The sequence below is a fragment of the Carcharodon carcharias genome, chromosome X (genome assembly GCF_017639515.1).
Source record: "Carcharodon carcharias isolate sCarCar2 chromosome X, sCarCar2.pri, whole genome shotgun sequence".
NCBI classification, from domain to species: Eukaryota; Metazoa; Chordata; class Chondrichthyes; order Lamniformes; family Lamnidae; genus Carcharodon; species Carcharodon carcharias.
Genome location: NC_054507.1, coordinates 20,288,079 through 20,420,614, shown reverse-complemented (window position 1 = coordinate 20,420,614; position 132,536 = coordinate 20,288,079). Strand labels below are relative to the sequence as shown.

General features: G+C 42.4%; 1 protein-coding gene across 1 annotated transcript; it reads right to left on the bottom strand.

The window, feature by feature from the left end:
- Positions 1-23,350: 23,350 nt before the first annotated feature.
- dhh (desert hedgehog signaling molecule) lies at positions 23,351-115,570 on the bottom strand. Its single transcript, XM_041180275.1, has 3 exons — positions 115,262-115,570; positions 50,844-51,105; positions 23,351-24,133 (listed from the first exon to the last, which is right to left on the bottom strand). Exons 1-3 carry the CDS (start codon positions 115,568-115,570, stop codon positions 23,463-23,465), a joined length of 1,242 nt encoding a protein of 413 aa, XP_041036209.1. The 3' UTR covers positions 23,351-23,462.
- Positions 115,571-132,536: the final 16,966 nt, after the last annotated feature.

The following is a 132,536-nucleotide window of genomic DNA, read 5'->3' as shown; positions in this document are numbered from 1 at the left end:
TCTGGTGCTACATTCCACAGCCTGTCAACCTTCAGTGTAAAATACTTCCCCTGCTCTTTGTCCTAAATCTCTTAGTTTTATTTTATATTTAATCTTATATCTATGTCTCCTCATTCTAGGCCTCTCAACCTCTGGAAACACACTCTTCCATCCAATCTGTCCCATCTCTTCCTAATTTTAAACATCTCTCTCAAGTCCCCCTTTGGGGCTGACCAACTTTTGGAAAGTATGGAAACAAGAACTGTCAATCTAAATCATGATGCTCATAAAGCTATCATTTGCTCACATCAGCAAATCCTTTGTTCGAATAAGCGTCAGCCCTGGCTCAGTTGGTAGCATTCTCATTTCTGAGTTCAAGTCCCACTTCAGAACTAGAGTGCACACGTTTATGCTGATGCTCTGGTGCATTACTGAAGGAGTGCTGCATTGTCAGAGGTGCTGACTCTCAAACGAGTCGTAAAACTGAGGCTCCATTTGTCAACTCTAGTCAATATAAAAGATCAATCGTACTAATTTGAAGAAGGGGGGAGGAGTTATCATTGGTATCATCACCAATATTTATCCCTCAATCTTTATCACACAGAAAAGAATAGATTATCTGATCATTATCACATTGCTGTTTGTGAGAGTTTGCTTTGCACAAATTGGCTGCCATGTTTCCTACATTACAGCAGTGACTACATTTCAGAAAGTACTTCATTGGCTGTGGAGAGTTTTGTGGTCGTGAAAGGTGCTATATAAATGCAAGTCTTTATAAATTGGGGTCAAATGTATGTTTATTCAGAATGAAAGCTTGGGAGCATCTGATCTGATCATCTTTAATGTGGAAAAGAGTAGCTTTGAATAACATTGAGAAGTATTAGTGACCAAACACAAGACCCAACAACTATAATCAGATCCAAGTCACTCACCATCCTGGCTTGGAAATATATTGCCATTCCTTCACTGTAGCTGGGTCAAAATCCTGGAACTCCCTCCCTAACAGCACTGTGGATGTACCTACACCACATGGATTGCAGTGGTTCAAGAAGGTGGCTCACCACCACCTTCTCAAGGGGCAATTAGGGATGGGCAGCAAATGCTGGCCTTACCAGTGACACCCACATCTCATGAGAGAATAAAAATGATAAAGTGACACGCAGAACTAAGGTATTTGGCCAGAACAGAAGGCACTAAATCTGATAGTGATACAAACTTTTTTTGTGCATTATAGAACTCGGATTGAGAGATGCTCTTTCTCTATTCTTCAACATTGGCCACGGACTGATTAAATCATTAAATCTAATCTCTGGTTCCATAGAAACTGGTTTTTCCCCAGTACAGGGTTGCTGGATAGTGATCAGGAACAGGAGGGCCATTTAATTTTCTCATGGTGCCCAGGCTAATTGTCGCACCTCTTTGTTATGCTGATAGATATCAGCTAATTTAGCGTAGACTGGAGATTGAACTCAAAACATTTCCAGTCTATGTGGCTCCACTACTCAATGAATAATTCATTGCCCCATTGGGAAACATTGTCTCACTCTTATGGTCACACTGTTAAAGTATGCTTTTATTCTCCTCTGTTGCTCTTCATACAGTTTTTTTTTCCTCCTCTGCTCCAGTGTGTGAGATGTAGGGAGGGTTGTTCCTATTGGGGGGTACTGTGGTCAGATCCTTCAGGCCCTGAGACCATTGTTGGTTCTTTGAGATTAGCAGGTGAAAATCCCAACATTGCTACACTGCAAGATCACAGTTGGATAGATGTCATTACCATGTCAAAAACAGAATTACCTGGAAAAACTCAGCAGGTCTGGCAGCATCGGCGGAGAAGAAAAGAGTTGATGTTTCGAGTCCTCATGACCCTTCAGCAGAACTGAGGAATCAAAACGTCAACTCTTTTCTTCTCTGCTGATGCTGCCAGACCTGCTGAGTTTTTCCAGGTAATTCTGTTTTTGTTTTGGATTTCCAGCATCCACAGTTTTTTGTTTTTATCTCTGTCATTACCATGTAACAGATTCTGGGGAGTGCTACTACCAATAAACCATGTGGCATCATGATGACAGCCCCTTACCCTTATGTTTTCTTTCCATCAACATCATGAAGAAAATGAAAGCATAACACAAAGTTTCATAACTTATCATTATAAGACACTCAAAATTGTTTTCACTGCATCCACTGCTTCCTCTTTTATAGTGGTAGGCAGGAAAGTGGAGTTAAGGCCACTCAGATCAGCCATGATCTTATTAAATGGCAGACCAGGCTCAATGGACCGAATGGCCTACTCCTGCTCCTATTTCTTATGATCTTATGATCTCCAGACTTGAACCTGCATTTCAGCAACACTTATTATAGCCTCTTCTAAACTCCAGTGGATACAAGCCTAGCCTGTCCAACCTTTCTTCATAAGACAACCCACCCATTCCTGGTATTAGTCTAGTCAACCTTCTCTGAACTGCTTCCAATGCATTTACATCCTTCCTTAAATAAGGGGACCAATACTGTACACAGTACTCCAAATGTGGTCTCACCGGTGCCCTGTACAACTGAAGCACAACCTCCCTACTTTTGTATTCAATTCCCCTCATAATAAATGATAACATTCTATTAGCTTTCCTAATTACTGGCTGTACTTACAAACGAACCTTCTGTGATTCATGCACTAGGACACCCAGATCCCTCCGCATTTCAGAGAACTAAAACCTCTCACCATTTCGATAATATGCTTCTTTTTTATTCTTCCTGCCAAAATGGCCAATTTCGCATTTTCCCACATTATATTCCATTTGCCAGATCTTTGCTGACTCACTTAACCTATCTATTTCCCTTTGTAGCCTCCTTATGTCCTAGCTATCTTTGTGTCATCAGCAAATTTAGCCACCATATCTTCGTTCCCTTCATCCAAGTAATTTATATAAATTGTAAATAGTTGAGACCCCCGCACTGATCCCTGTGATCTATAATGAAGATCAATGCAAAATACCTGTTCAATTTGTCTGCTATCTCCTTATTTTCCATTATTATTTACAACCTAAGAATGCCATTTCTGGTCTGTCTCATTCTTTCCAAACACAAGTTTCATTCCTAATATTTCTCTGTTTTGTTATCTTTTGTATCCAGTGACCTCTGCTGGAAAATGTACTTGTGTGGATATTAAATGGATCAGTTCTGACGCATCTCATTTCTCATTTAGGACATTGCTGCAGGAGTTCCTCGGGGCAACATCCTTAGGCCCAGCCATCTTCAGCTGCTTCATCAATGACCTTCCCTCCATCATAAGGTCAGTAGTGGGGTTGTTCGTTGGTGATTGCACAATGTTCAGCACCATTTGTAACTCCTTGGATAATGAAGCAGTCAATGCCAGAATGTGCAGCAAGACCAGGACGACATTCCCCACCATCAACATCCTGAGGGTCACCATTGACCAGAAATTGCGCTGAACCAGCTAGATAAATGTCAGTGCTACTAGAGCAGGTCAAAGGCTGGGTATTGTGCAGTTATTAAGTTATCTACTGACTCCCTAAAGCCTCTCCGCCACAAGGCACAAGTCAGGAGTGTGATGGAATACTCCATAAGACCATAAGACATAGGAGCAGGAATTAGGCCATTCGGCCCATCGAGTCTGCTCTGCCATTCAATCATGGCTGATAAGTTTCTCAACCCCATTCTCCCGCCTTCTCCCCGTAACCTTTGATCCCCTTACCAATCAAGAACCTATCTATCTCGGTCTTAAATACACTCAATGACCTGGCCTCCACAGCCTTCTGTGGCAATGAATTCCATAGATTCATCACTCTCTGGCTAAAGAAGTTTCTCCTCATCTCTGTTCTAAAAGGTCTTCCCTTTACTCTGAGGCTGTGCCCTCGGGTCCTAGTCTCTCCTACTAATGGAAACATCTTCCCCACAGATCCCCCCTCAACCTTCTAAACTCCATCAAGTATAGACCCAGAGTCCTCAAACATTCCTCATATGTTAAGCCTTTCATTCCTGGGATCATTCTCATAAACCTCCTCTGGACCCTCTCCAGGGCCAGCACATCCTTCCTGAGATATGAGGCCCAAAATTGCTCACAATATTCTAAATGTGGTCTGACCAGAGCCTTATAAAGCCTCAGCAGCACATCCCTGCTTTTATATTCTGGTCCTATCGAAATAAATGCCAACATTGCATTTGCCTTCCTAACTACCGACTCAACCTGCAAGTTAACCTTAGAATCCTGGACTAGGACTCCCAAGTCCCTTTGCACTCCAGACTTCTGAATTCTCTCCCCATTTCAAAAATAGTCTATGCCTCTATTCTTCCTACCAAAGTGCATGACCTCACACTTCCCCACATTGTATTCTATCTGCCACTTCTTTGCCCATTCTCCTAACCTGTCCAAATCCTTCTGCAGCCTCCCCGCCTCCTCAATACTACCTGTCCCTCCATCTATCTTTGTATCATCTGCAAACTTAGCCAGGATGCCCTCAGTTCCTTCAGCTAGATCATTAATGTATAAAGTGAAAAGTTGTGGTCCCAACACTGACTCCTGTGGAACTCCACTAGTCATTGGCCACCATCCTGATAAGGACCCCCTTATTCCCACTCTCTGCCTCCTGCCAGACAGCCAATCTTCTATCCATGCTAGTACCTTGCTTCTAACACCATGGGCTCTTATCTTACTGAGCAGCCTCCTGTGCGGCACCTTGTCAAAGGCCTTCTGGAAGTCCAAGAAGATAACATCCATTGGCTCTCCTTTGTCTAACATACCCGTTACCTCCTCAAAGAATTCTAACAGATTTGTCAGGCACGACCTCCCCTTGATGAAACCATGCTGACTTTGCCCTATTTTACCATGCACTTCCAAGTATTCTGAAATCCCATCCTTAATAATGGACTCTAAAATCTTACCAACGACCGAGGTCAGGCTAATCGGCCTGTAATTTCCTGTCTTTTGCCTCCCTCCCTTCTTAAACAGGGGGGTTACATTAGCGATTTTCCAGGCCTCTGGGATCCTCCCTGACTCCAGTGATTCCTGAAAGATCGCCACTAACACCTCCACTATCTCTTCACCTATCTCCTTCAGAACTCTGGGGTATAATCCATATGGTCCAGGTGATTTATCCACCTTCAGACCTTTCAGTTTTCCTCGCACCTTCTCCTTGGTAATAGCCACCATACTCACCTCTGCCTGCCGACTCTCTTGAACTTTGGGGATGTCAGTCGTGTCTTCCACTGTGAAGACTGATGCAAAGTACCTATTCAGTTTCTCCGCCATTTCTTTGTTTCCCACTACTACTTCTCCAGCGTCATTTTCCAGCAGCCCAATGTCCACTTTTGCCTCTCTCTTACCCTTTATATATCTAAAAAAACTCTTGCAATCTTCTTTTATATTACTGGCTAATTTACCCTCATATTTAATCTTCTCCCTCCTTTTTTCTTTTTTAGTTGTCCTCTGTTGGTCTTTGTAGGCTTCCCAATCTCCTGGTTTCCCACTGCTCTTCGCCGCATTGTATGCTTTCTCTTTAGCTTTTATGCTGTCCCTGACTTCCCTTGTCAGCCATGGTTGCCTCGTCCTCCCTTTAGTATGCTTCTTCTTCCTAGGGATGATTTTTTGCTGTGTCTCCCAAATTACTCCCAGAAACTCCTGCCATTGCTGTTCCACTGTCTTTCCTGCTAGGCTCATCTCCCAGTCAATTCTGGCCAGCTCCTCCCTCATGCCTCTGTAGTTGCCTTTATTCAACAGTAATACCGTTACATCTGATTCCAGCTTTTTCCTCTTAAATTGCAGGGTAAATTCTATCACATTATGGTCACTTCCCCCTAAGAGTTCCTTCACCTTAAGCTCCCTTATCAAATCTGCCTCATTACACATTACTAAATCTAGAATTGCCTGTTCCCTAGTGGGCTCCACCACAAGCTGCTCTAAAAAGCCATCTCGTAGACATTCCACAAATTCCTTTTCTTGGGATCCACTACCAACCTGATTTCCCCAGGCTGCCTGCATATTGAAATCCCCCATGATCACTGTAACATTGCCTTTCTTACACACCTTTTCTATCTCCTGGTGTATCTTGTGCCCACATCCTGACTACTGTTCGGAGGCCTGTACATAACTCCCATTATGGTTTTTTTTACCTTTGCGGTTCCTCAATTCTACCCACACAGATTCTACATCATCTGACCCTACGTCGTTTCTTGCTATCGATCGCCACTTGCCTGGATGAGTGCAGCTCCAACAATACTCAAGAAGCTCAACACTGTCCAGGGCAAAGCAGACCTCTTGATTGGCACCCTTCCACCACCAGCAGTGTGTACTATATACAAGAGGCACTACAGTATCTCGCCAAGGCTCCTCTGACAGCACCTTCCAAACCTGTGATCTCCACCACCTAGAAGAACAGTGGCAACAAATGCATGGGAACACCTTGGAGTTCTCCTCCAAACCACACACCATCCTGGCTAGAAAATATATTGCTGTTCCTTCACTGTCACTGTGCCAAAATCCTAGAACTCTCTTTCTAACAACACTGTGTATGTACCTACACCACGTGGACTGCAGCAGTTCAAGAAGGCAGCTCACCTCCACCTTCTCAAGGGCAATCAGGGATGGGCAATAAATGCTGGCCCAGCCAGTGACTCCAACATCCCATGAAAGAATTTTTTAAAACCTTCATAGCCGACAGGTCTAATGCTACTTATTGTATCGGCTCAAACGTGAATGATGGCCACTTAGTTCAAGCACTGAAGAGTTTATGGCACTATGAGATTGTACCCCAGTTAAGGAGTTATTACCTTCAGAAAGAACAATGTTAAGGGGAAAGTCATAAGGGTAGAAAGCGAAGATGAACTCAGGGGCTGTCAGTGGTTTTACTATTTCAACAATATCAGTGAATTGAGCTCCACACTTTCAGGAACATTAACTCCCCCAAACCGGTTCCTCCAATAATGGAATCAGCACAACAACCATAAAACAAGAATGTTTTCATATTAGCTGAAGAAGACAGAAAATATTTCATGGGAAATTAAATCAGAGAGGCAAGTTGCGATCATTTTCTGTGCTTATGGGAGAGGGGGACTCATTTCACAATGTCACTGAAAGTATCTGAAAATTCACTTTTACAATTTATAAATGGTGCATTATTTCTGTGAAATGTAACAGTTTTACCATGAAAATCATTCTCAAAACATGAAAGTAGCAACTTTAGTAATATCTCAATCAAAATGATTGGGTGAGGTTGAGGTCAGGACAAGGTCACTGTTCCTAATGCTGCTTTTATATTACTGTAATACACCCGGAGGGTCCCACTGCTGTGGAATCTGCCCTGTTTACATTACAGGGCAAATTCCAGAACAACAGGCAAACAATTGTTAGAGTCTCAACTTTATTTACTGCTCACCAGCCTTCCTTAGAAACTAAGGGAGATCTACACTAGTGAGAACCAATCCCCAGCCTATGAATGGCCAGGAAAAAAATGGCACTCTCTCTTTCCAGAGGCAGCATTTTTATCACCACCATATGTCTTCTGTTCTCATCTGACATCCAAAAGGATCACTGGAGAACGATCAGGTACAGGAACCTGAGCCCAGTGGTGCTGAAGCCAATTGTCACATTGCAAATTATCATCATAGCTTGTCGCGCCAAAACCACAGGCCCTGGAGAGGGCTCTTTATGCTGACATCTACATCTTCCCCATTGTCAGATTTGGTCACTCTCATAGCACTGAGCTCATGAGATAAATGCACTTCACTCAACCCTATACAGTGGGTGGAAGTTGCATATTAAAAGAAATAAAAACTTTAATTTACTTATCACCTTTCACAACCTCATGATATGCCAAGGTACTTTTTTGAAGTGTAGTCACTGTTGTAAAGCAGGAGATGCAGCAGCTAATTTGTACACAGCAAGCTCCCACAAACAGCACTGAGATAATGAATGGATAATCTGCTTCAATGATATTGGCTGAGGGATAAATATTAGCCAGGACATTGGGGAGAACTCCCCTCCCTGATCTTTTCAAAATATTCTCTAGGACTCTTTTACATATACTTGATGAGGCCCTCAGTTTAATATTTCAGTGTAGGACTCCACTGGAGGGCCAACCTAGTCTTTTGTGCTCAGGTCTCTATAATGGGCCTTGAACCCACAACCTTCTGACTCAAAGACAAGAGTGCTAACAATTAGACTACAGCTAACAACTGCCATTTGTATTGTGTAACCACGTGCTATTCAACTTTGTAAAGACCAGCATTCTGCATGGACCAACTCAGGCATGGCACTAGCATTATTCCCTGATGGTGGCAGCAAAATTACCTTGCAAGGTGGTGGTCTGTGTCTCTAAAAGCCACCTCATTGCTGTTACAGCACTGCACTGCATCCATAAGAGGGTCAGTGACCTACCTGTTGATGGAAGGTATCAGAGGTGAATCCAATTCCGTCTTCATGTGCTGTCCAGGAACATGCACTTTCTAGTAGTGTTAATAGATGCTGATTTTCCCCCTCACTACCCAAGGAGCACTGAGGCCATTCTGGACATTGTACTGCCAGCCTGGCTGAAATCCACTAAACTACATGACACAGTTAGAACCTTGGACTTACTAGTCTGTGAGGCACAATTCTGTACCACTGTGTGCTGCTGTCCACAAGGTCAGTTTAAAGCCGCTAAAATTACAATTTCAACTGCCAACACACCACTTCAAATGACCACAGCGCTCTGGGTTTCCAGTCTGTTTTGCTGGGTTACTCACCACTGTGGTTGAAATGTATAATAATTATATTATGTCAATGAAGAAAGATAGAGGAGAAGAAAGGATATAATAAAGAGCCCGAAGTGTAGAGAAGAAAATTAAACAATGGAAAATTAACAGGATAATTACAAAGCAAGAAATGAAAGCAAACGAAAGCTTTTGAAAAAGATTCCAAATTACATTGAAAAAAAAGTTCAGAAGAAACGTAGAAAAAATAAGTCTTTGAAAAGCATATATGATGTCTTGGTTGATAAGCACACTGGCTAGTCTGTACTGAACCACACAGACCAGGAAGGTCCCAGGTTCAATCGCCCGGCCTGCACTGAGTTATTTGATTTCAGCCAGAGTGGCCTTACTGCTCTTTGGTTAAATCCTTGATTCCTGATAAACTGGCACCAAAAATCAAATGGTCACCAATGTACATGGTAATTCAGATTCCAGCCAGCAGAGAGAAGCCTCTGCATTGATTCAAGATGTTACTGCTGCAATTGTGAGGTGGGAGCAGTTTAATCTAAGACCAGCAGAGAGAGACATTTACTACCATGTGGTAATGTAAATGCTTTACTCAAGGCAGTGCACCAAGCCACTGCAAATTTAGTTAACATCTGGATACAGTATTATTATAACATTTGGTAGAGAAAAGCAAATGAGTGTTATGTGGTTACAAAAGTAGAAACCATGATCTTTCTATTTACTTTTTGAAATGTTAAATTACTTCTCCATTTGCAAATAAGGGAATTGAGAACTATATTAAACCCTTCCCCTGTTGGAATATGACCACTTAACAAGAAACCCCTCCAGTGTGTTGAATATCCTGCATGGGTCAAAAGTTATCAATGGACCTGTTTTGGTAAAATAAAACACAAATATATTTAATAAAAACAGAAAATGCTGGAAAAACTCAGCAGGTCTAACAGCATCTGTAGAGAGAGAAACAGTTAACATTTCAAGTCAGCACGACTCTCCTTCAGAGCTAGAGAGAAGTAGAAATGAGATGAAATTTATACTGTTTAAGGTGGGAGAGTGGTGCTGGAGCAGTTGAAGCTGGATAGAAGGCCAGTGATAGGTGGGGACAAAGGAGAGATTGACAAAGATGTCATGAACAAAAAGACAAAGGGAGTGTAAATGGTAGTGGTAAGAGCCAAAAAGGTGCTGATAGTGGCATAAAGGTAAGAAAGCAGAATGTGATATTAGCAGAACAAGGGTAAGCATTCTGTGAAAGAACAACATGGAACAAGCAACAGATGGCTCTTGTGGGGGTGGGGTCAGGGGAGGGGGCGGTGGTTGAGGAAAAAGGATAGAAAAAGGGATAAAACAATGAATAAAAATAAAAAGATAAAAATGAACTTTGAAAAAAGGGATTAAAAAAGGGGTGAAGATAGAGGAGAGAGCTCATGGTCTGAAGTTGTTGAACTCAATGTTAAGTCCGGAAGGCTGTAAGGTGCCTAGTCGGAAGATGAGGTGCTGTTCCTCCAGTTTGCGTTGAGCTTCACTGGAACAATGCAGCAGGCCAAAGACGGACATGTGGGCATGAAAACAGGGTGGAGTGTTGAAATGGCAAGCGACAGGGAGATCTGGGTCATGCTTGCAGACAGACCGAAGGTGTTCTGCAAAGCGGTCACCCAGTCTGTGTTTGGTCTCTCCAATGTAGAGGAAAGCACATCGAGAGCAGCGAATGCAGTAAACTAAATTGAGGGAAGTGCAAGTGAAATGCTGCTTCACTTGAAAGGAGTGTTTGGGCCCTTGGACAGTGAGGAGAGAGGAAGTAAAGGAGCAGGTGTTGCACCTTCTGCGGTTGCATGGGAAGGTGCTGTGGGAGGAGGTTGAGGTGTCAGGGGTGATGGAAGAGAGGACCAGGCTGTCCCGGAGGGAACGATCCCTACGGAATGCTGACGGGGTGAGTGAGGGGAAGATGTGTTTGGTGGTGGCATCATGCTGGAGTTGGATTGGCGGAAATGGCGGAGGATGATCCTTTGAATGTGGAGGCTGGTGAAAAGTGAGGACAAGGGATACTTCAGCCTCCATTCTGGTGACTGGGGCACCCATCAGAAACATACAAATTGGGGGTCAAATGAGGCAGTTTGCACTCCTGTTCACCATCTATGGGCAGTACAAGTAAGGAGGTGGCCATTTCCAGCAATTGTTAAAGGGATCAGCAGGCCATTCATCATCTTAATCCCTCAATCCACCAGTGGTGCATCTAGGCAGCAGTGTGTACCATCTAGAAGATGCACTGCAGCAACTCACTAAGGCTCCTTCGACAGCACCTTCTAAACCCACAACATCTACCACCTAGAAGGACAAGTGTAACAGGAACACCACCACCTGCAAATTTCCCTTCAAGTTACCATCCTGACTTGAAAACATATAAGATCCTGAGGGGACTTGACAGGGTGGACGCTGATAGGATGTTTCCCCTTGTGGGAGAGACTAAAATTAGGGGACACAGTTTAAAAATAAGAGGTCTCCCATTTAAGACAGAGATGAGAAAAATGATTTTTCTCTCAGAGAGTCGTGAATCTTTGGAACTCTCTTCCCCAGAGAGCAGGGGAGGCAGGGTCTATGAATATTCTTAAGGCAGAGATAGATAGATTCTTGACTAACAAGGGAGTCAAAGGTTATCAGGGATAGGCGGAATGTGCTGTTGAGGCCACAGTTAGATCAGCCATGATCTTATTGAATGGCAGAGCAGGCTTGAGGGGCTGAATGGCCTGCTCCTGCTCCTAATTCGTATGTTCATATAAATTACCAGTTCCTTCCTTTTTGCTGAGGCATAATCTTGGACCTGCCTCCTAACAGCACTGTGGGTATAGCTACACCTGATGGACTGGAGTGGTTCAAGGCGGCAGCTCACCACCACCACCTCAAGGGCAATAAGGGATGGGCACCTCAATTCACTACATTACTTCTATGCTACTGTCCCTTGTAGACCAGGTCCTACATTGACTCCTCAGGGCAACCAGTACCTATAGTTTATTCAGCTAAATAACACTCAAAGCAAAAATTGGCCACCATACTTTGTAAATTGTGAAAGACCTCAAGAGTAGGGAAAAGATTGTGTATTTGACCACACACCTACTGCTAATGGTGATCTCAGATTCATATTAGCATGTTCTGCTTGCATCATTTGGTACTAATATGTAACTTCAGTTGCTGTCAACAAAAATTAGAGTGTGACCTCTTAAATAATGTAGTCTGACCCACATATTTGGATGTAATTCATGTTTTATTTAAATCTTTACTGGCATCTGATGTTTATGCAGGTTGATGGTGTGCAGCAAGGAAGGTTAGAATTCAAAAGTTCATGGCAAAGGTTTGGTACTAAAATATTGGAGGGAATTTTAACAGAGAACAGGCTTCATGGGGTGGTGAGTGCCACACTCGAGCCATATCATCAGCGCAAGGTCCAGTTGGTTTTAGCTACCATCAATTATAATATGATTGGTGGGTGTGGCTGAAAGCCATCTGGGTCAAACTGCCCTGGCAACAGCTGAGGAGCTAGAGCCTGCAGTCCGGACCTCATGGGCTCGAGCCCCCAGAAGTCATCAGCCACCAGCACCTCAAAAGTCCCAACATGATCCGCATCGGTCTGTCACCAGCCCTCCTGAAGCCACTAGGGTAGCATTTCATAGAAGTAGCAGAGTGAGCAAACCGTCTTTTAAAAAAAGAGCACTATGAGTTGACACTTGAGTGTTCAACGATTTGAAGCAAATGATTGTGTTTGGATGCACATTAAAACCTTGATCACTTGGCACTTTGGTCTGCACTGTGTTTGTAGAGCAGCTTGTTAGTTTGCCTTTTTCAGTAAGTCATTGATGTAAAATTTGCTTGAATGGTTTCAGTGTTATATCATGCACAATTACGCGAGTGGTGACTGAGGTTACCAGGACTGTTAATGCAGAGGAGCTTGGTTTCTGTTTTCAGAGGAGGGGACTGAGCAGGTTACCAGAAAGATTGAGCTATTAATTCATCCTTTGCATTCTGGCTGCAAGGCATTGTGGTGAGTCTCATTCCTCTGATTCTTTTCCCACCTAATCCTAATTAAATGATTTGTCTTCCTACAGATTTGTTTTCTGCAGCTGCAGTCACCTCTGTCTACCAATATTGCACAGGATGCAGGGGACTTTCTCTGGAGCATATTGAAGGGAACTACTAGATCTATTCAGGCACCCAAGCTGCAAATGCTGTAGAGTGATCCCAATGATGTTTCTTGTGATGTTGTTGCTTTGGTTATATCTGAGCTGCTCAGGTGTGGTGGAGTTGCAAAGGGGTGTTATCAGGCATGCTAGAAAGGATAGCACTTCTCCCCAAAGAGCCATCCTCCAGCATTCCTAAAAGGGCTGAAAAATTTGACAATTGCAGGTTGCCTGGGAATTGGGCACAGACTTACATGCTCCTTCTGTAGTGATCACACAATCTGAACACGAATGGAGTGAAACTCCTTGTGGTTTATAAAAGCCCCTGGTCTTGGATTGCCTAATGGCAATGTCAGTGCAACCAATAAGCGTGTTGCACCCGAGGGAAGCCAACCATTGCTGCAAACTCCATGGCTCTCTCATTTTGATTGCTTTGATCCATAGCAAAAGCGATATACTGATTCATCCTGGCAAACAGTGAAATGGTGACCTCCTTGATGCGCTAGTAGACTGCACACTACAAGAAATCCCAGATAATGGCCTTGAAGGATCCTGAGGCATCTGGTGAGGCACATAGCTCAAGTGAGAAGAAAGTGGAGTTGGAAGACTTTGGATAGAGGCCCAGACCCAGATCATCCCATTTGTCATTTAAACACTCCTGCCTTCTATCCTATCACAGACCTTCTCTTTTATTCTTTTCTCCCCTATTCACTTTCCCAGCCTCTTTATTTGCTTAAAGCCTATTACATCTCTAACCTCTTTCAGTTAGGATGAAAGGTCATTGACCTAAAATGTTAACTAGTTTCTCTCTCCAGATGCTGCCAGACCTGCTGAGTATTTCCAACGCTTTCTGTTTTTAGTTTCTGAATATTGTTGAAACTTAGGCCTCTAACTTATGGGAGGCTCTCACTTCTGGCTAGTGAGCCAGCTTGAAAGAAACTTGATAGTGGGTTCCATACTTCTATACTGGAGCAGATGTAAGGCCAATCATGTCCCAGCCCAAAGTGCTACATGAACACAGCTGTGTCAAAATGACCTTCCACTGAGGAGCAGCAAAGTACCACCACATTTTCTCCTGCTACTAAGGTAGCACTTAGAAGGAAACACAAGATTTGGTAGGAGACACCACACTCAGATCCTTGGAAAACACCCAGGAAGAAAATTCTGAGAACTGGATGTAGAAAATAAACTGGAGCTTCTTTGGAATGTAAGAGTAAATTCAGCAAAAGCATGCTCCCAGTGATTAAGCCACAGTCAAGAGAGTGGCATCAGAGAGTGGGCTATAATATTGTAACACCAATTTTGAGACTAACACACCTTGAAATAGGGCAGTAATTCAATTCAGACCAATCTAAAAGAAGAGAACAAGTCACTCTTCTTTGATGGTGACATTAAGAGCACACTCAAAGACAGTTGGGAAAACACTTGTCAAGCCATTTTATCAGGAATAACTTCCCATCATTTCAACATTAAAGGCCACATACATTATCCTAAAAAGCTAATTATTTCTTAAAAATCAGATTTCTTTTAATAAAATGAATTGCATACTCAGCAAGGTGAAGGATAGTAGTGCTGAGCAGTAGAACACTTTCTGTTCCCAGGTTAGATACAGCGTAGGTAAAATGCACAATAAACCTCCCTCTATTCGGCACCAATGTTGTGTCTCAGTCCCAGCCTCCGAAGAGCACTTCCTACAGCCTCAGTGTGACATTTTCATTTCTTACACCGGTGGTTTAATTTGGGACAATTCTGTGGATCTTTACTAATTAGGAGATTAAAGGTAAGTTTTCTGCTTCTGCACTCCTGATACATACTAAGAGTGCATAAAAATGAGCGCATCTAGATTGTATTCTTCCAATTCATTCATTTTAATAAGCCTATTAGACTATCAAAATTCATTTCATGTCAGATCTTACAGCCAGCAGACAGACAAGGCTTTCAACCCATCATTGTGGGCTGGATTCAAACCCAGGACCCAGAGATGGAAGGACAGTGCCTAATCCATTGCAACCCCCAGTCCCCTCAAAACAGATTGTTTGTAAAGGGGTTCCTGAGGAGCCTACTCTAGAGACCATTAGTTTCAGGAAACATATTCAAGATGTGGCAAACGGGTGCAGAGAGTTCAAAAAGAGCACTGGATTTTCAAAACAATCTAAACAGCCTGGAGTTGTCAGATTGGCTTGGGAAAGAAAGAAAACTTGATGCTCCTATCAATACTCTTGGAAACATGAAATAACATGCCCATAAATTGTGCCAGCGTGTACTTGAGATTAATTAAAGATTCTGCATACACATATCGAACATCAGCCAGAATATGTAGAGTGAAGATCATGCCAAATAATGTGTTTGGGATGTAATGATATTGTAGGCCATTAGTGCATTATAAAATGTCCATTTCTAGTTTCAGAGGAGCAACCTTAAAAGAGAGTGAAATTATCTTTAAAGGGGAAAACTAGCTGTTTTCCCCTTCCCACCCTAAGGGCACTGAAGCCAATTATAACATCCCTATTGTTCCATTGGCTGAGATCAGCTAGACGAGGGATTGAACCTAGCATTGTCTTAATCTGTATGCCTCAAAATTTTACTGGGAAGTATAGCTGGCCATAAGGCAGAACAACTAGTTGACTATTTATGTTCTGATAGGAATCTTGGAGAACATAGGAACATAAGAAATAGGAGCAGCCAATAGGATTATGGCTGATCTGACTGTGACCTTAACCTCACTTTCCTGCCTGTTCCCCATAACCTTTGACTCCCTTGTCAATCAAAAATCTGTCTAACTTAGCCTTGAACATATTGAATATATTCAATGACCCAGCCTCCACTGCTCACTGGGGGAGAGAATTCCAAACACAAAGGACCTTCTGAGAGAAGAAATTCCTCTTCTGAATGTGATTCAAAAAGGATAAGCACATGTCACAATGTTTTTCATAACCACTGGGAAAATAATTGGTTTTACAGGACTAGAAAGGGTATATTGCATATCCATCTATATTTTCAGCAATCCCTCGTGTCAAGATCATTCTTTCCTACAGATGGCTGGGTGGAAGTGAGATGTCAGTTGGCTGTGGGTTTGCAGATGGGCTCTGAGCTCTATCTTAGCCTTACAGACTGCCACAGTGAGGACATAAGTTGTCAGCCCATAGAGGTGGTGGATTGTTGGTTCGAGCAGCTGCCCTCTCTCTCCGTCTGTCTGACTGTTCTCTCTCAGTGACTGCCCTCGTTGATTGGAAGGTCTTGACACCATTTTTGGTGATGAACTGCCATTTTGGTTGTGACTGGGCATCTGCTTACCATGTGTTGATGTTAATAGAGCAGACCCACATGGAGGCCTTGAGATTGTAGCGTTCCCTTTGGCCCCTGTGTGAACGAGCTCCCTAACATAGCTCTTGAGTAGAGCATCTGTTTAGGCAGTCGAGTATTCTGACATCCATTTCAGCTTATGTGAGATTATCATGGCCTCTAAACTTGGCATACCTGTTTCTTAGAAGACATTCATGTTTGTTCTTTTGTCCTCCAACTTGATTTGCAAGATTCTTCTAAGACAGCATTGATGATGTTGTCCTAGGGCCTTGAAATGGTATTTAAGTTGTCCAAGTTTCAGCAGCATATAGAAGTGTGTGAAGAATCACTACCTGATAGACTTTTGGTTTTAGTGTCGGGTCTGACATCACGATTCTCAAAGACTTGAGTATGTAATTTACCATAGGCTGAGCTAGTACATTGGATTCGGTGGTGTACCTCTTCAGCAATGTCAACTTTTTGGGATATATAGCTTCCAAGATATGGGAAGTAAGGATCTTTTTCCAACACTTCACCATGAATCTCAATTGTAGGCATTGGATTTGTTACATCTGATGTGGGCTGGTACAGGACTTCGGTCTTCCTGTTGTTCAGGGTAAGTGCCATGTTCTCATAGGTTTGCTGAATATGTGAACTACCTGGTGTAGTTCTTCAGAGTGAGCATTAATTCGTGCATCATCAGCATATTATAGTTCAATTACAGAAGTGGTTGTTGCCTTGATTGTAGCCTTCAGTTGGTTGAGGTTGAAGGTTTACCATCAGTGCGATGTTATTAGCACATTTGGAGTATCAGTAGTAAACTGCAGCTTTGCTGCAAGAAATATTGACCATAGTGTTGGTGCAGTGACACACTCCTGTTTCATGCCTGTTTTGACAGAGAAGCCATTGGTGGAGCCATTGCATAGTACTATTATTTGCATGTTATCATGTATAAGAAGGATAATGTTTGTGAACTTAATTGGGCATCCATATCATGATAGCACTTTCCAGAGTGCAGTTCGATTCATTGAATTGAAGGCTTTTATGAGATCGAAAAAAAGGATGTCCTGTTCTCTGCACTTTACCTGAAGTTGGCGTGCTGTGAAGATCATGTCAGTTGTCCCTCTGGTGGGTCGGAAGCCACATTGAGGCTCTGGAAAGACCTCCCCTGCAATTGGCAAGAGGCAATTAAAAAGTAACCTAGCTTGGACTTTACCAACCGCTGAGAGCAATGCTGTGTCCCTGTAGTTGTTACAGTTCAACTTGTCTGCTTTCTTGAAGATTATGATCATCATGATGTCTCTCATTGGAATTTCTTCATTCTGATAGAGCTTCACAAATAGGGCATGTATCTGAGAGATCAGTATGTCTCCTCCATGTTTTAGTACTTCTGCAGGGATATTGTAAGGACCAGAAGCTTTGTTGTTTTTCATCTGGTTGATAGCAGTTATCAATTTGTCGAGCATTGGATCATTGTCTAGCTCACTGCTGATTGTATGTTGTGGGAGGTTCTCCAGCAGATGCATGTCCACTGTGGAGTTCTGATTGAGTAATTCTACAGAATGTTCTTTTCAGTGGATGTTGATACTGTCCGTGTCTTTGAGGAGAGTCTTGTCATCTTTGGATCTTACTGGTGTTGAGGATCTATAGATCTCTTTGGTTGCCTTGGAAAAAGCGTGTGTCATGCATGTCAGCAAGTAGTTGTATTTCCTCCGCCTTCTCTGTCCACCATTGTTCTTCAAATTGTGGGTTCTTCTTTGTGCTTCAGCTTTGGCTGTCTGGTGGATGAGCTATTTTTCTGTGGAGCTGGATCTGGTTGCCGGGTTTGGAATTCTGTCCAATTACAATGAGTTATTTCTCTATCATTTTCAAACCAGTTTGGTGTCTTTTAGTGATGTGTCTGAAGATTTCTTGGCATGTATAAGTGAGGATGAATTTCAATGAATACCAATCATTCTGGGTATTGCTTAATGGAGTGACCATCCATTCCTGTAGCTTCCAATTGATTTGCTCTGTTGACTTTTGATAATCACAGGGAAAACAATTGTTTTTACATGACCAGAAGGACTATATTCATACCAACTGATTAACCTACTACTTGATGTTTCAACATTCAAGTATAAAAATAAAGTAGACATATATGGTAGGATAATGATGATTTGTTTGAAGTCTGAAAGGAATGGCACTCTTATTAGTCATCAGTTGGACATCATGTTAGCACAATGGAAAGAATGGAGTTGATAATTTAACAGCGACTGAGATAAGGTTAGAGTGCCTGTGGCTGAGATACACACTGGAAGGCAACACTTACACTTAGGAAGTTGAGGAAAGTGGTTATAGATTATTTGACAGCACACTTTGATAGAATTAGATGTAAATATAGTCTTTCCAATGACTGGGCTGTTTTTTTGAACCTGTGAGATGCTATAATGTAAATCAACAAGATATTTTAACTTGTGCAAAAAGATTTGTGTTGTGCATATTTGGATTTGTACTTCAGGTATCACCTCCACTGGTTCCTGGAGAATTGATTGACAGATTTTGGAACAGAAAATTTGTGAAGATGCTGATAAAATAGATCATTGGGTTGTCTGAATCCAAATTTGTACCACTTACTAGCAAGAGATTAGAATCTGAACTCCATGCACTCAGCCCAAGTTACTGCATTGCCAAGGCTGGCAAATTGAAGAAATGTCTTTCACTGAGGTGTCTGCGAGTCACATCAGATTATTCCAGTTCAAAAGCACTTGTTGGGTGGAATCTTACTGCCTTTAAAGATTTTCTAAGGTCAGGACCAAAAGGGGGTCCCGAAGCCCTGGTTCTGCTTGGTTGTCTGCCTGTGTAATCCGACCAAGGCAGCCAATTAAGAGGCTGCCTCCAGGAACAGTGTCCAATTTAGGAGATGGGCAGGACATTCAGCCAGCTGGGTCAATGTAAGGGCCTGCAGAGTTCTGTTTTGGCAGTCCAACCAGGAAGAAATGGGTGCTGTTGCGGCAGGCAGGAGAACATGATGGAGGCACTCTCTAAAGGTGCAAGAAAATTTTCAAATTGTGTGGCCACACAGCTGCCAGGCCATCAATATTGAGAGGGATCCCCTCTATAGAATGGATGCAGTCACAGCTGTAGCCCTGTGGCAGAGTGGGTCTGGGGGAGGGGGTGGGGATACATAAAGGAAGCTTCACTGGCTCCCTGGCCTGCTGCTACGAGGCCACCTCTAGAGACAAGCTGGGCTTTGCTGCCATGAACCCCCTCCCTGCAAGATTGCCTGGAGACAGGAATGTGTCAGGTTGCTTACCTAATGTGCTATGTTCAAAAATATCGCCCTCTGCCTGGCTCCAAAGCCACCTCCACATGGATGGTAAGATTCCATCTTCAGTAACCCCAACCGAGCATGGTCTGATGCAGAGAAAAGGACCAGGTGTACAAAATCCTTGCTTAGCACAAAGTATCATTGCAATGTCATTGATGCCAGCACAAGGATGGGGAGGTAGTGATATAGTGGTATTGTCACTGGACTGCTATTCCAGAGACCCAGGGTAATGCTCTGGGGACCAGGTTTGAATTCCACCATGGCAGATGGTGAAATTTGAATTCAATAAAAATCTGGAATTAAGAATCTGATGATGACCATGAAACCATTACTGATTGTTGTAAAAACCTCATTAATTAGCATGAAACTACTGGATTGGCCTAAAAACCCATCTGGTTCACTAATGTCCTTTAGGGAAAGAAATCTGCTGTCCTTACTTGGTCTGGCCTACATGTGACTCCAGGCCCAAAGCAATGTGGTTCATTCTTAAATGCCCTGTGAACAAGGGCAATTTGGGATTGGCAATAAATGCTGGCCTAGCCAGTGATGCCCACACCCCATGAATGAATAAAAAAAAAAGTTTTCAAATGGGACTGTCCCTCAGCTTTTTGGTACGCTGGGAAGTGCAGCAAAAGAAGTTTACCACAATAGACCAAAATTAGACTCTCAAAATGTAAGTTTCTCTTCAAAGAAACAACCCTAGAAATATACTACAAGAAATGAAGATTCTGCACACAAAGTAGTCAGTTACAATGTTTATTCCACTCATGAAAGAGACGTATACAATTAGGGAGTGACATCTTGTCTCCTTTATTCTTGGACTAAACATCGTATTCCACAACTTGATATATAGTATCTCCTATATATGCTTTTTCAAACCAGAAGTAATGTTATCTTTCCCCAATGTTCTCTCCTCTTCTGAGGTAGGCTCCACAGGGGCCTTCTCACAGCTCACCCAAATGATTATTCATGTGTAAGCTCAGAAAGTTAGTGCTCACAGGCTATTCAACTACAAGTGTGATCCTGACATCCACATGCAGATTTTCCAACAGGATAAAGATCAGGAGGAGAATCCTGGTTGTTTTTTTTCCCTGCTTCCCTAAGCCTGAAGACATTGAGGTGAATCAGAGTAGGGAATGCTCTTCTGAAGTTAAGGCTAAGGCATATTGCGGGAGACAATTTTGCATTGCAGCTGGTGGTCCTACAACTATCCAGAAAGCACTTGGTCAATTGCCTAATTCCCCAGCAATGACCTTCCTTGCCTTAAAGCACAAGTAAAATCAACGGAAAAGTCAGGCAGAATGACCATTATATTTGCCACAGGAAATGAAGCAAATTAACATGATTTGCACAGCTCTGACAAAATGTGAAACTGTATGTGCTGTCCACATGAAAAGTGAACTGACTGTGAAACAAGAGGGAAGCTTAAGAATGCAACAGAAAGAGAAAAATTAAGTGATCTTAATTATAGGTCAGAATTATTTTTGATGCTAAATTATTATAAAGTAACTGCTTCCCTTGTCATGATCTGCAAATTGGCATTTTTGTTTTTGTGGTTTTTAGAGCATAAGAGAGTAGAATGGAGCTTTAGGGACCTGAAGGCCCAGCTTTGAATCCTAATCTTTGTATTGAGTTGACTGATCTGCACCAGGGTTCCATTAAAAGTGCTACAATTGATCTCAGGATCTTTACACTAGGAAGGGTGACAAACTAAGTTGGAACCAAGGCAGATTGAAGACACCACAGATCAGCCATGATCTAATTGAATGGCAAAACAGGTTCAAAGGACTGAATGGTCTGCTCCCATTCCTATATTCTAAGTCCGGGTTCCTCCCGGCACATTGATGGATGTTGGGCAAGGATAGAATTGGGTCTGGCAATGTTGTCCCTACGCTTGAATAGGCTGTCAACATTCACTGTCTCGGCTCACCATGACTAGTGGTCACCTGGACAAGCCATCCAAGGTTGGGAGGCATCCTTGGATTTTTTTTCCCCCCAACATGTACTTGTGGCTTCAGAAGGAGAGAGGAGAGGGGATGGAAAACACAATAAATCATGGAACAAGATCTGCACCTTTTATAGACCAGGTATAATCCATTAATCATCTACTTGACCCTCTACTAAATATATTTGATTATTGAATGAGAGTGTTTTGTAGGATTTCTTCCAAAATCCCTCAAAGGTAAGCAAACAAAATTCAACAATCTTTATTTCCACTATACAAACCTTCCCAGTTACTTTCTTCAGATAGTGCTACCATGGTCCCAGCTGTCCATTTGGTCTTGTTTTGGTCCATGAACAATGGCCATAGGGTTAAACTGAAGTAATGGTGAGGAATGGAATACAGAATGGGGTGCATCATCTAGGGTTTTAGCCTTGTAATAGGGGGCACAAAGGGCCTCGCTGGAGATGAAGCAGCCCTCGAGTACAGACAGCAGTGTGCAAACAAACCCATTGGAAAGATACAAGGAGTCCAACAAAAGGAAATCCGAGGTTGGGTTACTCATTAACTGGAGGGATTGCATTTTATTGATAAGTGGTAACTTTCCAGCTGGCAGCATTGGGAGTGGCTGGCTGCTCTGCACAGAAACAGTATGCTGTTTGCCAGCAGCAAGTAGTTAGTTAATATTTTGCAAGAAAATCAGTGCTCTATCTAAACAGCATAGTCAAGGTGCAGGTGTGCGCCAGGAGGTCAGTCTGATTTCACAGGTGTAAAAATGCAGTAAAGCACGTACAAGTTCAGTTAAAAGCATCAGCAAACAGCTATAAACCTTAGGAGAGAGAAAGAGGCACACAGTAAAAGAGGGGGCGGAGAAACAGGAAGAAACAGTGAGACAAAAAGAGACACACACAATATTGAAAGATTTCTGTAATTACAGCTATTTTAAATAAAAATGAAGCACATTTATTTCAGCACGAGTTCTTGTAAAAGCACCCAACTCCTCATGTTGATTTTTAACCATCTGCAATATAAATAGTTTCTGATCAGGTTGATATAAAGTCAAATTTCCTGCTCCATTCTTGCCTTGAGGTTTACAACACCACATGCATAAGATAATCTAAAGTATGTACTGTATGGACCAGTTCACAGCTAGGTTATAGTGCAATCTGCAGGTTAATTGAAGTTGATTCAGATTAAAACAATTGAACATTAATTAAACTCCCCACATGACAAGTGAGAGAGATTTAGGGAACAAAAACTCAAGACAAGTGAGATAGGGGAAAAGTGACTAAACAAGTGCAGAAAAAAATACAAATGTCATGGAGCTATAAACAGAGGAAATTATATAGAATATAAATAGAGGGACAAGTAATATATGGGTAAACAGATATAAAGAGAATGAAACATGGAAGTAAGAGCGAGTGAAAGAGGGAGAAGCAAAGGGGGAGAGCACAAGGTTAAATATATAGATAACCACACAGAAAAAGACATACAAAAGGAAAGAGGCAAAGATAACTGCAAGGAGACAGCAAGCGAGAGCAACACCATCTGACCCAACTCCTGTTAAAGTGGCTGCGGAGACAAAATTCAAGAGGGTCAGAGAGACTTTAGTTCCATAAAAACAAACAAAATTAAATTAACAAAACATTATAACATACTTTGATCATTACTATTAGAAATACTGCAACATAATTCTATTAATATTGACTTTATCCCAAAAAAATTATATTACAATTCAGAAGTATAAAAATAAACTTTATAATAATTCCCCAAACTGGTTTGTTTTTGACCAAGATTACATTAACCACGCAACATATTTAAAGTATACACATTCAGAGGGACAATTAAAAGTTATATATGTGACGTAGAAAAATATATTTTGGATGTATATTTACTGACACACAAAATAAATTCTATCCCTGGGGAGCAGAGTTCCCTTGTACAGAATTAGAAGTCCGCAATGCCACTTAAAGCTGAAGACCATGTAGGTACTTATGTAGATGGACCTGATGTATCACAGATACACCGAGGTTGGATCTCCATCCACAACCTCCCTCCGGCCATGCCGGCCTGCTCCTGCAACTCTTCATAAAGAGTGAAACTTTTCTCTGTCCAAAACTTTCTTGCCTAAGCTGTAGAGAAACCTGGAGTACCAATGGATGCCATTCTCCTGCGTGGCATTGCCATGCCTAGAGTGGAGGGCTGGTAACAATGAAGTCAATGAGTGAAAGAGTCTGAGAGGTGCAAAAGCCAGGTGTGCCCAGTGGTGCTTCTCTATCACAGCGTAACAAGATGCCAGTACATTATTCACCAACAGTGTGCCATGAGACGTCAGTGGCGCATAGGCACCAATGTCCTCCTCCACATAGATAGCTTTAATCCTAGATGAACGCAGCCGGCCTGAGCCAACCTCCCTTACAAGGATAAACTGACCTGTTCGCACTCTACTTGCAAACATTGGCCTAAAGTTCTCCATTCTGTCTGTGTTATTATCGGAAACAAAGATGAGGTGTGCTGCCGTGAGTTCCAGTCGCTGTTGGGGATCTTCAGTCTCCAGCACAGTAAAAGAGATCCTCAGCTCTTCTTCTTTGTCAAGGAAGAGCAGAACTTGACTGGGGACCACCTTGCCAGCTGCATCCACTGTTAGGACCCGGTCCCCAGGATTCAGCTCTGACACAGCCCGAGTTTGCCCATTTTCCAGTGTTACCATGGCTTTAGAGGGGAAACAGCCACCTGTTTTTGTGGCCAATGAATTATCTGTAAAATAAAAAGTATCAGGGATTAAACACGCAGTACTTATTCACTAAATTAAGTTCCTCAGCTCAGTGAAAATAAAAATTAAAACAATTAAAAAAGTTTAATTGAAACAGTAATACATAGCCTCAGCACTCTGGGCCTGTGGGGCAGGGAAAGTAATTAGCTAGGGTTCCCCATTCCGGATTGCTACTTAGTGATTTTTTTTTTGGAAAGAGCACAAGTGTGGGTATGATCAGGCTGTGCTGTCCATCACAGTCAAATAGCTGGAGAAATGCTCACTTGCCTGGACTTGTATGTCAAGACCACCTATTTAGGAGAGATTCTGAAGGGTAACCAGAATGAGTTTGTGCCTTCAGCAGGGAAAAGGGATAGGAAATGACAAATACATAAATAAATAAAAGAAAGAGTTACCTAACATCCCCACGTCATCAAAATTATTGAACTAAAAACATCATTTCTAGTTCAGCATAGTCGTAACTTTCTGCCAGCAGCCCAATACATGTTAAAACTGTGAATATCTTCATTACAACTGAAGGAGCCCATTAAATACTCTTGAGAGATGAAATCAATTTTGTGGGAAACAGGTTATTCGCTGAACAGGAACAGACTTTACTAGGTCACCATGAATTAGGTCATTAATGTCAAAATTAGACACAGGAGGGTCTTTTCCTGCTGTTTTGTCATTGATTTATTGAGGACTTAAAGGTGGCAATCAACCTTCTGCCGTTAAGACTGCAACGTACATTGAAAATACAGTTAAAATCCATCAACTGGAATGCGCTGGAGTGAAAAAATTCTTATTTATCCAATTATACCCATCTGAAGGACCATTTTCAGAGATTTTTGGTTTGTATGGCAGCAGCATGAAGGGTTATGCAAATATGATGTGAGAGAAAGCTTTTTCACACATCGAGTGGTTAGGGCCTGGAATGCACTGCCTGGAAATGTGGTGGAGGCAGGTTCAACAGAGGCATTCAAGAGGACATCAGATGATTATTTGAATAGAAACAATGTGCAGGGGTACAGGGAAAAGGCAGGGCAATGGCACTAGGTCATAATGCTCATTTGGAGAGCTGGTGCAGACATGATGGGCCGAATGGCCTCCTTCTGTGCCATTAAAATTCTATGATATTAGAATTAAAATACGATGTTTTGATATGAACTGCTTGAAAGGTGACATTTTGCCCTTAAAGAAAAACAATTGTTTCAAGATTGATAGCCTCTCATTTATTATTTTTTAAAGATCTAATGGTTTTCTCCACCTGTTTTTATGATGGAGCCGGCACAGACACAATGGGCCGAATAGTCTTCTGTGCAGTAATGGTTCGGTGAGATCAATGGCTAGACTGGAGGAAAGGCAGGCAGCATATTGGCATATTTCTGCTGGTATTGCTCTAGACTTGCTGTTTCAAAGCACTTTTTAAAATTTGTTTTATTGAAAGTACTCACTAATTTTCTCCTGCTCTCCTGAACTTGGCGACTAAAGGCTACACAATAGCTCATCCGAGGAGCCATTTTCCCTTCCCACAATGCAGAGGTGCAATGCTTCAACTACTGCTGTGATTAAAATTAGCTAAGAGCAGAGATGAGTCATTGACCTGGTCAGCACCAGATTTGGCAGTGGATTTACCTGTGGAACCATACAAAGAGGAAGTTGCTTTTACATTGGTATTACCCTGAGACTTTGAAAAAGAGTTGAATTTGTATATGTAGATTAAATGAGAAAACTGCAGGAACATCTGCAGGTTGCCAACTGTTGCTGGAATTTCAATCCTGTACCCTATGCCTAGTCAATCAGGGAACATTTTCCCCTGCTTACATCACTATTTATTCACTTCTTTGAAACTGGTAGGGCCCATACCTCCTCTAAAGCAGTTTCAGCAACAATCTCAGCACTACTTAAGAAAATAAAATGTTTTAAAATGAACACCACTGCACAGAAAGTAAAAAAAAAGTGATAAATGTATTGATTTCTTTTACAGCTGTTTTTTTTTAGAGTACCAGTGTGGCTGACATTAAGATTGCACAATTTAAACTAGTTAATGATAGTGGATTATGAATTTTTGAGGTCCTGGGCCAAATTTACTTGTAAGTCATTTTTGTTAATGCCTGGAAGCTAAAATGAATGTGAAAAAAATCCTCCTTTAATCAAATTAAGAAACACTGCAAAAACAGTCAAATTTACAAACTGCTCAGGCCACAAAAGTTGGTGTGTTGCACATGAGAAGGGTGGGGAACAGAAGTAGCTAGGTTCAATGTATGAATGGCATTGAGGTGTGTCTTGAAACTTGTGTTGAATACCTGTATTGAATACAGGCTTATTTTGATAATTGACCAGTGTGGATCCAATTTTTGTTTCGAGGGCACTGGGACTGGGACTCCAACAATCCAATGCTAATCTACCATTTCTGGTCAAAATTAAAATTATTAAAAGATCATAATTTCATTACCGTCCTCAATCATTCACCAGTGAGGCCAAACTGCTCCAGTAAAATTTCTGTTTATAAATTCAGTCCTTATTGCCCTTTCTGCTCTTCGCGACCAGGTGCATGACTTTCTGTCAGGCTTCTGACATTGTCACTGTATCCCTGGCTGGATAAAAGGTATGTAAGCAATACTTGATAACAGCTATTTTGATTTTGTCTCCTTCACTCTGCAAAAGCACATGCTTTTCACTTGGTGTCTCTCCATGATGGGTAGGCAAGATTGGAAACGCACATCATGTGGAGAGCTCCAGGGTGGAGCAAACCCATGTTATGTCACTTTGCAGTTCGATGTGTTAAAATTCCAGCATGTGAACTGCACCAGTACATTGACCCATTGTTTAAATTCAATGATCCTGATATTTACAGGGAGCTGGGTATGGGGCTGCTTAGTGGTAGGGAAACCCAGAAAAAATGTTTTCACTCAGGTCCTGCTGAATTTATTGGCAAGATACGATCACCATTTTTGGAATCCATTTCCCAGCCACTGTTTGGTGATCCTACTCCTCCTGGCCCACAAGCAATGCTGTAAAGGCAATTACCTATTCCATCCAGCAATCCTCACTTCCCTTTGACTGCTAGGTTTCTTAAGGCCCAGCCGACCAGCATTAAAGCAGGCAAGAGAGCTAAAATTGGAGGCACATAGACTCATTGATATATAAGTGAGGGATCCACCTCCTGAGAGCAAGTTGGTCACTCGCCCACACATGCACCCCAGCCTATCTCAGTTCAAACCAGAAGTGGATTTGTTGGGCTTGGATTTTTTTATATTTTACCTTCCTACCCTATGCAACTCCACACAAGTTTGGGGTTAAAAATGGTCCTAGTGACTAACTGACCCATGCAGACAGGAGCTCCCAGGCACGAATGTCAGTGTGTGCAGAGTTAGCCGATATCAGCCAAGGCAGCGGTAGGGTGATTCAATTAACCTCAGCTAGGGTTCCTGCTTCCAGTTGCAATCCAGTGGTGCTGTTTTAAATGTGTGTGTAAGAATAGCAGGTGAGGACAGGACTGGTTCAGTTTTGATGCCTTCCATAGTTGAATGAGATTCCACATGATTACTAGTGACTAAGTTGGGACGTTATAGGACTATACCCTACCAAAGCTCTAATCTAATGACTTTGGTCCTATAACATCCCATCTTACTCCCTAAAAAAGAGTTAATCCTTTTAGACAAGTTGTGGGGGTGGGGAGGAAAACTTTTTTTTAAAAAAGTACTTGCCATCATAATTAAGTTTAAAAAAATCAACTTATATTTGTAAATAGTGTGGTATGAGTGTGCATGTTTATTACAAATTCCCAAATGAAAACCACACCAGCCCAAGTCAGTAAAACACCAGTTACAGTGAACATATCAAAAGATAGCAAGAAGAAAAAGAAAATTCAGAAAATTAAATCCCTAGATTCTAGCTCCCTAGAAGAGAGCTTCAAATATTTGCCTTGAAACAATGATCAGAATCTTACCCAGTGATTTAAGGCACCAATAAAAATAACTATTGGTCATCCTGAAAAGGGGTCAACCATTTATGACAGTTTCTAAGACTAAAATGTATAAAAGGATTATTACTTAATGCACCAAGTTTTATGACTAGATAGTGATAGAGCTATTTAAAACATTCCAATGGTGTGTGAAGCAACCCATGGCTCAGTGGGTGGATGAACTCCCCGGTGTGGTACTGAGCCATACAGACCAAGTTCCCTCCAGCTTTGATGTATTGAACTTGTGGATATTAGGTAGGGCATCAGCCGGGGCACAACAATTGCCGCCAGCAACCTTGACTTACCAAGAAGGAGAAAAACAATAGAGTTCTCCAATCACTATCCAGTTACTCCTGCTGGAAGAATTTGATTTGGGCCTGTCTGCTCTGCTTGGTGTGGTTGAGTTGTTGGCCTAAACCAATTGATTGAACTTGCACTTGTGGGAAATAGTCACTTTTGGAAGGAACCAGAACTTACTATAGTTTCTCATTGTTTCCTCAGCAAAATTCACTGTTCCTCTAAGCATTCCTGCTCTTTATGACATATATGCCCTTAAACAACTCCACTTCCTACCAAATGAAGTACAATCACAAGTCAAAATTGGCTGGCCATAGTGTAGGTAACAAAACTAAAAGCTTCATGTGAAAAAAACCCAACAGAAATGTTCACCCTCTAGCCCCGAATATATTATTTATTATAAAATATAAACAATGCCTGGAAGCCTGTAATACAATCACGGGTTTTTGACAACTGTATGAACTGCTTGAAGTTCACTCTGGTGGTTCAGGATGTCAGCTTTGTAACCTTCTCAGCTGTTATTTATGTTCTATATAACATCTATCACCTTTCACAAATAAATAATACTGTTTAAGATCAGGCTGGTGTATTCTCAAAACGGATCCTTCACGCAAATCTGTCCTTATCTCCAATCTTTAAGTTGCCCAACCCAAGAGCATCGTAAGAACTTTGGTCTCTATATATTATCTTCAAAGCTGGCTTTTGGATTAGTGCCAGTTGACTGGATGACCCAGATGTTAGACTAAAATGCAAAACCTGGCAAGCACATGCCACAAAAGGTCTGATCAGCCTTCTGTAAAAAAACAATAAATCATCAGAACTAAGAGTGGTTCTTTTAAGATACTCAAAATAATACAATCTCTTCCAACCCTTTACATACATGCATGATCTACGAGGACATCCCACTTCAGGTCACTGATGCTGTAATGTCAAGTATTAATAGCAGGGTAGGATGTACTCAAGTCAACACCTACTGCGTTGAAAAAAAATGACATCGCCAATAATCAATTGAAGATTCTCGTTTGGAAAAAGTAGTGACGTCCTCATGTATTAACTACCAGTACAATTTGACATGACATTGCCAAAGACAAGGACACAAAGCAGAATATGCCCACCCCATGAACACATATGGAAGCAATTTTAACACTGTAATCTTATTTTAGTTTAACCCTCCAGGTTTGTGCCATTGTTTGGCCTTCACTGACATCATTGCCTTACAATCACTGCTGGGTATTGATTGCTGAATATAGAAATTTTCTGTAATCAACAAAAAGGCAAGAACTTGGTAAACCTGGACCAATGACACCACAAACCCTTTAATCTCTCCATGAACATCGCGCTCAGTTGCTCTCATTATTTTACCACAAGAACCTGCAGAGAACAAAAAAGTTTCTAATTGACACACACTGGGGGCTTACCACTACCAGAAAGCTCCACAGCTTCCGTTTTCAATAGTAGTGATTTGTCAATATTTTGCTGGTGGTAGTCAAGCCACTTGTTTTCCTTCCAATACCTTGCCTTTCTCTCCCTTTCTCTCCTGAAGACCCAAACCTTTACTGGTGAAGAACAATTCCAATACTGCCTGCATCCCTCCAGTACCTCATCCATGCCTTTCTTCACATGCAAGTCTAAAGTATCAGGTGGATGGTGCAACCAAGCTAATCCGTCCTTGCCTCGTAGCGTGCACACACTCTTGCCAGCTTGATGGTCCCTGGACACTACTCGGGTTTGACAACCCTGAGTAATCATTGCTCTCCTTAGGCTAAGGGCTCCAAGCCCAAAGGCCCCATCACCACTATAGCCAAGATCAGCTAACCAGGGATAAATCAGGAATTAAAAGTTAGGACCAGCTTGATTTGTACTACTCAGTATTAGTTGACTAGGTATACTTACCAACTGAGCCCTCAGGGTAATTGCAATATTCAGGCATTTTGATGGAGGGTCACCATCATCTTATGGCTGCTCCAAAAATGAACTATGGACCAGATATGTAAACCATTCAAGTGCTGCACAAACTTGTAGCTGGAGTCCTGTCAACTTCAGTCGTGCCTGCTCGATGGTGTAGTAATAGAGGGCACTTTTGTGACCTTTATGCATGCAGTTTTTAAAATGGAAATTGTATCACCATAATGTGGCTATAATAGTTATTAGAAACATGATTTTTAAAAAATTTTTATGGGATGTGAGTGTCACTAGCAAGGCCAGGATTGCCCATCCCTAATTGCCCCCGAGGCTGGGATGAGGCATCTCCTTGAATTGCTGTAGTCCTTCTGGTGCAGGTATATCCAGCTGTTAGGAAGAGTTCCAGAATTTTGATCCAGCAGCAGTGAAGGAACAGCAATATAGTTCCAAGTCAGGATGGTTTGTGGCTTGGAGGGAAACTTGCATGTGGTGTTCCTATGCGTCTGCTGTCCTTGTTATTCTAGATAGTAGAGGTCACGGGTTTGGAAGGTGCTTGATGAAGAGCCTTGGTGAGTTGCTACAGTGCATCTTGTAGATGGTACACACTGCTGCCACTGTGCATCGGTGGTGGAGGGAGTGAATGTTTGTGGATGTGGTGCCAATCAAGCAGGCTGCTTTGTCCTGGATGGTGTTGAGCTTCAAGGGCTGTTGCCTCATCCAGGCAAGTGGAAAATATTCCATCACACTCCTGATTTGTGCCTTGCAGATGGTGGACAGGCTTTGGGGAGTCAGGAGGTGAATTACTTGCCTCAGAATTCCTAGCCTCTGACCTGCTCTTGTAACCACATTATTTACATGGCTGGTCCAGTTCAGTTTCTGGTTATTGTTAACCTCAGGATGTTGATAGTGGGGGATTCAGTGATGGTAGTGCCATTGAATGTCAAGGGGAGATGGTTAGATTCTCTCTTGTCGGAGATGGTCATTGCCTGGCACTGTGTGGTGTGAATGTTACTTGCCACTTATCAGCCAAGCCTGAATGTTGTCCAGATCTTGTTGCATATGAACACAGACTGCTTCAGTATCTTGAGGGGTTGCAAATGGTACTGAACATTCTTTGTGCTAGGTACGACTCCAACCAGCAGAGAGTTTCCCCCCCAATTCCCTTGACTTCAATTTTACCAGGGCTCCTTGATATCAAGAGCAGTCACTCTCACCTCCCCTCGAGTTCAGCTCTTTTGTCCATGTTTGGACCAAGGCTGTAATGAGGTCAGGAGCCGAGTGGCCCTGATGGAATCTAAAATGAGCAGTGAGTAGGTTATTGCAGTACAAAGTGCCACTTGATGGCACTGTCGATGAGACCTTCCATCACTTTGCTGATGATCAAGAGGAGACTGACTGGACGGCAATTGACCAAATTGGATTTGTGCTTTTTGTGGACAGGACATACCTGGGCAATTTTCCACATTATTAGGTAGATGCCAGTTTTATAGCTGTGCTGGAACAGCTTGTCTAGGGTTGGAGTCATACCTAGCACCAAAGGAAGATGGTTGTGGCTGTTGGAGGTCAATCATCTCAGTTCCAGGACATCACTGCAGGAGACCCTTGGGGTAGTGCCCTCAGCCAAACCATCTTCAGCTGCTTCATCAATGACCTTCCTTTCATCATAAGGTCAGAAGTGGGGATGTTCGCCGATGATTGCACAATGTTCGACACCATTGGCAACTCCTCAGATATTGAAGCAGTCCATGTCCAAATGCAGCAAGACCTGGACAACATTCAGGCTTGGATTGATAAGTGGTAAGTAACATCCACTTGGCAATTCTGGCTGAAGCTGGTTGCAAATGCTTCAGCTTTGTCTTTTGCATTGATGTGCTGGGCTCCTCCATCATTCAGGATGGGAATATTTGTGGAGTCTCCTCCTTCTGTTAGTTGTTTAATTTTCCACCACCATTCACAATAGCACAACACTAACCTAGTTTGTATTAACACTACACTTTGGAAAACCAGAATGTAAAGAAATTCAGTTCCATTCATGGTGACTGTGTGAAAATTTCATACCTTGATCGTTTTATGTTTCAAGTAGGCATTCAGAAATACAATAATAGATTGTCATTCCAAATATGGGCTGTAAGTGGAGAGCTACGCTGACTTGTATAACATTAGGATTAGGTACTGGTGCGAACAAGGTTGCCACTGGTGACATTAGTATCAGGACCAATTTGAGGTGGTGAATCCAGTGAGATTGGGCTGAAGTATAACTTTTCTCAGAGCGCATCAATCTCAATAGACTAATAGGCCTAGTGGCAAGACTGCCAAGTCAAAGTTTTTTTTAAAAAGTTCACCAGCACAAAATCTGTAACACAATGACCGAGGATTTAATCTGATATCAAGGTTTAACTAACGTTGATGAACTACTTGTAGTTTGCTGACACGGTGGCACCATTTCTGGTAGCTCCTATATGCAACTGGTCAATGGGTTGAGACCTATGTTTGGCTATACTTGCATTGCAGATAACTAACACCGCCAGGAGTTGAGCAGCTTACACCGCTTGTTTCCTCAAAAGGAAGTCGGGGGTGGGGGCGCGGGGGGGGTGGGGTAGTGGCTTTGGAGGGGGTGGAGGGGGGAAGAGGCTGGGTGGGGAAGGGGCTGGTGGAAATGACAAGTTATCCTAAACTTAAACTATTTGCAGGGAAACATCAGGAAGACTTGGGAACAGGCTGCCTGATCATCCTTTCAGCTGGGGCATAGCTTTTGGCAGAGAGTCGGGAGTGGTTAAAAATAAGAGAGGGCAACAGCAGAGAGTACAACAAAAATATTTACTGAATAAATAAAAAATGCTCGAGATCCACTTTCATGGTTCATAACGTCATTTAAACTCTCCAATTAGATTACAGCCTTGTAATCGCTCCCTGTAGTCTGTTATTATATTACAGCACTTGTCTGAAAAGAAGATTAGTGTTCAGACAAAATGGAACCGGAACATCTGGCAAAGATTGAATATTAAACACACTTGTGCTTTTTGCAAAGAGCGATGTGGGCAAAACACAGGCATCAAGCAGGAGTTTAAAGAGAGGAGTTACAGTAGCCAATTAAAGATGTGGTCAAACAAGCAGGCTTTTGAAGGTGTGGAGAGTTTTAGCAAGGTGGAGGAGCTTAGGAAAAGAATGCCACAACTGTTCTAACTAACATCAGTGAGCTGAGCACAAATCAGGGTTGAGCCTACGGCCTTTCTGATTTGTACCACACTAGAGTGGTACACTTACCCACTGAACCATCAGGGAAACAGCAGATATATCAAAACTAGGTAGCACCTGAGACAAGCCATGACATGGTGAATGAAGTATGGGACGAGGCATGAGCCAGCAGACAGCAGGGGGGCCTTGTCTAATCAGACATGGATCAGCTACTTTTTTTTTTATATTCTCCCTCACTCTCTAGCCTATGTTTTGTTGCTTGATAATGCTCCTTTCATTTTTTGTCACTTCTGGTTATTTCATTTTTCAGATTTCATCCAGTTTTGGCAAGAGATCAAGCTGGTATACACCAGAGAGTGATGGTAGGTTCCTCCAATGCCTCAGTGTAAGCAGCGAGTGTGCCAAGGTTCTGATCTCCAGACTGTACTGATCTCCGCTTAAGGGGGTAGGGGGGGTGGAAAACAACCAACATTTCTGCTTCCAAACGCAATCCAGCTGAAAGCGAGGTGAAGAGGGGTTCGGCTGTGATGCTGCTGATGCTCAAATAGTTTGCCAACATTCACATGAATAATGACTGCTTAGGTTAGGCAGTGAAGGGTTTAATGTAAACATTTTCAGGAGGGAAAAAAAATTGGCAGAGAAAATAAAAAAGGCTGCATTGCACATTTGCAATCCTGAAGCTGAGAGGTGTAAAACCACTCAGTACTGTACAGGGCTTGTGCAATTTAGCATGTCTGAGTGAACCAGTCATGTCTCTACAATCTAAGCAGTTTAATAACCCCAGTGGACTCCAGCAGGAGGCTAATTAAACATTGACAGTATTTATCTGCTGACTGCTGGCCAAAGCCTCGGGAAGGTAATAAGATTCAAAGCACTGAAACCTTCAGCAACCTTTGCAATGAATCCTATTTTATTCCCATAGGATCTTGCACCTGTCCTAACAATCAATGTACTCTACAATAAAATATTCTCTAGGATACAGGGATGAATAAAATCCCCTCAAAGCAAACAGAGTGGAAATATACATGGGTACCTATTGATGACAGAAATATTTGTCAAGATCTTTGAAGCAAATTTCAGCCTTTGAGAAGCAACTGAATTTCAAATCTTAAAATGTTGAATCAGTTTCCAAATTATTTTGGGACTCATCAACATACTACAAAAAAAAATATCAGTATTGTCACAAAGATCCAGCTACACTGGCAGAAGGTACTGCTTGACATCTATTTTATATAGATAGATGTACACATTAAAACAAATCACCAAGTGCCCCACTGAACCAGACCTGGCACATTGCCTCCTGAGCCCCTCATTGTGACCCCTGCATCCTAACAGCCTCCTAACTGCAGTTCAATAATGGCCCTCCCACCAACACTGTTAATGTAGATTCAAATTTGCATACCACCTTTCACATTCTCAAGAGGTCCTAAAGTGCTTCACAACAAATGAACTATTTTTGAGCCTACAACATTCCAACTCCACTGAACTGAGCTGACACTTAATCCAGTACTATAGAAGATAGTGCAAGCCAAGAAAATCATGTACTTCCTGAGGCTAAACTAGGTGAAATTTTAGTACCTATGTGTAAGCTTAAACAGCAAGCTTTTGCAGACTATTTGACAATGGGGAACATCACAGCCAAGTAGGATCCTTTCCTCACCCAGTGTTCAAATTTGAGCTATCTGGTGCCTTCTGTTGGAAAGTGAATTAATTGTAGAAAAACTTATGCCAACCTCTATCCTGCCAAGGGAAACACAACAATTATAACACCCCACCATTGTTCCAGCTGAGATCAGGGGCTGGGCTGCCACATCAGGGGTCAGAAACAGGAGCCAGGACTCTGAGTCCTGAACCTGCCCCTGGGGGTGGGGGTGGGTTGTGGGTTGGGGGGGGTGGAGGGGGGCAGAGAAACAGTCACTCTTTGGGATTTTCATGGGGGTGTCCCTTTAATTGGCATGGAGACAGGTTTCCTGCCCAATTAAAAGTGGCAGGCAGGCTCTCAAAGCTGGAAGGCCTAAGGCCTCCTGAATGGAGGGGAGCAGCAGTCTGCAATGGATGGTAAGTAACAGGGGACACTTCAGAATGTCACCAACATTTTTTAAAGTTCAAATAAACAGATATAGCAGCCAGGCCACCACTGTGGGGGACGGTTTGGGAGCGAAATCCCTCTACAGGGTAACCTTTGGCTGCACCCACATCCAGGCAGGGTAGGGGAGGGGCCTTTCAGCCTGCCAGCGCTGACCCCCTGGCCTACCACTGAGTGCCCACCTCCAGGCAATTGAACTGCCTCCTCTGGTTCAGGAAACTGGAGGCCAACTGAAAATCCCAGTCAGCCTCCTTTAAGCATAATTAACAAGGCTCTTTAATGAGCCTAATTGGCTGCCTGCCATGTGGGGACAGGTAGCTCTGCCTGCCCTGAACCTGCCTTTGCCAAAAATATCTGGCACCGGGAAACTGGCACACCATCCAGCGCCGGTATTTCTGGGCCCTGTCCACCTCCATTCCCGCCCCTGGCAGAGCCTGAAAATTCAGACCCAGGAATAAAAATGAGAACTTTTAAAACTGTACAGCGCAGTGCCACAGCAAGCAGTGCACTTATCCATAAAGCAGCTGTTTTAACCTTTCAAAAAGTGTACAAAAAGAGCAAATTGAAAGGTACACATACAAACCCCAAAAAATCTGTCTTTAAAGCCTTAACATCTCACTGTCTCAGGAGAAAAATAATAATCATGAAAGTCCCCTTTCCAGGTGAAAAGGATTGTGGTTTTCTATTGAGTTTAAAGATAACTTAAAATTAGATTCAATGAGGCTCTAGGGGTAGAAATTCCTGTGTGCTTTGATTGATTAATAATGATTAAAAGTAGCACAGAAATTCAACTGAACAAGGAACCAGTTCGTTAAAAATAGCAGAGAGGAATTGCTACCTATGGACTTTCAAAAATGTGCTCTGGAACCTTTGAAGAGGCTGGAAACAGATATATTGTGCATTTTGGACTTGTACAATCTACCTTCAGGAACTGCAATTGTGGAAAATGTGACAATGGGGCTGCCTCTAACAAGTGTGGCAATGTAGGATTATCAGCATCAAAGCATCTGTTTTAGGCCATGCTATTACAAAAGCAAAAGACTGCAGATGCTGAAAATCTAAAATAAAAACAGAAAAGGCTGGAAATACTCAGCAGGTCTGGCAGCATCTGAAGAGAGAGAAGCAGAGTTAATGGACTGGAATTTTCCATTTGGCATGTGGGCCCCCTGCTGAGGCTCAAACATAGCCAAGGGTTGGAGGCAGCCTCCCAGCAGCAGACCGGCTTCCAGCACTCCATGCAGCTGCGAAACCACACCCCCACCAACCTCCCAATACCCACCATATTCATAGGGTCACTGGCCATCCAGTGGAGGGGTTACCCCTTCACAATGATAGCCTGGCAGCCGTGGTCTCCGATTTTAAAAAAAAGCTTGTAAAAGTTCTTCAGAGGGCACCTCCATTAATTAAGGTGCCCTGTCTTTCTCCTACCTACATCAGCAACTCCTACCTCTTGATGGTGAGCTTGTTAATCACTCAGTGCAGGAGGGCCTCCTATTGGCCCACCAACCTTGGGAGGCCACCCTCCTTCCTTAATTGGAAGAGGTTCCTGCAGGCGGCCAGTTCCTCGAAAATCACCCTGTGGGTTCCAGTGCTGCCATGCGTGGGCTCCCCAGTTGCATTTCCACTTGACAGTGGGATGCAGACCCACAAACAAAAATCCAGCCCAACATTTCAGGTCATTGACCTTTCATCTGCTCTGATAAACGGTCATCACTCTGAGATGTGGCTGGGATTTTACCAGCCTTCTGGAGACGGGCTAGGCAGCAGAAGGCTGTGTCTTTCCTCGACCACGGGATACTTTGAAAGGCAGGAACAGCAGCTGCTTGGCCACCCGTTGGCGTGTAGCCAATTAATCAGCCTTTTTTGAATTCTTTCATGGGATGTGAGCAGTGTTGACAAGGCCAACATTTGTTGCCCATCCCTAATTGTCCTTGAACCGAGCATCTCACTCGGCCATTTCAGAGGGCAATTAAGAGTCAACCACATTACTGTGGATCTGGAGTCAAAATAGGCCAGATTGGGTAAGGATGGCAAATTTCCTTCCCTAAAGGATATTAGAAAACCAGATGGGTTTTTACAACATTTGATGATACTTTCATGGTCATCATTACCGAAACTAGCTTTCAATTCCAGATTTTATTAATTGAATTGAAATTTCCCCAGCTGTCATGGCAGGATTTGAACCCATGTCCCCAGAGCATTAGCCCGAGCCTCTGGATTACTAGTCCACTGACATTACCACTATGCCACTATCTCCCAATTAACAGTCATTTTACACCCCTGCTGGTATTTTATCGGTGGCAGAACGCCCCCTCCCCCAGCCACATGGGAAGACCACCAAGTATGTCACACCAGCTTCTCAGCAATTTCCAGGATGGAGGTTAGGGGAAAAAGAGAGGCAGACCTTCCTTTCCAGATGCTCCATGTCCAACGGAGGGGCCTCCGGCTGCAATGACAGTCCCCAGCAGCATTGTCGGAGCTGCGGAGAGTTCACCCCTCTGATCACCAAGACCTGCCTGCCTGGGCCTAGCAAATTAGAAAGAACTTCACAATGGCCCTCCTTCTCCCTGCAGCCTCAGTCATGGTCACCTCTATTAGTGATGCTGCCGAGGGTCCTCTGCCGGTCCTCTGATTGGGCTGGCAGCTTGGAGAGACAGGCTGCAGTCTTTAATTGGATGGCAGTCCCAGAGGTAGCCTCTTATTTGGCTGCCACCAGCAACACCCACTTTGTGGTCCTGCTGTTCACCTATACATACTCAGGACCCACATTTGGTCCCAGCAGCGAGACCCATGCATGTTGGTAAAATTCTGGCCATTAACTGTTTGCTTTCCACAGATGCTGCCATACTTGCTGAGTATTTCCAGCATTTTCAGTTTTTTTTTAAATTTTAGGCTATGTTGAGATCTACACTTTCCAGCAAAAACCCTTGACCCAAAAATGACCTGCTTCGAAGAACTGAGAGAGTGACTTCTCCTAGGCCTGTTTCCACATTGACAGAAATAGGGAAAGCAAACGACAACCTTTCAGTTTTAATCTTGATGTAGATTTATTTGATGTAGATTTATTGTTATTGCAATGTTTTGGTTGTAATCTCCTAGGTTGCCACTGCTTCTGAAATTAGAAAGGGGAGAGGGATGGAATTGGAATTGGCAACCTATACCTTCCCTTGCTTGCTTTTCCCCTCTGTGAGGTGAGTGAATGAAATGTCAATTTTCCCCTTAGGAAGGACACTTCACTAAAATATCCTCTTGGAGACAGGATGTGGTTGTGATGAGTCTCACAGTGACCGGGCTACGAACTGACAATCACCGCATTATGACGAGCGGATTGGGTATCTGCCAGAGCCGGAGTTTGAACAGAGGTATACAGGTATGTTGAGTAAGTAACTGGTTACAGCATTACAATTAGGTCACAAACTATAGGATCTATTATCAGCATCTTTCCCTCCTGCAATGCCTCCAACCCTAATTGTTAGATTGGACGATAAGCTAATTGTAGACTCAGGACTTCTTCCCTGTGGGTAAGAAACAACACCGTGTTGGTGTCCAAAAGATCCCATTAAAACTTCATAGGTACATGCATTTGCAATTTATAATGTACAGTTTTGATCTTACTAAAATGACTCTCTGTAGCAGGATGAAATATAGGAAAAAGAAAATTTGCACATTTTCATTTATGAATGCAAACCACACGACCCACCTTCCGAAATAGAATCTCCAACTCCTTGGGATGGATTTTCAAGTTGCCACCTGTGCATGAAACGGATATTATGGATCAGCCAGTGATTATAGAAAGTGTCTAATTTGGTTTAAATGGAAATTAAAAATCAGGCAGTTTCTATAATGGGTGGCTGATCCACAATGTGTGACAGGTTCAAAATCCATCCCCTTATAAATTTCAAATCCCTTGCCCCATTATACTTTTCAAAGGATAACAAGTGCTTTATTCAGATGCATGGGAGAGGATGATCTTTGTGATCTTATTAGCTCCTACTGCACTTAAAAATGATTAAAGGGCATCAATTGCTGCATTCACTGTCAATGTACCACGTGCCAGGAGATATTCAGGAGCAGCCAAGGTGACCTTCCCTCTGATTTTCCCTCCCTGCAGTGAGACATACACAGCCTCCATTTGTTGCCTTATCCCAATTTCAAAGCAAAGGTCAGGGACTCAACATGTGGGGAATTGCATGTTTGAACCAATACATGCTACTGTGCCATATCATGCACCTGTATCCTTTTTAAAAGAGATCAAACTTTGAGAATTGTAATAAACTTTAACAACATTTTGGTCTTCCCCAAGTGTACTGCTTTTCAAGGAAAAAATCATAACACACAATTAATGCTGATAACACCAGAGAAATTGTCTGAAATGACTGAGTCAAGCAGCATAAGAGAGATGAATGAACACTCATTACTGAGCTGCTTAGATAAGGACTTTTATATATTCATGTTAATTCAAAACCCTAATAGTGGTGTGCTCAGTAAGTCCTCCAAGCCAATTTGTAATATTATACTAGTGCACAATATAGAAAAAGAACATACTCCAAAAATAGAATTCTCTGTAAACGTTTCCTTTTTAAAAAGGGTTATGTGGATGACAAAATTTCCATTTTACAGTACTGTGAGAAGTGTTCATTGCCATAACCTAGTTAGCATTTTCAGCTTCATTAGAACTATTATATCTTACAGCTAGAAAAACGACATAATGACTCGTGCTTGAAGTCAGTTAATATTGACAGACCCCCTAGGGACCATCAGATTCAAATAGGGACACACACATCAGTCAGGGATTTAAAATGTGACACCTTCACCCAGAAGGCAATATGGAGTATATTAATTATGCTAATAGGATAACATTAAGCAATTATGTTAATTAGATACATCTTGAATCTGTAAATTAGGTCAATTTGAGAGGAGACACTCTACAAGTGAAAAAGATCAACTTTATCAAACTTGAAGGGTAATGTGAGTAAGTTAATAGTTCATGTTAACTTAAATTCTGTATATAGATTGAGCTGATTCCAAGCATCAAAAGTGCCCATCGCATAGTAGTGTTGTGTTGAGGGTTTTTTCTGGAATAAATATAAAAACAGCACAGTGGACATTTCATTAAAGATGATATAGAGTAGAACTACCTGATACCTCAGTGAATAAATGCACCATGTGACTAGGAACTCTCACCCACCACTAACCCCCCTCCCCTACGACTACATTTGAACAACCAGAGCCTCATCGACCAAGATCACATCTGATAAAAGGTCACACAGGTAAGGTACCACAGGACCACTAACATCTTTGGCATTCTACCTCAAGATGATTCACCATCTTTGGAATAGAAAAATCAGCAGAAGATGGAGAAAACTCAATGGAATGGGATGTATGTATAAATGGAAAACATGCCAGGACTGAGTGATTTAAGATAAATCACTTACATCGCAGCTGATATGTGGTGTTGGGAGCCAGTGCCCCCATTGGTCTATTTTCTGTACCAGTCTGCATGCATCTTCTATTGTAACTTAGCACAATGGTAAAATTTCTCACTCCATTTAGAAAAAAATGGCAGTAGGCAGGCAATGAGAATGGACTGTCCACTTCAATTTCATCCGCATCCTGCTGATTTTAAAAATGTGTTTATACAAGTACCAATGAAGCGAGAAAGCGAAATTTATGAATTTGATCTACCAGTAGGGGTAGATTTTCCCCTTCTGTGGTATGGCAGCAGACTTTTAGCAAGGACCCATGAAATGCATTCTCAGTTGATTTTCCTCCCTCACCTGCAGTAATTGGCTTTGGATGATTTCAAAAGTCTAGCTATATTAATAACCAATGTTGATTTCAAAAAGTTAGGCTGATAGCTTTGAGAGTTGAGTAGAGCTCAGGAAAATTTATATTTTCAAAAAGCTGGGCAAGGCATCAGATACCAAAAGGTTAAAACAAGCAGGAGAAAAGGCAAGTTAAATCAGGAATTAGTGATTTGATGATGCCAAATCTTGGTTTTAAAACTGCATAGATTTTGGGGGTGTGGAGAAGACAGCACACTGAGGAGCTCCACTGGAAAAGGAGAGTAGGGGATGGTTTGATGCGTCTTGATTTCAACACAATAAGAGGTTACAGGAAGGAAGGATAACATACAAACACAAGGACTAGTTGGGCCTCAGGAGAAACAGGAGGGGAAAATTGACTATAAATCAATGAGAGCGCAGTAGGAGAGGTAGAAGGAGAAATTGGATACAAGGAGGGGGAAAGCAGCATGTAGGATGAGGTATTTGAGACCCAGGAGGATGATCAACCATATCAGTAAAACAGAGACAATTGAGAGGGATACTAAATGGTGAACAAAAATTACTCAAATGGGTTTAATGTCTCAAATTTAATAGCCTGATTATTTTGTCCACATGAAGCTACTGCGAGTTTTGAACCCTGAATTTTATAAAATGTATCCACAGTAAATGCAGCATTTTTACCATTTTAGTTTTGTGGCTTGACGGAAAGTCAAGTTTATTTACCAGAGCAATTTCCAGTTGGTGAGGGGGTGGGTGGAGCAGTTGACACCAACTGGAAATTGCTGTGGTAAATAAACTTGGTGTCACTGGACAGTGATCTGAACAACTAGCTCTGGTCAATTTTCCCCTCCCTAATCCAAGCTTTACAAACTATTTTGCATCACCCCCAAGGTTAGGTAACTCAACCAAAACTATCAGCAGGAATTTCTCTCCAGGGATGGGAAAGAGAGGTTGGGACCGTTCAATTAAAGGGCAGTGGGTGGGCTCTCAAAGCTGGAGGTCAATAAGAGGCATTCCAGTTTGAAAGGAGCAGCAGGCTGGAATGGAGGGCAAGTAAGGGAGACAGGGTGCTTCAAAATGGAGGCACCCTCTGTCCAACTTTAAATCTTAAATTAAAAAAGTGGATTTTGAAGCCAGACCAGTAGTGGGGAAAACCCTTTTACAGGGTGCCCTGCAGCGACTGCTGCACCAAGGCAGGCAGGGAAGCCTATAGGCCTGCTTGGAGCACTAGCCCCTGGTCTGCTGCCAGGAAGCGCCTAACCTGGCCCCCACTGCCTGCATGGGCCTGGAGGCTGCCTGGAAAATCCCAGTTGGCTTCAATAGGCACTTAACAAGCCCTGTTAGCAACTTGCTGTGTGCAGACAGGTAACCCTGGAACCCTCCACCTACCCCCCATCCCACCTCTGCAAAATGTCTACTTTTAGCTCCCACTGCCTCAGTTCCCACCCAGAACAAAACAAAAACAGTAACAACTGGGAAATTAAGAGTACTGGTCTGAACTGTTATTTTCCTTCTGGGCAGTAGAAGCCCAAAATCCTGCTCAGAAAACAAACCTGGAATTTCTGACCTGTGTAGCTCAGCTTCACACTGACTTTACCAACTGAGCTATTAGAAGTTAATATTTTATGCAATGAAATCTCTCATTTACATGCAGTTGTGGCAGACATAGTTAAATAGGTCAAGATAGAAATATTACAAATGGCTCTTTATAAGCACTGCATTAAAAGGCTGCCCCAAAAATAACATTCCTGGCAAATTAGTTACCCATTTATCAAGATCTAAGTGTATCAGATATGCAAGCAGATTGCAATGTTAACCACCGACCATTCCTGCTTACTGAATCTGTACAGAAACACCTGGCTTGTTTTGAAAGCAGCATTCCACCTTAATCACATTCTAGATCACTAACAATTTAACAGTGAATTATCAGTAAAATTCAGGAGTGACAGTCTTATTGTGGTATCTGCTTTTCCTTTTAAAGGTGCTTCAGCAAATATTTAGCTTCACCTCCTCCCTCAAAAGGGTCAGTGACCCTAACAGATCCAAAGGTTTCCAGTTATGATCCCAGTTATGTGCCTAGATACCTGATCTCAACTGGGATTTGGACACATATCCAACACAAATGTACACACATATACTGGAAGTCACTGCCCATGAGGGTGGCGGAAGCAGAGAAGATCAATGATTTCAATGGAAATTGGATGGGCACTTGAAGGAAATAAACTTTCAGGGCTAAGGGATGGAGTGGGAGAATGGGATTGTGGATTGCTCCAGAGACCTGGCAATAGACTTGATGGGCCACATGGCCTCCTTCTGTGCTGTAAATGGCTCGGTGACAATTGGTATCTGTGCCTCTGGATTGCATATGACAACAACTGAGGGAGGTTAGAAACAACCAAGGCTTGTACTCCTTATTTCTATCCAACAACCTTGCTGGAAAATGAGTGAGTGTAGATAGAGTGAAGACATGATTGACTTGGCTGTAAAGGCACCAACAATTGAATAGCCTTCCCACTTGGACACACTGGCTCCAAATTTTTAGAAAACTGATGACAAATAAGCCTGCTATATAATTGCTAGAACATCAAGGTGGCTGGCATAAAGCAAGCTGCCTAAGTAGTCCTTCTATAATACTGTTGTAAATTTGAGCAGACAGTTACTAGAAAATACTACCTGGGAGGTCAAGTAGGAAACCACATGCTCAAACATCTAGGGCTTGGTGCTTACCGTAATTTGGTTGCAGAGTCTCCACAGGCGGATTATGTAACTATGCTGTGGTCAGGAGAGGATGGTAGCAATGTATTCCCACAATTTATGGTTAACTGTGCTGCTCACTATGCCAGCTCACTATGTCAGTCTTGGGGATATTGCTGGTATCTGTGGTCCATGCTTTTCAGTTGTCTAACAAGTAACTACTGACTATCCTCCTTTGGGAGGCAAGGAAGTAGGTGATGAGGGAGAGGTTAGGTGGCTTCAAGACAAAAAAAAAAATAGCAATGGAAGTTCAGAATCAAGTTGGTGATCTGACAATTGAACCAGACAGGTCCAGGGCACTGCTGGTGATTGGCCAGCTAACCAGGCTCACTAGTGGAACCTGGAGAGCGCAAGACCTGATAATGGAGGCTGTCTTCCCATTTGATCTTAGATAATCTTGCAAGTGAATGCCATGGTTGGTATAGTGGTCCTACCTGGACAAGCAGCAGGAAGCTGCTAGTACTTTTGTACTGGTGAGTTGCAGAGTTTTAGCTGTTCAGCTCTAGCAGTTGCTCAGTGTTCTCTCTCCCAAGCCTCAACTTTGCCAACCAGTATCTAGGCTGTGGAGTTCTATAAGTGGACTGTGTTTTCATGGGGAGGAAATATGCACTCTATATTGTGAAAACAAACAGGTACAAATTTTTCAGTAGTATACTTTGGAGGCTCAAACTTGAAAATGGGCTGCTGCATACGACAGACACCTAGTTGATCCAAAAACCCAATAATGGTTTAATGGATAAGGTATCACTCATTGGAGAACCAGGTCACACAAACAGAAGGTTACAGGTTTGAGTCACAATCTGTGTTAAATTAGCTGGGACCTTATATTTGGGCTACACTCACTGAATAACCTGCAAATACTTGCTTTCCCCAGTCTGCATGAAGAAATGGCCACTTGGGTATGATACCAGAGAACTGCTGGCTCCCTTGTAGCCATAGCCCATCATGAGTCTCAACCCTCAATAGAGATGGAGAGAAAGTGTCCCTGAAAAAAAAGTCTCACTGTGGTGTCCCATGTATTATGCTGCAGAGTGGTAGCATGAAAGCTAATGCCTGTCAAAAAGCACTTTGCCTTATTTAACGGAGGCAGAGAACAGAGTTAAGGTGGTTCCCAAAAAGAGGAGGGAGGGTCAACAGAATTCTCATGCACTTCCTAGAGGCCAGGAAGTGCTAGGAGTATTAGCATATGGATGGAAAAAAAGGTTGTCCACTCCCCTCTCAGTCACAATACTTCCTATTCCTCATAACGTCATTAGGGATACACAATAGTTCCAACCTGCCCTGGTTCTCAGTCCTGGGTGGGCCGTATGCAGTCTCCAACAGCAGCTGCCTTATCAGCTGGATTCAAACCAACACATTATTTAAATGCTTTTTAAAATCTCTGATCATTTGCAATCTGTCCAGATGCAACTCCACTGATTTTTGAAATACCTTGTACTTGCCTAAAAAGGTTAAGTTAGTTGCTTAACTGGGTTGAACACCAGAATTGACTGCTTTTAATGCTTGCATATGTCTAATGAAAACAGCAACAGATCTGCCAAAGAAAGCATCCAGGAATTGTCTTGCTATACAGAAGGGAAAGTTACAAATGTTCCTCCTTGTACATTTTCCTGAATTGGTGTGTAAATCCTCTCCTTCTCCCACCAAATATCTGGGAGGTTCTTATTTCAGTAAGGGAAGCATTAGCTGTGGGAACAAGAGGGCCATCTTAAACTTCCCACACCATTGCACAAACTGCTAAGTTAAGAATGTGGGCGTTTTGAGTACAGAGTACCTTGTTGAGGACTTCCATCATGCCCAATCTACAAAAATTACTTTGTAGATTATTACTTTTCCCTTAATGCTATTTTTAATTAAGGTATTTGGTTTTTAATTTTCTCTCTTTTTCTCTGTCCCCAGCCCCCTCCCAGTTACATACAATTCTTTGGCAGAATGGCAACCTGGTCCAAACTCTCTAACTTTCTGTCAGCAATGTACACAAGTGCAGCACGAGTCACATCCTCCCTTTGACTATTCCTTGCCTCTGCAGGAAGTGTCTCATTCTGCTTTGTCTAGTCTATCAAATCAATAGAATAACAGTGCGATGAAGATTTGAATTTTCATTCAAAAGGAGCTGTTGAGTAAAATGCAGTCATCTCACTCAGTTTAGGATAGGGGCATGAGGGAAAAGAGAGAAAAGAAAAATAAACAAGCCAGAATTCTTACCTGTCTGCTCTTTCTCCTCTGCAAGCAGCATTGTCAGTGGTTTGGCAGCAAACATTCTAATCTGCCACCTCGGCCAAAGACAGAATTCAGTCGGGGTGTTGAATGGGAGAAAATAGCTTTGAAAATTGCTGTGACAGATACAGATAAAGACTACCCTCCTAAGAACCATTTTGTTCATGAATAAGGCTGAGCTGGTATCATTTTCCCCTGCTCAAGTTTGTCTGTGCCAATGAGACAAGTGGCTGATCAATCAGGCGTTGACATAACTATTCTGATGTCTGTTGGGAGGGTGGTGGACTTCAGTGGACCAAAGGAAGTGCTCAACTTTAGGAACTGAGTAGGTAGGAAATCATGGCCAAGCTCCTGGCTTCTACTCTTCCAGGCTGCTGTGCTTTAACTTACTTCACTTTGAAGTTAACAGAAGTAAAAAGAGATACCAGGACAGATTGGAACAGTCTTCACAGTACAACAGTGGAGATACTTCAGTACTGAGGAAAGATTGGAGAAGTTGGGACTGTTTTCCTTGGAGAAGAGAAGCCTAAGAGGGGACTTGATAAAAGTTTTCAAAATCATGAGGGGTCTGGACAGAGTAGACAGAGAGAAACTGTTCCTGCTTGTAAACGGATCGAGAACTAGAGGGCACGGTTTTAAAGCGTTTTGCAAAAGAAGCAAATGCGAGGTGAGAAAAAACTTTTTCACACAGTGAGTAGTTAGGGTTTGGAATATACTGCCTGGAAGTGTGGTGGAAGCAGGTTCGATTGAGGCATTCAAGAGGGCTTTGGATGATTATTGAATAGAAACAACGTGCAGGGTTACGGGGAAAAGACAGGAGATTGGCACTAAGTTAAAATGCTCAGAGAGCCGGTGCAGACACGATGGGCTGAATGGCCTCCTTCTACACTGTAACAATTCTGTGATTCTGACTTGGGGACTAGTATTAGAATTAAGCACTCAGGTCAGGTAGAGATTAGGAGATTTTCCCAATCCCCCACTGTACCGTCAGTGGAAGATTGGCGGAAATCCTGGAAAGATGTTAAAAATGACCATTTACAAAATTTCTCCTGGGTTTCTGCTGCAGTTAAGTGGAAGCTTGGGAGAATCTTACCCTCTTGTTAGTAAAGACCAATAATGCGCTGTAGTCTCAACCTCCTAGGGCATCAGGGTCATTTTTTTTTGACCTATATATCTGGATAGTGTAATTCAATGCCAATCAGTGTTGAATTGTGGACAGTTATGTACTTACCCAATGCACACTTGGGGCTGGCTAAAGAATGCCCAAACCCCTACAGCTAACACAGAGGAGGCTTTCATTTGATTGTGCTTCATGTTCAGCTGGTTCTTCCCCCCCACCTCCATCCTCCTGAAGGTGATGGCACAAATTGAGGTAATGGTTTAATGTATCCTGGCTGCCATCCAGCACCTCGTCCGTGTGACCATTCTTAATGTGTGCCCTTAACCTAAGAAACGTCAGCTGGATATTTGAAGTGGAATCTTTTCTGGCCACCCCTTCCATGTCCAAGGACATGTGTTTTTTCAGCAGAAGGTACAAGACAGTGATTAAGAATGAAAACCCTCGTTCCTATTGTTTTTTTCTTCCCCCAACCCACCCGTCCCACCTTCTCTAATCCAGATGCTGAGATCAATTGTAGTGCTCTGCCACTGTTCCAGATGACTTTTAAAGGAAACTGAACTGAGACACTTCTGGGCTGAATGGCTCAGCTACTCACTGGATAAACTCACTGACCCAGTGGCCAAAGGCTCTGCAGAGGTTTTTATTTGGAAGGGGAAATGCCAGTGGCATCTTCAAAGGGTTAAAAACAAGTGTAATTTCCATGTCAGGGCAAACTTTACATCAAGGATAGATCTCTATCACCTTCTCATATACCTCAGATGCCAGTCAGCTTAACTTGCCAGCATCACATACCATTTACAAACAGGATATCAAGATTCTCAGAGCAAACATGCCTCATAAAACTGCATTTGTAAGCACGGTAAAGTTAATCTCTAAATATCTTAACATTGTGGTTGTACCTTGCTGCAGCCAGACTAAATTCAAACAAAATACTCTGGGAGAATATGCTTTGAATCACTGCTTTGTAAAATATACAGAATGCTCGTCAATGTAAAAGAAAAGGTTATCAGGCAAAGAAAAAAATTGAAAGCAAAAATAAAAGCAAAAAACTGCGGATGCTGGAAATCCAAAACAAAAACAAAAGTACCTGGAAAAACTCAGCAGGTCTGGCAGCATCTGCAGAGAGGAACACAGTTAATGTTTTGATTCCAAATGACCCTTCAACAGAACTAAGTAAAAATAGAAGAGAGGTGAAATATAAAATATATATATTTCACTTCTCTATTTTTAATTAGTTCTGTTGAAGGGTCATTCGGACTCGAAACATTAACTGTTCTCCTCTCTGCAGATGCTGCCAGACCTGCTGAGTTTTTCCAGGTATTTTTGTTTTTGTAAAGAAAAAAATTGGTCTGCAAGCAGGCTGATTTTAGTTTGTCACAAAGATATTATTGACAAAAATAAATAAATCAGATGTCAGCCACCAGGGGACTTGCAGCTGCTGGTGGTGGTGGGGGTTCTGAAAATTTTGTCGACATAAAAAAAGTTAAACAAAGCTCAGCTGCCAATTATACTACATACTAGGGATAAGAGCAGCTAAATTGATCATTCCCCCATTAAGTAATGGTCTCAGGTTAAGTAATGATTTCCTCAACAACGTTCCTGAACCTCAGAAGAGCACCTTACTGCACCAGTGTGAATTTTTCCCATTCCAGCCATCTTGAACAAGGCTGCCCATTTGAAAAAGAAACATATGTTTATGTAGCACCTTTCATGACCTTAGAACATCCCAAAATACTTTACAGAAAATGTAGTAGCTTTAAAGTGTCATACCTGTTGTAATGTAAGAGATGCAGCAGCCAATTTGTGTACAGTAAGATCACACAAACAGCAATGACCAGAGAATCTGTTTTACTGATGTTGGTTTAGGGACAAACATTGACACTGGGGAGAACTCACCTGCTCTTCTTCAAAATCATGCTATGGAATCTTTTACATCTAACTGATGACAGACAGTGCCTCAGCTTAACAACTCATCTGAAAGGTGGCACCCCAGACAGTGCAACTCTCCCTCAGTACTGAAGTATCAGCCTAGATCATATGCTCAAGACCCTGGAGTGGAACTTGAAGCCACAACCACACCTCCCGAGGCCAGAGTGTTACCGACCGAGCCATAGCTAAAGTTTATCACAAACCAACTGACTTTAAAAGAGGCCACCCTGCAGCGATATAACACTGCAGGCAGCCTTAAGCCGAGGATGGGACTTTCGCCCCTCAGTAGAAGGAATTCCCGCCCTCAAGAGCTACTGGCCAATCAGATTGGCCGGCAGCTCTTGCAGTCCCAGAACTCACCAAACCCATGAAGACGACAGCATGGAGTGAGGAGCAAGGCAAGTCTGGGCTTTTTAACCAAGAAGGGACCGGGCATCCTAGGAAGGGGTGGGAGGGGTATCAGTCAGGTTTTGGAGGCTGGGGAGGGGGGGGAAAAGGGAGGTGCTCTGATGCACACATGACACCCCCTGAAGGAGGTACTCCCTCCTTCCTGCTTTTTCACCTCAGATGGTGAAAAAGCAGGCTTCCCACTCTCAGCCACCATCCACCACCCACTATATTATGGCAGTACAGGCAGAATGAGGCCTTAATCGCCTCTTAATTGGGCAGTTAAGGGCCTCAATAGAGTTAAAGATAATGACCTATGGGTGCCTTACCCACCCACTGTAATATGGGGAACGGGTCAGGAATGGGTGGGAAGGCAGTGGACTTGCCACCTGTCATTTTAAGTGCCACCCGACCCCTGCTGAAAACACAGTGGGTGGCCATAAAATTCACCCCCAGCTATCATACCTAAAGTAAAAAGAGGACATCTGTTTTCCTTAACCCCTCGTTTCATTTCTTTTTCTGGTTTGTATGACACACAATTCCTCCAATTGATTGGGGTAAAGGTAGTTTGTGCCCATGATCTTTCCAAAGTATTTCAGTGTGACTCATTCACCATTCTTGCTTCCCTCACTATGGAGGATATGCCCCTGCACTGCACCACATCCCACCTCCCCTCCACCCATCTGTTCAGATTGGGAGATCACAATGTGGGGAATCTCAGGATAAAATCCACGTTACATCACTAGAGAGATCTGACACTTGGGTGCAGCAATATACTGTAGCCAGAGGTCTATAGAGCAGGCTTGAGTTTGCCAACTTTCTCCTCCCAAGATATACCAACAGCCTCTGGTGCCTTACCCAAGTGTCAATTCTCCCAAGTTCAAACATAACATCTGGGCAGGCTATGTGACTGTGTAGGTAACCACTAAGGAGAGGGGTGCCCAATGGCTTAATTATTCTTCGACAAAATCTTGGCTATTGATGTGGATTTAACTCCATAAACTTGTATAAAAAGCACTTTGAAGTATTCCACATCTTATACCTTTCAAAGCCCAGATGAAGCTCTGACTCTTACCTGATTTCACTGAACAGTGAATGTGAGCTTTTGACTCATAATAAACCCAGTCAAATCCAGCCTCCACTGCCAAGCGGGCCAGCATGCCATATTTTGTGCGATCCCGGTCAGATGTGGTGATGTCTACTGCTCGACCCTCATAATGTAAGGATTCCTTTGAATGATGTCCATCTTCATCCCAGCCCTCTGTTACTCGGAGTTTCACCCCTGGCCACTGGTTCATCACAGAGATTGCAAGTGAATTCACTTTATCTTTGCAGCGCTGAAATTCAACAGAAATAAGTATACTTGTTATTAGCTGCATGGATTGCAAAACAAAGCGGTAGAATCTCGGGCTAGTCTAGCTCAGACAGATGAGTTACTTCCAAAGTTTCAGTACCCAAACACAAAAAAAGCAATTGACCTTTAACGGAGATGCCACTTTGCAATACATGGTCTCCAGTTGTTTTCCTAGTTTGAAAAGTACATATCCACACCGTCACTCCACCCCTACCTCATCTCTTTAGCTGTTGAATCTTTGATCCGTGCCTTTGTTACCTCTAGGCTTGACTATTCCAATACACTCCTGGATGGCCTCCCATCTTTCACCCTCCTTAAACTCGAGGCGATTCAAAACTCTGTAGCCTGTGTCCTATCTCACACCAAGTCCTGTTCATCCATCAGCCACATACCTGCTGATCTACATTTCCTCCCAGTTAAGCAAGACCTCAATTTTAAAATTCTCACCCTGGTTTTCAAATCCTGCCCCCTCCCAATCTCTGTAATCACAAGTCGCACAGCCTCTGAGATCTCTGTACTCCTCTATTTCTGGCCTCTTGAGAATCTCCAATTTGAATCGCTCCATCATTGGTGGCTGTGCCTTCAGGTACCTAGGCCCTAAGCTCTGGAATTCCCTCTCTTCAGCTCTCCACCTTTGTACCTTGCTTTCCCGTTTTAAGACACTCCCTAAAACCTACCTCTTTGACCAAACATTTGGTCATCTGACTAATATCTCCTTATATGGCTTGGTGTCATACTTTATCTTGGAATGCCACTGTGAAGTGGTTTGAGGCGTTTTATTCCATTAAAAGGCGCTATAAAAGTTATTGCTGTAAATTCACATTCAATCCTTGGTCTGTACACAGTTAGCTAATCTCAGTCAGGGCAACAGCAGAGGCACTGTAATTGATCTCCCTTGTAACGCCAGCTTTGGGGGGGGGGGGGAGGGGACATTGGGTGAAGGCAGATTTGGGCAGCTGTGGTGCCCTAGACTGAAACACCCTATAACACTCACCGTCTCAGTTCAAATATGGCCTGTTGCCACTTGGATGGGTTTAATCAGCAACTGTGGAAACATACCCCGAATGAATATTTGCCTTTGAAGAAAGGAGTGGTAAAGGAAGAAAGATGTAAAAATATCTAAAGAAAAAAAAAGACGCCACATGGAAGATAACATTGTATTTGTCTAATTTGCCTGTAATTGGCCTAATTAATGCTTTGTACACTCTGCCTCAGGCAATGGCCTGAAAGCAGCCGTTACCACACATAATATGGCAATAGCCAGATTGTCAAAGGTCCATTCTAAAATACACAATTAGCTTGAATCATTCAGATTTGAATGTCCTCAAAATTACTTATTTTACTTCTGGTCATATGATAAACCATCCGCCAGTCACTGACAGGTGGTACTGTCATTAAACCTCAGACAGGTAACAGAGAAGTATTTTACCATCAGGTGGGCCGAGTTAGAATGATGATTCTTAGTAAAGGATTCAAACTATCCCACTCTCTCTCTCTCTGAAAAAGGCCATTGAAACAGTTAACATCATCACAAATGTCAGTCAAAAAAAATGAGATGGAGGGGAATGGGAAGAAATACAATTGCTCAATGTAATTATATTTTGGTGGCAAATCAGGATTTTGACTTCAATTTGCAATCTGTACTAGGGATATTCCAATATTTTGAATATGTACAGACATGATCACAGAAGCCCACCTTCCAACACTGACTTGCATCAGGATGCCCTTAAATGTTTACACAAATTATCAAAAACTAGGGTTATGTTTTTCCTTTAAGAATATTGCAACTGAAAACGGCATGTAAGCACCTTGTAGTACCACAGCACATTGGTGATTCAACACAACAAACCATGACTGCAGTTCTAATTCCCTTGAATCTCCTATCCTCATCAATTGGAGTTTGTCATGTGAGGAAGAATGCACTAAGTGCCTACCCACATTAGGTAAGTTGGAGAGCGAGATACCATTTCACATCCCCCACAGTAAAGAAAATGACCAACTAGATTTTACTTGAACACTATTGCTTCCCTCAACATGGTTTAATTTTATTCCTCTCCCAGTTTTCTCCCTTAAAGATGCCAACTCACATCAGGTTGTGAATTCACAAGCATGGGTGACCACATCACCTTACCCATGTAAGAGCCTAAATAGAGAGTCTTGGAAGACTATTCACCCAACAAGGTAGAGGTTGGGGTGCGTGGAGGTGGGGAGGGGGGGTTAATCAAAGCCAAACCCCGTTCTCTATCTGCCCAATATTCACTTATGCACACCTTCCAGCAAGAGCCACAGGAACAGAATTTTCTCCTGACCTTCTCAACCAGGAGGCACAGAAGTCAAGTTTTGCACATTAGCTAACTTCTGCAGGGGCAGCGGTTAATGTAGTATGGGATAGACATTGAAGCTGTAATCTTCCCATCTGTATAACTCAGTATCTCACCAGGCTAACTGAATCGCAGAGGGAGGTAGGACACTGCACCCATAGAAATCCAACAAGCTTCTCATTACAACATTACACCACATTTAGAATGGTCGTTTGGTAGCACAGTTTGGCAATACATGCAGAATCAAATTTCAGGACAGAATAAAGTCCATCTTGCCTGCCTGTATCAGTACTAGCACCCCCCACCCCCCCAAGAGAAACCACCTAATTCCATTTCCCTCCGCTCATTAATATTTGTCAAGTGAAAAGAAATGATAGAAAGTTTAATACATAAGGAAGTTAGAGCTTGCATTTATAGAGCACCTTATCACATTTCAAACTGCCACACCACTTCAAAGGTGCCATTGCAATAGCAAATACAGCAGCCAGCCAATTTGCGCACAGCAAGACCTCACAAATAGTAATAAAATAAATGACCGGTTAGTCTGCTTTTGATTGAGGAAGGATATCAGGAGAATTACTTGTTTTTCGGTTTTTCACATTCAAGTGAACAGGTAGGCAAAGTCTTCCTTTTAATATTTCATCCAAAGGATGGTTCTTCAGACAATACAGCACCCACTCAGTGTTGTCCCAGAATTAGATTAAATGCTTAAATTCTAGTGTGGCCTGAAAACACAATCCTCTGATTTAAGGCAGGAGTGCTGCCAATTAAACCATTCTGGAAAAAGGCAACTGCCCAATGTCAAATCCAGGCCCGAACTGGCAGGTGAAAATTCTACAACTCCAATGCACACATAGCAGTCTAGAAAAAGCCTGCCAAATATGAAATATTAGGAACTGCTTCTTGTGTTGTATTTTATTTCAAAGCCAAGTTTCATGAAGAGATATTCCTCTCTTAATAAGGATTGTAGTCTACCAGATCTCAAGGTCTGTTGGATAATACACCTGGTGCATTACTATATTGTAATCACAATGTATCATCAGATTCCAGTACACCAATCGCGTCTCTAGTGACCATGTTTTGTTAGTCTGGTTATATTTTATAATGAGACCCACCCAATGTCATAATTCCTCAGCTGGAAGTTAGGCACGATGAAACTGAACTTAATATGCAAACTAGTCTCCCTCGCAGCCAGGTGTACAAGTTTCAAAAGGTACAACTGAAGACTGCAAATTGATGGGATTAAAATGGCAGAATGCCAAGTATGCCTGACATTGCCAGTTTTTTTTAAAATCTGAATTTTAAAAAAATCCTAGGAGGAAGCCTCAAGGGCCATGCGTACTCAGACTTCGAGACTGAAGAAAGTGAAGCCCCTTGTTTTTTATCCTGTAAATATGCAGTACAGAGTGAAATAAAAACAGGAGAGATGTGAAGCTGATCTGCCATAAAGATTACAGTTACTCATTATATTTCATTACAAGTTCACAATCCAGTTTCTTCACTCTCTCAGCATCTCCTTTCCTGTCCTAACAGAAGCATGATTTCTGTTGGGGCATGGAGGCCCAGACCTCAGCCAAGTGGCCATTCTTTATCCACTATTCTAGACAGAGAAGGAGTGTCATCAGGTCATTTGACTTGGCATTAGTGCATAATACCCACTCACATACATGTCCCCGCAGGAGTCAGCAGATAGTGATGAGGAGCAGAAACCAGGATTGAGTTCCTGCCCCACAACCTACTGCCTAGCTCAGGGATGCCAAAATCAATTTTAGTAGCCCTGAAAGTGGTTCAAATGACTCAACAGTCCAGGTGTGAAGCATGGGACTTTCCTGGTCTGCATGATTCAGTACCACAATGAGTAGTGCATTTTAAAGGGAAACATTTTAAAGTTAATTTTCTCTCCATAGTTCCACAGGCACCGCCCAGTTCCTCCGGCTCAGGTGGATGTTCTTCATATGAGCTTGGACAGGGAGTGTCAGCAGGCTTTGACCTTAGGGGACAGAGCAGCACCTGATTCTATCACTCAGGGGAAACATTTCTGTGCTTGCTAATTTTAGCAATGGAGTGGATTTTTTTTTTTGATTGTGTATTACTAAGAGGAATTAACTGTGTGTTCCGCCCTGCTCAAAAAAAAACGTTTTAAAAGATTATTGAAAAGGAGGATATAAGTCTCATTATTTGATTGGCAAAGCCTCGTTAAAGATTTATAATGAATGTGTGCACCAATCTGCAGTTGCAGAGTGAAATTGGAAAGCAATATTTTACTTCACATTAGACGTGGCTTCAGAAAACTTAATAAAGGGCAACAGTTGGAAATTTCAACACAGCAGTGGCAGAATTGAACAATGCAGTTTTCTGCCCAAGACCATAGGTGTGCCAGCCCTATCACAATAGGGGAGGAAAGGGTAGGTCAAGAGTGCAGAGGAGGTGCACAACTCAAAAGTGACCCTTGGTCATCAAGTGTAGCACACAACAATTGTCTACCCAGTCCTGACCAGTTCATTGATCAAAGGGGCTGTAACAGCATGTACCATCTAACCCACAAAGACCTGAAGGACAGATAACTATCTACAATGCATCACCACCAGCCACCTCATGAGATACCTCTAATGTCACAAGCCCCATCAGCTACTTAGGCTGTAGCTTTCAGGTTATTTTATGCATAATAAAATAATGAGACTGCAACACACTGAAAGTGAAGGAATTTTATTCAAGTTGTGCAGTAGCGGTGTATTTGCCATTTGTGTGTCATGAACTTCTCCCTGCAAGTTGTCAATGCACTTTACTGCCAAAAACTCCCATAGTTGAGGAAATAGTATTGGTGAATGGCTGTGTAGCCAACTAGTGAGCTGAAGAGGATACAGAAAACTCACAAACTGTATCTGTGACTAACCCTCTGCATCTGTGCCAAGGGTCTCGCCATAGTCACTGTCAGCTAATTTCTGTCAGAGGTAGCGCCCACACAAGAGCACACAACTGCCACCAACATGAGTTCCAGCCAGTTGTTCCTGTGCTACTCCACAAATAATCACTGGTGGAGTGCATTTTCTCATGATGCCCACTGATCTCTGTGAGTATAGAACACTGAGCATCTATGAAAGTCTTAGAATCCTTCATTACGGTCACTTCGACCTGTTCGCTTCAGAACTGGAAGCCAGCTATGACTGCATCTTGGAGTTTGGGCCCCAAAGCCTCCATAGCAGGAGTGGGAGAATTCATGATTTGAAGTCGATCCTGCAGACACCATTGGTATTTCCATTACCCAATGTCAGATTGCAGTCTATCCAACATGTGCTTACATGGAACATGGCAGTATCTGTCTGGGTGTTAGATGTTCCACACAACCCAAGCCACCTTCCAATGTAGCGGGAAAGGAAGCAAGTAGGTCCACAATGCAGTGCTGTGCTGTTTGAAGTCAGGCCCACTAATGGTCTGTATCCCATGCAGCTCCATAGGGGCACAAAGCATGGTAGCCCTGCATCTTGTACCAGCTGGCTCCCCAACCACTGCTATCCATCCTTCACCAGTGCTTTTTGCTTGCTGACCAGGATCACTGTCTACCCCTCCGTAGTCAGTATATTTGTGCTGATATTCGTTTCAACTGGAGGGTGATAGTGCTTATGCTTGTAATGCTCTTCTGGTGCAGTTGGTTATCCATGTGCTCTGTGGACAGAGCTGTTTGCACATCAGGAGTACTTCAGCATACATCCAGTTGCGTACTATTTTGCCATTGCATGCACTATTATGCGCTTGTGCAGAATTAGTGCTTATGGACACGTTGATGTAACACATCGTGCAATCACAGAATATATGAGTAATACAGTACATACCAGCAGTCCTGCGCTCCCCTCCAATCTCCACAGTCCCAACTCTCCCTCCCGAATAAATCAACCATAGCTTCCTCATATGGAGTGAGTTCCTGAATGTCTGGGGTCCATCACTTGTTCGATTTCAGGCCCTTCGAGTAAATGCCAGTTTTGCCTTTAAAAACAAAAGAGCAATGGGGATTGAGTCAGGATAATTTGGCCCATGGAAGTTCCTTTCTGCAGTACATTCTCTCTCCACCCCACCCCCGACATGGCATGTTTAATGCAATTTGCATAACACTACAATTTCTGGTTCTAAAAAGCGTTATTGCTGCATCCTTGCTAACATTTCTCTGAGCCTGTACAGTTTATACTTCTATCTTTAACTACTCTCCTTCAGTTCCATATATGTTCTGCGCTGTTATTTTACAGTAATATTGATGCCTTACCTTTGTACTTTTCTTTTAAACCAGGCAGCTTCTTCCAGACCTTCAGCTAGGTCCTCAGTTGTTGAGAGAATGTTCACTTTGGCAGTGATAATATTGCGACACTTGGCGCCTTCTTTGCATGTTTAGGAGCTGGTCTCTCCCATCAGTAACGTGCTTGCATCTTTCCATGAATGAGCTTACCAGCGCTTGTAGAGCCTCGTCGTTAAATTGATTTTATCATCCCTGTTGGCGTTCAGACATTTCATCAAAAATTGCGCACTGCAAAGCTATTCATTGCCGCTAATGGAAATGCACTCTCAGAAACTGCATGTGAAAGCTGAGCATTGCCACAATTCTTTGAGCAGCTCAGTAACTTGAATAAAAGGAGAAATATCAGGCCTGGTGTCTACACATGTACTTTCCAGTGGAACTAGAGCAATGAGAAACAGAAACCTCTGCTGATGACCATCTTGAGCCAGAGGCACTGTAATCAGTTGAAGATTCTCTACTGCTTCAGCTAACTCAAAACCAGAAGCTTTCCTTGTCTATATAACTCAGTTGGGCACACTGAAATGGGCCACCTGTGTGGTATTTTTAAGATTATTTCCTCCCGTTTCTCAGGTGTTTCCACACCTCATATCAACTTTCCAATCAACAGGATAGACAAAACGCTTCCGTCTTACTCCAGTGTTGCTCTACTCCTGAATCAGTCCTTAATCCTGAAAATACAGGAGTGCAGTCCCCCATGGTTCCACCCTCTGATTTTTGCTCGATCCTTTCACAGGGACATCTGACCATGGTTTGAGGGATTATGGGCACATTCATATATTCTACCCTACCAAACTGTTTTAGAGTATTTCCATTGTGTTACTACATTGCCTGAACTCTGCCTCTTGTCCCCTATTACTGCACACATGGATTTAAGATTAAAACTTCACTCTATATAGCCTCAAGCTTTGCAATTAATTAGCCTCAATTATCTGTCCAGTGTGCTCAATTATCTCAACTAGTTACACTCGAGGTGTTAATTGCTAATATTTTTAAACATAAAGTTGTTTAACCCATTCCTTCCAATTTCAACAATAAAAATTGCTTTTCTTTTATGATGAGAGATACTGATGAACCCCTTCATTCATACAGACGATGACTAAATAAAATGCATCCTTGTTTGGGGTTAATTAAAATATCAGTATTTTCCAAATCAAAATTGTTTTAAATTGTTACTTCTTTTAAATTACAATATGGCTGTGTCGAAAACATTTGGATGAATTTCCAAGATTCATTACATTGTTGGTAAAATGTTTGGCCCTGAGTCAATGATGAATTGGCATTAATTTAAAATCATTATTCAGACAGTGAGGATGACAGAATCACAGACTCACAGAATTGTTACAGTGCAGAAACAGGTCATTCAGCCCATCGTGTCTGCACTGGCTCTCCAAATGAGCAATTCGCCTAGTGCCATTCTCTTGCTTTCTCCCCATAACCCTGCAGATTGTCTCTTCTCAAATAATCATCTAATTCCCTTTTGAAAGCCTTGTTTGAACCTGCAAGCACCATACTCCCAGACAGTGCATTCCAGACCCTAACCACTCGCTGTGTGGAAAAGTTTTTTTCCTCATATTGCTCTTGCTTCTTTTGCCAATTATTTTAAATCTGTGCCGTCTTGTTCTCGATCCTTTCATGAGTGGGAACAGTTTCTCCCTATCTACTCTGTCCAGACCTCTCATGATTTTGAATACCTCTATCAAATCTCCTCTCAGCCTTCTCTTCTCCAAGGAAAACAGTCCTAACTTCTCTAATCTATCTTCATAACTGAAGTTCCTCATTCCTGGAACCATTCTTGTGAATCTTTTCTGCATTTTCTCCAATGCCTTCACATCCTTCCTAAAATGCTATGCCCAGAACTGGATGCAATACCCAGCTGAGGCTGAACTAGTATCTTATACAAGTTTAACATAACCCCCTTTCTCTTGTACTCTATGCCCCTATTAATAAAGCCTAGAATACTGTCTGCTTTATTAACTGCTCTCTCAACCTGTCCTGCCTCCTTCAATGACCTACACACATATACACCCAGGTCTCTCTGCTCCTGCACCCACTTTAGAATTGTGCCCTTTATTTTATATTGTCTCTCCATGTTGTTCCTACCAAAATGTATCACTTCACATTGCTCTGCATTGAACTTCATCTGCCACCAATCCACCCATTCCACCAACTTGTCTATGTCCTTTTGAAGTTCTAGACATTCCTCCTTACAATTTACAATCCTTTCCAGTTTTGTACAGTTAAAACGACAGTCGACAGAGCTATGGGGAGACAGTGGGGCAGTGAAGTTAGTTTTAAATTATCTAAGAGCTGGCACAGACATGATGGGTTGAATGGCCTGCTTCTGTACCTCCATGGTTTGACATGTTGCATCATTTCTTGTCATGATTTTCACCCCTTCAATTTCACTCCTTAGAGGAATTACCCATGCTAGGGTATAGCTCCATTGTACCTGGCCACCTTCCAGTGTCTTCCCCAAGTGCCCATTCTTTATGTTTGACCCTATGTAATAAGCTCTGGTAGGATATTCTACCATGGTTGACATCGCAGATGAGTATAATCATGTCCTTACAGCCAGGCATTTTGGAGTACTGGTCACTGCACAGTGATCAGGAGCAGGAATGTTGGCTGACTTCCTGCTCCTATGCTCTTGAGTCCAGGGACTGTTCCCTGAACTATTTTTTCCTCAATCCTCCTGAAGGCACTGACTCACATTGGAATACTGTTCCATGGGCACTGGCCACTCTCAGTACCTTATCCCAAGTGGCCATTCAGTCAGAGCAGGAGTTATCTGCCTTCCAGGGACAGAGGTCAACTGTAATGCCACCACCTCTGTCATAGTTAAGATCAGTTAAGTTTGCACGAATGATGGATGGAACCTGTGAACCTTTTTGATCTGAATGAGTCAGCAACGAACCACATGATGCATTAACCCACTGAGTCAACTGAAGTAAAAACAGAAAATGCTGGAAATGCAGAGCAGGTCTGTCATCATCTAAGAAAAAAGAAAAAAAACTTGCATTTATAAAATGCTTCATCATATCTGTATGAAATGTCTCAAAGTGTCTCATACACAATGAACTACTTTGAAGCATAGTGGTTGATATTATGCAAAGCTATTTTGCGCACAGGAAGATTCCAAGAGTAGCAACAAGATAAAAAAAAGTTTTGTGTTGTTGATTCAAGGAGAAATGGATAGCCAGGGTAAACCCCCTCTTCTTTTCCAAATAGTGCCATGGCATCTTTTACATCTAGTCCAGTCAGCAGATAAGGAGCTTGGTTTAACATCTCATCTAAAAGATGGCACCTTCAACAATGCAGCACTCCCTCACTACTGAACTGAAGATTCAGACTAGATTATCTGTTCAAATACTGGAGTGGGGAATTAAACTCACAACCTTCTGATTCAGAGGCAAGTGCTAACAAAGGGCCAAGCATCACAGTAAGCATCTGAAAGAGAATGAGAGGTTGATGTTTCAGGTAGAACCTGGCAATTGCCTTTTCCTTGAAGTGGAAGCGTTACGGGGGACTAAACTGCTTATAATACTGTTCCGGATCAGTCTGCAAACAGACTTACAATATCCTATCAATGCTGGTAATGTTCTACAGAAATTCTTTTGAATGTCACTAGAACATCTAAATAGATGAACTTGGGAGTCAGTGAAGCAGCACTTCAAATGCAGAATTTTTAGGCCACCAAGATGATAATTAAAAAGCCCGCCAAGATGATAATTTTGTGCTAATCGTGCACCTCTGGAATAGTTCTAAATAATTGCATCTTTCACTTACACCTAGAAATCACTGCAAGAGGCCAATAGCCATTCAACCATTTTGTTTTTAGACTGAACAGTTTTAATTGTCGCTTTTGGAGTTTTTTAATACACATAAAGCTGTCTCCAAAATCTTGATTTAGAAAAAAATGTATCTACTTAAACTTTTGTGGCTTCTTTTAGCTACTAAAAAGTATAGGAAGAATATATAATGATTACAATGTTAATTATTCCTTGTTAACCTCTGCAAATCAATGAGGACATTAAATCAGGGGCCCAGACAGGGTCAAGACACTCTGTGTGATCAGCTTTGTTAGCAGAAACTAATGTCACTGCTTCCTGACACCATAAGCAGTCTGTGGTTACTCAACCTGACCAGAAAACTGAGAGGCCGTTGCCTCTAGGTATCCTTAACAGCCCACGGTCAGTGAACCTTACTGTCTACCTTAGACTTTCGATCCACTGGGATTACAAGGCTTGCACCAAGCCTTTTCTGTTCCATCTCATCCACATTGCCTCAAGGAACTGGAATAAGCCCATATGATGCATTTTGTCAGTGAGTGTCTGGGGCATACACACCCTCTAAACAAAAAACTTTGATTTCCGACTGTATTTAATGCATTTTGAAATAAATATTTCCTGAGATTTGAAGTGAAATACTAAATGGAATGGAAATGTTAGTGGAATAAAAAAGGTTAACCTGTTTAAAGTTAAATCATGACTGCAGGGTGTGGGGAGTTAGGTACCGACTGATAAAAGACAAGTTCAGGAAGGAAATCAGGAAGCGCTTCACAAACGTGAATGAGAAGTACCTGGAATGGTTTCTGAGTAGTTTAGTGGAGGCAACAACTCAAGTCATTCAAGTTAGACACTGTGATAGGAGGTTTGTAAGCTTAAGTGAAAGCAATGGCAGAATTATTATGGTGCAGAAGGAGGTCACTTGGCCCATCATGCCTGCACAGGCTCATGAATGAGCATTATGATTAGTGCCATTCTCCTGCCTTCTCCCTGCAGTCCTGCATGTTGTTTCTATTTAAATAATCATCCAATACCCTCTTGAATGTCTCAATTGAACCTGCCTCCACCACAGTTCCAGGCAGTGCATTCCAAACCCTAACTACTCGCTGTGAGAAAAAGTTTTTCTCACCTCGCATTTGCTTCTTTTGCAAATCACTTTAAACCTGTCCCCTTTTGTTCTTGATCCTTTTATGAGTGGGAACAGCTTCTCCCTATCTACTCTGTCCAGCCCCCTCATGATTTGAACACCTCTATCAAATCTCATCTTAGCCTTCTTTTCTCCAAGGAGAACAGTCCCAACTTCTCCAATCTATCTTCATAACTGAAGTGTCTCATCCCTGGAACCATTCTCGTAAACCTCTTCTGCACTCTCTCCAATGCATTCACATCCTTCCCAAAGTGTGTCGCCCAGAACAATATTCCAGCTGAGGTCTAACTAGTGCCTTATACAAGTTCAGCATAACCTTCTTGCTCTTGTACTCTATGCCACTATTAATAAAGCCGAGGATACTGTAAGCTTTATTAAATGGTCCCTCCACCTGTCCTGCCACCTTTAATGACTTATGCATATAAACACTCAGGTCCCTCTACTCCTGCACACCCATTAGAGTTGTACCCCTTATTTTATATTGTCTGGCCATGTTCTTCCTACCAAAATGGATCACCTCACACTTCACTGCATTGAACTTCACCTGCCACCTATCTGCCCACTCTACCAACTTGTCCAGGACGAGCTAGATGGGTTGATTGGCCCCATATATTTCTTAACAGGAGTCTTAAATAATCTTTAATAAAATTAAATTATCAGTACTTTGCATCCAGACCAGATGTGATTGCAGCATTCAGTAAACCAAAATAATTTAATACCCTGAAAGAATGAATTTTAAAAGATAGGATCAGACATTTTGAATGATTTAGTGTTTCAGGGAAGAGATAAAAAAGTCTCATCCTTGCAGAACTTTTGGCTTTTTACATATCAACCTCCTTTGAATTATTCATTTTTTGAAGCAAGATTAGATTTCTCTCTCAATCTGAACAAAATTCCTGCTTACTTACGATAAAATTCACACTGCAAACCTTTTCAAAATATTTATTCAGCAAACTGGAAGCTAAGCAGCGTTATGTATTGGGAAGCATGGCTGCTCCACTCTCACACATGATTTTGCCATGACCTTGGAAAGCGCTGATGATGGACGAGTCTGGACAATCACAGGGTGGGCTTTGGTTACAAGGTGGCCTGTGAAAGGCATCAATATTGGCAGGCTTGCGTAGTGGTAGGAGGCATTGGTTGTGGAGGGGGAGGAAGCGGAAGCAGCCACTGAACAATATTATACCAGACCAGGCCGGGTCAGTTGTGAAAATATGAAATTCTGGATCTGGCCAATGAAAGAAAACTTATAGTTAGCTTACCATGCCCTGGAAGTTGGAGACAGGAGAGGAGGAAATGGGGAGGCAAATTAAGAATCAGAAGTCAAGGCACGTTGTGGCAGACAGGAAACAAATAGAAGAATAAAACACAGAATGCATGCTGCAGAAACTGGCATACCCAAAAAGTGCCTGGCTTAAACTCCAAAATCTCACAAGACTTTCAAGTTTCCTAACATGGCGAGATTTGAGTTTCATGTCCTGGGGAACCCTAGACGTGGGCTGGATTGCTTGAAGACTGTGATTTCATTCAGCCCCCAACTAGAAAAGACCCCACTGATAGCATTCTGGATTAATTTTCAGTGAAAGCATGAAGGAACCTATTCCTTCCCTTCTTCGCCCTCACATGAATGTTTAATGAAGTGTTACTGGAGGCAGGGTGACTGCCAGACATTGTGGGCAGTGTCAAATGCCACTGCAGTTTAAGGATTAAAAGAAACACCAAATTCCCATTTTATTCATGCGATGTAGGCTTTCCAGGTCACCTGCTGACCATGTCTTTAGTGCTTGCCAGTTGAGTTCCAGTTGACTTTGCGCTTAATGACCTGGGAATTAGGTAGTCTTGTTTTATGTCCAAAAAGCAACATTCTTGGTACAAAGCAAGATTTGGCACTCGATGGGCTAAGCTTTCTTCACTATACCTCTGTATTTGATGTTTACATTAGTTAACTAAAATCAACTTCTTTCTCAAATCTTTTTTCCTCCTCCTTTCATTTTTATGACCTTTTTCTCTCCTCCCCTTCCCTTTTTGGCATTGCCCAATTCTGTGGGTGCCAGTTGTCTTTTAGTATCTTTCCCAAGAATAGAAAGATTTGTATTTATATAAAGCCTTAGCTTAGCATATCTCTCAGAAGCACACAGCATTCGTTTTGCATGCAGCAAGAATACAGAAACAGCAAATGAGATGAATGACCAGCTAATCTGTTTTTGTTGGTGTTGGTTGAAAAAGGAATGTTGGCTGGGACATCAAGAGAACTCCCGACTTAAGCTTAAAAAGTGCCACAAGATCTCTAACTTTCACCTGAGCTGCTGGAGTAGATAAATAGGGCGAGCCCTTGATTAGGGCTTGAATCCACAACTTTCTACCAACTGAGTCAATTCAAATATTTGCCATTCATCACGTGTCAAACTGGACTGTGCATGTTAGTAGCCTATTTAGCTACAAGGGTGTGGTGAGGATACAACATGCAGGAGAGTGTTGGCCTCTTGCACTGGAGTTCCAAAGAGGGTATGGGAAAGATGGAGAACAGAACAACATCAATGTAAGAGAGTGCATGAAAGCTAAATTTGTGTATACCTGTATTTGTGCTTAAACTGGGGAACATTCCTAAAGTTGAGATTTTACAAACAAAACACGCTATTTATTGTGAAGTAAAATACTGAGACACAGGCCTCTACACTTCTTCCAATGCAGCTGCCAGGGTCTGTGACAATTTTCCTTATTATGCATGACATGCATTGACATTTTCTAACATCCTACGCAAGTGTGATAATTATATTACCGATTATTATTCTAACAGCACATTTTTTGTGTGTTTTTGTGAGAAGTTCTGGATTCCTGTCTGGGTGTATTTAACCCACTGCTATTCCATTGACTTCTAGAATTAATAATGGAACCTACTGTACCAGCAAATTGCAGACAGGCAAGATGATCAGAAGAATGAGGCTGCATCTCAATTAGGCTGCTGTCCTCAATTCCCCAGTAAAGTTCATGATTATTCATTCAAAATATCAGCTTCTGTTTGAGCAACTGCTTTGTCTGCAGCTTTTTAAAATGGTTGCCCATGTTGTAACACTAGTAGGACTTCACATTGCTGTGTGCTGGGTGATTGATTGCTACCTGTAAAATATTAAAGTATCTTGTAACAATATCCTCATTTCTGTTCAAATGTCCTGAATTAAGTGTTAATGTATGGACATTAGCTCAATCAGAATGTTGTATTTTCAGGTCCTATAATAGGATAGAATTAAGATGATAGACAAATAGGAGTGCATCATAAACCAGTAACAACATCATGAGATACGAAGGTGTCACAACATGCAAGAGAAAAGTATGACAAGTTAAAGAACATTATCTTAACCTGAAGATGTGTTACAGCCTCAAGAAATATATCCATGTATAATTTCCTCTTCCTGATACTTTTCCTCCCAAGAATTCTGATACTATAATAAAAAATGGCAGGATGAAAGAAAATGGACTGAGGTTAACAGAAGACGTAACAGGGGTTGGCATTGAAAGATGGGACATGCTGATGGAAGGGGAAGAGTTGAAGGTAAATGGGGTAGGGGAGATAGGACTGAGTTACAGAAGGTAGGGCAGAGGTGAAAATAAAATCAGTCAGGATTGTTGCCCCTAATCATTGTTCAGTATATTGATGTGTGCACATATGTGGATGTCAGGTGAAGACATAATCAGATGTTATCACCTCAGGTAAATAGTCCGCCAGTACTCACTTTCCAGTTTCACACATGACAAATAGTTATGTGGACAACGTGTGGCAGGACAGCTAGCTCCTGTGGGAAGTCAGGAATGGACCTGCCTTCAGAAGAGAGATTACTGTAAGGGGGAAAAAAAATTGTATTGAATTATTGGGGGAGCTTTGGTTGTGGTGAAACTCTTTAAATTATTCTTGCCAGATGTTGATATTCTGTGCTAAAAGTACTTTTGAAAGTTGATCCGATACAGATAAAACAAATCAGGTATATGCTGCTTGATTGAAATTTTGACTATGTGGCAACTGAAAAAGGGGAAGTACTAAATGACCCAAAGTTAACAAGTTACCAGGCCCAGATGGGATGTATCCCATAGGTTGCTAAGAGAAGGTAGGGTGGGGATAGGAAAAGCTCTGATCACAATCTTTCAATCCTCCGTGGATTTGGGAGTCATGCCAAAGGACTGGAGAGTTGCAAATGCTACACCCTGTTCTAAAAATAGGGTGAGGGATAACTTAGTAACTACAAGCCAATCAGCTGAATATCAGTGTTGGGAAAACAACTAGGGACCATTGTTGTGACAAAATTAATTCTCACTTGGAAAAGCATGAGTTAGTAAGAGACAGACAGCACAAAGTTTATCAAGGCAAATCGTGTCATGTGTACAGAGGTTTACCAGGATGAAACCAGGTAAGGGGGTTCAGTTACACGAAGAAATTAGAGAAGCTGGGATTGTTCTCCTTAGAGTAGAGAAGGTTAAGGGGAGATTTTAAAGACATATTCAAAATAATGAAGAGTCTTCTTGAGATCATAGATTTAAAATAATTGACAAAAGGAGAGGGGAAATGAGGACAATTGTTTTCAGACAGTAGATTGTTAAAATCCAGAACACATTACCTGAAAGTGTGGTGAAGTCAAATTCCAGAGTAATTTTCAAAAGACAATTGGACATATACTTGAGGATGGGTTATTTGCAGGGTTATTAGGAAATAGCTGAGGTGTGGGACTAAATTGGGCAGCTCTTTCAAAGAGAAAACACAGGCACGACAGGCCAGATGGTCTCCTTCTCTGCTGCAACATTTCATACTTTATTATTTTGTCATAAGCAATATTGAAAGAATTGCTGCAGATGATAAAACGGTGTGTATTTTAATAGTTCCGAAGGTCACGCAGTACTCAGAAGGTTAATACAACTGTAGTAGATCATTTCATGTGATACAAATCAGACATTGTTCTTTGATGTGAAAAACAATCCCAGTCATAGTATTTCACACTTTGTTTTATGTTTGGCATTTTTTTCTCACTTTGATGTTCAAAGGTAGTTCTGCTGGTAATTTTCACTGGCAGTGACTGTTACCTGGCCCTGGAGGTAGGAAACTCCAGGTTCTGCTGGTAATTTCCACTGGCAGTGGGACTTTTGCTGAGCCGCAAGCCAGACAGAGGCAGGAAAAATGAATGTGATCACTGTGAATCTATTGGCTATTTTATCCATCATGCACTATTGAATCACAGTCAAACCAGAAGCCGATTATAACTGACAGGTAGGGTTTTTGTTTTGGTTTCCGTCAGTCAACTATAAAAATGTATGAAATATTATGATATGCCAGAGGTGGAGTGTCACATACTGACTGGTAGTAGTTAATACATTATACAGTACAGCTTCTACAACCGTTTAGTGCTGGACTGACAGATCTCCATTCTGAGGAAAGGTTAATGCCTGAATTGTCACTTGGCCTCACGTTTTCTCAATGGTGGTTGAGTATCTCCAGTGCTATCCGCTTTTATTTGCCGTCAAAACAGAACTCCCCCCACCCCGCAACATTTCACTTATGTGTCAGCCATGGCTCAGTTGGTGGCACTCTTGCTTCTGTGCCAAAAGGTTTCGGGTTCAAGTCCTACCCCAGGACTTGAGCACAAAAATCAAGACTGACATTCCAATGCAGGACTGAGGGAGTGCCGCACTGTTGAAGGTGCTGCCTTTTGGATGAGAAGTTAAACCAACTCGCTGTTTATTCTCTCATGTGGACCATGACACCAAAAGTTTATATGCCACTATTTCGAAGAAGAGCAGGGGAGTTCTCTCCAGTGTCTTGGCCAATATTTATCCCTCAATCAACATCACGAAAATAGATATCTAGTCATTATCACACTGCTGTTTGTGGGAGCTTTCTGTGTGCAAACCAACTGCTGTGTTTCCTACATGGGGAGGTGGTGCCATAGTGGTATTGTCACTGGGCTGGTATTCCAGACACCAGGATAATATTCTGGGGACCCAAGTTTGAATCCCACCACGGCAGATGGTGAAACTTAAATTTAATAAAAGTCTGGGATTAAAAGTCTGATGATGACCACAAAAGCATTGCTGATTGTCGTAAAAACCCATCTGGTTCACTAATGCCCTTTAGGGAAGGACATCTGCCATCCTTACCTGATCCAAACCCACAGCATTATGGTTGACTCTTAAATGCTCTCTTAATAAGGGCAATTAGGGATGGGCAATAAATGCTGGCCTAGCCAGCGGCACCCACATCCCAGGAATGAATAAAAAAAGCAACAGTGACTACACTTCAAAAAGTATTTCATTGGCTATAAAGCACTTCGAGACGTCTGGTGGTCGTGAAAGGTTCTACATAAATGCAAATCTCTTTTTTCCATAGCTTGTTATTTCTCAATTATATCTCAATTCATATTTCTCTTCCAGACTTTCAAAGCCCAAATCAAGTGCATTTTAGGTCCAAACAGGGGAAAGGAGGGAGTAGGTCACAGTCACCTGTAACAATTCATATTTTTAAAGGTGCTGTCTGTGGCACACATTGCTTTGCATGTGAAGGAATAAGGGACAACAACCTGCATCTATATGGTGCCTTTAATGTTCCAAGGTGATTCACAGGAGTGTTATCAGACAAAAAGTTTGATTTGGGTACAATTAACTCTCTCCTTTTTTTAAATGGATCAGCTATTTTTTGTGCCTACTGATGAGAGACAAACCCTCAAGCCTGGCCAGTTTTGCAGCTTTTTTAAAGAGTACAAGGCAGATTTGTTTGAAGCGTCGGAGGGAGCAAGCGGGATGTGGGGTTTGAGTGTCGAGCAGCTGCTGAGGAGAGGCTGCATCCCCACGTGATCTTCAGCACATCACGCACAGTCTCTCCTCGACTGTCACTTGTTCCAAATCGCAGCAAGCATGACAGCACCAACATTACTGGGACAAAGTGTTGATTGACAGCACACCCAAGAATCAGGGCAAAGCATGGGGTAAAGTGGGGGTGGGTGGCTGAGCGGCAGTAAACCAGACAACAACACACTGACACTGGATTTTTGCTTCCTGGTTTTACTCCTGTCACTGTTTAAAAATAAGGGGTCGCCCATTTATGACAGAGATTAGGGGAAATTTTCTCTCTCAGAGGGTAGTGGGTGTTTGGAACATCCTCAAAAAGTGGTGGAAGCAGAGTCTTGAAATATTTTTAAGGCAGAGCTAAATAGATCCTTGATTAACAAGGGGGTGAAAGGTTATCAGGGATAGGCAGGAGGTTACAATCAGAGCAGCCATTATCTTATTGAATAGTGGAGCAGGCTCAAGGGGCCAAGTGGCCAACTCCTGCTCCTAATTCATATGTTCGTATGTCCTCCTCCTGCTTTTAGCTACTCCTACCAGGAGATCTGCTGTCATGGTATATGTCACACTCATCCTCATCTGTCTTGTGCAATCCTCACACATCCATTGTAGCTTGTCTGCGACCACTCCATGATGTCTGTCCTCCAACTACACCTAGGTCAACCTTCTTTCTGCTGCCATCCACTTTGCCCTCAAGAAGAGACCTCTGTAGCTTTTCAGCTCTGATCAAATGGCCGAAATACAGACATTTTCTTTTCTCAATGTCGCTTGAGAAGGGGTGAACTCACTCCCCTCGATTCAACCTCCTTGGTTGGTCACAACAAAGGTTTAAGTTTCTTTTTCACAAGGATATGCCTTTTGCAAATCAGAATGTATTTAACTACTTAGCTGTGAACAAAGAGCCAACCAAACAAGATTTGCTTGAGTCAAAGAAAGAGCAAATTTATGAATCACTAAACCAGAGAAAAATAATGAAACATGACATCAAGCATTCATCCCTCATGCAGTCATTAGGCACACATACACAAAGGTATCAGAATTAAGGGGAGTTAAGAGTTCAATAAAAAGGTAAAAATATATGGTTAAGTGTCCTTTGATTGTCCTTGAGGCATAGTGGGTGGGAAAAAGGACGTTTTACCCACTGGCTGCAGTGGCTGCAATGTCAGGTTTTCGCACCATGTTGTCCCATTCCTGCCTCATTAATTATGCATTCCGGGAAACATGCCGGGTCGCTGGCGGGCACCCTTTGATTCACCTGCCCCACTGTCACCTCAGGCCTTCCGTAAACCAGGCGCTATATTTAAAGGCCGCCCTTGCAAAGAGCACGCACTCTTCAAGGGATAGGAAGCTGCTGGGAACTGATGGCTGCCAAAGGGAGGAATCATGCTGCCCCCACATTTAGCGACGCCTCCCTGAAGTGCCTACTGGACACAGTGGAGGCCCACCACCATGTCTTCTACTCCTGCTCTGCTTCTACCTCCCCATCACCTACCAGCCAGAACCCTTTTCTTTCCAGGATGTCCAGGTGAATGTACACGTTCCCTACCTTCCTGAGAATCCCACCCCCATCCACATTGACCTCCCCGACCTCCTCCTTCCCACCCCAAGGGTCCATGTCTGCCTCCAAGTCCCCACCATCCACCCTTGCCGTCGCTTCCACCACTACCATTGCACCCTCACCCGCCCAACTCTCTTGCTCCTCTCACACTCACCATTCCCTCCTACCACGCCCATCCTCCTTTCGCTCCCCAGGAGGCAGTCATCGACTCCACAGACCCCTCCCTTGCACGTTCACCTGGACATCCCCTCCCCTTACCTCTTCCTCCACCCTTACTCTTTCCTCCCACTTAACTCCCCCCTCTCCCCACTGACTCCTTCTCCCCTCCTCCCCCGAAGTCCTTCCTCCTCCAAACTGCTTCCCCCCCTCGGAACTCCTTCCCTTACACCTTCCTCCCACCTTGCACCGACCTCCTCAGTTGCCGCATTCTCCCCCGTTACACCCTCCTCCCCCCGTACTCCCTCTACCCCCAAAGTCAACCCCCTCCCCCGACACCATCGTTCCCCCACTCCCAACCTCATCCCACCCCAGTACACCTTCCTCTCCCAGTCAAACCTAGACCTTTCTTTCCAACCCCTTGACAATCATCTGTAGCAGACCATGGCCAAGACACTGATGTTCCGAAACAGACCCCAGACATCAATGTTGACCTTCCACCTTCCGTGAGCTGCTTCCCAATGGAGCCATGTCCGTGAGAATCCACTCAGCATGTAATGCACATATTCCTTCAGGGTCCAGTAACTGTTGGGCTCCCGCATCTTCTGCTTCTTGGATGTCTGTGATGTGAGCAAGACCCTAGTGGTAAGTCCCGACTTCTGGACGTCACACTTCTCAAGACATTTTCTGGGCCGGGTGTGTTTTCCCACTGATGTGGGTGGTAAATTTGATGTGGGGGGATGATTCCAGCGAGCAGAGCTTATAATTAGATGCAGTTGTATTAAAATGATGTTCCCGATGTGCGGCGGTGGGAAAGGCAGCCCACCATTGACGGGCAGAGCGGACAATCGCAAACCGGTTTCACAATGGCACAAAACCGATTTTTGACCTTCCCACCATACTGTCCGCTCACGCCTGCCGTGACGCCCAACACCAATGGGGACGGAAAATTCCGGCCTATAGAATTTGCATAGAGGAGGAAGATTAAAGGTACATTGATACCACAACTGGAGTATTGGGATGATGCAGTTTGGCTTCAGACTGATATTGAATTAATTGTGTAAATTCAGCCTGAATCCAGCTTTAGGGGCCAACCTGACACCAGAGTGAAATAGGTTAAAAATCCCCAGATGAAGGTGTCTCCCTCTGCTTCATTTCAAAGTCAGTTTGGCCTTTACACTACACAAACTTAGAATTGATACAAAGCCTAAATCACTTTGCAACAGTGCTGAACTTGCAACGTAAATGCAGTACAAGAGAGTTAAATGTCCCTTAGCGAATTCACAACTTTGTCTCAAGCTAAAGCAAAGACACCTGTAACAGGCAGAGCCATCACAGGTGCTCTACTCTCACCCAGTCATATTAATAAAAAAGAAGCTGAATCAGAAAATCCTAATGAGGCCCAAAGGCTCAAACTGGTACTTAACAGGTAAAGTTCTGCAAAATGCACAAGTTCATTCTTAGCTCCTGTTACATATAAATGTATTTTTTGCTTGAAAGCTGTTATTTGTTCCAATATTCTTTAGTTCCCAGAAGGAAGTAAAACATTATAGCTTGCAATGTCAAATTTAAACTGCCGTTAAAAAATTTTTTTAAAAGGTTATTGTGACAGCTGAAGCCAACTATGGATATGGTGGCAAAATGTGTTGAATATTGTTATTATAAGGTCCTGGTCTATTGAAATCAATACTGGTAAAGAACAAAACTCCACACACCAGCCTTTGAACGTCCATTGAATTTTAATGTGAGCAAATAGTGGACTATCCCATTAGCCTTCCACTAACAATAAAAAGATTTAAAACAAGGTCTTAAAAACTCCAGTAGACACCTGGTAATCTCTTAAACTTTGCTTTGTGCCGATTTCAGTTCAAGTCAACTTAAAATCTGAATTATACAGCACGGTTTCCATCAAGAAGCTGAAGCCTCTCCATATTAACCCAAACTGTATAGTATGACTGGCCTGTAAAGTACAATTTAGCTACATTGCAAACAGTTTAAAATCCAAAACATTTACAGGGAACTTGGAACAGAGTTTAGAGATATCATGCTGGACGTCTCTAAAATGGTTCTTCAGGATGCTTCAGCTCCTTTCACAGATGAACATAATTACCTGTACACAGAGGATTAGATCAATCAAGAGCAGCTTTTATCATAGAGCAAATCGTAACTGATGAGGAGCTGCATCTAATTATTTGTGTTTTCACAAGGTAAAACAGGAAAGCATTGTATGGGAATCAGAGCAGTCTCCATGTATATATTTGATATAAATGATCACTTTTCATTTCTTTAGCATGGTGATGGTATGCAGCAAAAAATGTGATCTTTCTACTATTGAATAGCTCCAGGAGAGCTTTAACATCCACTTGACAAGGCAAGCTGAACTTTGGTTAAAGGTCTCATCTGTAAGATGGCACCTCCAACAGTGTTCCACTGAAATGTCTGCCAAAGTTATGTGCTTCTGATTCAAAAGCATGAGTGCCAACAACTGAGCCAAGCTGTAAATTGAACCCAGGTCCTTTGAGCTGAGTCTATATGGCTTGGTGCTATACACAGGCAGTGCCTAAATTTACCCAATGGGTCATTCTTGGTGCTTTAGAAATGATTTCCAAAATATTATATTCATTGGAATACATTCATTTTGAAATGCACCATTGATTTCAAGTCATAGGAAAGTAAATGTAGCATGCTTCCTCATTGTCTCAACCAGCTTAACCAGTGATCAGTTAAGACATACAGACCAGAAAGTCCATCTTCAATTCCTGACCCATACTGAATGAACTGATCTTAGCCAGGACTGCAGTAGGGGCACAATTGACCTTGGTTCCTAAGATTAGGAAGAGAAAGCTAGGGAATCCAATCTTGATCACTGTCAACTGCAAAGGTGAGGACAGGATCAGGCATGATATGCACCTATATATTATTAAAAAAAACTTACATCTGCACTCCATAATACAATTATACTCTATCCCCTAATTCAGCTTCAACTGAAGATTGTATTTGGTTTTAACCTGTATGCAATACCAAGTGAGGACAACTTGTTATTAATATTAAAAGTACCACCTAAAAATATTAATTAGTTTTGTCTGAAGCTCACTGGATTTTTAACCCAAGGAACGTTAAAAGTCTAGCCCTGCAGAAATACAAGTACAATAATAAATCTATTTATACTTTACACAAGTTTTATCCAACAGCAAAAAACTCAATGATCACAAACCACCCGGATGGCTAAAGTCTGAGCTATACAGACCAGGTTCAATCTATGATAAAAGCAAAAAAACTGCGGATGCTGGAAATCCAAAACAAAAACAAAATTAAAATACATGAAAAAACTCAGCAGGTCTGGCAGCATCTGCGGAGAGGAACACAGTTAACGTTTCGAGTCCGTATGACTCTTCATCAGAACTAAGTAAAAATAGAAAAGAGGTGAAATATAAGCTGGTATAAGTGGGGATGGGACAGGTAGAGCTGGATAGAGGGCCAGTGATAGGTGGAGATTGCCAAAAGATGTCATAGACAAAAGGACAAAGAGGTGTTGACGGTGGTGATATTAGCTAAGAAATGTGCTAATAGGTGACATTAAGGTTAGAAAGCAGGACGAGATCTTGCTCGTCCTGCTTTCTAACCTTAATGTCACCTATTAGCACATTTCTTAGCTAATATCACCACCGTCAACACCTCTTTGTCCTTTTGTCTATGACATCTTTTGGCAATCTCCACCTATCACTGGCCCTCTATCCAGCTCTACCTGTCCCATCCCCACTTATACCAGCTTATATTTCACCTCTTTTCTATTTTTACTTAGTTCTGATGAAGAGTCATACAGACTCGAAACATTAACTGTGCTCCTCTCCGCAGATGCTGTCAGGCCTGCTGAGTTTTTCCAGGTATTTTTATTTTTGTTTTTGTTCAGGTTCAATCTATGTTACATTAACTGATCTCAGCCCAGACCGAGCTGTGACAATTGCCTACTGCACCTAGGTCAAGGTAAGGAAAAATTAATTCGTGCCTGATCCCAATTGTTACACAGTCACCCTACCGGCAGTGCATACAGACATATGAATGTCAGGTGATAATGAGATATTTCCCAGATATGATTGTGTCAAAAACAGTAATTTCTGCCTCAAGTTTTATATAGTTTAAAGTAGCTAGGGTTTCAAATGGAGCCTGTTTCTTTAACTATATGCAAAATGGTGAACCAGAGACAATCTATCTTTATGAACCTTGTAGCTGATAAAGAATTACCTTTGATGGCTGAGGCCAGAATGTTTATAATGTTAATGAGAACAGTATTTTGTCAAACGACAATGTAATTGATCATTATTGTCAGGCTTTGACACAAGCAACTTATAATGATGAAGACCATTAAAACCATTATCGCATTGACCATTAACTATTAACATTATGTTTGCTTAGTTATTTCAAAAGAAATTGCTTCACATCAAAAGGTTCTCAGGGATAAATATCCAGTTCTTGGCTGCTAGTCTTGTGTTCTGCTGAAGATGTTCCAGACTTCATAGATTATGTCAGCTTTCAGCATCAATGTATAACAGCTCAACCTGAAAAATATATTTCAAGATTCTGGATCCTATGCCAAGGAACCAAACAGTTCCATTCCATTCCAAGAGCTATAGAAAGGTAGCTTTCTAAAAAGAGTGTTAACCCATCATAGACTGATTTCAGTTCTCTTTCAGTGTTGTGTTGGTTAGTATTTTACTTATGATTTTGCTTCCCTGTAATTTTGTATTTGCAAGTAAATATAAGTGAGTAGTTTAGCCTGTCTAAAGTAGTTGTAATGGTATGATATTTTCCATCATTAGGAATGTTATGAGACATAGCGAGCATCCTACGTCTTGTCTAATAAGCAATTGTGTGTTAATTGTTAGATCTGGGCTACACTAATCCAAATATGACAGAGTATAACTATCTAGCTTCAATTTATAGAAGACCTCCATCTGTTCACAGAAACTGCTGTCAGGCTATTTACATGAGCAAAGGTGTTAGGAAAAAGCCTGAACTGAAACAGTGATGTCTTTCACAGTCAGATAGCCTGCTACCACTCACTGTCAAAAGTCACACATGAATAATGGTAGCAGAAGGTGCCTGCTGCTGTCTGCGGAACTATGCCACAGTGAGAGAGTTGTTTTCAGGAGTGATGGGGAGAGAATTGAAGAGGAAAAAAAGAGAACTTACTGACTATCAGTGATATATAGTTTTAGTTAAAGACTAAAAGGCTGGGTTAGTGGCTGGGGAATACATTGCCTGTCCACCCTTTTGGCCAAAGTCCGTACATACCCCAAGAAAGCTGGGATCAGTGCGGAAAAGAAGGAAAGAAAAAAAGATCTGCATATCCATAGCGCCTTTCATGACCCAGAATGTTCCAAAACCCTTTACAACCAAAATATTTTTGAAATGTGGGGCAGAATGGTCTCAAATTTGCACAAAGTGTGGTAGTGGGCGGGGAAAAAGTTGTTTTACCTGCCGACAGCAATGGTGGGTTTTCGTGCCGTTTTGTCCTATTTCTGCCTCATTAATTAGGCAGCAACAGGGAACACGCCATCTCGCTGGCGGGCAGCCTCCGATTTGCCTGCCACTCCATTACCTCAACGCTTCCTCATGCAAGACGTCGTATTTAACCTGCAGCTGCACGCACACTTCTCAATGTTTGCAGCTCAGGAGACGTGGCCCCAAAAGCCAAGAACAGTAAAGTCCCTGAATCAGTCACGCATCCCTGGGATACCTTCTGGACACCATGGAGGCCACCATGATGTCCTCTATCCCTGCTTTGGCCGCAGGAGGCTCATTAGTCTCAGCACTCTGGTTTGGGAGGCGGTGGCAGAGGTGGTCAGTGACAATGCTGCACACAAGAGGTGGGCCATTTAGTGCAGAAAACAGATAAATAATCTCATCCGTGCCACCAGAGTAAGGCAGCCATCTTATCACTCTAAACTCACACACTCACAAGCCCATCACACATTCACAGGCATCTCACTCACTGCCAGCTCAAGGGACATCACCACCCACTCTCTCTCACACACACCCTCACATCTCCACCTGGCCTCATCTCCTCTGAAGACTGCCTCCTCAGCCCTCACCCTCTTGAGGCCATTTGTACAGATCAACATGTGCCCCCCCCCACACACCCTGGGATACCTCCCTTCCCCAGTACAGCCCTCGCCCTGCAGCCTCTTCCCTTGCCTGAGGCCACTTCTCCCCCTTCCCCAAGCAAGCCCCAGCCCTGCAGCCGTTGAAAAGCCACCTCCACCTTACAGTTGGTCTGGTGGGTAGAGACCTGCCTGTGAGCCCCCTAAAAGTGATGTGGTGCTGCCTGTGAAGCGCTGATGACAGCGAGTGCTGCCCGAAGCAAGGTAGGCAAACAGACCTCGAAGTCCCGAGTGAAGTGCAGCTCGCCAGATGCACGTCGCTTATGTACAGTTGTGTAACACATTGGCTGCCTGGATGATCCGGCGTGAGGGGATGATTCCGATGAACAGGGCTTATAATGAGATGCTAAAGTATTGAAACTAGGTTCCCGATGTGTGGCAGTGGGAAACACAGCCCCCCATTGACGGGTGGAGTGGATGATCGCAAACGGATGATCACCTTCTCACCATACTGTTCCTGCCTGCCCGCCATGATGCCCGACGACAACAGGGCTGGAAAATTCTGGCAGTAGTCACTGTTGTAATGTACAAAACATAGCAGCCAATTTGCGCACAGCAAGATCCCAAAAAGTCAATCAAATAAATAACTAGATAGTCCGTTTATGGGTGTAGGTCGCAGGACCATGGTGAAAACTCCTCTACACTTGTTCGAATGATTAAGTGAGATCTGTAAAGTTCACCTAGTAGGAGAGACATTGCTTCAGTAAGATGGCACCTCCAACAGTGCAGCACCCTTTCAGTACTCTATGAAGTGTTAGTCTAAATTATGTGCTCAAGACCCTTGAACCCACAACCCTCTGACTCAGAGGCGAGAATGCTACCACTTAACCGACATAGAACATAATGTATAGTCTATATTAGGACATCAGATATCATATCTAAATGCTTTATTTATGCAAGTAACCTTCAGATTCAGCATTTTGCATCAGGCCCATGGTCAGCAGACAGGCTAGTTAATCACGCAGACTCTTTCAAACCAATTTCAAAAACTCTCCACTTTGTTCACAATGCTTGAACTATAAAAGTGGACAATCAACCTTAAACAACATCTCTTGAATATGAAATCAGTCTCGATTATTGCGGATTTAGTGACAGTCCCAAAGCAGTGTTCTGATCTCCACAAGATTTATGTTATCTACTGGGGCTTGAAGCCATAAGTGGATATGGCAGAATTCATCTAAGTAGCTGATTCCACAGTCCCTCCATCCACTCCTGACAATTTTTCAAAATGGCCATCATGATATTTGGAGACCCCCTTAAAAAATACACAACTCTTACACATTTTCATAATGTATAGTGCATACTCAAAATGTATTCTCTTATATTCATATAGTGCTTCATTATGTTGAAACATGTTGACACACTTCAAACAATGAATTACCAACAGAGAGAAAGCAAAGAATCACAGAAACACCAGAGGGAAAAAAAATCAAAGGAACTGTAGGGAGAAAGAAACAACCATAGATGTGGAGAAAAATCATGAGAGAATCAGAGGAAAAACATGAAAGAAACCACAGGGAAAAAAATGTAGAAAAAATAAGCATATAAAAATATATCACAGAAAGAGCAGAGTGATAGAATCATAGGAAGAACAATGACATAAAAAGTAAAGGCAGAAGGATTCACAGATATAGAGAGAATAGCAGAAAAAAAACAAAGAAACACAGACACAGCAAAGAGAAAGAACCACAGAGCGAACAGGGAGAAAAATATCACATGCAGCGCAAAGGAAAACACAAACAGCAGAGAAAAAAAATCAGAGAAACAACAGAGAGAAATTCAGAAAAAAACGAAGAAGCAGAGAAACAATAACCAATAATAGAGAAAGTGGCAGAAACAACAGAAGAAAAAAATATCACAGAGACACTAGGGAGAATCACAGAGAGGAGAAAATAATGGGGACAATCAGAAACAGCAGAGCAAGAGAATGATAGAAACAGACAGACAGAGAGAATGACAGGGCAAAAAAAATACAGAAACATCAGAGAAAGCACTGTAATGGACACAGAAGCTGCAGTAAAGCAAAGTGGCGTAGAAACAAAGAGCAAGGGAAGACAACCAGTACAGAGAGAACCAAAGAGATGGAGTGACAGCAAACAGCATCATACACATTTTATATTACTACTTTGAATTAAAACCTTCCTTGTTTTCACAAGTGATGATTGTAAAAATAAGGAAACTTTAATTGTTTGCAGATTTTCTTCAGGAGAGGAATTCCTTCCTGTGCTATTTTCGATAAACTAGCTAAGGTGTTTGGGTGAAATTCCTGTGTTTGCTGTTTTAAGAAAATCATTAACCTGTTTAAAATAACTGGAATGATTACTTCATTAAAATAGTTAACTCAGATATTTAATCCTTGCCGTCTTCACACTTGTGTACACAGAGCAAGATGGAGGAAAAGCTGATGAGAAACATATGGGAGAAAAACTGTGTGGAGCCATGGAAATGCCTCATCAAAATGTCACAGCACTGCATGACAAGTTGGTAGATGCAGTGCTTTGGTGTGTTGCTGATCTAGAGAAGGTTCAATTCCTTGTCTGCACCGATCTCAGCTAGAGTAGCACTCGGGCAATACAATTGGGTAAAAGTACCTCGTGTTGTGTTATTGAGCCGTATAGAACAGGGAGCTTCCAAGTTCAGTTCTTGGGCTGTGATGAGTTAGCTGACCTAAGCTGGACAGTAGTTGCACACTTCCGATCCACTGTCCAGTGACTCCTGCTGGAACATACAGATCTATGTACATTGGATGAGAGCAGAATTGAGTTTGTCTGTGATGCACACTTCAGTTGAATAGTCTGTTGGCACTCACTCTACAAGCTCATATACAAAGGATGGCCATTTGGTTGAAGTACAATTGGGTAATTTTGTGCCTTTGAAACAGTATGCTATCATAAATCTCAAGGAAGGAAAAGTTTTGAAAATAAATAATCCAATCCAAATTTGCTAGCACCTTCTTGACATAAACAGAATACCATACATCTGTCTGTGAGATATATGTGCTACATATCCCACTCATTAATAACAAAGCCTGACCTTAAACAGAATGGTTTTGTATCTCATGGACAAACAGGTGGCATTCTCTTTAGTCCAGTGGCTGCAAAGCACTGACCCTTTGCTTTTCTGAGAACATTGTGTGCGTGTATCTCTATAGGAATGCTGCTTCATACTGGTGTAAAATTCACAGTGTGTGAAATAACACTTAATGGTTGGCTTGCAATGCCTAGTGTGGTTCTATTACGAGTGTCAGGATGTACTTAGGGCTCTGTATGGAGCCGGGAATCCACACAACACCGAGCACGGCCCAGAATTTCAGGCACTCATTTCACTAATACAAAGCACAAAAAAACAATGCAGCTCAATTTCCTTCTTTCATAAGTTCCGACTTTTTCATATTTGTTAAAGAATTTCTCTACTCATTGACAGTCGTAATCCAAGGATCGATTATTTTAAAAAGGTTCCAATTTTCGAATCTGAAGTGTCATCAGGCTGTGCGAGTATGGAAGGCACCAGCCAAGCCCAGCCTTATTGGTCTGTCGGACTGTTCAGCACACAATGCAGCATATATACCCACCCATTGGAGGAGCATGCACAAGTGGGGTGGGGGGGAGGGAGAATGGGAGGGATTTGGACAAGGCAATAAAATGAAGAGCAATTGTTCTTGATGATGCCATAAACTGTAGAGTTGCTGTCAGTCCCAAACACCGTGGGAAAGCTCTACCACCAAAATTACTTTTTTAAAAATAAAAACAGTGGTTGGCAGAATCATTGGACATTGTTTTATTGCCATTGCTTGCTGCTAAGTGGCATTTGCGTCGCAATTTGTGACTTTAACACCACCAATGTTAATCTCTATTTGTGTACTATGACAGAGTTCAATTTGGAGAAAGATGAAGTCATCCTGTTTGGATTTGAGATAGACAAATCAGAATATTTTCCTAATGGTGAAAAACTAGGAGCTGTGGAGGACGGTGTACAGTTTTGGATACTCAACCTTAGATAAGATATATTAGCCTTGGAGGAGGTACATTGCAGATTCACAGAATGATACCTGGACTTACAGGATTAAGTTGAGTACAATTTGCTATAAACGTGGCTTGTGTTTCGCTAAATATGTGACCTAATCAAGGTGTTTAAAACGATAAAAAGATTCGGAGAAATTTAGTCTGGTGAGGGAATTCAGAATAAGGGGCCACAATCTTAAAGTTTGAGCTAGGCCATTTAGGGGTGAAATCAGGAAGCACTTTTTCACAAAATTCTCACCCCCAAAAGGTTGTGGATACTGGGACAATTGAACTTTTCAGGACTGAGATCAATACAATTTTTTTAGGTAAGGGATATGGAGAAAAGGTGGGGAAATGGATTTGAGATAATTAACCATGATCTAATTGAATAACAGAACAGGTTCAAGGGGCTGAATGGCATATTCCTGTTCCTAGTGATGCTACAAGATTTCCACGTATGCCACCATAGTAGCTAAACCCCTTCAATATGTGGCAGCAGCCACCATCAATTATAGTTTTTATTCTAGCTGGTGCTGCAGCTTCACACTGGCATTCCACTATCGTTCCTTAGAGTTGGCATCGTGGTGTTTTCAAGTTCAGAAATCAACAGGTTGTTCAGCACCAACTAGGGTAGGGATCTTGAACACAATTGTGCTGTTTCCAATTCCAATCAGATACCATCTTGAGGAATCAGTACAATAACAGGTGACAGACTTCTTTTCAATCACTTCACTTCAACTGAAGTGATATTTGTAACATGTGATTTGAACTGTAATGGTTCAAGTAATGAAGGGAGCACTACAAAATAGGGAAGTAATGAAGCCTACAAATACAGAGGACTTGTGGTGCAGTGGGTAATGTCCCTACCGCTGATCTAGAAGCTCCAGGTTCAAGTCCCACCCCAGGACTTGATGGCCAAGGAAAGTGCATCATAATGCAGCCAAACAGGTCAATTATCACAATCCAACACATGCCAATGGCAGGTGATAAGGTGGGAGAAATTCCTGGTCAGCCATGTGATGGAAAAAAAGTAGGAACCTCTACCATCACTATCCATAGCTCCAGGTTATAACATGCATGTGTTCCCACAGCAACTTGGGCTCCCTGAGTGATCTGTGATGCACCATACCCTACAAATATTATATGATGCACCATACCCTACAAATATTATAATAATAATAAAGTTGTCCAGCAACTTCAACTGAGAGACTACATTTTTGTAACCTCACCTCTCCAGAAGGTTTTGTGCTTACATTGGGGTATATTTCCACAGGCACCGTTAGCCTTCCTGTATCTTACTGTGTAGCTATTCTTAATGTGTGAAATAAGGGTACACCTCAGAAAGATTAAGGAATGAACAGTTTAAACTCATAATATATCTAACATTCTATTTGTGCAGTCTAAAAAATTCAAGGCATATTATTTGCACTCATGCCCAACTGCACCAAGTATATATCCTTGAAAGCACAATGACATGGGGAAAGACAACTGATAGCTTGTGACATGGATAAAAACCTGCCATTGATTGTTATCTGCTGTGATTATGAGGTTTTACCTGAATCACTCTGTATTAAATACAGGATAAATAGAGAGCCAGGAGCGAGTGGATTACAAGGTTGTAATCTAATTGAAGGGGTTCAGATAGCATCAAAAATCATGGGAATAAAACTTGAGTGGTTTATGAACACCAGCTGACCCCTTTCAAGATTAGATTAAAGCCTTCTAATCAGTCCTGTCCATTGCTTGTTATTGATAATACGTGCGGTGTTTGCTATATTATGTCATTAAGTTTTTATTACTCTGACCGTATTAGCCATGGTCTTGAACCCGACAGCTGTGCGGGGTGAGACTTGGCAACTGTTTCTTTTTCCATTTCTATGTTCTTGGGTTTAAAAAAACTTTAGACTTGTGACGGTGTTGAAGGGAGTACTGATTGCATTGTGGTAACTTTTATTTGATCACTTAAGTTTTAGCTACTTTTTTCTTTCAGATTCCTATGGTATATGACAGCTGAGAATAATGAAGTTTTATGTCAATTGCAGTGAGCACCCTCAATGGCTCAGTTTGTAAATGCACCACTGCATGTAGAACTGCTCCATACAGAAGAGGGAGGTTCCACGTTCAACCCCTGACCTGTGCTGTCTTAGCCTATTTCATGGTGTTAGGGGACACCATAGTTGGTTTTAATGTTCCGAGATAGGGAGGGAGGAAAGAAAGCAAGAGTCTCGCCTGTGAATCACTATCCAGTGAAGCCTCATGAAAAGTGGGCATTAGGTGGAATTTTGGGCGTGATGCCTGGATATTGTCAAACATCCCTCTGCACTAGCTGTCAAGGGCCACACCTGCAGAACGGGCAAGGTACTGGAGGGCAAGTCAATGTCTTCAGGAGAGGAGGGAGAAAATTTGGAAAGTATGGAAGTGAAATTAAAATTGCAGATGCAATAAATGCTGCTAGCATCTTAATTTATTCCTTTCCCTTCTACGATCATGCTTTTACATGTGGATCAGTGGAGGAGACGGTTGGACCTCTACTTCTCTCCATGACCATTACAGAAAACAATGGGAAATACAAATATTATCAATGCGTTATGGACCATCAGTTGTTTTGGAGAAACATGAAGATCAGCAACACCAGCCCTGGCTCATTGTTCAAATGCAGCCCAGAATGGTCGATTTAAGTGCTTCAAGTTTTTCACGAGTCTGAGTCCATGGCACAAAACTGCTAATAATTAGCAATTATACTGCACAACGTTGCCAGTGCTCACTCGTCTTCATACTAGCCAATTGCGTGTGAGTAATATCAAATAATTCCTCTTCATTTGCACCACCTAGATTAGGCTCACCACAGAGAGCAGTTGTTCTAGTTTCCTCCAAAATTCAAGCAGCCACTGCGCACACGCAAACATGTATGTATTGAGTCACATGTTTTTTGCAGATGCAGCAATCATCTGAGCTTTTGAAGAAATTAGAGCATCTAAGATGTGGATGTAACCTACCCGCACATGTTAAATCTGTCGACCACACAATGGATTCTGGGGTGCAGATTGAAACTGCACAATGGCAATCTGTTGCTGGGCAACCCTCATTGAGTGGGTCTTAGAGTTAAATTGGAGTGAGGTTTGGCTGCCATGATGGTTATGAAGAACAACATTCTTGAATTTATATAACACCTTGTCATATAAAAATACCTCAAAGTGTTTCATATACAATGAATTGCTTTGAAATGCAATGACTCCTCTGATGTTAGTGTCCACAACAGCCATAATTCATATAGCAAGGTTCCACAAACAACAGTGAAATCAATGAACAATCAATTTGTTTTAAGTGGTGCTAGGGTGGCCAGAATACCTGGAGAGCTCCCTACTCCTCTTTAAATATATCATGGAATCTTTAGCATGCACTGAACCAGCAAATGGGGATCTTGTTTAACATTTTGCCCAAAGGGTAGTGGCTGCAGTAGTGTACTATGAAATGCAGTCTATGTTATATGCTCAAGTGGGACATGACCCCACAACCTTTGGACTCAGGCAAGGGTTCTGCCAACTGAACCAAACTACCTGTACCAAATTAATTCAATTATAGGCAAAAGTTGTGGCATAATAAAGTCCATAAGAACGACAATGTAGGAAACTAAAATACTGGCCGTACATTGATAACCATTACTCTTCTGCTTTTCATAAAGGTTTTACAAGTAAGATAGTAAGCAGTAATGAAAGGTAAATCCAGAACTTCAGATTAAACCATGGCAGTAGGACAAACCAGTAAAAGACAAATTTGATATAATGCCTTTAACATAGAAAAACATTCCAAAGTGCTTCACAGAGACATAAGGAAAAACATAAGGCCCTTCTTCAAGTCTATCTGCACAAAAGAAGTGATCATGAGTCAGAATTTGGGTTTTTTTTAAAAAAGTGATCTAATGGCCTGCTTCTTACAATCGCGTGACAACGCAGTCCTGTTAAAAGACTGACCATCTTCTAAGGTGCATGACCTAACATTCAGCACTCCAATTGACTGATGTAAAAACAGAAAATGCTGGAAAAAAACTCAGCAGGTCTGGCAGCATCTGTGGAGGGAGAAACAGAGTTAATGTTTCGAGCCCATTTGATGCTTCTTCAGAGCTTATCAGCCAAGCTGATAGTTGTGATGGCTCATAATAACCAACAAGTCACTGTTGCTCTCAACCAGTCAGAATGAGCTTATTTGTATAAGACAACATGATCAAACATAATGTCATTGCTAATAGCCAAATAGTTTTTAAAAAGCACATTATCCACTCTACTAAAAACTCTAGTCAGCTGGTTAAGGCCATACTGACCAAGAAGGTCCCAAGTTCAATCCCCCAGTCTGTGCTTGAGATAGCCCACACGTGCACTTCCAGCAGGAAAGCTGACTGCCACAAACTATGTTCTCTCGCTACTGACTCCATCCCTCTCCCTGGCAACTGTCTGAGGCCGAACCAGACTGTTCAGAACCTCGGTGTAATACTTGGCCCCGAGATGAGCTTTCAACCACACATCCGCACCATCACTCAGGCCATATATTTCCCATCGTGCCTGTGCTGGCTCTTTGCTAGGACAATCCAAAACTAATCCCACTGCTCCACTCTTTCCCCACAGTCCTGTATCTTTCTGTTTCAAGTATTTATCAATTTTCCCTTAAAAGACACAAAAGATCTCTGCCTCAACCATTCCCTGTGGTGAAGTATTCCATGCTCCAACAACCTTATGCGCATATAAATTTTTCCTAACTTCTTTCCTCAGTTACTATTTTAAAATGATAATCCTTTTTACTTTTCAAAATCCGTGAAAAATATTTTGTCACAGTTATTCAGAACAAACCTGAATTTTGCTTTGGAAACAAGAGTCTTGTATTGCATGAATCAATTTTCCTCATTCCTTCACTCTTAATCGCTCTCAAATTATTTTATATATTTTCTGCTCCTCCTTTCCGCTCTCACAGTTCCTTTCTTCTTTTTTTTCCCTCTCACAGACATTCTTTCTCACTCTTATTTCTGCTCCTTCCCCCTTTCTCATTCTGTCTGCCTCTCAGTAATCCTCTCAGTTTCTACCCCTTCACTGTGTCTAATTCCCTCCTCGTGTGCCGGGGTTGTTGGTTTTTGTGTTTAAGTCAATGATTAACTCTGAATCTGGCAGATCATGTTGCTCATTAGCTGCCTCCTTTCACACTAATTTAATGCTTATTAAACCCAGGCCACCAGCACAGAGAAGCATTCCAACAAGAACAGTATCCCACTTCCCTGCCTCTGTGTTATTCAGCCTCACAGCTGTTTATACATTTTCTACAGATTATTGTGTTCGGTTTTATACCTTTGTCATAAAAGCTGAACTTTGGTAATAAAGAAACACAATGAGACTTTCCCAAAAGCACCAGCAAATGACTTGGCTCGCAACAGAGACGAGAATGCTGAATTTCTGAATCTTTTCCCAATATGTACAAAAACAGCACCAGTCATCATTTCCCACAAAGACCCTTTTCAAACTTTTACAAAAGCAAACTTGTATGAATCAGAAGTGCAGTAACGCCAGGGACGTGAGCGGAGTTTGATAGGGGTGATTTTTAACCAGCCCTGGCTGATTTTACAGGGAGCTAACGTTAGGCGATAATTGCTGATGTGATATCTTTACTTTCCATAATAAAATGAAGCCACCCTCCCTTGAAACAAAAGGATAATATATTATCAAAAACCAACTAAACTGTACAGCTAATTGATGCTCAGATCATGCGTCAGCAATCTGTGTTACAAATGTTTGATTTATAGTGGTGGCATGAATCGGTTATTAACCTTAGATCTCTTGAATAGCATGAGATTCCTAACTCTTACAAAGTCTCGTTCACCCATCACCCCTATGCCCGCTGACCTACATTGGCTCCCAGTCTGGGAATGCCTAGATTTTAAAGTCATCATCCTGGTTTTCAAATCCCTCCATGATTTCACCCCTATCTCCATAACCTTCTCCAGCTCTACAGCCCTCCGAGATGTCAAACTCTGGACTATTGCACATCCCCAGTTTTAATCATTCTACTACTGACAGCCATGCCTTCATCCGCCTAGGCCCAAAGTTCTGGAATTCCTTCCATAAACCTTTTCATCTCAATACCTCTCTCGCCTCCTTCAAGTCACTCGTTACAACCTCTTCGACCAAGTTTTTGGTCATCTGTCCTCATACCTCATGTGATTCTGGGTCAAATTTTGTCGGATTATGCCCCTGTGAAGCACTTTGGGACATCTTACCATGTTAAAGGTGCTATATAAAAGGAAATTATTGGTGGCCATTTTGGAATCAGTTTGGCTGTCCTTTCATGCATGTGGTACCACAGGATATTTGTATGTAATTTTTAAAAATCGCAATTGTTCTCTTAGTACTTTACATTGTAATACACTGCAATGTTATATATATATTTGAAAAAATCTGCATAAAACTTTTGAGAGAAAGATATATCCTGCTGCTGCAAAATATTATGGCTTGTCATTCCAATAATGCCTTTAGTGCAGCCAAGTGTATGCCAGAGCAAATTTACTGAAGCATCCAGCCTCTTTGAAAACATAATATTTTAATCAATAGTTTTCACTTGGTATGTTGCTCTGCAGTTCAAGTGTGTGCACTTGAGTTTTGCAATATCCCAGATTGAAATTAGAAACTCACCTCGTGGGAAGTCCAGGAGGTAATCCATGACACTGAGTCACTCCCCCTGAAGGAGGATGGGAGAATCGGAAGATTTAGTCAGTGGGATTGGATTGAGTGGAGGTGAAGCACATCTTTCAGAGGGAAGATGATAGCTGCACCAACTTGCTTTAGCTGGAAGTGATACTGGCAGAGGCTCAGGAACAAGTCACATGGTCACCCTCTCAACTAAAAAATGGTAAGAGGGAACAGGTGCAAATCTCTTACAAAATGGGGGTGGGGGTGGATAGGGAAATGAATAAAAATGAAAACTTTTGGCCATGGACCCTATCATGTGCCTGCTAGTTTTCTGCACTGTTAATCTAATAATACGCCTTTGTGAAGACTGCAGCAAATGCTTGTTAATGCCCAGTGTTTTTTGTCTCAGTATCTGAAACAGGAAGCCTTTAGAAAACTGCTGGATTACAACAGATTCCTTCAAAGTTACATTTGGAATGATTTCAAAGTACTTGAAGGAGAAGTTAAACTGGGGGTTTTAAAGTGGTTTATGTGGGATTTGAATCAACTGATTAGATAAGTCTTGGTTAGTTGACACTCTGAAGCTCCACTTAAACTTCTCTTTGAGAGATGCTGAAATTGGGTTTCCCATAAATTCTGGGCCATTTTTATGGACCAATATCCAAATGAAACTTGTGATCCCACCTGAACTTCAGTCAGTAATTCACCATTTTTGCTTGTTTGACTTTTTTAACCCCTTTAAAACTTTGTATTTACAACTGTTGCAAGACACACATGAACACAAACTCAAGATAAGTGTATAACAAGAAATACACATATCGTTAAACTCAGCAATGTCTCTACTTGTGACAGAAACTCAGGGAATTAAATACACCTCAGAATTGGCTTGCCCATATATTTCTACAGACCTCTGAAACTCCTGCTCTTGGTCACTGATGCCTCCTGATAATCAGGGTCTATTATAAACTATAATGTGCAATCATTTTCCTTTTTAAAAACAATCTAACTTTTGTTGCAGTAATCAGACTATAACGATGGTAGTTTGTGAAGTTACTCAATTCTCAGGTTGAATAAGTTTTGCTACATTGCGAATGATTATTAGGAAAGAGGCACTGAAGCTTAAAGGCCACATGACATGGTTTTCTTACTTGCATGCCGAAAAACAAAGTTTTTGCGTAGAATTACAGCACAACAGGCTATTCGCCCCAAATGATCTATATCGGTGATTTTGCTCCTCACAAGCCACCATCCACCTCACTTTATCATCAACCCTTTGGCATATTCTCCCTCATGAACTTATCTAACTTCCCCTAAGTGGCATCTTTACCTATTTAAAAAAATGGTACTTTATGTTCAAAATGTGGGTGTGGTTAAAATGGGCAATTTTTTTTTGCCTGTGCTGCTCATGTCAGGTTGTGTCGAACAAAATCTTTAAAGGCACCCGACAGAAAACAGCCAAACTGGATGGACTGGTCATCATGTTGCTTTGCTTTGACCTGCTTAACTGGGTGCAGCATTGAGAAGAAGTATAATTCTAGCAGCACAGTCAGAAAAATATAAGGAAAAAATAAATTAGTAGTTAAGAATTTTTGTACATTTTGATTGACTGTCTTGGGACATATATATTCTTTTTCACGTGTTGTGTTGCACTCTGCATCCTTGTCCTATTCTAGTTCTCTGATCTCACTTCTGCTACATAGCAAAGAACCGCGGATGCTGGAAGTCCAAATCACTTCTGCTACAGTCCATTAGGTCAACTCTGCTACCACCTTTGAGCTCAAGCCCCATAATAGTTCTCAAGAGAACTCCTACCGAAAGCAATCAGCTGAACTGCCCAATGAAAACCCACACACTGGAGTGAAGGAAATTATAGTCGACTCATCAACTATATTATTTATGTGTGCAAGTCAGTGATTGCATTCATATGTTTCTGAAACTAACACAGAAATTAAATTATTGAAGGATGACTAACTTACCAATGAACCTATAGCTGAGAAGTCACCAATTCTTAAATAGGGAGGAAAATTATAAATTTAGGGGGAGAGGAATTTCAAAAACACATGAATAAAAAGAATCAATGAATGAGTCACATGCAGAAATGAAGCAGCCAATGAGTCAATAGTAACTTCATTCATTTAAACTTGTGGGGTGACAGAGGGTGTTTCTGTTGAAGGCTGTAATAGAGTTTGAGTACATGGGGTTGAATTCAGAGCCAGTGGCATGGTTGAGGTCAGAGCTGTTTATGAGTTCAAAACTGGTAGCGGAGTTGAGATCATGGATGGTACTGCAGCTATTGTTGGGAGGGGAGGGGAGGGGAGCGGGGTGCGGATTGGAATGGCAGCTGTCACTTCCCACAGTAACGTCTTGTCTCACCTGATATTCTGAAAGAAAAGCCTGTTAATATTGCAGCTTGAGGAAATCAGTGCAACTTGCATCGAATTTCCTTTCAACAAGGTCATTAGAGATATTAATGAGCCATTAACAGGATTAACTATTTTTGCTATGTTGCTTTTCAACCCTGAAGGCTAACGGTGAATTCTTCAATGAGTTATTTTCCTCAGTTGTTAAAGCATATTGTTGTTGGCCTTAATGTTGTGAGGAAAATATGGGCCTGTGTAATCACAGAGTACTGATGTTGTCCTTTATCTCACAATAAAACTGGCTAGCATTGGCTCGTGATGTCATCGGAGAAATGCGATTGGCTGCTGTCTTGCAGTCATCATAAAAAAAGGAATTGCTATGGAAACAGCCAAGGCTGTTCCAGATGGTCCACATATTGCTAGAATACCCCAAAGAGGCAGTGAGATATCATATGCCTTTAAGATTTATCCCTAAACTTCTTCCTAGATCTAAAACTAGGTTGTGCTTTCCAAAATTACAACAAATCCCATTTAAATGTGTTTGTTTTCAACTCACTGGGATCATGTATAGAATATTCAAGGAGACAGGGTGGTTAATAATTTAAGATTTTTATATATACTTTTACAACCCACATTTTGCATCATCACCCTAGGTGAATCTCTACTGGTGTTTTAAAATATATTATTAAACATTTTTGTTATATTCATTAATAGTTTTAAGATCAAATTTATTTTGTCCAAAATGTTTGAATGTTTGCATTTCCTATTTTTCTGCATTGTTGTTCCATTCCTCAGTGTAAATCATTTTCTATGAATATACTTTAGAATAGCGAGTATCACATGGTGGAAGATGAACAGTTGTTGTCCCAAAGGGCTCACTGTATCCCTGATCTTTTTCCTTTGGAATCTGTCCCATCTAATTCCTGGAGATTGAAAATCTCTCTTTTCAACCAGCAAATTGTTTTCACGTTTCACCAATACAAAGTTGAATATGTTTCTTCAAACACATAACCTTTTTTTATATATTAATTTGCTGCAACTTGTTTGATTGCAAAATAACGAATGTTGATCATTTATATGGTTGACAAATCAAAGATCAGAGAGGGGGTAACGACAAAATAATTACCTTTCAGGTCTGCCTAGCTTAGCTCTTCACTGCCATAACCAGCTGAGTCATTAAAAAGTACCTTTATTTTCTTGTAAAAGAAATAACAATTGTAGTTCATCCTTTACAGGCAAGACATCTTCTAAGCCTTATAAAAGTCAATTTTGAATTGTGCTTCAGCAAATTCCAGGACAATCTTTTTGTGCATTTCTTTAACATTTCAATTGTGGAGTCAGTCTGCATCTTTAGCAGAATGCATTACCAAGGAAAACCTGTGAAAGTTCAGTTAGATGGGGTAATAAATAAATATTCATTTTAGTATATTTAAAGTTTCTTTAAACAGCAGCTTTTACAAACTGCTGCTAAGAAACAGATGTTTTGAAGAATTAACTTTCCCCAATGTAGAATTGGATCACTGCAGAATTCGAAAAACCAAACTAATCAGTCATATTGCACCATAATAATTACTATATTTCTCACCTATTCTTTTCTCCTCCTCTCTGATTACTCTGGGCTTACTTTTATGGGTTACCATTATATCATTATCTTACAATGAACTGTGGCCTAATTGAGGAGTCATGTTTTTTATATACCCTCAGCCCCAGATGAGGGCAGTTTACATATTGCGGTAGGTTTAGGAAGGAATGATGAAATAATCTTACCATTAATTCTTAGCAGTTGTAAAAACACATGGAATACATTTTTTTCAAGACGTAAGCCATTACAAAAAAAGTAAAGTGCATAAACTAATGAGGAATGTTGGTATTCCCACATTATGTTGTTTGCTACATTACAACAGTGACTACACTGCAAAAGTACTTCATTGGCTGTAAAGTGCTTTGAGACGTCCAGTGGTCTTGAAAAGCACCATTTAATGCAAGTATTTCTATTTTCTTTTATTATTTGAAAATGTTCTTCTACTTACTTCTATCAGTTATTTCTTTCTGTGCATATAATGATGAGATGTAAATGACCAAAATAGAGAGAAACATAATTGCTTGCTGTTGTCTAGATTGAAAAGATTGGTGCTGATGTTCTCATCTAATCATATCTGCCCAGCCTAAGTGGAACAGACTATCGGGAGGTTAACTGGTGTCAGCAGGATGTAGCTAAAAATGCCACTGTCACTTTCAACCGGGGTCCCACTCTCAAACACGGCCCTTTGATGTCAGTTACGGCCCACACTATCAAGTCTAACCTACACTAACAAATGCCACCACTGCTTCTAATGTCAAACAACTAAACTGCAGATAAATATGTAGTATAGGAGATAGCATGCAGTGTTTTCTTCATAGGCTAGATCTACACTCTCAACATAAACTTCTGGGGAGAACATAAATCACTGTTGGACAAATAAATTGCCATTACCCACTTACATGACAAATTGTACAAAACCTTTGAGTCTTTAATAAGTTAATTCATATAATATAACTGTGCCCTTGGCATTCATTCTTTTCAGGCAAGGCTTTACCTTTGGTACAAGAAGAGCACAAAAAACTGGGTTGTGTGCCGAATATGGCTTTGCTGCCAATTGGAGAGGTTGCCTTGAATTTGTAAGGACCAATTCTGCAAATAAAAATCAAGTGTGAGAAAACTAGATTCATACAGTCAACCCTCAAAGGTTCAAAACACCTTCTTTTCCTTTGGACATAATTCGCACATTACACAGTTTGGTGCAGTTTTTCTGATGGTAAGGAAGCATGTTTACCAGTATAAGCATTTTCAGGCCTACTTGGTTTCCTATGCTAAGTGGATGGTTGCATAATAGGTGGGCATTGTGGATGATGAAAAAGTTTCAGAAAGAGAATGTCGAGGTATCGGAGACTCAGCACCTACTAACTACCTCAGGATAAGATACAACTGCGCAAGACACAACTACACTGACATCTCTGGCACAGGGTTGTTCCTGTGCCTCTGTATGCATACTGAAGCAGAACATGCCTTGTGGAGCGCAACAACCAGACAGACCAGTCAGCATTATTCCATGCAGTTATCTTGAGCAAGATACTGACAACAGTTCTTGTTGGTCCCACATAGGGGACACCAACATGTAACAATTGCCTGGTTGGGAGGAGTATAGTTACACCATGGACACAGACTCCATCTAGCATTGTTATAAAATATGCCTATTATAGTGTAAGTTTACTGATCCTACATTCATAGTGAGGAGTTGTGCTCAAAGAGAGCATCAATGCTAGTGTTGTTTTCCTGACTTATCTTTCCATATGAAATTATGGGTAGGCTAATTTACTGGGATCTTTAAATTACTGTTGTTTGTGATAGGATTTCCTTTGTCCTTGTACTTAACACTATGAAGTAATTGCTACAGCCTTTAAAAGGTGAGGGAAAATTCCGAAAAGCTTTGTTTTAAGTTTGAACTGGTAAATATCTATTTGTGAATACTTTACACTTCTTATCCATCTGGGTAGTAGAAATAATTTTAATATTGATTACTGGGCTGTTGAAAATGGAAAATGGACTTAGGGTTTCCTCAAAGACAGATTCCTACTTTGAAAGGTCTAAATTGATCTAAAACTTAGGAAGCTGGCTGGAACAGGCATATTTCGTGCATCCTTTTGCTATATCTTAAATTCACTTAACCAGACTGGAGTCAAGTCATACCGATACAGCAGAACACAAAAGAAGTTGAAACATCTATGTTATGTTAATCCATGATCTAGCTAAAGGGCATTGAAAAAAGACTCCAATAAATTTATCCTTCAGTTTTTTGGTTTCATATCAGTGAAAGTTAAGTACGATATCTATGTAATACTATATTTTTTAGTTCCTCTGCTTATTTATTTTGCTTCTGCATGGATTTATGGCTTGTAATAAACCTGATTTTTTTTTAAATTTAGGCATGAATTTATGGTTTATAATAAACCTGATTTCTTTTTTTAGCCATCAATATATGGTCCATCAGCATGCCTTTTTTCTGGCTCTTGTAGCTGTTGGGTAGCACATCTCTCCAGATTGCAGATGATCGGAATTGTTGTGCAGAATTCATCAAAGTAGGAGAACTCTTGTTGTTGTGAACATGAATAAGGATTCTAAGAGAAGCCCCAAACTGTAACAATCAGTGACAAAAGCGAGGTATGTATTACCTGCAGACTAAACAAGGTGTTCAAAGGTGAAAATGAAAGTTAATTACCCAGAGCACATTTATTATTAGAGCTCAGAAAAATGTGAACTTAGGGTTAGAATTGGCTCCTCGTCTGACAGCAGAGGATAAAGAATAAGAACCATGTGTACTAATTAAAAGCGCTTTAATTGGAGGCTGCAAAAGAACAGCATAAGCACAAGGAGACTGAGCATCAACAAGGGAAGAAAAGAAACATCAATGCCAACACAAGGAGGCTTTGTGCAAGCATGAGGCAGAGGAAAAGTAGAAGCAGCACTGACATTAAACTAGCAGAGAAAGGCTTATCGACTTTTAAGAGTCCAGTTGATCCAGCATAATTGTGTGGAGAAAAATTTTACTAAATCTAATCTTACTTTAGATTGTCCATTGTTGAATAAGCCTCTGTTGGAATGCAGGAACACTAAGCTTGCTCGCCTGAGGACCTCAAGCAGGAACAGCTACCATGATGAGCCTTCGCCCTGTACTTGCTGGCCTCTCATCAGTCTGCACCTCTTCTGCCCTTTCGCACACTCTTCTATACCAGTTCTTCATCATGCCCCTCACTCACTCACTGTAAATCCCAAAATGTTGGATTGTGGGCTGACAATATGTGTAATTGTGAGTTGTGACAATGCATGCTATGATGTACATTGCTGCTCTCATTTCCAGTAAAGACCACTGGCTCCTGCACCATCGTCTGTGAAGAGAGCAGAAAGTACATTTTTGATTACACAAGTACATTTCTCCAAAGTCACTATAACCCTTGAATGTAATAAGCTGCGATACCCAATTTGAAAGGATAAACATTCCAGTGTTATCTGTTCTGCAATTCAAAAGAAGGTATTTAATTTTGTTACCAGTTGATCTGCGCCCCCCCTACACCTCCTTAACCATGACACCAAGTTGAAAAGGACAGTAAGTAATGCAGTAAGTTGCAATAGGACATAGACTAAGTGAGTGAACAAACCTACAGCAAACTGATCCCAATGTGGGCAAGTGTGAGGTAATATACTTTGACCCAAAAAAGATGAATTGGAATAAGTTGTAAATGATAAGAAACTAGGGACTGGAGATGGACAAATCCACTCAAGGGACCATCTACACCATTCATTTGAAACTAGCAGGCAGGTACAAAAAAAAATCAAAAAGGCATATCTCAATGGGGCAGGAATACAAACAGGAGGAAGTTCTGCATCACCTTGCTAGAGTCTTAATCAAACCCCATTTGGAGTTCTGCCTTCAGTCCTGGACACAGCCCCACAGGAAGCATGCATTGGCCTTGGAGCAGGTGAAGTGCACATTCACTGAAATGATGCCAGGGCTTTATGGATTAAATTAGAAGGACAGGTTGCATAAACTTTGCTTGTATTCACTTTAATAGAGAAGATTAAGAAGTGATCTAGATGGGGTGTTTAAAATGTTAAAATATTATTTCATTGGGTACATATAAAGAAACTATTTCCTGTGGTGGAGCAAATTGAGCTAGGCCGCTCAGGAGTGAAATCAGGAAGCATTGCTTCACACAAAGGGTAGTTGAAATCTAAAACTCTCTCCCCAAAAGGTTGTGCATGCTGGAACAATTAGAGCTCTCAAAACTAAGATAGATTTTTTTTGTTAGATAAGTGCATTGAGGGATATGGAGAATGAGCCGAGATGCAGATCAGCTATGATCTATTTGAATGCAGGCTCGAGGAGCTGAATGAGCTACTCCTGCTCCTAAGAAGAAGGGTGCCTTTTTTATAAAAAGTAGCATCAGTAAGCATGATGATTAGTTCAGCTAGAGGACATAACATTGCATTTAGTTTTGTGTGCTGTCATGGCTTGCACAGAGCAAATTTAATGAGATCCCTTCTCTAAAACCTCCAACTTCAATAGAACATCTTTGCTCCATTTTATCTGTGCCAGAACAGGACTATACTAATTGATACATCAGTTTGGAATGCCTTCAGTCAGGCTTGTCCAATTCACAGCTGCGGGCCGGGTTGTGGCCCCGAGGCCTCTGAATTCGGCCCACCAAACTTGTTGGACATTCAACTGACTTACATTTGGAAAGTGCTGTAAGTGCGGAGAGAAACCAGCCTGTGATCGGAAGAGCAGCAAAGAATGGGAAGGTAAGTTCCAAGGTCCAGAGCATGAGGCAGCTGGAGCAAGGCCTGAGGCAGCCAGAGCAGGGCGCGAGGCAGCCAGAGCAGGGCGCGAGGCAGCCAGAGCAGGGCGCGAGGCAGCCAAAGCAGTGCTCAAGCGAGCCTGAGCAGGACCCAGCCAAGCCTGAGAAGAGTGCAAGGCAACCAGAGAAGGGCCCACTGGCGTCTGAGTAAGTGAGTGACTGGAGACTGTGTGTGAGAGGGAGGGGAGAGAGAGTGTGAGACAGAGGGGAAAGAGAGAGTGTGAGGGGGGAGAGAGAGTGTAAGAGGGAGGGGAAAGAGAGAGTGCAAGACGAAGGGGGAAAGAGTGTGAGAGGGAGGGGGAGGGAGTGTGAGAGGGAGGGGGAGGGATTGTGAGAGGGAGAGAGTGTGAGGGAGAGGGAGGGAGACAGAGTGTGAGGGAGAGAGAGAGAGTGCGAGGGGGTAGAGAGAGTGTTAAGGGGGAGGGAGGGAGACAGAGTGAGAGGGGGGAGAGGGAGGGATAGAGAATATGAGGAGAGTATGTGTATTGGGGGGGCAGAGTGTGTGTATAAGTCTGGTGCGCTCCCAGTATCAGGGTTCTCATTCACCCTCAACCTCACACATCAACATGCACTCTCATCTACTCTCCCAGTAGGTCTGGGTGAATGAGTGAGCACCCTGAGACTGGGAGTGAGCTGGACACACGCACTCTCACCTTATTACACTCTAACGGTCATCTTTATTTGTTCCTTTTTTTTTGGCTCAGCAAGTTGTTTCTGTTCATGCCTCAGTTTTTTTTTGAAATCCGTGCTTAATATTGTGCCAAACTTTAACTTTCCAAAATTTGCTCATCAGGCCCTGAGAGGAAAATTTTGAAATGTGGACGTCCCACACGAAAAAGTCAGACAAGTCTGCACTAAGTGGTCATATTCAAGTGTGTGCTCACAGACCATACTAAAGCCAGCAGAAGCTGGTTTCATTTGTGCATTACCTTGGTGCTATCCACAGGTCAAGGTGCTTCTCCCTACTCTCTCCGAGGGTTTCTGAGGCAGTGCTTAGCAATCCACATCCAGGCATTAAAGGTTATCCTGCTTATCATTCAGCTGAAGGGGGTTCAAGTCACAGGCAAAAAACCTTGGTTTGCAGGTAGCCATTAATTAACAACTCTGGCTTCTTCACTGCCCAACATTATTTACAGTCGGTTTGCAAGAAATTAAACAGCTTATGAAGGATTGATCTATACACCAGTGGTGCACTATTGTGCTATTGTGCTGGTTTCTGTCAGGCATGATTATTGAAGTTGAAGTATAAATCCAGCCAGAGGGAACCACCAGTTTGAGAAACAGGTGCAATTCACAAGCAAAAGGAAGTGATCATAACCCTTCTTTCTAACAGATGAAAATATAGAAAAATTGCACTCAGGGGAGCTTAGATTGGAAGATTGAGACTGCAAATGTTGTAGCCCTTGCACTGACCCACATCTCTGCAAGCTTGGTTCTTAAGGATCACAAAATTAGTCATCTATTATGTTAAAAATAAGTGAACAGAAGCCACTCAGACTGAAGGGAAAGGAAATAGCTGATACACATGCATAATAATTAAAACAAAAAGGGAGGAAGAAATAATATTTTAACCCTGGTTTCATTCTGCTTTAAAGGCACTTTTACTTTAAGGGAGTGCTGTCGATAGCAGATGTGTGCTTCTCCCACTCTCCAATGCACTCCCAAATACAAAGAAGTCAATCTCTGATGTTCCAAATGCATTGCAGACATAGGGCAGAATCATCCCAGATTTGCACTAAGTGCAGCAGCAGGCAGGAAAAAGGACATTTTACCCGCCAGCCGCAATGGCAGATTTTCACACCTTATCGTCCCATTCCTGGCCTGTCCCGCCTCATTAATAATGCACTATCAGGAAACATGCCGGGTCGCTGGAAGGGCAGCCTCTCATTCGCCCGCCCCGCCGTCACCTCAGGCCTTCAGTAATCCGGGCGCCATATTTAAAGGACGTCCCTGCACAGAGCTAGTTCTGTCTAAGGCGTTGAAAGCTGCTGCAAAGTCATGGCTGCCAAAGGGAGGAAACACGCTGCCTCCAAATTTAGCGACGCCTCCCTCAGGCACCTACTGGACGCAGTGGAGGCCCGCTGTGTAGTTCTCTACCCTTGGTCTGGGCGAAGACCAGCAAGCAAGGTGACAAATCCAGCATGGGAGACGGTGGCAGTGGTGGTCAGTGCCAACACCTTGCAAAAGAGGGCAGACACCCAGTGCTGAAATAGGATGAATGATCTTCTCCGTTCCACCAGGGTAAGTCACTCTTCCCTTCACTCTCAACTCACACACTCACAAACCCATCACACATCCACAGGGATCTCACTCACTCCTCAGATTGCAAGGCACAATAGAGGAGTCCATCCACCTTCAGTCTGAGGTGATAGTGCCGGCATGCCAACGCACCAAGGTCAACATTGGTAAGATGGCAGCCGCCAAGGAGACCTTGGTCCAGGACATTGGTCCTGCACTGCTGCTCGGGCTGAACTCCATCGTTGATGCCATAGTTGGCCTCCAACAGTGTGTACATGAGAGGGGTGCATGGTAGCTCGATCTCACTCCAGCTTCCCCTTCTCATTAAGGGAGCCAGCCTGGGGCCCTTGTGCACCCATAGGGAGGAGGACCAGCAAGTGTACACCCCGGGGCCATCCATCCAGGTGACTCCAGGAGTGTCCAGCCCATCTGAATCCCCTCTTCCTGTGACCCCAACAGCTCCAGCTCCACAGGTTGAGGAGGGTGACACTGCCACACAGCAGGACCCTGAAAGCAGGCCGGGGCCCTCCAGGTTTCGGCCCTCCAGAGGATGCCTACCAAGGTCATCACAGACAGGGTGTCGCAGTCAGCAGGCTGCCTCCACCTCTGCTGTGGATGTCGGGGGGAGCACCAAGACGTAGTGGCAGGGTTAGGAAGGTTAAGAAGATGCAGTTGCACAGCCTGAGCATGAGTGTTAATCATTTGTACACAATGTTCAACTCCCAAGAATGTCTCCTTGCCTATGGCTCCTTGTTATGATGAGTAGTATTCATGTCATTCAGATGTGAAACCTTGGTTCCTGCACAAGATAAAGGCAGGTATCTCAGTCCAGGGCCTCTCCCCTGTGCTCTGTGCAGCCTTCAGACCACAGTGATTGTCCAGCCGCACATTCCCTGGAAACATTACTGATGCCTGCACCTTGGCAGCGCTGGTCATTGCTGCCAGAATGTAGTGGGCAGGTGCCACAGAGTTCTCTCATTCTCTCTGTGTGCTCTCAGCACCTTTAAGGAGGGGCTGGCCCCCATCTCTTCAGCATCTGTGACCAGTGATGCTGTGCTTCAGCTCCTGAAGGGCTCAGGTGCTGAAGGTGGACAAAGCATCAGTTGCTTCTAAAGTTTCTTGGCTGCGTCTGTGGTATGACCCTGATCTCGGAGCGCAAGCGCGTTGCCCTCGGCCAGACAGGAATCAGACATTCTCAGAGGCTATGTGAAGATTTATGGAGTGTCCTCACTGTATCTCATCATCATCCTCCTGGAATCTTACGGCTATGAGGGCCTCCCGAACGTGCCTGCCTCATCTGGCCAGTGTGAGGGCCTCATCACCAGCATCCTCACCTTCGAGGACCTCACCGTCGTCATTCCCTTTGACATCCCCCACATCGGAGGATACGTACAGCTCCTCCATCTCCTCCTCAGCCAAGTCCTCCCTCTGATGCAGTGCCAGGTTGTGGAGGGCACAGCAAGTGACGATGATGTGTGACACCCTCAGTGGATTGTATTGCAGTGCCCCACCAGACCTGTCGAGGCACCGGAACCTCATTTTCAAAGTGCCTATCATTTGCTCCACCAAAGTCCGGGTCACGGCACGAGCCTCGTTATACCATCACTCCGCTGCAGTCTGAGGCTGCCACACGGGCATCATCAGCCACGTCCTCTGCGGGTAGCCCTTGTCCCCGAGGAGCCAACCCTATGACCTCTGTGGACCCTGGACGATGTCAGGGACCAGAGACCTGCTAAGGATGTAGGAGTCATGGACACTCCCTGAGAATCGTGGATGTGTTTGGACATTCAGCAAGTGGAAACCCTTGTGGTTGACGTAGATGACTGCTTGTTGCCATGGAGATCTAAGTGCCACATGAGTGCAGTTGATGGTACCATGCAACTGTGGAAAATCAGAGATCTGTGCAAATCTCAGTGCTTTTGCTCCCTGGCTTTCCTGATCCCGGGTGAAATGCACAAAGTTCTGTGTCTTCGCGAAGATGGCGTCTTGTGCGTGGAGACTTATGAGATCACACACAGATCACCTGTGGAGCCCTGGAAGGAGCTGCTGGCGTAAAAATTAAGCGCCATGATCACTTTCACGGCCACTGGCAGTGGATGCCCTCCATGTCCCTGTGTCGTCAAAGCGACCAGTTCCCTAGACGTGTGCAGTTTACAGTGACACTGGTTGTCACTCATCTTCAGGAATGACAGGCACCCTGGGTCTAGCGAGGTGCCTACAAGTGACGGCTCTCTGTGGATCTTCAGCTGCGTATGCAGCAGGCCCTACTACCCCTTCATCTTGAGGGGAGTTCTCCCTTTGCCCAATCAGGCACCTCCACCACACTCTTCTTCTTCTCTGCTCCCTGTAAGCCATCAGGCATATCACTAAATCACCAGGTTCCATGATCCTGATGTTCTCCTCCTGCAGGATCAAAGCGGGAGACGCGTGGGTTAGTATAGGTGCTCTAAGAACATCTCCTGGTTAAGTCTGAAAGCCCCTTCACGCATGCAGGAGAGCGCTGGCCAGCATGTCGATGGCCAGTCTGTAGTGATCTCATTGGCTGTCTGAAACCCCACACACCTCCGCCCCACTCCACTTGACCGATTGGCGGCAGCTTCAGCCACTAGACTGCCCGCTGTGCTCTCAGCTCAGGCGCACGCATTCTCCTAACCTGCACTGCGAGGCTGCACTGTTAGCTCGAACCATGATGGATACTGGCCCAAACCTGAATAAAGACAGTGCAGGGGCTGTGAGCGCCTCCCCCAGTGACTGCGTCATGGTCGCCTTTCACAAGGGGATTCTACAACCTGCCCAGTCGGCCAATTGTCCTGCTGCCCCCTGAAATGCACATTAATTTGCAGCCTGTGTCCGAGGGGTGAAAAGTTCTGGGGCATTTGGTGGCACTTTCATGCTTTTGTGTTGATTGAGTGGGCAAAAAAGCCTCAGAGGCCCGACTCCCAAGTGTGCCAACAGAGCTGCAGCTGAATGGTCTCCGCTGCAGAAGAATGGTCACTTTTGACAAGTGTTTCCAAGCGCATGGTCACTTCCCTCACTCCCCCTCCCTCCACCCGCACCCTGGCATGTGCTTGAGTCTTTCCTTCAGTCTGTGCTGCCTTGCCCCCCACCCGCACCCCCTCCCCCGGTCTGACCCGCACTGGAGCCCTTGCCCCGGCACCGCACTGAAAGCCAGGAGGGAAAAAGTGACTTGCCTGTGCCCCCCTGTGAACGTGCGGCGCCCCTTTCTCGATGTCCTATGGGCGATGGTCCTGAGCGCTGTGCAAGGCTGTGTGCACTCACCTCCAACTTCCCCTCAGAGTTCAGCTCTCTGGTTGTGCACCTTTTAAAGGCAGTGGTGAAGCCGCTGTTCTGAAGTCACGCTGACGTGGGCGGTAAATTTGATGTGGGGAGGTGATTCCGGTGAGCAGGGCTTATAATTAAATGCAAATATATTAAAATGACATTCCAGACATGCGGTGGTGGGAAACACAGCCCCCCACTGACGGGTGGAGTGGATGATCGCAAACTGGTTTCATGACGGTGTAAAGCCAATTTTTGGCCCTCCCACCATATTGTCCCAACCACCATGACGCCCGACGCCAACAGGGCCAGTAAATTTCTGGCCATAGGTTTCCATTACTTACAGAACAGTCACTAGCACTTCAAAATTAATTGATTGTGTGAAGCACTTTGAGATATTTCACATGACAATGCATTTAATAAAATTCAAGCACCACCATTATTATTGGCTGACCTCTCTTGGCACAGCTAATGTGTGAAATCTAGGCTCTGATGTTAAGCTGCTAAAATAGATCTGTATTTTACCTGACTTGGCCCTTTAAGGCCATTGTTCAGGTACTCCCCTGTGTACTTGGTTCCTTCATTTTTTCCTCTTGTTCCTACATGACTGCCATGTACTCTGAAAGTGAAAACTCTGGACAGAATTGGGCTCAGCTGTAGTTAAATAGCCTGCCAATGCTCATTGTCAAGGCTGATATATGAATAATAGTGACTTATGCAAGGTAAGGGAGGATGATTACACCCTGGCCTTCAGGTGGGGACGGGTGAAAAACTAGTGGAGACAAATTGGTGAGGAAAAGATATAAAAGTGAGATCTAGCCCAAAAAAGCCATGCTGCATTTTCAAAGACCTGGCCATTGACTGATTTATCTCCTGATTTAAAAGTTATCTGAAATAAACACCAGACTATTTGTTTCAGAACATAAAGAGGACAGGGACAGTTCTTTCACTATCACAGATGCAAGTGTCACAAAGAAAAGCTTTGTATTTATTCAATGAAAATGCCACCTTTAAACCATGTACTGCATTCCTACCTTTCTCAAACTGTTGAGTGTAAGTCTTTACTCTCAAACAAACATGGGCATTTAAATTGGAAGATTTGTGGTGATTTTGATTTATATCTTGCTACACTTCATACATTATCTGTTCAATCTCACACACTGGATGTTGCCTTCAACTAATAGACTTTCTGGTTGTTGACAACTTCAGAATTTACCATTAATCTTCTCCTTGAATAAGTATCTCTGGCTATAAAACTAAAACCTCATTATTTCCATTTCTGTAAAAGCAGATTACATTTGTTAATTAAAAATTATGTACTAACCTCCTTAAATCTTTTACATTCTGTGCCATGCAATAACTACAATGTTGAAGGAAGCAGTGGAAAAAGATTTGTATCAGTTGCTGTCCATTACAGACACTAGATTGAATTACCTTATCGTTCCAGTTGCATGTAGAAAATAATTTAGCTTAAAAAGCGAACGTTTTCACACAGTATTTTAAATTGAGGTTTCATAATTTTAAAATCTTTTGCTATGTGCAGTGTACTGAGATGAGATCACGTATGTATACCCAGGAATAGTGTCCTCTTTACGACTTATCTTCGCTAGGCCTACAGGGAGAGTGGTGCTAAATCAGGCTGTCAATCAGGGAAAGCAGTTCACAAAGGGCATTTGAATGTTGCTCTCCCAAAATCTGATTCATAATAGAAAAGTGCTTAAAATCTATTCAATTATCATTCTTATAGACTCTGACCTTGAAATTACTCTGTGCAAGTACTAGCATACAAAGGCTTAACACATTCAAATAAAATTACTTTGTTCAGTATTATAGCAGCCAAGTTGACCCATTTAAAATCATTTCCACTAAAATGCTACACAAAGGAATTGCATGTGTACATGTTATATATTGATGTGCTCAAACCAGTAAAATTATAAAATTAAGAGAGGCTTAGGATGAGGTGCACACAGATTTGAGTTTTTTTTAAATTTGGTTTCCCTCCGAGAAGTTTTATTCCATTTAATGACATCCCCTGGCAAGCCAGCTATGTTGGGGAATTCGCTGTGTGGGGAATAGTCAGTATGAACCTGCATCCTGTCACTCTACAGTGCAGCACATTGATCCATCAACCTCCCGTACCACTGGAATCAAAAGTCATCCAACAGGACAATATTACATCATATTTCTGTGCTGTAGAGTTGTAGGACTGCAACAAGTATTTGCAATCCTGCAGGCTTCATTGTGATTTACCTCCACCTCTCCCTAATCCGCCACTCACCCCCATTAAATACAACCTTCCTTAAACTATTCAAATTAATGAATATTCAGTTACACCTCCCAACAACAACTTGCATTCACAAAGCACCTTTAGCTGTAGAAAAATACCCCAACACACTTCAGGTGGTGTAACCGGATGGATGTCAAGCAAAGAAGGGGATAATAGAAGGGGAGAGCACAAGTTCAGTGGGTTTTAAGGAGGATCTTGAAGGAGGAGTTTAATGACAGAATTCTAACGCATGGGACCTAGATAGCTGAAGGCACAGCACCAATGGTGGCTTAAAAAGAGGAAATGGATGCACATAAGGCCAGAGTTGGAGGGACAAAAATTTCAGGGTGATGGATTGGGGGAGCAGGGCTTTGGCTAGTTGTATGGCTGGAGTAGATTACAGAGGTAAGGAGGGGTGATGCCATGAAGAAATTTAAACATGAGGATCAGAATTTTAAATTGGATGCATTAGGAGACCAACAAATCAGCAAGGACTTGATGTGGGTCAGGCTGGGATACAGGCAGCAGAATGTTGGAGAGCTGAGGTTTATGCAAAGGCCTTGAAGTAGGTTCCACATTCACTTTTTGCAATAGTAAACACCACAGGAGATGTATTATGATTAGAATCTGCTTAGAATTAGCTGATCAAGGCTTCGCTGATGGTTCCAATGATATAATCAATGCCTTATGTGGACCTGGGCCACACAGACTAGGAAAGTCCCAAAATCGCTCCCCAGGCAGTGCTGATTTAACTGATCTAAGTCACAACGGCAGTGGAGTTGCTACAGTTGACCTCAGTAAATCGTGGCAAGAGCATGTTCTTTGGGAACTGGGTCGACTGATCCTCTGTCCCCTTCACCATCAGGTCAGACTGCCTGAAAGTTCAGAGAATATGGCTCAGAGGGGCAGGGCCTGCGCCAAGAGCTGGGAGGAGCATATAGCCATGGTGAAAAAGAAACTGGACACTTGGGAATGGTGCTTTTTCATTATGGGCAGGAATCTGGTCATCAGATAAGAGGTGCTCTGTGTTGCTCTATGTAGCACAGGTCTGGACCATACCAGGCTCCTGCGCAGAGGTCACCAAGTTATCTTCTCTTGATCTGTGGATTTAAAATGCACCATGTCCACGCGGATGTACAAACGACCAGATAAAGGGGAGAAAAGAGTACCCAATGTCATCCTCAGTCTGATGGCCATCTTTGTGTGCAGCTACTTAGACCCTCGGTACATTAACACTAAATGTCGCTACATGCTGAGGCTCTAGCTGTGCCTGGTGTAGCGAAGGATGTGTTTGATCACATTGCCACAGAATGCTCCATTCAGTTAGACCATGTCATACCACCTAACCCTCATGGAGATGTTTATGTAGAAAAACACCTTTAAGTCCATCAATTAGTGGTCTACACGTAACATCCGAATCCCTGCGGGAAAAGGAGATGGTTGATCCTATCAGATGGTTCCCTAAGCAGACTATCAAAGTCATTTGGCAGAACACCTCTTCACCAGAACTTTCAAACAAGCGCTAAGACCTAACTTGGCTGATGGTGAGAAGGGCCCTTACCATCAGTTCCTTCCTGTATGCCTGGAGTCTCAGCACAACCACATTCTGTCTTCGAGGCAGCTGAGTTGGTGAAGAGACTGTTACCTACCTCCTTGTGGAATGTGCTTTTGCAAAGAAGGTCTGGAAAGAGATGCGATGGTTTTTGTCAAGGTTCATCCTGAACATCTCTGTGGCACAGGACACAGTGCTCTTCGGGCTGTTCCCAGGGAATCACACTGAGATAAACATCAACTGCTGCTGGGGGGCCATCAACACAGTGAAAGATGCCCTTTGGACTGCCCTATACTGACATTAAATGGCATTACCATCACTGAATCCCCACTATCAACATCTTGACCAGAAACTGAACGGGACCGGCCATATAAATACTGTGGCTACAAGAGCAGGTCAGAGGCTGGAAATTCTGCTGCTAGTAACTCACCTCATCCACCACCTTAAACATTTACTCCCTCCACCACTGACGCACAATAGCAGCAGTGTGTACCATCTACAAGATCCACTGTAGCAACTCACCAAGGCTCCTTAGATGGCACCTTCCAAACCTGGGACCTCTACCACCTAGAATGACAAGAGCAGTAGATAGATGGGAACGCCACCACCTGGAAGTTCCCCTCCAAGCCACTCACCATCCTGACTTGGAAATATATCGCCGTTCCTTCACTCTCACTGGGTCAAAGTCCTGGAACTCCCTCCCTAACAGCATTGTGGGCGTACCTACACCACATGGACTGCAGTGGTTCAAGAAGGCAGCTCACCACCACCTTCTCAAGGGTAATTAGGGTGGGCAATAAATGCTGGCTTCACCAGTAATGCCCACATCCCGTGAACGAATAAAAAAAAACTTGCTAGTCTTTCAGTGCAAAGAGCTGTCCACGACAGAGTGTTGCTGACTGGCACATTCCAAGCTCCAGGTCTATGTGCTGAGCGACGCACTAAAGCTTGGGGCAGCTGCAGCAAAGGCTCAAAGGGAAAGGCCACTGTCTAGGCCCTCCCGCAATACTGCACTGAGGAGCTGGAAACATGCAAAACCCCTTGAGCTGTAATGCATTGCAGAATGTTTGAAATGAAATGTAATTGTAAATATAATCTGTAATTGTAAACACCTTGGAGTATATTGCAAGAAATAAATCACATTTTAACTGTTACTTTTATAAAATTTTTGAACAAAGTATATTTTTTGGAAAAAATGTATCACCATTGAGAGAGGACACAATCAGACTTGCCTATACCATTCACAATTCAAGTAATGTGTCAACACTCACTGACTTAGCTTAATAGCCACTTGATCAAGGTACCAGAAGACAGTCAACACCAATGAAACCGCCCCCAACACAGTCAGTGCCTTAATGACAAAGAGGAAAATAACTAGAGGAGAAAAGAAAATTTAAGAAATATCAAATACTTGACTGGTAAATCAAAACAAAGCTTCGGAGGGTCCACTGTAAATATATTTTGCTGGCAGTTTTTCAGAACTTATGACTGATCTATGCCATTATTTCAATACAAATGTCAAATGAATATCCCCAAAAGCTGGATTCAGTTTAGTAATAAGGAGGCTTCTCATTTAGCAGAATTTGGGAATTTGCACAAAGTGAATACTGTATTCCTGACGTCAACATAAATTTTTCTGGTAAAGTGATCAAATGTAGCGATAAACAGCCAACTGGAAATGTATGTTTTACAATAAGTAATGAAGAAAAATACAACAGCAACATGGTCCTGTGGTAACACTCTGATCTGTCCCGTGTGTGAAGCTGGATGTAGATGCTGTGAATGGCTTCCTGCTATGAAACCAAAGCTTGAGCTCTCTACCTGCTGTTTCAGCAGAATTATAGATATTGCCCAGGGCATTATAAAGAATTTGCTAGCAACTACAGTGTTGCAAAATTTACTTTTTAACTTCTCAGATAGTCCTGCCTGTACTACACGTGTGCAACACGAAACCTTTATAGTTTGAACAAATCCTGTTTTCTAATTTTACAGTAGATTACATTAAACTCAGATCTCCTAGTCCAAATTGAAATCATTCCCACTAGCATACGACCATTTCTGTTCCAGACTTTAAATCACATTATAATACATTTAACTCCTGACAGAGCGGCTTGACTTCTCAAATGAAAGCAATAGAAATAATTATTGCACGTCCCGATTTGGCAAAAGCAGCAATACTAGTATAATACACTGCACAGAAACAGAATGTTGTATGGTCCATGCCGGAGGGGGCGTGGGGTGGGGTGTCGGCACAGGGAAGGAAACAGGATTGTTAAAGTTGCTTTACAGAGCTTGCATGGCACAGTAGCTGAGAATACGGGATCGAAGGGATAAATGTTACAATTTAGCATTCCCAGACAGAAAACTGGTATTCGTGCCCAAGTTCTCGATAAGCACTCCTGCTGTGCAAAGCTCTACATTGATAGTGCTGGATAATAACATTTATCCATGAGTTCAAATCCAACCCAAACTGGAGGAGAGGCATGTTTCTTCTGTCTGATCCTGAGAACCTAAATGGGTTTGGGCAATCTCAATCCAGCACTTGTGGATGAGGTGACAATACAAAATTGCCAATTGCAGTGTCACTCAATAAAGTATATGGCAAGAGTTAGAATGGGAAATCTTACAATGGTATTCTGGGAGTTTTGGCGGGGAAGGGGGTTATCTTGAAGTTTGGCTATTGCCTTTTCCAATCGTCCTTGCCAAACATGCTCATCCCCTAAGAAAAAGCAAGCTGTTTGATAATTATTTATCAATTTCCTACTTGTGTTTGTGACATCTATAGATGTGGTTTTTAATCTTTTATATAATTTTCTCACAATGCAAATTGCATTTGAACAATCTGTTCAAATTTTTAATAAAGCACTGTTTGAGACATGTACAGCCATAATCAGTTGGTCTTCTAATCATTGCATGTTTTGTATCTGATTAACGATATTGTTTTTTGCTTTCACAATAGAACCTGTTTAAGAAGCAAAAGAATAAGGACGCAAACAAAAGGTAAGAAGAAAATGTCCATTCTGCAGCCCCATGGAGGTGAATAACACTATTCACAATTAATCTGTTCAACAATTACCTTACTTATATACTAAAATATTCCTGTGAATGTTATTCTAATGTGATTTGCAATTGAATGCAAGTTAAAATAGTAACTGTCCTGCACTCTTCGATGAGTTATTGATTGAATCAATATATTTAGACAAACAGTACAACAGATCAATTAAAATAAGTTTGATTTATTTTAATTGGTTTAAGCAAAACCTTAACCCTGAGAAAAGTTTCTCAAGTTTTCCAAATAACATAAACAGCTTTAAGAAAGAAATGGTCTTACTAAGAATTACATAGAATATGCAGCACAAAAATAACCCACTTAGCCCGTGCTGGGGTTTATACTCCATACAGGTCTAATTCCATTTACCTCATCTCAGTCTCTCAGCATATCTTTCTATTCTCTTTTCTCTCATGTACTCGTCTAGCTTCCTTCTGAAAGAATCTAAGCTTTTTGCCTCAACTACACCCTGTGGTAGTAAGTCCCATATTCTAAACATGACAAGCAATTCAAAAGTTAGTATGTAGTTTATGGAGTTCTCAGCAAATGGATCATTGATCATTATAAAACTTGCACTTATCTAGTCCCTAGAGATGAAGAGGTGGACGGGCTTAGGCAGGGAATTTCAGATTGTATGGGCTAGGCAGTATAATGTGTGTGTGATATACCACTTAGGTAAAATGGGTGATAACCATCTTCTCCATTAACTTCAATTGGGTGGAAGGTAAAATGTATTATAGGTGTGCTATCACCGAAGACAAATTTCATCCCCAAATGTCAGAGTGTCCATCTCAGGGCTGCTATATTGCACTCTGGGATTTGGGCTGCCTACTTTTAATGGTAGCTATTTACTTTCCCAATTAAAATAGGTAATTATAGTACAGAGAGTTAAACTGTGTATGTCAGAAACACAATAGCTATAGCCAATAGGGAAATTTTCCTTATTTTTGTGGCTTTTGCCTTTGCCCAATTATCATGAAAACTAAACTGATAGTCATTTGATAGTACAGGACTTGAGTGTTGCTGAAAAAATACATTTTGTCGAAGCTTTTTGTCTTGCACTCATCAGGACAATCGCAAGAATACCAATGTCCGGGGAAGCAACAACTTTATACTGTATGAGAAGGGAGTGCTGATTGGTTGGCAACTGGACTCTGCTTGATAGAGGCATTGCCATGGAGAATGCACCAGTTAATGGTGACTGACAGTTAACTTCCAAGTTTCAAAATTTCAAACAATGCTTGGCAGTTAACTGTCAGTCACCATTAACTGGTGAATTCTCCATGGCAATGCCTCTACCAATCAGAGTCCAGTTCCAAACAATCGGCACTCTCTTCTCATACAGCATAAAGTTGTTTCCCCACCCCCCCCCCCCCCCCCCCCGACATTGGTATTCTTGCGATTGTCCTGATGAGTGCAAGGCAAAAAGCTTCAGCAAAATGTCTTTTTTAAGTGCAAACTAAACTATCGTGCATGTTCATCATGTTTTTGCCCAAGTGGCCAGGTACAAACTAAAGACATAAAGAAACCCATTAAACTTGTTCTCCTCTTACAAAACTTTAGCCCTTTGAAAATAACCTGATTTATAGAATTATATGTCTGCTCCCTGTACCTAACAGTGTGTGAGTGACATTATGAATAATATACACATTAGACAATATGAATATTATGGTAATAGTACTAAAGCAAGTAAAAAAAATAAGAATTGGACAATTCTTTTGAAAATAAAAATATATTGGTTTGCATTTTGTCAGGTGCTTTGAGTTGAAAGTTTGCAAGGGACAGGTGTTTGTGGCCTGGAAAGAGAGGGAGGGCCAGTGCAAAGGGAGAAAATCAGTGCTATATTTAAAACCTCTGCATTCCCTCATTGCTGTTTTGTGACATTTTCTTAACAGCTTCTTACAGTTACAATAAATGTGCAAAGGCCTTTAAAAAAATAAAAGTTTTTTTTTCCTATTGCCTCCTTTATTGTTCTCTAGGGGCCTGCTCCATGTCAGATCTTTTTCCTAGTTGATAGGCTATGGTATCCCCAACTTGCTGACCACTTTTGCTTTCCCTGGTTAGCAAAAGAAACAATGGCAATTGTGAAAAACTGGCATTTAAATGATTCCCCCGACATTTAAATCTTGAACAATTCTGAAATTATACAACCACTTCCAAAAAGAAGTCAGTAAAAGGAAACTGAAAACAACAAAGGGGCAAGTTTCTGACAATAAACGACACAGATTAAGTGAATGATGTACTTATGTTAAACATTTCCTGACAATCAGGTCCTGATTGTGGAACTCATTTTGGGGTTGAAATGGGAAGTCTCACCCATCATTAACCCTTTGAAACAGTAAAGTTAAAACAACATCCTTTCTCAGAGGATCATGTGTGTTTCTGTTGCCCTTTTTACATTAAACAGCTTTTCTCATGCATCAGGTGAATTTTGGGGAGGTTGTAACTCTATACACTCTTAATAGTTATGTTTAATTTGCAACAGTGACAGACGCATTCTCTTCTTCACGCTTAAGCATGTCACATGTATTTTGGCAAAAATAAATTCCTCAAAGTAGCAAGTGTGAGTCCTACAGATACCACAATGTGTTCATAAGATCAGATGGCACAGAAGGAGGCCATTTGACCTATCGTGCTTGTGCTGGCTCTTTGAAGGAGCTATCCAATTAGTCCCATTCCCTTGTTCTTACCCCCAAAGCCCTGCAGTGTTTTCCTTTTCAACTAGATAGCCAATTCCTTCTTGAAAGTTACATTTGAATCTGCTTCTACTACCCTTTCAGGCAGCACATTCCAGATCATAAACTGATGCGTAAAAGAGAAATTCTCCACTCCCTTCTGGTTCTTTTGCCAATTACCTTCAATCTGTGTCCTCTGATTAACGACCTCCTGCTGGCGGAGAGCGTTTCTTCTTGTTTACAAAAGCTCATCAAAATTTTGAACACTCAAAAGCCTTCATAATTTTGAACAAAAGAATGTATGTTGTAGTACCTAACTATATAGCATAAGTCAGTTCCAGAATAGATTTTTGCATGATGAACTATTGGATATCAGCCAAGGAATGCGCTACAATTGGTCTTCACATCCCTGACTGTTGCCCAATAACTCCGACCAAGGGGTGCAGCTGTGGATTCTAGAGAGGACCAGGATCAAGCCCACAGTCCAAGGGGCTTGCTACCAATTACTATCAACGCTCAGTCATGAAGAATAGCCACCTGGGTGAAGTACCAGAGGGCCACCAAAGCCCATGGAACTGTGGCCCTGCATCTTACTGCTTTTCAAATCAATGGAGAGGAGAGAGAAAACTAGGGGGAGTGGAAAGAAAATAAAAGTGAATGTGCACCCTGGCATAATCGTGTGAATTTGCATTTTACGATTAAATAATGGTCCTTTTGTATTCAAAGGAAATGATTATGTTGCATTGAGCTCACTGTGATTGATCCAGACAGTTACAAACACTTAATTCATGGGGAGAATGACATTTTTATCAAGACGCAAACTTGAATTAAGATTGTCTGTTTATGCAATAAAAATGGATTGGAGCAGAAAGTTATCATATCAGGGATGACTGTAAAAGGATTAATTTCATCATTTTATTGCCATTTTTAATTACAAGCATTCTGTTACCCTCAAGTTCAAAGATGAGAGTAAGAAAATAACTATCTATCTATCAACATGCTACGTATCACACGTTTGACTTGATGCTGCAAACTCAAACCTGTTGCAGGGCTGGAGCAATTGACTTAGTAAACGGTGTGGATATAATTCATCACAGTAAAATGCCCACCGCCTAGCTCAAGAGAGATGTTTGCAGCAGACTATAGAAATGGCTGATGAGAATCGCATGTTGATGTTGGCTGGAAAGTAAAGATCAGCATCTTCGTGGATGGATAATGTAATACCCCAACTGTAAAGGCTGATTTAGGAGGGGAGATCCATCCCAATTAAAATCAGAGGTCATGTCAGATTGGGTCACCAGCATCTGAAGTGAACCTGCTCTCGATAGAGCTAAAATTATTAGCTTCCTCAGGCAGTGTAGAATTAAATATCATTCATTTATTTCCCTTCCTATTTTCTTCCTTTTCTAAGCCAACAACACATTAAGAAACGATTCCAAATGTTCTCTGATATTTCACTCAAGTAACCCTGAGGGTCAGAGCTATTCCTTCACATAACCATCACAACCTGGCCAGCACTGTCCCCTCCATTGGTATCCCACACATAATTCTAACAGAGAGGTTTCAGGACAGTGATGAGGAGCAGGAACCCTGTCCCATATTCCCCCAACCCCACCCTTTCTTTGGCCTGAAGATGTTGGGGCCAGTGGTGCACTCTGACTAATTTAACATGAACCCTAACCCTCTCCAGTCTACAGTGGCTCTGTGTTACCAAGTGGAGCATTTGCCCAACTGAACAATGGGGAAGAACAATTGAAAACCTGATTAGAATTCCGTTTGACCAATTAGTACAAGGGAAATAGCTCGGGCTGGCACCATGAATGGGCACAAAACATTCGCCAGCCAAGCTTTTCAAAATATTTTATACTTACAAAATGGTACAGTAGAAAATACCAGCTCGCGTTGGTGAATGTGTAAAGCGACCTCGGTCACTAAATTCAAAAGCATCTCAAACCATATTCGCCCTAAAGTAGAAGTTGACTTTTATTTTTGGTGAATCTGATAACCCAAGCATTCTCGGTGTCAGAACTGGAATGGTGTTTAGAAGCTAGTGTCATCGCTCCTGTTTTAAGTGTGTGTGTAAAATTCAGGGTCTCATCCCCCTCCCCCAAACCTCCCCCCCCCCCCCCCCCCTCCCCAGGGGCTGCTCGCTGTCTCCTCGGCCGCTCTGCCCATCTTAACACGAAAACTGAGCAGCTCAAGGTCAACAGAAAGCAACGAGCGGTTAAAACTCCTGCTACAGCACACACACACACACACACACAAATAGATGAGATTCGAGGCAGTCGGAGACCTTCATCCATTCATCCCGTGCGAGGCAACAACTGACGGAGAGACAGAGTGAGAGCGATGTTCCGGCACAGAGAGAGAGAGGGAGAGTGTGGTGCAGCAGCGAGGGGGGTCTGCGGGATCTGAGAGAGATGTAAGAGGACGTGATGACACTCCAGGGGCCCCGAGGCGGCCTCATCCCGGCCCCCATCTCCATAGCAACGGGATGCAGGACTGTCTGATCCCGACCCAGTCTCCAGAAGGTCGGGATGCAGGCTCTAGTCACCATGGTATCGAGTCCTGAGCATCTCGCAGCCAGTCTTGGCTGGTTAGAGGTCACCTCAGTAATGGTCAGAGAGAGGGAGAAAAAAGTGGCTGAGAGAGAGAGGAAAAGGCGGTAGCAAAGATCAGGAGCTTGCTTTCCACATTAAACTCTACATCACATACATTTCAGGGTGTTGCATGTTTGTTTTGTCCTAAAGCTATACTCCAGCTCGTTCTTTCACTGAAGCTATGCTCCATGGTCATTGTCTATATATAGAAAAGAGATGATGGAGCCCGCAGCATCTCTCGTTAAATAATACATTTCCAACACTACCCTCTAGCTTCAATCAAAACATATGATGTTTCTTATTTATTTTTGGAAGCAGTTGCCATGTATAAAGTGCTCTTGAATGGCGCGGGGGGTCAGTTTATGACAGGATGCGAAGAGTTACACCTTGCAGGGGAGGAAAGGGAATTAGAAATCCCTTGGCAACCTTCAAAACGTGGGGCTCCCAAAATGACAGAATAATTCATTCCAAAAATTAGAACCCAACCTTCCAAAGAGCAACATTCTTTAAAAAAAAATAGCAGGATCAAATAACCCCCAGTCCCCAGTAATAAACAAAAAATAACAATGCTTCAAAAATTCTGAAAGAGCTTGGAAGGGAATAAATAATGAATTAAACACACGATGTGCTATCCCTTCTAAATGGCGCTGGCTGGATAAAAAAAAGACAAGGATGTGGCTATTGAGTCCCAGCTCTTGGTTCTGTGGTTCCTCTTCATAATCTAAATCTCAATCAATAATTTAAAAAGGAGGGGCAAATCTATTCAATCCGATGGGTTTTAATTCGTGCTCGCTCAGCCCTGGTTGAATGGCACAATTCCTCTTACCTGTGTCATCAGGCGATCAGCCCCTGTGTCCTCTTCGTCTTTAAATATAATGTCAGGGTTGTAGTTGGGAGTCAGTTCCTTGAATTTCTCGGAATTGCGGCTGATTTTGCCCTCGGATCTGCCGCTAGCCCCCAGGGTCTTCTCGGCAACATTGGGGATGAATTGCTTGTAGAGAAGAGGGGTGAGTTTTCGGGACGCTCTCCTCCTGCCGTAACCCCGGCCGGGTCCACAGCTCTGGACCGGGACCAGGAGGCAGCAGCAGCAGCAGTAAAGTAGACCGAAGCGAGCTAATTCAGAGCCCGGCTGCATCTCCCCGCCTCTAGTCGGCTGCAGATCTCTTTGAAATCGGCTGCTCCCGGAGGACTAGCGCACACTACCGGAGATAGACACACACTCCCCTCACCGGCACAGCCATGGAACTAAAATAAAGCAGCGACGCGCCACCAAGAGAGGCAGTCCCTCATCCGGCGCGTTGCCGCCTGGTCACCTCCTTGTGTGAGACAGACAGAAAGTACAAGCCAAGATTCCCCCCTCCCCTGTTAATTGACAGCTCTGTCCCTATAAGCCCCCACTCCCCTCAACCCAAGCCACCCCCAATCAAAACAATACATTCAACAAGAACCCTCTTCAGTCCCAGGGGAGAGGGGAAATCAGAGGTGGACCCGATCCCTTGCTACAGCCGATTCATAAACAAATAATTGACCTTAGGCAAAAGTCAACCCTGATTAAAGAAAAGTAGCATCATGTCCGAATGGATGGATTGCTACCTGATCGGGAATATGTTCAATCTCTCGTTTCTGTGGGGACAGAATGCGGGATTTTGAAATGTGCAGAATATGCCGCGTCAACTCGATACAGAAATAATTGTGAGGGGTATTAATGCAGCTGATGAACTTTTGCCCTCATATTTACAAGTGGACACAAATATTCGCCTCACTGCCTAATTATCACTGAAAAAGCCACTAACATTGAATCGTCTGGATCCATGCACCGCAACATCTGCAGGAGGGTCGGGGAATTGGAGGGTTTTTGAAAGTATTGTGTCCCCTTCATTTCATCAGCTTGCCCCATTCGCTCCCTGATTCCCAGCAGTAAATACGTTGCCCTCGTGTGCAAGTATAGATGCAGCCGCTCTCCCAATGTGGTTTAATATCTGCATCTCCAGCCTCATGCTCACTCTGGACCAGCAGTCCAAACTCGCGGGGGGGGGGGGAAAGCTTTTCATATCTGGAACGCAACTTGCTTATATCTGAAGTTTATACGGTTCCATAGTTGCGCAGGCATATGTGGATCATATTCACTGTTAGAAGGTGGCTAAGGTGACACTCGAAACCTTCCCAGTGGGCTGGACCGACCTGCTGTGTAGTTCCAGGGTATTTTTTTTTTATTGTATTTGCATATCTAGCTACTCAAGCCTCTCCAACAATATGGCTACTTAAGAAGCGCCGCAGTACTGCACAAGTGAACAAGCACAGCAACAGCCTGGAAATGTACACCTGCCTCCAAAGACCATCTGAACCCAATCCGATTGCGATTTCAACCGCAATAAAAACAAGCCTCTGTACAATATCAGCAGATATAGGTTCATCCCTGCTGCGCTCAGACTAGAAAGACACATATTTGAGTTGTATATATAACCTGTAGCTTGCCAACGTGAATATATTATATATCTAACATATCATGTACCACCTACATTATAGGTGACAGCTATGGCTCAGTGGTGCTTCTATTGTCTCTCAAGGTCTTGTATCTAAATTGCAATCTATGCTTTTAGCGCAGAATCCAGGCTGACACCTCGATGCAGTACTGAGGGAGTGCTGCACTCTCTCTCAGATGAGAGACTAAACTGATGCCCCATCTGCCCCCTCATGTGGATGTAAAAGATCCCATGAGACTGTTTTGAAGACCATGAGAGTTCAACATTTATCCCCCAGCCAACACCACTAAAAACAAAAGTATCTGGTCGTTTATCTTATTGCTGTTTAAGGAACATTGCTGTGAAATTGGCTGCCATATTTTATCATATTACAGTGAGGACACATGGTGAAATATCTTTGTACTTTTCTCTACACAGCAAGTCGAAAAGCAGTTGTATTCTCTAGACAATCTACAGTTGCCTGCACATTTTTCATCTCTCTGCTGTAATCCCAGTTCTGCCAGTATGTCCAAGTCTACAGGGGTTGTGAAAATCCCCTTCAAATATCCATTTTTGTCAACAGTTTATACACTCAGCTAAAACTCATCTTTACAATTGAAGCCTGTTTATAGAGAACCACCTGTAGGGCTGGGTTTAGACAACTGGCCTAAAAGAGATGTAGATCAAACTTAAGTCTTCCTTCATTGCTCAGGCTAAGAACTGGTACTGTAGTCTGTCAGGATCCTTTCACTATGTATACTGTGACAGTAGTTCTAGTGTTATCAATTGGTCTTAAGCATTTAACAAAAATCCATGAAAAAGTGGTAACACTTATCAAAAGGGACACAGATTGAGATTAGTATCAAAGTTTATCATAAGCAACTTCACCCCTGTTTCTCTTTTCAGCTTCTACAAGAGACTTAATGGAAATACATATGATCAAGTCTACACATCTGTTTTTAAAAATAGTTCTGGTGTAAAACAAAGGTTGGAGTATTGCAACTATCACCCTGTGTCATAAAACAAATATATTTATAGAATGATAGTAGATCTAAAATTATTACCAAAACTTTTCCTGTTTCCAAAATAGCCTCTATCTACAAGAAGGAAATGTATTTTTTTCCTTTCCCAATGTCAGTGACTCACATTGGCTTTCTTTCTGGTACCTCATCTACCTGGCTATGCTTCATGCAAGAGCATCGGCTGTGTGTGCTGCTGGGCCTTTAGACATAGGAGGCAATACACTTGAACCCAAGCCTCGCTTACTTCAAATTCACCAACAGTTGCCAGTAGGAGTCACAGCGTAGAATTGTTTTTTTTACCTCTCCCTTGCCCAGGCGGCATTCAGTTCAATTACAACATGAAGCATAGAATACAAGAGCAGGGAGGTTATGCTGGGACTATATAAAATGCTGGTTAGGCCCTAACTGGAGTACTGTGTGCACTTCTGGTCACCACATTATAGGAAGGATGTGATTGTACTGGAAAGGGTGCAGAGGAGATTTACCAGATGTTGCCTGGGCTGGAGGATCTGAGCTATGAGGAAAGATTGGATAGGCTGGGGTTGTTTACCTTGAAATCAGGACCTGATAGAGGTGTATAAGATTATGAGGGGTATATATAGGGTGGATAGGAAGGCACTTTTTCCATTAGTAGAGGGGCCAATAACCAGGGCCATAGATTTAAGGTAAGAGGTAGAAGGCTAAGAGAGGAGTTGAGGAGAAATCTTTTCACCCAGAGGGTGGTGGGAGTCTGGAACTCATTACCTGAAAGGGTGGTTGAGTCAGAAACTCTCATAACATTTAAGAAGTATTTAGATAGCCCCTCCAGGTCTATGGGCCAAGTGCTGGAAAATGGGATTAGTGTAGTCAGATCTTTGTTGACTGGCACAGACACGATGGGCCAAATGGCCTCCTTCTGTGCTGTAAATGTCTATAAGTCTATGAACATCCCTTCTGCTGCATTGGCAGTGCTCAATGAACTCTGCACAGTGCAGGAATGGAACTGGAGATCTTTGTGCTCTGCAGTGCTAGATTTTAGGGGATGCATTTATCCACTGAGCCATCATAGGAACTCCCAACATGTAATTTCTTATTGCAAACAGATTGGCAATACTTAATTTTTTTTACAGAAGGTTATAGGAATAACTATTAAACTATTTATATGGAGTAAATACATTGACTTAACTTTAAAATTACATTATTTAAATAGAAAGTTTATGTGGGCATTATAAATTACCCTGCAGCTGTTTAATAAAGGCAGGTCACTGAAGTTGTATGGATTTATAAGGAACATAGTATCTTTGATACACTGAAATGTTTACTTGTGCTAAAGACATGGCTTTACACCACTTTAATGCAGCATAACTTCAAAATAGTCAATGTGGAGTATTTACTTGGACATTTCCTGCAGTGTGTCTAAATAATGTGGTAAATATTAAATGGTGGGATGGATGGGGAGAAGAGGCAAAGTTTTAGGGCATCATAGGAACATCATTTTCTTCAAATATATTTATCAAATAATTTTGAAAGTGACACCTTCTGTGGCTCAGTGAGTACCTGAGACATACAGGGCATGCTAAATCAATCCTAGATCGGTAGTAAATGTGATCTCAACACCCATGGGGCTGCTTCGATTTGCCTCTACATCTCTGGTCAATAAAGGGAAAATTGGGAGGTCCCACTCAACATTGCCCTCCTGTGATCTTGCCCAGGTTTGTGGATGTGGGCCAAGGATAAGATTGGGCTCCGTTGTGATGCCACTGCAGTCAAATAGCCTGCTGACCATCCTTGTCAAGTTTCGTAAATGGGTAATTGGCACCCGAATGGCAGCCAACACCCATAGACCCAAATCAACCCCTTGAGGATAGGGAATAAAATGGGTAACAACATTTTAAAGAGAAAAAATAATTGGCTTGTCAACCACTGCTCCTCGTATCATTGTGATGGCAGAGTCCAAAGTAAGGCACAGATGCTCAGGTTGTTTCCTCTCCCAGTTACAAAGACAGTGGCCCTTTAAACTTCATCTGCTCTACAGAATGCTCTTGGTCTTTCTTTGAAAGAAAACATGGAATCAGAGACATGAAAGAGAAACAGTAAGCGAAGCTGCCATTGTTTTTCAATGGAAGTGAGAGTTGACCTTTCACCCTCCATTGTAATATCATGGAAAATGTTGGGAACTTATTAGTTGGAACAAAAATCTCTCAATCACTTTTATTCGATGGTTCTTTAATACCTGTTGAAGTAGACAAAGCCTGAACCTGATTTACGTACACCGTAAAGAGTTGATCTTAATACAACCGAATAGAATTGGGGCGGTAGGTACAATATTGAAACGTTTCAGTTGTGTTAACAGTTAACACAATCCCAGTTGCTGGTATCGGATAATCAGATAGACGAACCGCCCAAGAAACAGCAGTGAATACAATGGATGCAGAAAATACTGTAGAAAGTTACTGCCTTTGTAATTACCCTGTGTACAATGCACCGATTCACATTATACAGTCAAAACATTAAATGACAAGGGGCTAGAGACAGACACTCACAGGTGAGAATGTTTGAGATTCTGCAAAAAACTGTGAAGCAGAATGCTCAAAATAAGACTAAAAGACTGAAAAGAGGTAAACATTGAAAACAAGTAGAGAAGCTTTATATCACTTAATTTGCAAACTTAATTTTAGGGGTCGTTCTCAAATGAATGACCCTGTTATATTAATTTGGAAGCTTTTTTTTCCTTTTCAACCCAAATTAAACGCTGAAGAAATTTAAATAGGTCATTGCTTTCAAACCGTATCGATTCCGTTCAGTCCTTTATTGATTCATTTGGTCAAAAACAGACTCTCTACTGGGGGCGGGGAGAACGACAATCGCAAAATGGTGGAAGAAGCAGGAGCTGTGGAACATTCAGCAACCTGTGGTCGAGAGAACAAGAATTGGGAATGACAAAAACATTGACCCAGTTTGAACATTCACCTATTCAGGCTCCCCACATGGGAGAGGTCACAGAAACTCACTTTGGGGAAAGTCAATGTGCAATCTGTTCAAAATCACTTCTTGTTGTTTCATGTTACCAACCGTGCCTTTAGAGATAGGGTTATCAAAGAGGAATCAACACAAACGGCTTTTGCCCTTTTAGACATCCAACCACCGCTAAAATCAGTTTCACCCGAAATTGTTATCTCTTCTGATCAGGACACAACATTTGGGGATATTTAGACATTTCAAAAAGTTGCCCTTTAACCCCTGTAACTTCACCAAGGGTTGATTTCACAGGGCAGGTTGACAAACACAATCCCTGTGGTTGAAAGGCACTCTCTTTTCACAGCATGGGCAGGCTCAATTGGTAGCACTTTCACTGCCACGTAGGAAGGTTGTGGGTTCAAGTCCCACTCCAGAGATTTGAGCAGAAAAATCCAGGCTGACACTCCAATGCAGAATTGAGGGAGTGCTGCACTGTTGGACGAAGCCAGTTATTTAGTCATTTATCTCTTTGCTGTTTGTGGGAGCTTGCTGTGCACAAATTGGCTGTGTGCCCGACAACAGTGAGTACATTTCAAGAGCACTGCATTGGCTGTAAAGGGCTTTGGGATGTCCTGTGGTCGTGAAAAACACTATATATTTGCAAGTCTTTCTTTCTTGATGTCCCACAGTCTCTCCATTGAATAGTGTCAAGAGATGGAGAGACCAGAGAAAGTGGCAGGAACGCTGAGGGGAAGAACAGAACAGAGAAAGATGATAATGAGTGAGAAAGGGAGCACAGGAAAGAGAGGGAAAGTATGAGACAGCAAGAAAGACTGAAATCAGGAGTGGGGGGAAATGACTGTGAAACTTGCAAGAAACAAGAGAGAGCAAGAACAGGGAGCCAAGGACCAATAGATATGTAGAGAGAACCACTAAGGGCTAGGATCTATATATGTATTCGAAGAATTTTTTCGCCCAGAGGGTGGTGGGAATCTAGAACTCACTGCCTGAAAGGATGGTGGAGGCAGAAACCCTCATAACATTTAAGAAGTATTTGGATGTGCACTTGCGATGCCATGGCGTACAAGGCTATGGGCCTAGTGCTGGGAAATGGGATTAGAATAGCTAGGTACTTGTTTGACTGGCGCAGACTCAATGGGCCAAAGGGCCTTTTTCTGTGCTGTATACCTCTATGACTCCATGTATTCTATGCTGGTTTGCCCGTGACTGAGGAATACATTTTTTAGGTGATTGCAAAAGACTGAGTTATCCAGTGTGATGGATAGCTCATCAGGGTTGAGTCTACTTGAACTCAGTACTATTTACTATTATTTCTACAAGTTCCCCCAGAAAATAGACTGGAGATTAGGGCCAACTCAACTGGTGGAAAATGGCCACACAAATTCTCTTATGTTCAAATTCTTACGGAGAACACAAAGTGGAGCAAAAATCCCAGCAGAATCATGCACCAAAGGTCTTTCTCAATGAATTTGCTATTCTCCATCCTCCTATTTCCTTGCTTAATCTCCATTTTCCCTCTCCGCCCCCACCCCCCATTCTCTTGTTCTCAGTCAGCCTTTCCCCTTATAGTTCCCAACGTGCAATCCTCCCTGCAACCCTTCCTACTGTTGTCTCTGACTACATTTACATTATCAGATTACAGCGAGTTATGATCAGGATGAACTGAATTCAATGTACTATTGCATCCTTTATGCAGTCCTCTGCCCTGATTCTGTTTATGCACTGGGCAGTATTAAATTACCAGCCTGACACATGCACTTGGCTTTCCTTCACCACAACCGATCCCAGGAGATTCACATCAGCCACTTACACCTGCAGCCGATTTTAAATATGGTATCAGCACCTGGGAGCCTTTTGAACTAAAATTGGAGTGAACTAACTCTGTACAGGTTACACTGAAAGCACTGCCAGAAATCAATGCAATTTAACAAAGAAAACGTATCTCTGTTTACAAGGAGTTTCTCAGGTTTTTCATGCTTCATTTCAGGTCTTCTTTTGTCCTCATTGATATACTTCTTTGCTATGAGCTGGTGCAATGAGGCAGCAATAGACATGAGTAACTGACATTGTGGAGCTCACACTGCCCTGCTGATGCTGGTAGTCAACACTACTAAATATTTGCAATCTGGTACCAAATAAAAGCTTAAGACATGAATCCTGAATGACTAAAATAAAGAATTGTACGTATCTACAGAACTGCTTCTTTTTAAGAATTGCCATCTAGTATGGACTGGGGAAGAGAGTAGAGTAGAGAATAGTACAAGGACAAGCAGGGGAAAGTAGAGAACTGAAGGCTATTGGGAATGTGAGTTCTACTGGCAATTTAAAAAATATAAATGCATTTCTTTTAGTGATTATTTTGCAGTCAATATGGTAATGACTAAACAGGTGTTTATGTATGAACTGTTCTTTAACCACGGTAACAATAACTGTGTTGATGCACACTGAGTTTCAGAACATTTAAAGTCACCTTGTGTTTTGCATGCATACAATAAGATGGAGAATGCACCATTAGTGCCCTCCCTGTCCATTAAAAGGTGCCATTCATGCTGCACTTTCCAGCCACTAGTAAGGGGGAGGGTTTAAAAAAAAGCTTGTGTCCAATTTGGGGAGAAACTAAAGAAATTCCTTAACTTGCTAAGAATCACAATTGTTACGATGTAGAAGGAGGCCATTCAGCCCATCGTGTCTGCACCAGCTCTCTGAGTGCCAATCTCCTGCCTTTTCCCCTGCACGTTGTTTCTGTTCAAATAATCATCCAAAGCCCTCTTGAATGCCTCAGTCGAACTTGCCTCCACCACACATCCAGGCAGTGCATTCCAAACCCTAACTACTCGCTGTGTGAAAATGTTTTTTCTCAAGGTAATCAAGTAAATCCAAGGAAAGCGCAGTCACCCCTGATTCATTACTGGAGGTGCCCATTCCTATAATCCTGATTTCTTTAAAAAAGTAAGTCTGTATAGGACCAAAAAAAGCCCATTCACATCCATTGGGCCAGCTTTACTTAATGTCTGGTTAAAACTATAGTTTCTAGCATCTCTAATAATTTATTCATTAAGTGTACCACTTGAGGTAGCACTGAGTCAGATACAGCAGATAATTCAGGTTCATTCCCTCCTCTGTGCTGAGTCACTGATTTCAGCCAGGCCACCAACATAACACCACAATTGACTTCTACCCCAAGCTTGGTAGGGGGAAAAAACACCTTCCTGGAAGGTGCACACTTGAGAATGTTGAATAAGGAACATCCCTCACTTCCTTTGCTCCACCATTGGTGATCATGCCTTCAGTCATCTAGGCCCCAAGCTCTGGAATTTCCTTGCTAAGCCTAGTTACCTCTCTGTCCTCCTGTAAGACACTCCTGAAGATTACCTCTTTGGCCAAGCTTTAGGTCACATGTCCTATGCCTTGCACCCTATGTCTTCTTCTTTGGATTGGCCTCAATTTCTCTCTGATTATGCTCCATGAAGCACCTTGGGATGTTTTGCTGCATTAAAAGGTGCCATATAAATTCAAAATAATGCAGATGCTGGAGATCTGAAATAAAACAGAAAATGCTGGGAAACCTCAGCAGATCTGGCAGCATCTGTGGAGAGAGAAACAGAACTAATGTTTCTAGTCCAATATGACCCTTCTTTGGAACTGAAGAGAACCAGAAATGTGACGGGTTTTATGCTGTTGAGCAAAGGGGGGAGGGTCAGGTAGAGCAAAAAGAGAACATTAGGGATAGGTTAGAGGGCAGCGGAGATTAATTTACAAAGATGTAATGGAACAAAAGGCAAAGAGAGTGGGAATGGTAGTCATAAAGGAACAAAGCATTGGTCCAGAGTAAGTGTTAATAGCAGAATAAAAGTCAGTGTTGTCTGAAAGCAAAATAGCAGAATAAAGGTCAGTGCAATGCAATAAAAACAGAAAATGCTGGAAAAACTCAGCAGGTCTAGCAGCATCTGTGGAGAGAGAAACAGAGTTAATGTTTTGAGTCGGTATGACCATCAGAGCTAAAGAGAAGTAGAAATGTGATGAAATTTATACTGTTTAGGGCGGGGTGGGGAGAGGGGGGGTGGGGCGGTGGAAATAGGTGAAGCTGGATAGAAAGCCAGCGATAGGTGGGGGCTAAGGAGAGATTGACAAAGATGTCATGGATAGAAAGACAAAGGGAGTGTTAATGTTGGTGGTGAAGACTAAAGAAATTGCTGATAGTGGCATAAAGGTAAGAAAGCAGAATATGTTAATAGCAGAACAAGGGTAAGCATTCTGTGAAAGAGCAACATGGAACAAGTAACAGATGGCTCTTGTGGGGGTGGGGTCAGGGGAGGGGGCGGTGGTAGGGGAAAAAGGATAGAAAATGGGATAAAAAGGGGGGATAAAAAGAAGGATAAAACAATGAATGAATCAATAAAATTAAATAAAAATAAAAATGAGTGGATAAAAAATAAAAATAAATGTAAAAAAAGGGGATTAACAAAGGGGTGAAGATAGAGGAGAGAGTTCATGGTCTGAAGTTGTTGAACTCAATGTTAAGTCCGGAAGGCTGTCTCTCTGTCAGTGCAATGCGATTTGTTGTCGAGGGCAGGATCAGACTTGACTCCCCATGAGTGAATAGGCTGCTGACACTCACTATCTAGCCTCACCAATGAAGCACAGCACACAGGTGAGATACTGGAGGGTTACTTGCACCTTTGGAACAGTACCCCAACAAAAGCCAATGCATTCAGTAGGGCAAAAAGGGATGAAAATTGATTAAAAGAATGACACTCGGTCTTAGCCCACACACAGAATTCTAAAACATTTTTAGGTTTATTCAGCAATTAATTCTGGCTTTTTGAAGGCTTGTTTTTGAAATCTCATTTAAACAGAAACACACCAGGAATGAACTTGCTTGCATTCTATTATAGTTAGCAGCGCTGAACAAAATGCCACCCAACTCCATCAGTAATACAATCCCATTGTGTTACTGCCTCTGCATTGTCACACCATTGCAATTCCATCGTCTCGCTGCAGTGTTACCAATCGCTCACTCACCACTGTCAGCAGCAGTAGTGGGACACAAGTGACTGTGTGACAGTGCCATGGTAATATAAAATTCAAATTGCAAAGCCATTATGTCATTCTTCTGGAATGAGAAGCAAAGTTTTAGTACAATCTATGCCATTGTTTTGCAAAACTAGAACTGATCCTTAAGGGTAAAGTGCCAAGGTTACCCACCTTCCAAGTAATGTGTTCCTTCTACATATTTCCACCCAACTTTTCCTACAGTGCTGTCAATTTTCATAATGAATTTTTATCAATAAGTCTGAAATATTTAACTCTTTGTGTTCCGAAACAGTCATATCATCACCAATGCACAGCTGAAAACTCAAACGCTCTCAATATTAACTACAATGAATGGGTTGACTCAGATAGACAATATGAGCTGAAACATCCCATGACCATTCCCCTTATAGCTCAAGGAGTTCATCCAGGGAGCAGCTGGCATACAAATCAGGAATGAGTCTGATATAATCCCTAGTGCTGAGTTAGCCAATTTCAGCAGGGAGACCACCAGAATTGGCCTCAGCGTCCCTCATTTGGGGTGGGGGAAGGGAAAGAAAACATAAGATTGGCCAGGGTTTGTCTGTCTGATCCTTGTATATGTGAATATAGTTAAACACAGTGCAATTGTGACACTCTGCACAGTTAGACAGCCCGCTGACTCACTATCAAGCCTCATACATGAGGCATGGCTACTTGAACAAGGGAACTGCACCCCTCGTGGTAAGTTGGTGCCTACAGGAGAGCAGTGGAGAAATGAAATAGTGTCTGAAAAAATTGGTTCATAAAATTGGAGAGAACAAGAACCTACAGTTGAGCGTACAAAACAAGGAGAATTGTACCAGCAGATTCCTCAGGCTGTCATTCTGTAGAATGTGGGGATTATTTTTATCAGGTACTACTAGACCTTGACCCAGGTAATTTTCTCAAATGGAGTGGCCACACCAGTAAATGTGAATACAGAGAGTGAATCTGAATTTCTATATTGTAGTACCTTTTGCAACATTTTACAGCAACTCCCAGCCAATGAAAACTTTTGAAGTGTATTCTTTGTTGTAGTGTAACGTGCAAAAGCATTTTTCCTCTTCAAACCTCTCCTTCCCACCCCACCTCACTCCAAAACTATACTGGAGATATGGCACTAGGGATATGTGCCAGCCTCATGCAGGAGGGTAGGAACATGCTTTTCTTTGGTTGTGTAAGCAATTTTCTGCTGTATTGCGAGATCCACTGTGGTATTTTTGTGCTACAAAACTGAAACAAACCCACAACAGCTAAACAGTTTTAGACATTTCTCCAAAGCGAGGCAAGAGGCTTGAGGCTTGAGGCATTACGCTAAGAAAAGGCAGCATAAGTAGTCCTCTTGTGGCTCAGAGGGTATGTGTATCAGTTGGCAAGGTACTGAGCTAAGGAACCAGGTTCAATCCTCATTATAGGTAAGGAAGGAGTAGGGGTGGAATAATTGGTCTCATTGTCCCAGGACTAAGCAGGTAAATAAAATCAGTCAGAGTATCCATTCCTGAGTGCTATTTAAATACAATGGAAAATGAATGTATGGATGTCAGGTGAGGGCATGGTCAGGTTTGGTCTCTCGACATGCTTTCTGACTTTATACATGGAGAATGGGCACTTGTGGATAAAGAACCATTGGTGCCCCAGAACTAAACCAGAGCATGAATCAGTAAATACAGTCTTCTGGTGTCACTTTGGCTTCAGCTGGTAGGGCTCTTATCTGTGAAAACAGAAGACTGAGAGTTCAAGCTTCACTCCAGCACATCGTCACAGCTGATGCTCCAGTGTGGCATTGAGGGGATCTGCATTGTTGCTGTCCCTCAGTTAAGTGTTAAAACAAAGCCCTGCCTGCCCATTCCAGTTGGGTCCTAAGAAGAACAGTGAGCTTTCCCGGTGTCAACCCGGTCAATGTTGTCCCATCAACCCAGAATATACTAAACTGGTCATTCACCTCATTGCTGTTGGTGACATCTTAGCAGAATCTTGCTATGTACAAATGGTTGCTGCGTTCGTTCAGAAAACCACAGTCACTGCACTTCATAAGGGCAGCAGTTGTATGGGAACACCATCTTCTCCAAGTCACACCATCCCAACTTGGACATATAATCATCCTTATGAAAAACTGACCCTTCATCATCATTGGGTCAAAGTCCTGGCCCTCTGTATCTAACAGCAGTGTGGATATACCTTCAGCATACAGACTGCAGTGGTTCAAGGTGGCGGCTTGCCTCCACCTTCTCAAGGGCAACTTGCATGGGCATTGCAGCAGCCCCTACATCCCAAGAATTGAGAAACTGCAATTAATTACAATTTGTTTTAAAGTGTAACAACATTTGGAAATGAGCCCCATATAAAAGCAAATCTTTCATTAGTGGACTAGGAAACTGCACTCAACAACTAAAGTGGAGCAAGGAGACCATTTTTGCTATCTGTTCAATTTAGACAGGATGTCAAATGGTGGAGGTCGTTGAGAAGGTAAATTATATTTTTGTATTTAGTCCAGGAACAGAGCTAACCTTAATTTTTAACAAAAATCAAAATAAACAAAGTAACAATCACATTGTTTGATTTCTACAAATACTATGTTTTTTAAAAAATGCTTCAACCTTCTAGGTATAATTTGATGATTTTGAAAAGGTAATTAAACATGATGTAAATAGCATTAAGCATGATACTATGTTTCCCCCACCAACTTCTATTATTTTTCACAAAACTAATAATTTGTCCCCGTTTCTTTCTTTCCCCAACACACACACAATATGGCAGGCCATTCGCAACCAAAGCAACATTTTCCTGCTCTCCTAAATATTTTGATATTCCCACACCTGCCCAACCCATTTTCTGTTCAGGATCAAGGTGATGAGAGTTACTTGGAGCATTGTTTGTGAATGGCAAACAGCTCTATGCTTTGAGTGGGCTGTGCAGGGTATTAGGAGTCTGTGAAGTTTCATGAAGTTGGAGGGACCCTGTGAAAATCCTCAACTTTTCCCAACAGTAATGCAACACTCTAAAACAGCCTACAAAATTACTATTTTCCATTTTAGTCCATGAACACTTACCCAGGTTTGTACAAAATTCCTTTGTCTCCTATTTTAACACAGGCTTTTATGGTATTACAATGGCTTCATTAACACAGTCTGAGGAATGTCATTGAAATACATTAAGGGTTCACATGCCAATAATGCAAACAGTAGTTTCTTGCCTTCACAATTTCACGGATGAATTTCACAGGGTCTCTCCCACCTCAGGGACTCCACACAACCTGTGTAAAAGGTACAATGCTATCAATCGGATAAGGTGAGCTGATAAAATTACTGAAGTTTCCCTTTAAAGATGTGAAATCACTTGAGCTCTTCTACTTTGCAACGCGGAACAGTTAACAGTGCATACTCCAACATGATGGAACAAAAGGGATCCTTCTCTCCAGTGGGTCAGTCTAAAGTATGGCCTGATTGTGGCCTCAGTCAATGTGCTGTGGGCAGATTGCAAGTGTGCAAATTGTACGTTTTGTCTGCATGTCACGGCTCCTATCATTGTGACCCCAGTGGGCAGAGTCTAAGCAGATTGTACGTGCTCTGTCTGAATTCAGAGTGCTTAAATTCAGCTCACAGCACATTGAGTGTCAATGGTGCTCATTTATTATTTTATTTTGCAGCCACTCTCTTTCCACTAACTCCCCCTCCCTCTGGAAAATGCTGATTTTGCTGGGGTACACTCCACAGGGTGCCCCCTCTGCTCAAGTGGCCATTCTTTTTGTATCAGTCTGGGCAGGTGACCACCAAACTATTTAACTGTGGAAGGCATCACAGTGAAGCCATGTCATGTCCTAATCCAATATTTACACATACACACACACGCACGCACTTTCCAATGGAAAGCATTCGACATTGATCAGCTGTGGGAAACCTGGTCAATCGCCTTAGCTTAGGGATGCTAAAGCCAATTGTAGCCATTTGCCAGCCCCCTTCCCCCCTCCCACATCTGAGCTCAGTGAACTCAGCATAGACAAAGGATCAAATCTGGCTTATATAGGTCAATATAGCTTTATGTGGTAATGCCTATAGGCACTGAGCCCCTAAGCAAATTCTTCAATCAGTAATCCCTCAAATTCGGATTAGATGCCTCTTACATCAAGAAAACTTCACTAAAGATCACCGATGATACATCACTGAAGGTTATCTATCAGGTTTACATTGTCTGTTCATCAATAACTGAAATTATTTTAATATGACCAAAGGGGTTGGCAACTGACCTGTTCCCAGATTTCAGGCAATGCTGTTCTTTAACCAGGGCACACCAGCAATACACAGGATGACTTATCTTGGGATTTTCTTCCCCCCTCTGTTGGGAAGTGCCTGGCCTTAGCCCAATACTTCCCCTGACAGCACAGCAGAGTATGTGAGGGCAACTGCTCAGTGACACAGGATAATTACAGATGAGGAAGGACATTCAATACACCTTCACTTATCCAACCAGAAATTTTCCCACTTGTACCAACCAATTGGTTCTTCCAAAAATTCTCAAATTTTTCCCTTCCACTATTCTATCCAAGAGTCTGCAGTGTCACTCATAACCAAACTACAGTCCTACAGGTACACACAGATGGTCATCCAGAACAAAACAACATTTATCATTCACTGCAGTAAAACATCCCAAGGCACTTTACAGGAATGTTAACAAAATTTGACACTGATTCGGGGAGGTGATGGTGTAGTGGTATTGTCGCTGGACTAGTAATCCAGAGATGTGGGGTAATGCTCTGGGGGCCTGAGTTGAATTTGAATTCAATAAAAAAAATTTGGAATTAAAAGTCTGATGATGACCATGAAACCATTGTCAATTGTTGTAAAAACCCATCTGGTTCACTAATGCCCTTTAGGGAAGGATATCTGCCGTCCTTACCTGGTCTGGCCTACATGTGACTCCAGACCCACAGCAATGTGGTTGACTCTTAAATGCCCTGTGGACAAGGGCAATTAGAGATGGGCAATAAATGCTGGCCTAGCCAGTGATGCCCACATCCCATGAATGAATAATAAAAAAATAAGGAGATATTAGGACAGGTGCCAAAACTTGGTCAAAGAGGCCAGTCTTAAGAAGTACCTTAAAAGAGGAAAGAGAGATAGTGAGGCCAAGAGGTTTAGGGAGGGACTTCGGACCTTAGGTCCTAGACAGCTGAAGGCCAATGGTGGAGCAGTGAAAATTGGTGATGTACAACAGGCCAGAATTGGAGCAGCAGAGATCTCAAAAGGATCGAGGAGGATGTTGTAATGAATCCATATGAGTTCCGTTAAATGAAGGAAACATTACATGATTTTCCATTAACATTAATTGTGGAAGTTACAAAAAATTTCAACTTCAAGCCTTGACCATATAGGAAGAATCCTCAGCAGTGGTGGGGGGAGGAGGAGAGGCCTGGATTGGGCTTGTACATGGGGCTGTGACTGAATGACTCACCGAACCCATTGTCGTGGCTCACACCTGATTTACTGGTTACTGGTGAGGTACAAAGGGGCAAGCAGCAGTCAAGGTAGGTCAACGTTGTGCAGAGAGAAGAGATCATTGACGAGAGGGAAAAAAAGAGTTTGGCTTTTAAATGAGATTGATGGCAACACTCAGCCTTTAAAAAAAACTTGACTTCTAGGGCTGCCAACCCTCCAGGATTGGCCTGGAGCCTCCAGGAATTGAAGATCAATCTCCAGGTCGCTGCTGTGCACAACCCTGGAACATTAAAATTTTTTTTTGTCATTTTCCTTGAACATTTCTCTTTACCAGAAATGAAAATATTGAAAACAGTAAAAAAGGCTGTTTTGGCTGGCAGTCAAGCATCATCCAATTGGGTAATGAGTCTTTTTGCTTTCAAAGTGGTGTAGGAAGGCAGTACCTCACAAGGATGGATGTGTTGGCCGACTAATGGTTGGAGCGTGGGGTATAGTCATGTGATGGAACCTCCAGGAATTTTTTAATCACAGTTGGCAACCTGAGTGACTTCAGTACTGCCAGTGGCACTTGTTTGGCAGAAAGGACAGGAGCCTATAGGGTGGATCTTTTCTGCTTATCTCTCCCCCCGCATCCGCTCCCCCCCCCCCCCCCAGTTAATCAGCTCTGATTTCACACTCCAGTTAGAGAGGAAATGCTTTTGAAATGTCATCTGCTGGGCCTAACGTGTAGGATTTCATTTTCCCATTCGCAGGTAAGTGAGAATATATGTAGCACTGTCCCAACACATATTTCAGTCTCCTCTCAAACAGTTCACTGAGAAAAATGGAACACTCTTTTCTCCCGTCGACTTTTCTTGCCACCCCTGCCTTGCCTTTCTGTCTAACCACAAAGATGTTAAGCTCATCACAGCGTCAGAGCTTCACACAACTCAATCATTCTAGAGATGTCTGGACAGCGAGTGGTGTCACCAATTCATCACGACCACAAGCTCAAATCCTGTTCTTGCTCAACATCCATATGCACACACACACACACATTCCAATAGCTTGCGATGTGGCTGGATGGGGTTGGGGTGGGGGAATGGGGGGTGGGGGGGGGAACTGATAGTGGTTACAACAACAACTTGCATTTATCCAGCATGATGATCAGAGTGGGGACCCCTGATGAGAGGCCA

What these genes read in the sequence shown, in the direction of transcription:
- dhh (XM_041180275.1), bottom strand. Translation starts at nt 115,570, where the DNA reads ATGCAGCCGGGCTCTGAATTAGCTCGCTTCGGTCTACTTTACTGCTGC. An exon ending in CTGATCGCCTGATGACACAG is followed by an intron (nt 51,106 to 115,261) that starts GTAAGAGGAATT and finishes GTTGAATTTCAG; the next exon opens with CGCTGCAAAGATAAAGTGAA. An exon ending in TCACTGTTCAGTGAAATCAG is followed by an intron (nt 24,134 to 50,843) that starts GTAAGAGTCAGA and finishes TTTATTTTACAG; the next exon opens with ATAATTCATTGGCCACAAAA.